Here is a 126,761-nt window from a genome sequence, read left to right on the forward strand (position 1 = left end):
TGGGATTAAAAAGTGAAATATTGTGCAAGATTTCCACTGGGGATTGTTAATTCAGTTCATGTAATAATACTGAGAGTCATCAGACACCCACATTCCTCAAACATTATCTTTAATATATCATCACCCAGATTTCCTCAGCAACTTCCTAGGTCAACTTTATGCTTTATAGATTACACTGATCTATTTTAACAATAATTATTTTTCCTTGTACTGTTTTTGTTCAAAGGGACTATATGTGGAATAAGAAATTCTGTATACACTTACCAAGAAAACATCCAGATTACTTTATGCATTTATTGATATCCAAGTAAACATTCATAGGAATGCAGTGCAGAGGTTGGTCTGTAGACTGGCTGTCTTGATTTTAATATCATTAAGCCACTTTGTAAATAAAAGTTGAATGTGATCCTAGTATTCTAGTATCCTTTTCTTGTATTTAATTTTGCTTAATGATTCTCATTTTTTTCCTTTTAGTACTTTTTTAAAATCATAGCATGAATTATTTATCAATTTCATTTCAGCCTAAAAATATTATGCAGCCTGTTGTTACTGGGGGAAATCAGTAGGGCTTAATTCTCAATTTCCAGTTGCCATCAATGGCAGCCCCATGAAGTCACTGCCCAGGTGCACAATGTGGTTCAAAGAATGGTTGTCCCCCATTTCCAATTCTATGACTGGCTCTGAACCACCACTAATTTCTATGGCTGAGGACAGAGAGGAAGGTAAGTGCAGAGAAAGTGGGACGAAGATGGAGAAGGATGAAACAACACATGTAGAAAGAAGTGAGTATGGGGAAAAGGTGAGGATGGAGAACAATAATGCAGGGAAATTAAATGAAAACACTAGCAGCAAGAAGACAGAGTGGTGGCATGCAGCAGAGAAATTGTGCACATATCTAAGATGACTTACCCGGGAAAAGAAGATTCGTGAATTGGATGAGAAGATTGACAGAGATGATAGCAAAAGGGCAAATACAATGAGTATGATAAAGAAATCTGCAAAGAGTTCCAACTTACTTTCCTCTTTCACACATACCATTAGGCTAAAGAGCAAAAATTTCTAAAATGGACATACACCCTTTGGCAGTAACTCTTCAGGGCAGCCATTTTCAAAACAGTTTTTAAAATTAAAGCTTGGACTATTAGGAAGTGGGACCAAAAATCTCACAGGTTCCTTTATCTCTACCATGAAAGGTTTGGTTTCTTGATCAAATTACTAGTTTTTCAGTCTCATCAGTTTTCCATTTGGTGAAATGAATGTAATCCAATGAAGCAAAACACTACACACATTTTATTAAGCCTTTATAAAGACTTCATTATCATTAGACAACACATATGCTTTCATTGTCTATTTGACCATGCCTGTAGTTGGGATGATATTTGTACTTTGTATCTTCTAGACATGACTGGGTTTCTCTAATAATTCCAATTCTGGAAATTTCTGATCACTTATATTATTGTGTTTTTTAAAATCATCATTTTTTTTAATGTGAGTAAAAGGATTCTTTAGCACATTGACTATTGATTGTAGAACTTTAATGCCAGTGACCACTGAACAAAGTTCTGAGAAAACATTAACTAAGTACTTACAAGAAAATAGAAATATATCATTTAATTTTGAACATGGCCTATTGTACATATTCCATGTCAAGATATAAAAAGTTAAGCTGCAACATTGCAATTATAATGGCTTTTGCTAAAATCTCTTAGGACAAGCGTATACTTTTTCGGCCTCAATTAGCACTAAACTAATTAACACAGCTCTCTTATATATTTCTGTACAATACCTCCATTATTTCTTGCCTGTCCCTGGTGTGATGTGAGAGTGATTGAGTAGTTAATTAGTCCATAATTGTATTTAAACATTATATACTTGTTCAAGCTGAGTACTCCTTCCAAAATAAAGCCAAATGAAACTGAGCTGGATTGATATAAGAAATATACTCCAAGTATTAAAGAAATGAAACTTGTCTGTAAAGTATTGATAAAAATGAATTTTATTAAAAGTAGTGATTATATAGAGCATAATACAAATTACTTCACCTGATTTAAAATTTATTACATCAAAGTACGTTCCTTTAGCCTTCCTTAAAAATTAATATCTGATTGTATTAACATATAAAAAATAACACTTTAGGGGGTAGTCACATTTTCTTTTTTTAGTTATACAACTACATCTTGATAACAATATATTGCTTTTACATTTGAAATCATATTGGCTTCATAAGAATCTTATTATTCTAGTAAACTTGCTTCTTTAATTCATATCTGACGATTTTTATATTATACACTTTTTTCATTTGATGAGGCTTAGAATGATACATGATTAATATGCTACATTAGAATTGGACATGATATATTCTTGATCTTATACTCACCATTTTCCAGAAAAATACCAAGAATCACTTAGAATTCCTGAATCTTATCAATTGAGAACTAGCAGAAAACCAGAAAGAAATCACAGAAGTTGCTAACAAAGAATTTGAAAAGAGACTGCCAAAGACCAAGAATAAACGATGGAAATTGCCTAGAAGAGAAACCCAAGGCCACGAAAGACAAAGATCTAGGGGAGAAACTTAACAAAGAATTTCAGAGAACTGTTAAAAATTACAATGACAACTGTAAAGGCATCAAAAATTAAAAGAGACAGGAAAAAACAAGGAAAGCCTTCCAAAGATCTGTGAACTCTGAAAGAGCTTTCCATACAAATCTTGAACTGGTATGTAAAAGAACAGCAATAGATAAATGATAATTGATTCAGAGAATATCTAAGAAAGATGGAAGGTGTATGCTGAAATTCTGTATAGCAGAAGTATTAATATCTAAGCTATCTTAAAAGACATTATTTTTTTACAAGAATCTCTCATACTAAAATATAAAGTTAGATCAGCACTCCAGTTAGTGCCAAGTCAAAAAAGCTACCTGTAAAGGTTCTAACTAACATATATCAGCAAATCTGAGGAATAACATAATTGTCAGCTGGTTGGAAAAAGTTAGTCTATATACCAGTACCAAGTAAATATTTGACAGAGAGCAACCTAGTGTATAAGTTCATCCAAAGGAGCTTTTTCCAAAAGGCAACTGGATTTTCTTCAGCAAGAATGTTTTTTTTCTTTCTTGTTTTTTCCTTTGAAAAGTTTTTGCTTCTCATCTAAGAAGCTTCTGCAGTTCTTCAGAAGTTTCTCCACTTAAAGTCTTGAAATAATATGAAGGTTGGTTTTATAGAGATAATCCAGTTGAAATTCAAATTAAATCAACCTTCAGAGAGCCCCATGCAGTTTTAATAGGCTGCTATAATATAGCATTTAAATATGTCATTAAACTTTACCTTACAATCTAAGCCAGTGTTTTTCAAACTTTACAACTTTTAAAATCAGGATTTCAACTTCATACTGTGAGTTGGAAGGACACATCCATCCATGATGAAAATCCTGGCAGCATAACTGAGTTTCCTATTCCTCTTGTACATACACTGGTACATATACTGCAATCAAGAAAAGATGGTGTTTCTATCATGCTAATCTGTCCCATTATTCTGCCCCATAGAATCAGTATGTGAAAAAATGTCACTTGCAAGAGAAGACCAGAAGTTTTTCAGAAGTTGCTTCAAAATTCCTCGTCAAACAAATAGCAAATAAAATACAATAGGGGATAAGTCCATTCAGCTACATCACACTCTTCACTGCAGAATTTTCCATTTCTTTTCATTTAATGTCTCTGGTCTCAATGCATTACAGTTCTCCTCAGTAACTTTTTTGATGCTTCAATTAACAACCACTCATTCAGCAACAATTCAGTTATGATGGTGCTGAGCAAATGGTATCTATGACTGGTCCCCAAAGTTCTGGTCGACTTCTCTCCATCATGCAATCACAATTTGGGCTGGTGACAACTAGGTCACACAACAGTTGCAGTGTCCAGTGGTCACTTGATGATTGTTTGCAACTTTCCTTGCCAGCTTCCTACAAACAAAATCAATGGTCATAAGTCACTCCTGTAAGTCACTACCATTCTCACTGCTTTTTTTCCTGTGGAGTCTGACTACAAAGTATGAGCCAGGTGTACACACTCCTATGTCAGGCAACAGTCCCTCCCGCCTTCTGTTGTGCCATGGCAATCACCTGGATGCCTTTCCACACTTGGCAGTAGCCACCCACCACATGATCATGCTCACGTTGCACCTTTTGGCCAGCTTGTGAGTGACTCAGTCTTGTCACTTTACCCATGATCTTCATTTAACAATAGCAATAGGGACTGTCAGAATTGCCATCATTAAGCAATGCAATCTTACAATGTCACACATTATGAACGCATTGCTTAGAAATGGAAATTTCAGTCCCCGTTACAATTGTTAAATCAGGACTAACTGCAACTTTATTTCTGGAAAGTTTTCTCCCCATCCTTCTCTCTTGCACCTTTAGTTCTATTTTCCAGTTTCATTTCTTTATTGGACAAGATTTTCAGTTCCTCTGACAATCTTTGGTTCAATCAAGAACCCTAGATTAATCTCTATTCTTCTCTATTCAAGAAATTTCTAAGTTCAACTTTTAATTGTTTTCTTAAAGAATAAATCCCTTGGCTAAATTAGTGATCTTTCTTTTCAGGGCAATAATTAAAGAAGAAAGAACTATTTTTCCAGAAAACAAACACAAAATAATTGAATATTTCATTCTTTCTCATAAATTCTTCATGGATGTGCTTTCTTTCATAAGGTATATCAAACACTCATGTGTAAGTGCATGTTCAATAACTGCAGTCTGCAAAATCCTCTCTGTGTTATTGTGTTATTACTGTGAATAATTTATATGGTGTCAAACTGATATAAGTATGAAAATACATACATATTTAAAAGAAGGTACTCTGTAAATTTAAGTCTTTTGAAGTATCCCTTTTCATCTTTTCTTCGTATCACATATCATAGCATAAATATGAGTGTCCTACATATCTTATTTTGGGAGGAAGGTAGAAAAGGAATTAAGTATTAAAAAACTTCGACGTGTTTTAAGACTGGGTGATTTAACACAACAGATTCTACAATCATCAATTACTAACAAACTAACAAAATACTTTTTTCACATCACGCCTTTATGTGACAATTTGTGACAATATGACAAACACAAGCTTCACAGCACTTCCAGGATGAAGTCCTTCCACTGCTAGTTGTCACCAGGCACATCAAATTATCTTGAGTTCCACTGCTGTGTGCTTTGCTTCTAGGACAGAACATAAAAGGGCTCATAACAGAAATAGATTCAATCACTTCTTGTTTATAGGAAGCCATTAAATTCAGTTTTCATATAACAACATTAATGTGCACATATACTATACTCAGTCTATACTAAAAGTAGTCCTACACCAAGTGAATATACATTCAATTAATGCAGAGTATTGGAATTGACTTGAAGCAGTTGGAAAACTATTGAAGCCAACAAGCAAGTAGTAGAATAAGAATCAAGGTTAAAAAAATGTCAATTCAAAGGGTAGTTCATATTTCTTGCTAGGAAAATTCAGTTCAGTAACTTCATGAAAGCATCCAGCAATTTGAACCATTATTCAGAAAGAATTCTAAGGTGACTCTTTTAATAGCTTTTAGGCAGGTCCAAAACCAAACAATCTTCAGGCAAGATCAACTGGCTCAAATCAGAATAAAGGGTCTAGGAGGTGAAAAAAATACATAGTATATCATGATTAATATATTTTTCATTGTGTTCATTGTGTAATTAAAATTCCTATTTGAACAAGTCCAAGTTGTAAGTTAGAGTTCATGGTTTGTGCAAAACAGTTAGCAAGCTACAGATAGAAACCCATTTGTGGTTTAGCTACCTCTATGAAAGTAAGCAAAGAACATGATTTTAATGTCATGCACTAGCTTTACTTTGTTATAGCTTAGTGTGGTATCCAAATGAATTCTTAGACTAATTTGCAACCATAAAGGCAAATACTGCAGAAACCCTATTACCCTGTAATTTTGTTTAGCATGTTTGTGATGTGCATCAAAAATACAAAATAATGCAAAATCACTAAATATAATTTGATAGGTGGTTAAATGTTTGAACCAGTATGGGACAAAATAATATGAAGAACCTGACATTTATGCTCTACAATTCTAACTGAATATCCCCTTCCATAAATATTAATATATTCTATGTTCAGTTCTATTATAGCTTCTAAAATTGCAAGTTATTTAAAAAATTGCAGCCAATGTAACCTTCATTTCTTTTCAGACAAAAACAAGCAAAATGATATGTTGAATATACAAAAATCAGCGTTATCATTTATTTCAAAATCAAGTATTGAACATCCCATATTGAACTGACACTTTGACTGAATAAAAGATTTAAAACTTTTCCTTTCAAATTTTCCTATGTGGCACTTTTCCTGATTTCCTGCACTATTTCCCTCATTAAGGGAAACACTGAGAATAAAACAAAAAGCAACAACTGAGAGGATTTACATTTAAAAATAGTGCAGTGGACAAAACATTACTCTTCATCTTTCTCCATATTTTTTTGTAGTCAGTGGGCAGCAGGTGCGGATGGCTGAGGAGAGCAAGGACTCAGATGAGGACCATTAGGGAGTGGACTGCTGCCTTCAGAGATTGTGAGGGATGGCAGCAACGATGAGGAATTTCCCGAGGAACATGTGCCAAGTGCACATGCACGCAGGGTTGCTCTTAGGAAAGAGCAGCTGCAACAGCACAGGTGACTCAGGAGTAAGGCTGCAAGGTAATGGACCCTCCTTCAAGAAGATAAAAGCCAGCTATGAATTGGATGTTCTTTGTAGGAAGCAAAAACGTTTTGAAACTCCAGCCTCATGGACATTGCAGTATCTTAAGTTGGTATTTGAAGACTCTTGTGTTGTAAAATATTTCTTATCTGTTATTGGCGAGGCTTGTGCTTATCAAAGTTAATTAGTTTGCAGCAGCCTTTTAACCGGGGATTCGTAAGAATCATTAAAAGGTTTCTGTTCCCTTTGGTTCGTGTTTGTTTTATTGGAAAGGGGTTTGGAACAGAAGAGTATTGTGCTCCTAATCCATTTCCAGGAAACCTGAAACTGCTTTGCATAGAATTAAAAAAAAAAAATCCAATAATGGAGCTCTAGCATCTCATCTTGTTGCATCGAGAACTGCTGAAGAAACAAGATTAAGGAAAGGGATCTTGTAGAATTTAATAGGTCAGCCACCTCTTTATTTTGTCCATTATGAGAATAAAAACTATATGAATGATGTTACAATTTATAAAACCAGCATTGAGTAGACTAATTATTGTCATTGCAATTTGAGATTCTGCTGCTTGGCCTATTATAAAATTGGGCACAGGGCAATTCATTTAGTTGATGGCCTTGCCACCACCATAAAACAATTGTCTTAACCTCCTAGCTTTCAGCTAAGCATGTTATAAGGATTGTTTTATTTCTCCAAATCTGAAAACTCTGAGATAGTTAAATGTTATGTGATCCTAATAAAATTCATTACTTTTAGAATTTTATTTACAAGTAGTCCTCAACTTATGACCATGGTTGGGAATAGATTTCTTGTATTAAGTCATTGCGGTCATAAGTCAAGGTACCCCGTGACAAGATTCGATTTTACTTTTTTTTTTTGTGGTATTGTTAGGATATATCACCATAGCTGATCAATGAATCCATGGTTGTTAAGTGAACACAGCATTTGTTAAGTGATGGTTAAGTCAAGACGTACCTGTATAAGCTAAATTATAAGGACCTGTCCTAAAAGTTATCAACAACAATTCAAAATTTTCAGCCTTGAGAAGAGAAGACTATTGACAGGTCCTGGAACATGACAGCATTTTCCTCAAATGTCTGAAATGAACATCTGACAAAGGTTAAGGTTTATTTTCTGCCATTCCAGAGTACAGAACACAGAATGGATTTAAATTATTGGGAGAAATATTAGGAAATATGAATATTAGGGCAAAACTATAATAGTAAGAACAATTTGACAAAAGTGGAAACAATTAGTCAAAGAGGAAATGAGCTTCTTTTCACTGGATATGTTAAAACAAAGGGGCCAAATTGCTATTTGCCAGGGAATCCTATATTAAGACTTTTGCACAGTGCAAGATTGGATTTAAGGCGTAAATGTCCTCTTTCAACTCTGTGATTCTTTGACTCTTTAATGGAAATTATGCAAAAGTTAGCACAAAAGTCATATTTTATACAAGTCAGTATTTTCATTTTCCACTTACCAATATTTTGACTTTCTTTTTTTCTTTCTTTTTTAAATAATTTGTCTCTGCTACTGGAAAGCAGCCTTTATGACTCTGTCATTAAGTGGCTGTGTTGGTCTGAAATTATCTCCTAAATTTCCATCGCAACCTTCTAGGAGCTCCGCCCCTTTAATATGATTCCTCAGTCCTCGAAACTCTTCTATCTAATAAAACAAGGAAATTGACATTTGACTCCCTCGATTAGTAGTTACACTGTTAAAAGTACACATTTTTTAAAAAAATGCTAGTTATTTTTCCTCTCTTTAACATACATCCCACCATTTTAATTGTTATGACATATAAAGCTTTAAAAACATGTAACCAAGAATACATTTAAACTGAATTAAAATTATAGAAAAGAAATTTTAAAAAAAATCAGATACTCCCCATGCATTAATTCATTTCCCTTCTTCTCACATTAAAATTTACAATTTCTTATCATCTTTTGGAACATTTTGAAGGCTTTTGAGGTATGGTAGACTTTACTGTATCAAATTCGTGATCGTTCCAAACAGAAATTGGATTAAAATAGAAATTTTTAAAAATCCATTATGAACTTTCAACCGGTTTCCATTCCTTTGTTTTATGACATAATTACAAGACTGAAATGAACCAACTACATCAAAGCCACCTGGCTATTCTAACTGAAGACTAAGCTTTGATAACTTATTCTTGCTTAATAGTAACATGAGCCTTGTATTTCACAAGGAGACAACCAAATTCTTGAAAAACCAGAACAAAATCGACCATTTAAAAACAGAAAAATACAGAAAGGTTTTATGAGAGAGTAGGCAAAACTAAGTCTTCTACAGAACAATATGCTTTTAAAATGAATCACTGGGATAATGTAACAAATGATTTCTTTATGAAATTTATTTTCAGTGTAGTAGTTTTCCTTTATGTGGATGAAGTTTTTAAAACCAAAGAGTTGAAATGAAAGAAAAGGACTAAAATACATTTATTAATTCAATGTTAGATATAGTGTACTATTAAAATGTATCTTCTTTTCCAGCAGGACTTGTCATTCTGAATAATGATTTAAATTTTTTATGATCAGATTTTTAAAATTTTGCTACTATTAACCTGGTCTGGCTCAGTAGCCTTTACATTTCTATTTTAAACAAGAATAGCAGGTGACCTGCAGTCTACTATTAAACATAGCATATGCCCATAACTGTCTGTTACCTGCTGGCCTTGCTTGTAATACTGTAATCATGTCCTTTTGTCAAACATGGATAGTAGCAAGAAGGAAGCCTATATCATTCAAAAAAAAAAGTCCTTTCAGAGAAGCAGAAACCAAAGTTTCCCATTAAGAGAGAATTGCATGTAATTGTCCCCTAGACTCAGGTAAGTTATGTGTCAGCTATGAAATATTTTGGCACTGGTTGAAATGGCTCTGGAGAGCAAAACTAGCCAGCAACTACTGGATAGTGTTGCATTAAGTCCCCAGCACATAAATAAACAAATAACATATGTTTGAACATCTGCTAGTGTTCATTTTAAGGAAAACAAGCATAAAGTTTTTTTTTTTTTAAAGAAAACTGCTGGGCATTTATTTATTTCTCTTTTCCCCTCTTCTGATTTTCTTTCATAGTAAGTTTTTATTTTTACAATATAAGAACTAAATGGTAACAACAGTTCTTCATTTCTAACCTTTCCATTTTAATAACACAAATGATTTAACCTTTATTTTAAAAGCCATAAACTGGCCAATTTAATGAGATTTCCAAGGAAAAGCAAGGATAATGCCTTGCAATGTATTTGTATGCTGTAACCTTTCACTGAGAATTTCAGGCTGTGGTCATAAGAACAACCATTACCTGAACTTGGGATACCGTTAAAGGATATCTAAATAAGATCCATGTAACACCTTCACTGCAGGGTGGAACCGTGAGAGAGCCTTCATACACCCAATAGTCTCTTAGCAGTGGATCTGAAATTGAATGGATACCGTGGTTTGAAAGCAATAATGTAAACATATTTGAAGAAATGAAATCATCTTACAGTATGCAATCTATAGCTGTTCAGAGCCCCTACGAAGAATCTCATAAAAGGCAACCTGAAGAATTTTATCCCTAGATTGTTCCGCAGCACAGAGAGGTTTGTGTAGACTGATTTTCTAGCAGAATGCAACAGAAAACATGTTTTCCAATATAGTTCTTATAAAAGCAATCCTTTCCTTTAGAAACATTTCATATTGAAAGCAGAGCAACCACAATGCTTCCTATAGTTTGGTACCTCCAGTTTGTTGACATGCATAAGAACCTCTAACAAGAAAAATAGCTGAAATAGCCCATTTATCCCCCTATTGCACTGAACTCAAGATATAGATGTAGGATATTTGTGCAAATAAGTTTTTCTGGTGTTTTGTGACTATATAGCTTTCATTTCCATGTAACAGCTTCAGTTTTAATCTTTCACTTTTCAGAATTATCCTAAACAAGTGTACAAATTTAATGCTGCTGACCTTTTCTTCATAACAGTTTTTCTTTTGCATATGTTTTTGAAGTTCCTACCATGTTTAATATAGCTTCCTCACATGTAAATAGTTATCTAGTTCCTACTGAAATCTATTAAGAAGTAAATATGTATAAAACTGTTGTCTATATATACTTAGCTTTATCATGTTTGGTTGAAAAACACTGTCATGCAATTATCTAATGTACTTAAATAATGGAATTATAGGAACAAAATTTAAAAACAGATGAAGGGTTCTTCCATTACAAACAAATAATGCTGAAGGTCGAAGAGGAGGAAGGCAGTTGTTATAAGCTACAGATCAAACAATTGTGCAGATTAATCTGAATATTGGTGCTACTGTAGATATTAGACATCCAAAGGAACATCAGGCATGTTGTTGTTGTTATTATTATTATTATACACAAAAAACAACGGTGTACACAGCAAACGAGATGACTAGGCTGGGGTTCATATCACAAATCACTAGTTGAACACTTCCCAAACGTTTAGGACTGCATGATGTATCGGCGGATTATGTGAGCAGATCCCAGTAAGATGGCCTTCTGATGCTGACCAATGGTGATTTTGTCAGCACCAATTATTTTTAAGTGCTTGCCTAGGTCTTTAGGCACAGGACTCAGTGTGCTGAGTAACACTGGAAACATCTGCACTGGTTTATGCCAGAGTCTCTGCAGTTCGATTCTCAAGTCCTGATATCTGGTGATTTTTTCAAGCTGTTTCTTGTCAATTCCGCTGTCACCAGGTATGGCAATGTTGATGATCCACATTTTTTTCTTCTCTACAATCATGATATCCGGCGTATTGTGTTCCAAATTGTGTTGTCAGTCTGTATTCAGAAGTCCCACAGTAGTTTTGCATGCTCATTTTCGACCACTTTTTCAAGCTTATGATCCCACAAGTTCTTTGCTACAGGCAGATGGTAGTTGTGACACAAGTTCTAGTAGACCATCTGAGCTACTGTGTTGTGACATTGTTTGTAGCCAGTCTGAACGATTGTCTTGCAACAGCTCAGTATGTGATTGATGGTTTCATCCGCTTCTTTGCAGAGTCTGCATTTGGGATCATCAGCAGATTTTTCTATTCTGGCTTTGACTGCATTCGTTCTGATGGCTTGTTCTTGGGCTGCAAGAATCAGGCCTTCTGTTTCTTTCTTCAGTGTTGATCAGCCATAACCAGTCTTTTCCTTATCTACTTTTCCTTGGATCTTTTCAAGGAACTGTCCATGCAGTGCTTTGTTACACCAGCTGTCACCCCAAGTTTGCATCTCTGTTTTCCTATACTGATTCTTGGTTTGCTGCACTTTGAGCAGCTTGCTATTGTTGACCTCCATCAAAGCTGGTTCAACACTGTCTTTCACATAATCTGCCAGAGTATGCTTCTTTTCTTCCACTGTCTGCTTCACTTGCAAAAGACCTCTGCCGCCTGCTTTTCTGAGCAAATACAGCCTGTCAATGTCACTACATCATCATCATCATCATCATTATTATTATTATTATTATGATGATTAAAGATTTAATCTTCAATTCAATTCACAGTCTGGGATCGGTAAAAACTTAACAGTTCAAGAACTTAAGAGGTGTTAATGTAATGTCTGAGTATATACTATAGACAGAGTTTTTGCAAATTCAGTTTTAATAAGTTCAAAAGGTTCATGTATCTAGGCAATCCTTTGGGTGTTGCTCTAAGGGCTCCTATTACTATTGGAACAATCATTGATTTCTTCCTCCACAATCGCTCAACTTCAATGTGCAAATCACAATACTTCATAATTTTTTGTAGCTGTTTCTGTTCAATTCGTGCATTACCTGGTATTGCAATAGCAATAAATATTATTTCTTTTCCACAATAGTGATGTCAGGCATGTTGTGGGACAGAAGTTTGTCTGTTTGTATCCAAAAGTTCCACAGGATCTTGACCTGTTCATTTTCAAAAACTTTGCCAACTTGGTGTTCCCAGTGATTTTTACTACATTCAAACCCAAACTTCTGGCAAAGCTTCCAATGTATGATTTTAGCAACTCGATCATGACGTTGTAGATAATCGGTATGTGAAATTTTCCTGCAGCCACTGATAAGATGATCCACTGTTTCATCTTTCTCGTTGCATAAGCGACATTTGCTGTTGTTACTGACATGTTTCCTTTCAACATTCTGCTCTCAATCTCATTGTTTTCAAGAGGTTTCCCTTGTTCACCTCCTTTACCATTATTATTATTATTTCTATTAGTCATTAAACATGAAACAATCAACTGAGCATTTAAAAATGTATGAAAAATATCACTGACTGGCACTAATGGTGATACAAGTGGCTGCCAGCATCCTAGGTATCAACCATATCACATTTTTATGCAAAGACTCTAACTATTAACAAAACAAAAAAGCCCAAGTGTTTAGTGTGCACAAAAATGTGGTGGCACAAAAATAAGTACTCACCTGGTAATAATGTGTTAGGATTGAAGCAAGGTATTGTCTTGGAATTGCCCTGAAAAGTTAATAGAATCCAGATTGTTTTTAGTTTTTAAACAAAAAAAAAGACGTGAATTTATGGAAAAGTGTACTGTAATTTCTGAAGTACTTCAAAAGGAAGGAAGGAAGGAAGGAAGGAAGGAAGGAAGGAAGGAAGGAAGGTTCAAAATGCCACATCATTGTTCAGATTGGACTTAGTCTTAAAATATCTATCAACCTCTAACAATATCAAAGTGATTGGAATTAGTAATACTCTGGATTGAAAATAATGACTTGAACTAGAGACAACTGCTTGGATACTACAAATGTAGAATCTTCAAAATATACAATTGAATGTTTCACATAATCCAATTCTAGCAATATGGAAACCAATATGGAAACCAAAGCATCTAGAAAATCTTCCCTACTATAAATGTTTACTGCAGGTTCAGTATCCAAAATTCCTACACAGGGCTATAGTAGAAGACTATTCACGAATGGTATCCTTTTGGATTGTCTGGAAGGTTGATCTTTGGGGTCACTATTTTGCAAGAGTTCTGTTCCTTTCTCTCAAGTCAAGCTTAGAAGGAATGTTTATACTGAGATATGATGAACCATATGATTTCATTTTGCCTCCCTTCTGTTCAAGATTATTTGGGGGTAGGGGGAGGGTTATCCAGGTGTTTAGAAAGGGTGTCATCAGTAGACCTATAGAATTTTAGAATTCAAATCTAACAATGTTAGTACCATTTATAATGGCCTAAGTTCAATAATAACTAGAAGACAGAACAAATGAAAGTTAAATCAAGATAAGTCAGACGTGTTCATGGCAAACTGGAATTTTGAATTGTGAGATAGCTTATTTTTTATTAAGTTTTAGTACACCTGTAAAAGTAGGTCCCTATTTTGGAGCACTTATAGATTTTTTTAGCTTATTATATTTATTTGTTTGATTGATTTCTATAGCGAATTACTTTGGGCTGCTCACATTTCATAAACATGTATTACAATTAAATTCCTTTAAAAAGTTTAAAAATAAAAACAGTTAAAAAAAGCAAAACACTAAAAACATTAAAATCTCTAAAGTTGCTTATGGCTCTGAGCTGGAAGCATATTTGCAAATTAAGCATAGTTTCACTTTGGCTATCAAATTAAAGTTTATATTTTAGCTGCTTCGTGTCTTGATTATAAAGATGTTTCTCTTTTTTATTAATCAATGTTAATGTCAAATGTAATTTTTAATATAGAATTGCAATTAATATTTCAATATTTTGGATGTTAGAGGAGAAAAGAGAAGTATAAGTAAATTAAATAAATGACTGCTATACATTCCATTTCTGCACAAATTCAGATCACATTAAGTCCCTGATCCCCAATATCTTGTGTATTGAAGATATTTTACCTTATACTGAATGTCTTGCAGAATCTCAGTCACAGCCTTTAGGCCTGAATGTTCCTTTCCTATCTGAAATAAAACCAAGAATGAATACTGAAATATAATAGAGGTTATTCTACCTCTGAAATAGGTTAAACAACGCATTACTCTCTGACGTTTTGGTATATCAAACTAAATACAAGTAATGTTATTCATGATACATATATGTTGTTGTTCTTATCTGAAGTTCAAAACATCCATGTTGTTGTTTCTCACATGAAAAACCATCTTCTTTCTAAAGAGTTCAAGGGAACTTACCTCTATTATATCCTAACAACAAGAATGCTATGGATATTGTAAGCAAGTAATTACCAGACTTATCAGGAGTATTTTACAATCTACTTAGATTTAAGCTTGGCTCATCAAGATCTTAGTCTCCACTGCTCTTGGTACACTGTAGTCTTGTTTCCTTTCTTCTCAGTTTGTCCTTTCCTCATTTAACTTACATATGTTATGAAAGAACAAAAGAGAGAGAAAAGGAAATAAAAACTAGTGGGTTTAGAAGGCTAGGAAAGAGTAAGAAGACCTTGCATGATACTTTTCTGAGTAAGGTATGAACTGCCATGGACTTCTTATCTATGATGCAATATAGGCTATAAAGTAACTGCATAATCAGCAGCTGAAGGACTGATTCCATGAGATATTGTATATATTGCAATTCTGTACAGGTAGTTAATCATGATTATTAGATTTTTTTTTAATCCCACATTTTTATATAAATGTATATAAAATGTATGTCATGTGCATATCTATAATGTTATTCTATAATATCTTAATTGCAAGCATGTGCATGTGTGTAATTAGAAAAAAACTATTCCACATTGAGTTTGAACGGGATTTTAAAATCAGCTGGTTTCATTGAAGGTCCTTCTATTACTCCAGACGTATGGTCCTTTGTTAGAGTGCCCGACTTGACAAACTGAATGAATTGAATTGAATGCAATTGAATGAATAAATAAATGTTGGCAGGGACATGAAGAATATAAGATTCCAAGGAAGGAGTTAAAGGGAATGCTAATAAGTCAAGTTCAGCTAGCTAATGTGAGACACTAAGAAGGGAAAAAGCACAAATAAAAGTTTTAATATTAATGGTATCCAAAAAGCAAAAATGAAGAATAATGAACAGCTATAAGCAATTATGACTCACAAATTGTGCCATGGTTGCAGGAGCCTGAAAATAGTATTTGCAGCAAAAGCACGTTCACAGCAGTCCTTGAAGAAAAATCAATGGTTCAGGATAGCAAATGGCTATACTTTGAATGATAAGATGATGTATCAACTCAAGAAAATGAATCCCCCACAACAGAAACACATAATAGGAGAAACACTCAATAAAGTGGGGAAGAGAAACAAGATCAGTGGATTAGAGTAACAACCAGTAGCAAAGGACAGAAAAGGCATTCCACACTGCTGTAACAATTAAAAAAACTGATTTTAGATCCTTGAAGATAAGGCTGACTATTCAAGGGAAAAAAATAGATACCTCAGAATTAAGGACAGTCACAGACACAACTTTGCTCTATAAAAGACAAAGAGAAACTGATAATTCACTCTTATAAAGAACTTAAAGAAATGCTGATGAATTGCGGTGAATGCCAGGAATAAAGATCAGGTAAATGACAGAACAGCTTCTCAGAAAAATGGGAAGATAGAGGGGACTAAAAATATACCTTTTCTGGATCTGTGTAGATAAATGATGCTCTATAGAAATGTATAATAGTAATAAAACAGACATGAGAATAAATGGAATGTTTGGTGATTAGTGGAGTCCTTGGTGCTGAGTTTGGATTTATTATTTTTATTATACTTAATTAATAAAAAAATTTTTTAAAAAGGTGATGGATGTAGAGTGGCAGATTAAAATGACAGAAGAGCACAATCCAACTGAAAATAAAACCTCTACATTACAAAAGACTGACTACAGAACCAATTACACAGAATAGTGATTGCTTCCCTTTGGTTGGATGGGTTCAGAAGTTAATTTTCTATTCTTTTCAAATTAAAGGGTGCAGTCTCTGGGAAGGGAAATGAGAGAACATTCAAAATTCCATCAGATTATTGCACAAAATTAAGGTTGTTCTCAAAAACATAATTTTGGATATTAAAAAATGCAAAATATAAACACATTTGGAAGCTGATTTAAAATGCATTAACTGGATAGAAAACATTTGCATAAGTTAAACAACCTTCACCAACGTCTTGCATATTTGCTGGGCTCAGTTTAGTTGAATTTTGTTTGTTTTGGCCATAAGAATAAAACACTAGAACCATGTAATTGAGCTGCAAATACATCCAAGTGATTATAGAGTAGAAGCAGCTCTAAAATGTGGACAGCATTTCATTCATAACAACAAAAGTTGCATTCTGAGTCCAAGCCAAAATATGCAAATGATTGGTACCAGAGAGACATATAAACATATAAGTAGGAACCATTGATTATTATTTTTATTAACTAGCATAAAATCTAATTGGGCTGTTTTGACTCAAGCCTTAGAAAAAAGCTATTCAAATATCTACAACTCTTAAATATCCCACAATATGCACCTCATCCTAGATAGTCAATTGTTATTTGTACCTAAAGGTAAAGGTTCCCCTGCACATACATGCTAGTCGTTCCCGACTCTAGGGGGCTGTGCTCATCTCCATTTCAAAGCCAAAAAGCCAGCGCTGTCCAAAGATGTCTCCGTGGTCATGGGGCATTTTTACATGCTTTCGAACTGCTAGGTTGGCAGAAGCTGGGACAAGTAATGGGAGCTCACTCCGTTACGCGGTGCTAGGGATTCCAACCACCAAACTGCCGACGTTTCTGTTTGACAAACTCAGTGTTTTAGCCACTGAGCCACCTATTATTTGTACCTAGTTGCTTATAATTATATGACATGAACTTATAAATATGTACCTAGCTGCTTGTAATTATATAACATGTACTTATGCGTATGTTTTACATTAAATGAGTTTGGCATTCACCCAATTGGTTCTTAATCATAGGATATGCAGCACTTAAGAATCAAGTGAAGAGTTATTTTCAATTAAAGTAAAAATACCTACTCCTCCTGCCAAAAAAAGATCACATTGAATCGAGAATGGGATGGAGTAATACGTTAAAGAGATTTATTTAACAATTTAACTTTCTGAGTAATTCCAAGGTTAGATCTGAAGAAATTGGATAACAGCTTCCAAAGCAATTATAGTTCTTTCTGCACTAGAGCCATATATCTTTCCAATCAAACTGAAGTCTACAAGGAATTTAGGACAGGCGAAATAGAAGTCTACAAAAAAGCATTCAAATATGGATCATAAAGAAGCATTTCTAGTTGCAATTCACTATTATACTATAGGTAGTCCATGACTTACAAACACAATCGGAACTGAAATTTTCCTCATAAGTCATTGCAGTCGTAAATTGAGTTGGAAGATCCATTTTTACAAAAAAATAATAATCAGTGGGTGTTAAGCAAATCACCAGGTCATTAAACAAATCCAATTTCCCCTTGGGTATTCTTTGCCAGAAATTGGCAAAAATGTTGCAAATCATGATCACATGACCACAGGGCTCTACAAAGAGTTATAAATATAAGCCAACTGCCAAGCACCTGAATTGACATGACCTTGAGGGGATGCAATGGTCGAAAGTGCAAATATGGAACATGAGTTATTTTTTTCTAAGACCATCATAGCTTTGAACCATAATTAAGTGAATGTCCATAAGTCAAGGGCCATTTGTATCCTGTTACTTGGAAGTTCACAGCAGTTCCAGACATGATATGGTCCATGATCCCTTCACTCTTCCAAACGTCTCCTATATTTCTCTTCAAAGTTGGGGAGCAACACAAAACTCAAAACTACATTAAGAAACCCTTTGGGGGTCCCAGAGAACCCCCATAATGAAATTGCTTCTGAAAAATGGAAATTTATTTTTTTTGTCAGAAGAAGAAAGAAAATGGATAATTCAAAAACCCAATAAACCTTTATTGAATAAAGATCCCAACTTATCACAACCTTAATAATTCCATCCTGGTTCATCTGCACAGCATGAAAAGATGCTGAGTTCAGTTCACCAAAGTTCAACTTTTATAAGTTCAGTTTATTCACACAAACTTAAGTGGCATCTGAAGCTTGAATGAAAGGAGCTCATATTGCCAAAAACATAGAGTAAAATTGACATAATGACAGTCTGCTTTTGTTTCTGTAATAGCCGTTGAAGGGAGTAATTGACACCCATAGTTTCACCCATCACGGTTGTATTACAATGAAACTGCAATTAAGAGACAATAAATGATCATGGCAAAGAGAAGGAAAATTACCTGCACAAATAAGGCAATAATGGCTATGCCATTCTTCTTTCCAACTGCTTCATCAATACTGTGATACATGGTAGTGTTCCAGTGGATCAGATGGAGCTGGAGAGAGACAGAAAAAGGAGGGGGGGAGAGAGGCACAAAGATGACTTATAGCAAAAAGACACTGCATGGATAAGACATTTTCCAGCAGTTGCTGGTTAGAAGCCCTTGCCAAGATCATTTTCACATAGTAACATTATAGGGCAGATAGTCAGCATAAAAAAATTAATGTGTAAATAAAATATAAACTGTTTTTGAAATGTTTCTTTTTTGTCTTTCCACACAATGACCTAAAATCTTCTAACATTTTAATGAAAACAATTAACAAAAATTGTAAAGCATTGCCAAACATCCTAAAAACAAGTGAACTACAATTAAAACAACAACCAAGTAGCTGTAGCACACTTAGCATAATAAAGGCATTTATTAATGTTTTTACAGAGTAGTTGAGAGAAACCTGTTGGGATACCAGGTAGATTTTCCAGAGGAACACGTTCCAATTTGATGGGGTGCCAGACAGAAACTTAACAGATTAACAGATAATCAGAGTTGGAAAGGACCTTATAGGTCATCTAGTCCAACCCGCTGCCCAAGCGGGAGACCCTACACCATTTCTGACAAATGGTAGTCCAATCTCTTCTTGAAGGTCTCAAGTGATGGTGCTTCCACAACTTCCAAGGGCAAGCTGTTCCATTGGTTGATTGTTCTCGTTGTCAGAAAGTTTCTCCTTATTTCCAGAAATGATCTTTTCCAGGAGCCACTACCTGATTCTTCCAATAAGATTAATATTTAGATAGGTTCAAATGCTGCTATTCAGAGGAATTGTGCTCATCTCCATTTCAAAGCCATTGAGCCAGAACTGTGTGAAGATGTTTCTGCAGGTATGTGGCCAGCATGACATCATGGAGCTCTGTTACCTTCCCACAGAAGTACTGCCTATTTATCTACTCACATTTGCATGCTTTTGAATTGCTAGGTTGGCAGGAACTCGAGAAAGAATGGTCCCATCGCACAGCTCTCAGATCTCAAACCTGGGCTGTCAGCTTTCCAACTGATGAGCCTAGCATCTTAACTGCTAAGTCACCAAACTGCCCCATCTACTAATGGATGTGTATAAAAACCTATTTTGATAATTTGAAAATCAAGTTAGCATAGGTCATAAAGTAATAATATTAAAAGAATTTTAATCAAATGCATATTCTAAAGGCAAAAATGAACTGCACAGCCTTTCAAAACTGGATGTTTAATTCAAAAATCTTCACTACTATCTAGCTCACGGGTGTCAAACCCGTGGTGTCACATTGCCATCACGTGACTTTTCACAATTTTTCTCCTTTGTGGAGCTGGGATGGGCGTAGCCTGTGTGTGACGCACCCACCCAGCTCGCAGGCGGCCAATTTGACACCCCTGAATTCTAGCTGGATATTGGACAATGAACATTAGTAAGTCATATTCATTGTACAATTTCTTATAGTATCAATATATTTTAGAACAAAAAGAGAAATATTCATATTACACAATATACAATGTGACAGAAGGTGCTTATCACTCAGCTTAGCATTCAGAATATGTTAATGTGATTAATGAATTTAAAGAATCAAAATATATTGTTTGATTTTGTTCTTTTCAATTATTTGTCAAGTTTTAAAACTATTGATATTTTTTCCTTCCCTCAATGCTAAATTATTCATTTAAATACCAAATCATGTGTTGACATTTCAGTCTCCATTTTAGTATTATGCTAGCAAAAAAAAAAAACACCCTCCTGCAATAAATCCTGTCTGTTTTAAGCATATTTTTAATTAGCATTTCTCATTGTCCCCACTAGAGGGCACTCATGCTCTCTATCACATTAAATAAAAAACAAAACAAAGAAAGTTATTTTCTCTTTTGATCTTACAGACAGATCTACAGAAAGAAAATCCTTGCATTAAAGAGTTAAGGGTCTAGACACAAATACTATTGTGAAAACAGTGTTCTCTGTGTGTCTCCAACTGTTATCTTTTTAATGTCAACATATAGAAGAAAGAAAGTTGTAACAATGCTATGAAAGACAATAGTCAAGTTTATATGGGTGATTTTATGCATGTTACTGGATAAATCCATGGAGAGAGCTAGCATCAAATTCACAGAGATAAATTGTTGCAAAGGATCTTTTTCTCTCTTAAATAGAAAAATACTGCTTGTAAAGAATTTTAAAGAAAAAGTGAAGTAAGATATTTCATGTATTTATTTTAAAAAGAGCTATTTATGTCAAATTGAGACAAGTATTGCAATGTATTTTTAAAACAACTTTCATAACTAATTTTTCAGTTTCAGTTTGTGACTGATGGTACCTGATCATTCCAAATATATTTACTAGATTCATTGTCCTACAAAAAAACATGATGAAATTTGTTTTTCCATCAAATTTTTAGAAATTTACTCCCCAAAAGAAGATACTTCCAGGAAAAAAAATAAGTACCTTCTGATTGCAGTCAGTATTCTAACTGAAGTCATGGACTACAATAGATTCATCTATGGCATTATATTAGTAAGAAAAGAGAGGAAAAGGCCATTCTGATTATTTCTTAGAGGAAAAAAATACAACCTGGTCAACTTACCTCCTGATCTTATAAAAACATTTCCTCCCTTAGTCTATTCAACCTTATGACTTTTCTATTTTAAACCAGAATCATTTTGAGGAAGTGGCCTGGTTCACTTATCATAGAAAGCCATAATGGGACCTGTTTGGTTGGTTATAAATGAACTCAGCCATTTTCACTTAACGCATAATGCTTTAGTCAACAAACCACTAAAATCCAACCAACAGAATATCAATAGTTTGCTTAGAATATTTTCCTCAACTCTGTGCCCTCCCATTTAGTTGGAAACAGAATTCATAATTTATTTATTTATTTGAATTCATTAGCTGCCCAACTTCAATTGATTAATCAGAAAACCTTTGAAGAAACCAGGTTTTTAGATGATAAACCAAACATTCTTTTAACATGGATGGATGGATGGATGGATGGGTGGGTGTTTGGTTGGATTAGAATAGAATTCTTTATCGTGTTTGGACACACAAGGAATTTGTTTTGGTGCATTAGTCATCTTATATATAGTCATCTTATATACTCTGAAAAAAAAGTTTTATCTATTCAAGATGTCCTTAACTATGTCTCCCCTAAACCCCATACTGTATTAAAATATTGTGGCTTTGCTTCCAGAAAAAGTTCCCAGTTGCCCAAGTGATTCTTGTATCCTATAGGACTATTCTAGTTCATGTCTCTGTTTTACATCCAACTTAGTTCCAGTTTGAGCTCTTACAAAAACCTTCAGGAATCAATAGATGAACATCTATCTGAATTGCATGACCAGTGGGCCCTGGATGAAATGGATTACTGCAATCCCTTTCAGTCAGAACTCAGGCCTGGGCATGGGATGGAAATTGAATTGGTCACTTTGAGATGATTTCTCAAAGTGTCTTTGCTCTCCTTGAGCTTTTGGTGAGCTCTGATAGCATCAACCACAATATCCTTCTGGATCAGTTCCGTGGGATGGGAGTCAGTATCACAGTATTAGGCTGGTTTTTTTCTTTCCTATGAAGCAGTCCAGTTACTGATGATTGGGAGTGAGGTCACACCTGCAATTCCTATTATGTGGGATGCTGAAAAGTTCAGTAATCTCTGTTCCTATTTATCATCTACATCAGGGGTGTCAAACTCGATTTCATTGAGCCCCATCAGGGTTGTGTAATTGCTTTGGGATAAACCAACATTATCTTCTAAATGCTTATTAGAGATTAATACCAGCAATGTTTCTTACTAAAGGTAGCACAACTTTCTTGAATTATTTAATTCATATTTAACTTTGTTCTGTATATTTAATGTTACTTGATAGAGAAAAGGCTATAATTAGTTATTTAGCTACCTAATATGAAGATAATTTTGTTTGAAATATATACTTATATAAAACTCTGATTCAATGCAGGCATATAAATGAGTAGTAAGTGAACCAAGTCAATATGTATGTCTCACTGGTCTGAGGATACATATTCTTTCAAAGAACAAACTCATATTCCAAGAAAAAAGCACATATTGTCATTATGTTTCACTCAGTCATGCATCATTCACACTATTAAAATAAACCAAAGGCACCAGGAAAGCAGCTAAAGGCTGCATACAAATTGTTTAAGACTTTGATGTATGATCATTATGAGGTTACTAGGAAAACACACGCACATAGAAAACCCTGTAGTTATTATGCTCATTGATGATTATATTTTGATGAATACACAACCTTTATCTCACATCATAATCATATTTGAGAAAAACAGGTATACAGGCACTTGTGCTTGGATTCATCTTGAGCAACGTTAATTTGGAAGAAAATAAATGGTCCATCTCCCTACAAAATTATTTTTTCAAGGAGGCCTTCTGTGGATCAACACAGAATAGATTAGCATGGAATCAGACTTTGTCAACTTCTATAGGCTTCAAATCTTACTTGAGTAAAATTTGTATATGCAATTTGCCCAAATGCTGTGCAATGTGATCTGGCTCATGCTTATTTAGAAAATAAATGCTACTGTTTTTAAACTCCCAAATAGTTGAATATGCATTTGCAAAATATTTTGCTCTTCTGTTTCTTCTATCGCTAATTTCTATTTTTCCAAATATAAATACGTAAGCATTAAACTTTTTTCCAACCTTAAAAAAAAAAAACCCTGAGTGATGTCTTTTGAAAAAAAAAAGAACACAACAACATTACCTTTTATTTCTGGGATACCTATTATTTCTTTTATTTCTTGTGATACTTAGGTGATAAACAACAGAACACAAAAGATATTTTTCCCCATTGCTAGAGAAAATAAATAATCTGTTCTATCTGGCACTGGGAACACAAAGGAGAATGAAGAGTGCACAGTTTCTAAAAGACCTCAAAAATTAAATATAAATTTAATTTATATATAAGCTTCAACTGGTATTGAGGGATTTTTTAAAAGGAGGTGCTCTGGGTATGCATTTTTATACCTAAGATGGTCTATCATGCATACACAAGATAAAACAGATTTTTATTGGTTAGAATAAAATATATTCGTTTTTTCAAGAATGTTCAAGACATGCAAAGATAAAAAATCAGGTGATCCAGCAGGAAACCCTACATACAGCAGAAAATGTATCCAAGTAATGCTTTGGATAATTTATATGGATTCCAGGTATCAAATACAATAGCTAGCAGAGAATGTGTTACCTGAAATAAATATTGTACAGATGCACATATGACGTTCAACAAACATAAGATTATGTACATTTGGAGGAAAACATTTAACTTTTCTCTAGCAAGCAGGTAGCAAATTATTATTTTTTCAATGTATGTTAAAAAGGGCTCAAAGACAGCTGACAGCCTGTGGCCACTGATATGACTAAAATCCTAGAATAACTTAAGATGCTTTGTATTTTATCCAAGCAATATCTTTTACATCTAAATAAAATGGTTCAGTGGGTGACAGTCCTTTTTATAGATACTCAAAAATATGGGCTTCCGGTTTGCCAGGCTTCGGCGGCGGTGGGGATTCGCGACTGTGTGCGATCCCTGTTGCGCTAGCCGTCTTGGTGCCTCCGATCCTGATGGGTCTGGTGGATAAGGCTGCCCTGTAGAGGCAGCCGAAGATAGGAAGGATCTGGGAAGGGGTTAGGGGATGTCGCAGACCCCCTCCTCACCCAGCTTAACCTCCTTTTCTCAAGGCGGTGGAGCGGCGGTCAGCAATGGCCGCCACAAAGAAGCTGGCAGCTGGAAAAGATTGTGCTAGAGGAAGAAGGAGAAAGAAGAATCAGAAGTGAAAGTGTTGGCTGAGCTGGGAAAATAACAACCTTTAAAACCCTGGAACGGAATTGCTTGAATTGCCTGAAAGATACATTGTATCCCTAAGAAGAGAAAAGCAGCGGAGAAAGCTGTCAAGGGAAAACTTTTTTTATTCACTCTCCCACCCCATAGAAATAGCAGACGGAGACTTGGAAAATATATTTGGGCACCGAAGCTAATTCAACTTGAAAGTTATGAGATAAAGGATTTTTGGACTTTGGATTTAACAACTTCAGAAATTGGAAAACCCGTATTTGAGGTATGGATTTCTGAGCGTTTAAAGGGAAATTGCTGTTGTAAGTGAGGGGAGAGGAAAAAAAATTTTTTGGAGCAGAGCTTGAAAAAGGAGGAGACTGCCTAGAACTTTAAAGAAAGATATACTTTAATGGGAACTTTTTGATCAATCAGTAACCCCAGAAAGAGAAATAGAAGAAGGAAAAAAAAGTATTAAAAGAAATAGTTTATTTGGATCTTTTAGTGACTTTGGAATTTTTTGGAATTATTCTTGATTAAAAACACTTGGGTGGTTGTTTTTGAAGAAGTTTTTCTCTTCATGATGGCATTGCTTCTGGATGAAATTCAATATCAAAAATATAAAAAAGAAGAGCGAGATGGAAAAGATACTTTGGGCACTCTTTTTCAATTTTTAGAAATGGCGGTATGCACTTATGAAAAACTGACTACGCAGCAGGATGACTGGAATAAAGAAGAAGAAGAAGCCATCTTGGATGAACAATGGGTTTTCTTTGGGGAGGAGGAGGAAGAGGAAAAGAAAAAGGGGATTTTAAGGTTTGAGAAAACAATCCAAAATGAGAAAAATGAGATGAAAGGTGGATACAAGGATAGAAAACAACAGAAAGGGGGTAAGCAGAAGAAGAAAAGGGAGGAGGAGAGACAATGGGGTAAAAAAGGCAAGGAGAAAAATAAACAAGAGAGAAAGGAGGGGATGAGAAGCCTTAATGGTGGGAAGCAAGACTTAAAGAAACAAAATCTATTTAGAGACAATGGGTAAATTTAATTGAAAAAGGGATTCTGGAAGGTACATAAGAGTGTGTTTTTGTATGTGTATTTAGAGTAAAATGTGTATTAATATATATGATTAGCTTTTTAATGGTATCTATGGTGGGTTATATACTTTTATTTTGTAATTGTAGTGTACTTGTTTTTCTTATAAAATTTATTGTGTAATTTTAGAATGTACTAATCAGAATCCCAATATAATGTAAGTGTTATATTAAGCATTATTAAGTTAGGGGAAAGAGTCAAAGGCGTTACTCCAATCAGTGTACAGGAGAAGTATATTTAAAGAGAAAAGATGGATGGATAACTGGAAAAGAACAGACAAAGAATGATAAGTATTATGAATTGTATTGAGATAAGATAAATAAAATAAAACTAAGAAAGATAAAAGAGGGAAGAAGCTATATAGAAAATTGAAAATGGTAATAAGATATGGAATGATATATAAAGTAAATATGATTTTTAAATTTGCGTCTGTGCGATGAGTTTTAATCCGGGATTAAGTAGCTTTCAGAAAAGATGTTTTTTATGTTTTATGTCTTGTATGTTTGTGTATTGTTTTTTGAAAGGCAAAAAAAATTAATTAGTAAGAAATATAATCTGGATAATAGAATGAAAAGGAGAAATTGGGATAAGATATGAAGTTGAGCAGATAACGTAAATATACATATTACAATTTGGAAATATTTTGTATGTCCTACTGGTTTTTCCAGAAAGATCTTTTATGTTATTATGCCTTGATTGTCTGTGTGTTCTGTAAAGTTAATAAAATTTGTTTAAAAAAAATATACAAATAGGTTTATTTGCCTTTAGTTTTCTCATACAAACTAAAGAACAAAGTTTTTTTTTTAAAAAAAAAAAACTCTTGTTTACAAGAACGTTTTTTACAATTTACTGTTTTTCACCCATGTTTCCAAAGAATGAGAATTCATCAAACAAAAGAATTATATTAAGTCCTGGGGCCAGACTTTCTAGCTTGTTACCAGCAGACACAGGGAGAAATTTAAGCAGGAAATGCTATATTGGGTCACATGCTTGAACCTAGTCATCCAGTTATACAAAGTAAAGATTGCCATGTAACCTCTTCTTCCTCTAAAGGTGCCTTAATGACCACACCTTCGAAAGAACAGGGACAGACACAATGCCTTTCTCATTTCCTTCTGCCACTCACAAAACAGCCTGTGCTGTGACAAATCTACATGCAGCAATGCACCAGTGACAAAATCACAGCTTGCTTCCTCTTGCAACACTTCTGAAAAGTGGTTTAAGATTTGGGGGGGGGGGGGGCAATCATCTATACAAGTGAGACAAAAAGAACTCTCAGGGACATGAAATTTCTGCAGGTCTTTCAAATCTATGGACTTCTCGTGGTTTAGAGGACTGTTATGACCAGAACTAATGGTGAAATCTGCTTCACAATTTTTCCAAAGTCTTCAATCCCCTAAAATGTTTTTTTCCCTTCAAATTCAATTAAAAGTGCGTAAGTATTTCTTACACATTTCTCTTGAGGTATTGCAATTTTATTTACTTGATTGCAAGTATATGACATAACTTGAATGGAGACATCTAAGTGCAAAAAAGGGACAAATCTAACCATTCCCTCTGGGCCAATTGTATATTAGAAGCAAAGGCAAACAATAAATAATTATTCTTCCTGCATGATTAAAGAAAGAAAAAATATGGAAGGTAAAATAGAAATCACATATAATATATGAGCATAATGTTTAATATCCTCCTGAAAGTATAAAACTGTACTAAAACTAAAATGATTTGAAGAGTCTTTCCTGTTGCTAAATAGACATTGCTATTTCATTTAATAAATATTTGAATTGGCTTCAGTTAAAACTAATTTAACAATTTATTCGAGTTTAAGTTGGAAGTAGTCCCTTTTCTCAAATAAAAGTGGCATCTATTACCTACAGTCTGTGTAGTGAGCTGAGTATTTATTCTAAATCAGTTGAGTAAGTAGTGCTGAGCTAAGAACAGTGAATGATAATGAAACTACATGTCTACACATTGAGGAGTCACTTTATGATGTGAAACTTGAATCCTCAATCTCAATTAAGGTGATTTAAAATAATTTATACCAGCTCTAAACCACTAAATATGAAAAAGGCATAAAATAAACAACTCTATAACTAGTATAGGTGCTGCTTAAGAAAACAACCTCCTGGTTTGTCTTAATATCTAATGCAAAGATACTTTGCATTAAATAGCAAAGGAAAGAAAGAAAGACAGGCATTAGCCATTCATTGGCCATCAAAGAGAAAACTTTAGAAATAAAATACAAAGTAAAATAAAACCAAATAGGCAAATGTAAACTTCTATTCCTTCTTTGCTTTAGAAATCTCCACAGGTTGCAGCACTGGCATAATTCTGCTATACTAGACTGAAGTAGTGTTGAATCAAATAGATTTTTGTTACAGATTGCTCCCAACAATCTGGGTCCTCATTTTACTGACCTAAGAAGGATGGAAGGTTGAGTCAACCTTGAACTGGTGAGAGTGGAACTGCCAAACTGCAGGCAGCTGGCAATCAACAGAAGTAGCCTGCAGTACTGTATTCTGTGCCACTGCAGCTCTTAAAAGATAGACTATCAGAAATATGAATATCGGGGTGGGCTTCAAAAATTTTAGCAATCGCTTCTCTGCCCGATTGCTGGGTGAGCATGGCCAAGGTGGGTGTGGCCTAGTCAGCCTCCTGCACCATGGAGGGGGTGCATTTTTGCCCTCCCTGGGTTGTGGAGGCTTACTTCGAGCCTCCGGGAGGGTGAAAATGGCCCCCTAGGGCTGCAGAGGCCCTCCGGAGGCCCATTTTTCACCCTCCCTGAGACTCCATGCAGGCCCTGCACTTACCTGGTATCCAAAACGGGCCATGTGGGGACTCCTCGGAGGGGTGGGATGGGCGGGGCAGGGCCAGCCAGGAGTGGGATTTGATGGTTCACCAAACTAACCATAAAATTAGCTACGGGTTTGTCCAAACTGGGGCAAACCAGTAGCAGACTATCCCTGATGCATATACAGCTATGCTTAAATATGAACAAATCATCCAAAATCCATCAAAACCTACTATTCTTATTTTAAGCTAAGTCTCATTTGAGTTGAGCTCATTTATAGACTCATTTATAGGCTCATTTATAGCTCACTCATAGACTCCTAGATGTAATTTGCCCAGATATGGAAGATTTGTCATTTCTTACTTCATTAGCTCGCCCAAGCTAATATTTTCTGATGGTCAGTAATCCAAGTACTTATTAGGTCAAACCCTGCTTGGGTTTTTATTTTTAGATAAGCCATTATTAGCTAATGCCACCATGTGGGTGGGCAATAATCTTTCTGCAACTATCAAATATTAACAGAAATATGTGCAAACTTTAAAATTCTCCTGAACCCCTCACCATCATGGGTTTAATAGAACACTTTTGGAAATAAATGAGAGCCAACAGGAGTTAAGGCATCAGGTGAGAAACTGAGAGACTGTTGCAGCAGCGAATCCACATCTAACAGCCTGGGCATATGCCAAAGCCTCACGTAGGCAAAGGGTTTTGATATATGCCAAGCCTCACGTAGGGCAAAGGAGTTTTGATATATGCCAAGCCTCACGTAGGCAAAGGGAGTCTTCGATACCTGCAAGGCCTCACGTGGGCTGAAAGCAGATATCAGGAACAAAAGGATGCTGCCCACCTTGGGCTACTGGCTGGACTGCAGGCGCGGATTGGTTATTTTGTATCCCTTAAGCACTGTGATTGGGTGCTACAATATATCCACTGAGACCCCCAACCGTTTTAACATGTAAAGTAGGCTGAACTCTCTTTTGTGACGTTTTGTGTTCAATAAAAGGGCTTCCCTGAGCGCGTGCTCGGGGCTGCTCATCCAAGACTGAACTGGCTTGGTGTCTTTCTTGATGCATTGGACTCAATGAGAAGCCTTCCTAATGCGGAGCAAAGCTGCATCTGGTGACCCCGACGTGATCTGCTGAAAAGAAGCGGACCCGCCTGCCTTCAACCTCCCATCTCACCCGGCCGGACGAGCCAGTTGCAACCCAGGGACGCCGTCTAGTCACGGATCCTTCCCCAGGAGAAATCCTCCCTTCAGGTGAGTATGGGCGGGAAATTCTCTAAAGCGCAGATGGTGCATCTGCAGGAATTAAGGGAATTAACGAAGAGCTCAATTTTGATTCTTAGGAGTCAGGGCAAAAAGCTCCTGGCTCCAACTAAAAAGGACCTCAGAGCCCTTTTAAAATACATCCACAAGCAATGTCCGGCTTATCCGGAAAAGGGGTCCTTAAAAGTCTCCACATGGCAACGTTTGGGTGACTTTTTCATGATATTCCCAGGGCTCCGCCAAAGATTTTAACCACTTGGAGGGTGGTAATGGAATGTTTGATAGTTCAGAGCTCAGCGCTGACTAACGCTGGCAGCCCCCCCCTTGCAGGAGGTCCCCCTCCCTATGCTGCTGAGACCAAAACCAAAGATGCTCTCCCACTGGAAGCCTCTTCCCCCACAGCTCCTGAACCCTTGGTTCCTCCTAAATTAAATCCTGTGGGGATCAGACACCCATGGGAGTAGTTGCACAAGCCATGGCACAGGGGCGCAAGGAGGGCTCTCTTACCCTAGAGGAGCTCTCCCTCTGCCCCATAGAATATGTAGGGGATAGAGCTGGGAATTTGGTGCCCAGGCTTGAGCCCTTATCCATGAAATTAATTAGAGATTTAAAACAAGCTGTGGCCATGTATGGCATTCAGGCACCGTATGTCAGAGGTCTCATTAACACCATCAGCATCTCCTTTTTTATGCTACCCCAAGACTGGAAAGACCTCTTCCGAATGATACTGACAGGACCGCAGTATGTTGTGTGGGAATCAGACTTTCGTGCTGAAGCTGAGAAAATTGCTCACGATCGTGGCTCAAGAGCAGATCAAATTTTTGGCATGGGCCAATTCGCTGACTTAACATCCCAGACAGCGATCCCACAGCAAGTTCTCGCCCTTGTCAGTATCATCGCTATCAAAGCCCTTGATAAGGTCGATGATCCTGCCTCTGGGGCCATAGGCTCCTTTTCCAAAATTACTCAGGGGTCACACCAACCCTATGCCGAATTCATAGAAGAGCTCCAAAAGGCTGTTCAGAGGCAGATTTCAAATGAAGAGGCCCGCAGAGAGCTTCTGTTGAAATTAGCCTTTGAGAATGCAAATGAGGATTGTAAAAGGATTCTGCAGCCTCTGGCTGCCCGAGGGGGGGCTTCCCTCTCGGACTATCTAAAGGCTTGCAGAATTGTGGGGACTGTTTCCTACAATATGGAACACCTGGCAATGGCCCTGCAGCACGCAAATTCTCAAAACAGGCCAGCTGGGAATTGCTTCAATTGTGGGAAACCAGGCCACTTCAAAGCACAATGTAGGGCTAGGGACAATCCACAAAACAACAACAAGCCGAAAACAATTTGCCCAAGGTGCAAAAAGGGGTACCATTGGGCAAACCAGTGTCGCAGCAGCACCCCCAACCGCAGGGAAACTAGAGGGGGCAGTCAGCTAGCCCGCTCCAAAGGCTGACACCATATCTTTCCAATTAATTGCTTCTGAAGATATGGAAATTGACATCCCAGGCACTGTGTACTTTCTCCCCACGTGTCTGAAAACCATTCCTCCTGCCATGACGCCCCTCATAATTTATCCCATCCGGGACCTCATGGCCAAAGGAATTATTGCATCTCCATTTCTGAGAGATTCCGATGACTTTTCCTCAGTTGCCATAGCAGTAATTGGAAATACTCCCACAAAACTTAGCAAGGGAGAACTAGTGGCAACTGCTGTTCCAGTACCTGTTAAAACTGAAGATGCCTGGGCATTCACTGTCCATCAATCTATGGAACGAGCCAGGCCTGTATTACAATTCACAATCAATGATAAGGTCTTTTCGGGTCTCTTAGATACTGGAGCTGGCGTTAGTGTCATCCGAGCGGCTGAGTGGCCAGGCGATTGGCCCCTGGAAACTGCCCGGCCGTTCGGGAGTGGGAGGAGTTCAGCACGCCCACCGTAGCAAACACTGGCTACCGGTGAGTTCATCTGACATCTCTCGCACTGCCTACCTCCAACCCTTGGTGCTTCCACTACACACTAACCTGTGGGGCCGTGATCTCATGTCTCAACTTAATGCAAAACTCATCATAGATTAATGGCATCCTCCACTGAAACCCCACTGCGGCTGCAACTAAAAACCACAGAGCCTGTTTGGGTGGATCAGTGGCCCCTCACTATAGACAAATTAGAAGCCTTGCAATCACTTATCCAGGACCAAATTGTCAAAGGGCATGTTGAACCATCTGTCAGCCCATACAACACCCCCATTTTTGTTGTAAAGAAAAAATCAGGCAAATATAGGCTCCTACAAGATTTGAGGGCCGTGAACTTGATTATAAAACCAATGGGGGCATTACAATGTGGTCTGCCAAATCCCAATATCATCCCTGAAAAATTTGATCTCATGGTTGTTGACTTAAAGGATTGTTTTTTCTCTATCCCACTGCATGAACTTGACCGCGCCTTGTTCGCCTTTACTCTGCCTCCCTTGAATAACTCCTCTCCCTCCTCTCGCTTTCAATGGAAAGTTCTACCTCACGGCATGCTCAACAGCCCCACCATGTGTCAGCACTATGTAAATAAGGTCCTGTTACCCTATCGTTCTGCCTATCCACAATTTCTGGTGTATCATTACATGGATGACATCCTTGTTGCTGCTCCTGGACCCCAGGTACAGTGTTTGCTTCGTTCTCTTTCCTGAAAGCCATCCTTGCAAAGGGAGGCTTGCACATAGCACCTGAAAAGGTACAAGTGCTGACTCCCTATGCATATCTAGGCTATAAAATGCTCTCAACTACTGCCTATCCTTCACTCCCCTCACTCTCTCTGCCTCCTCAACCTACCCTGGTTCAGCTTCAACAATATCTGGGCACCATTAATTGGGCCCGACCTTTCCTGTCACTAACCACTGACACTCTTTCTCCACTGTTCGAAGCCCTTACTTGGGGAAAAGGGCCCGCTGACAAAATATCCTTGCAGCAACCTCAGCTTCAAGCGCTGACCCATATAGAAGAGAACATACGCAGAATATGGGTGGATAGGGCCGCTGCCAATACTCCTCTAGATATGGTCATTCTAGCCACCCCAAGGCTCTTGACTGCGGCAGTGACCCAAAAGGACCAAAAGCTCCACATCTTAGAGTGGATCCATCTCTCCCACACACCCCGATGCTCCATCACTTCCAAACCAGCTCAATTGGCTCAATTAATCATAAAGGGCAGGAGCCGCACAAAAGCACTCATGGGGATAGATGTCTCCACACTTTTTATCCCCTTCTCGCTGCAAATTTGGGAACCTCTATTCCAAAACTCCCAGGAGCTTCAGTTGGCCTTATCCGACTGGCCTGGGCTAGTCTCCTGCCACCCACCCGCTGACCCACGTTTTCAGATCATTAGAACCATACCCATCTCCTTCTCCTCTCCCATCAGCAAACAACCTTTGGTCAGTGCCCTGACTATATTTGCTGATGGCAGCAGGGAACGAGGAGCATGTGCTTGGCAAAAGAATGGAGCATGGCACACCAAAACCACCCCTGTGCAGACTTCACCACAAAGGGCTGAGCTTGCTGCAACCATACTAGTCCTCCAAAATTTCAGCGAACCCCTCAACTTGATCTTGGACAGCCTGTATGTTACCCAAATAGTCTCTACCATCCACGACTCTTACCTCTCTCCTGCTATTGACAAGAACCTTCTCTCTCTTTTTGTTACACTGCAACAGCTTGTTGCACAACGACAACACCCTTTCTTTGTAGGCCACATTCGCAGCCACCAGCCTTTCCCAGGAATTCTCCAGGAAGGCAATGACGTGGCCGATCAAGCAGCTGCAGGTATTATGACCACGCACACCCTAACTCCCTGGGAAAGCCATTCTTACTTTCATCAAAATACCAAAGCCCTCATGAAACATTTTAACCTTACCATGGCAGAAGCCTCAGCCATCAGACAGCAATGCCCCACCTGCAGTCAGCAAGCCAATTCCATCCCCTTAGGAGTAAATCCCGCGGGTTGAAAGCCTGTGAAATATGGCAAATGGACGTTACTCAGTTTCCCCATTTGCCCCCTGGAAGTATCTGCATGTCACAATTGATACTTATTCAGGGTTCATAATGGCAACCCGCAGAGAGGAGAAGCCTCTAAACATGTCATTAACCACTGCATTCGCACCTTTGCATCGTTGGGACGCCCAAACGAAATAAAAACAGACAATGGTCCTGCATACACTAGTGTGGCTATGTCAGAATTTTGCTCTAAGTGGCAGGTCACCCACAAATTTGGGATCCCTTACAACAGCCAGGGACAAGCCCTGGCAGAGAGAGCCAATTTAACTTTAAAGACAGCACTAGAACGACATCTGGCCAAAGGGAAAAAACCCCTTGGCCTCCCAGCGATGCAAAACACCCTTAATCTTTGCCTTTATACGCTTAATTTCCTCAATCTCTCTGGCACCCCTTCTACAACAGCAGCGGAGCGACACTTTTCCTCCCCCCCCCTCTCCTGATTCTCCCAAACCACAGGTGTACTACCGCCAACTGCCAGACCCTGCTTGGAAGGGTCCTGCTGATCTCCTCACCTGGGGTCGTGGCTATGCAGCTAACCAGCTTCCAGATCGTGTCCTGTGGGTTCCTGGACGGCACGTCAGACCATACCACCCCAAGGTAGCAAAACCACCAGCTGCAGATATATCAACATGATCTGCCCTGCTGCTTCGCTGACCCTTCTCCTCTTCCTCCTTGCTGCACACGCCTCCAAAGTTTCCATTCCATCCAGAGTAACATACTTCACGCCAGACACCCCCCTCCTGCTGACCTGCACTGCATCCTGGGACATTTTTCCCCCTTATCTCAGATGGTCAACGCTTCCTCAGCCATGGTCCTACATCTCCAGCAACGCCTCTTTCCGGGTCAACACCTTTGAACAACCCCCTCGAGCTACACTCCTCATATCTCATCCTACTGCAACCACCTACTATTGTTCAGGTCGACGCCTCCATGATTCCACGCGCAACACCTACAGCTCCTGGACAATCCTCAGACCTCATCATCATCACAGACAATTTGTGAATCAGCCTGACACTCATATTCAGAACCCCCCTTTGCTGCATAGGATTAAAAGATCACAAAAACCCACCAAACCAGATGACTGCACCCCCTGCTTGACCAAAACCACACAAGCAGGCTTCACTCGACTGACTCTCATTTACCATACCCAGCAACCTCAGAGATGCCTTTCTACTGGGAAAACTTGCCAGAATAACGGGACTATGTATCAGTTATGCAAAATGAACTCAAAAACTATTTGCTATGACCCCAAGACGGCTGTTCGCCTCAATGTTACTTTGTGGGCCGGACTTCCAAAAGCCTCTGGCAGAGCTGATCCTGAAGGGGAGGAAAACTTTACTACCTAAATCACACCACTGTGCTTAAGGATGGTACTGACCCAATTGTCTTAACTTTTGATGTTTGCATTGCTTGTTCCAAACCAGGGGATATCCTTGTGGGTCAGATGATTGGAAAACCAAATATGCTCATGATCATAAGTATTTGTGTCCCACGCCCATCAATTGGGCTGTAGGAAACCCTAATCATTGGATCCCTTGCGGGGGCTCCATTGAATGCTCGGGTTGGTCTTGTGTCTGTGATTATACTGGGGGAGGGTACTCAGGTTGCAATCATCTGTCACATTTTAAACGCAGTATCAGGGTCTACCAAGGACAACAGGGTAGAGATCACTATCTCCAGACAACACTCCGCCATGGATACCTATGGTATAGGGATCGATGGCATAGGAGCAGATCCAATCACCTACATTACTATAAAAACAGAAGTGATATATGAGGGTAAGGAAACATCATTAGGCTGGTCGGTGTATAATAATTTAAGAAAGTTAGATAAAGCCCCTGATACCAGCATAATAGCAAAAAACCTATTCATGGACATGGCAGAAAAAATTGCAAAACAACTTGCAATAACCAATTGCTTTGTCTGCGGGGGAACCACCACAGGAGAACAGTGGCCATGGCAAGCCTTAGAAGCCTCGCCATCACTGTTCAACAACATGTCTTCTATAGGAAACATAACAGCCAGAACTGCCCCTGACCCCCTTATCTGGACAATTACTACCAATCTAATCGGTAGAAACTGCTTCTCCCGAAACGGGTCCATTCGGTAGGACATCTCCTTTGTTTAGGTACGTGGGACATCTCCTACCAGAATTGGACAGCACCTGATAATGCTACTACCACACCCACAAAATTCAACACAACCCTCCTCCCTTATCTCAGGGACACTTCATCCTCCCAGAACTGGACTGCACCCAATGACATGTATTGGATCTGCGGTAACCTAGCCTACCCATCCCTCCCAGCAGATTGGCAAGGGTCATGTGTATTGGGATGGATAAGACCTTCCTTCTTCCTCCTTCCAATCTCAGTGAAGCAGGAACTAGGCATCCCTGTTTATGACATGTTGTCTCAAAAAAAGGAAGCCGACAATGCTTTTGCAGGCTTCCCCTGCCAATCAGAATACACAGGGGACACCTGGACATCACAGAGAATCGTCTGCACCTATGGCATGGCCACTTGGGCCCAAGACGGGTCTTATGGGTACAGGACCCCCATATATATGCTTAATAGAATCATTCGCTTGCAAGCTGTCTTAGATTTAGCAGGTCAACGAATAGATAAGGCTCTAAACACTCTTGCAACTGCTACAGACAAATTACGCACAGCTGTCTATCAAAATCGCTTGGCTTTGGATTATTTATTAGCCAAGGAAGGGGGGGTATGTGGAAGGTTTAATCTCACAAATTGCTGTCTTCAAATTGACAAGGTTGGCAAAGTTGTAGCACAGTTAACCACTGAGATGCGACAATTAACCTACAATCCGGATCAAGTATGGCGAGGTATGGACCTCAAAAATATCTTTGGCTCCTGGCTCCCAAAACTGCCAGGATTACAAGCTATAACAGCGCTCATAGGTATTATTGCTGCTGGGTGTGTTATTCTTCCATGTATATTACCAATCTTTGTTCGCACCATCTCTAATAGTCTGTCACTGCTAGCAGAAAAACGCGCCATTGCACAGGTCAATGCCCTCTGGGAAGAAGAACCTCTGTACCCTCAGAGGACCCCGATGAGAACATGTGCACGGGCTTCTGTATGGACTATAGCGAAGAACCAGAAGAAATCCCTCTGCGTAAAACTAAAACAGAGGAGATGCAGCAGCGAATCCACATCTAACAGCCTGGGCATATGCCAAAGCCTCACGTAGGCAAAGGAGTTTTGATATATGCCAAGCCTCACGTAGGCAAAGGAGTTTTGATATATGCCAAGCCTCACGTAGGCAAAGGAGTCTTCGATACCTGCAAGGCCTCACGTAGGCTGAAAGCAGATATCAGGAACAAAAGGATGCTGCCCACCTTGGGCTACTGGCTGGACTGCAGGCGCGGATTGGTTATTTTGTATCTCTTAAGCACTGTGATTGGGTGCTACAATATATCCACTGAGACCCCCAACCCTTTTAACATGTAAAGTAGGCTGAACTCTCTTTTGTGACGTTTTGTGTTCAATAAAAGGGCTTCCCTGAGCGCGTGCTCGGGGCTGCTCATCCAAGACTGAACTGGCTTGGTGTCTTTCTTGATGCATTGGACTCAATGAGAAGCCTTCCTAATGCGGAGCAAAGCTGCAGACTGTGAATTCCACTCAATCTTTAGGCACAAAACCAGCTGGGTGACTTTGGGCCAGTTACTTTCACTCAGCCTAGGCAGGAAACAATTGCACACCACTTCTGAAACATCTTGTCAAGAAAAAGGCAGATTCTGAGAGTCAAAGAGTTCTGTCTGTGTAGCCAAAGCCTCTCCATGAAATGGACACTGAGGTAAAGGACAGCTTCTGGATATAGTAGCCAAAGGCATGAGACTAATCTGTGTAACTCATAAGCTGTCCTGTCTTAATGCAACCTTCCAAATGTGTGAGCCTTCCAACTCCTGGAATTCTTAACAAAACCCATTCTTTTCCATAGAGCTGTCTCGAGTGTCCAGGTTGGGAGGAGCTCCAGTCTCGGCTCTCACAGGCTGAGCTTGAGATTCAGGCACGCCTCTCACCATCACATGGTCCTCCGGGCGCGCCCCAGTTTTTTGCTCAGCCTCGTGGCAGTCAGGCTGGTTTTCCTTTTGCTCCTGGTCGTTCTAGCACCTCGTGTTTTCTTTTTTTTTTTGATCAACTTGGACTCTCAGACAGCGCAGGAAACTGAGGTTTGAGCTCCCTAGGGAGCCTTTTTCTTCTAAGGGAATTGTTTCACTATCCTTTTAAGGGAGAATCCAGCGCTTCGAGCGCTGCCCCCCTCCGATTGCTGCCTTTTCGCTCCGTGCGAAGCTGCATCGTTTCTTTCCTGCCTGGTTTTGTTCTTTGGCCGTTTCCCCCCACGAACGCCCTCTAACCCAGGGAGATGCTTCCCTGCCTCTCCCAGGTACTTCTTTGTGGCCTCCGGGCCTTTTTAACTTCTCCTGGGTGATAGCCGCCGCTGGGGATTGCCTCGTCATTGCGCCCTCCATTTTGGGCTCCTGTGGTGTCAGCCATCTTGGGAGTGGCAGGAGTCGCCGCCATCTTGTGTGTGGCCGCATGGCGGGCGCCATTTTCAGAGGCCTATAACAGGGTTTTTCTTAATGTTTTATAGGCAGACTCCGGACTGCCTATATCCTTGCCTGTTTGTGCTTAGTTTCTATCAGGCTAACCAGGGTTAGTTGGCTCTGTAGCCCTTCCCCCAGCAGGCGAGTTAGCAGCTCTGCCATCCCCTTCCCGGTCCGTCCGGCAGGGTAGCTGCCTGGCGTTCAACTTTTGGCTAATTGGCTTCTGGGCTAGGCCCTGCTGTGCAACAGCCTCCTATTTTAAATACAAAAAAATTTTTTTGATCAAAGGGGGTGCGAAACGTGCTCTAGGATCCCGGCCTCACGAGGCCGCATCCAAACGTGCAACTGTCCGAGGACCCATGATGGCACTTTACTTTAAAATTTTTGGTTGGTAGCCCCAGGGACGCCTGCCACTGCTCGAGGCCTACCTGCAGGCCGCATTGTGTTTGATTCCTGGGCAGATCCTTGGAATGTCCAAATCCCTGCTGGTACCTTGCAATCCTGCCTTGGTACTCCTCTAGATATAGGAGTCTACTGGCTACACAGTCTCTCCCCAGCACGGGAGGTAGCAGCTCCGCCATCCCCTTCCCGGTCCGCCCGGCAGGGCGGTTTTTAGCGTCCATCTTTGGCAATTGGCTTCTGGGCTAGGCCCTACTTCTCAACAACGTGCAAAGCACCTCTGTTGCCCTTGACCTAGGGGGTGCGAAGCGAGTACTGGGTTTCCGGCCCTGCTTAGGCTGTGTCCAGCCTTGTTAATCACCTCACGTTAATCAAGAACTTTTCCTCCTTTCTCCTCTCCAGATGGCAGACGACAATGCATCTCGTGGCACTTCCCTGAAGGCCAAGGCTAAGTCTCACCACCTGCGCAAACAAGCACAGGAAACATCCAAAGCCTCTCAAAGGGATGCCCTTAGGCGACACAGGGCCCTTGAAAAGGAGATTGACAGACGCTCTAAGGAGTCAAGCTCTGTGCCTCTGGACCCTTCCAATCCCACTCCCTCTACCTCCACCCATCCTCCCTCCTCCCCTGCTTCTGCCTCTCCATCGCAGCCTGGACAGGCCCCTGAGGCCACCTTCCCCCCCGCTGCTGCAGGTCTGCGCCCGGAGGAGCCTCACCCACCCCCACGGTGGAAATCCCGAAAATCTCAAGCGAGCGATGGAGCTGGCCATCCGGCACGGGATAGCACAACAGTTTCAGCAGCTGACCGGTCTGGCCCCTAGGCCTGAGGCCCCCGAGGCTCGAGGATCAGCAACCGCATGGTCAGGTAGCTCTCCACGGGGACTTGACCCTGCCCTTGGAGATGGAGGAGATGGAAGCCCAGGAACTCGGGGACCCTACCCTCTTTGGGGACGAGGAGGATCTCGAATTGGGGTCTGTCGTAGACAGTGAACTCCTCTTGGGAGCAAGCCCCCCAGAAGGGGACATGTCGGAGGACGAGGGCCTCTCTCCAGGCCAGCCCGCGTTTCTGGGGCTGTTTAAACCACATCTATTTAGGTCCCTCCTGTTCAAGGCCAGGAATACCTCGGGCCTGAACCCTCCCCCCACCCAACCCAGCGGCATCGGGGTTCCTCCCGACTCCATTTTCTCCCAGCCTGTGGTGGAAACCGAAGTGATTCCTGTCCCACCCATATTCTCTGACATGGTCTCAAGGCAGCTAGCCTCCTCGGGGCCTCCTCCCCCTCCCAACGCCCAGGACAAGCGGTTTTTCAATCTTGAACCGCAGTTCTCTACCTTGCTCGATCCCCCCTGTGGACGAGCCCGTAGTAGGTCTGGCCTCCCGCTCAACTCCCAGCGAGTCCCTCGAAGCTCTCCAGCCCGAGGACAAGCAGGCTGAACTGGCCCTGCGCCGCTCATCTCTCTGATGCCTGGGCGGTCAGGGCCTCCACCGCTGCGTCTTTTTCACCAGAACCTCCATCAAGTGGCTCCAGCAGCTCAAGCAGCACGTCCCGCAGCTAATCTCAGAGCGCACCAGGATATTGCCAAGATCCTGGCCGCAGCCGAGTTCTCTGCAGGCGCCACCTTCCAGGCTGCAAAATTCTCCACCAGGGCCATCTCGTCCCAGGTCACTGCCCGTCGCCTTCTCTGGCTCCGCCACTGGCAGGCGGACGTAAAAAACAAGGCTAAGCTAGCATCAGCCCCCATCTCTGGGGGAAGCTATTTGGACCGGTTCTCGACCCATTCCTGGCGAGACCCGCAACAAGCGCAAATATCTCCCTTCTCTTGCTAGGAGGTCTGATTTCAGAGGTTCCTCTCCCTCTTCTCGCCAAGGTTCTTCCCGCTCTTCCTCCTTCCCCAGGTACTACCAAACATCTCCCTACAGGCCTCCCGACCGATCGGAACCAGACAGGTCCGGAGGCACCTCGTCAGGAAGCCCTCCCGGGGATCCGAGAGGTTCGTTCCGTCGTCCCGATAATGCAGTCACCCCCAGGTGGCTGCCCCCACCAAAAAAAAAAAAAAAAAAAGAAAGAAAGAAAGAAAGAAACAAGTATAAAGACGAGGAGAAGGAGAGCAAGAAAGCCAATCCTCTTCAGGCTTCTCGCCTAGTCTGGCTCCACTCTGACACTTAACTCCTGCAAAATCTCTTTCTCTTCAGCCTTGCCCAAACTGTTGGGAAGCCTAATCCTCATATCTGCCTTACCTCTCCATACCAAGACTCCCGGTAGACCATACGGCTCCCGGACGCAGGTTCATAGTCTGGAGCACCCTTGTCCTCCTCACCTTGCCCCAGGGCATCTGGCCGGCAACACATTTATCCCCACCCCATGTTAGCTGGGTTCCTTCTCTGGGCCCCGGCCCACAGCCTCATAATCTAGATACACGGACCCCTTGCCTGGTCCTCACTACTACCCTTAGTTCCCTCTGGGGCGGTCCTCGGTCAGTTGGCTCTTGAGCAGGGCCGAGCCGCCTCGCTCTGGGCGGAACCAAACTTGGTCCCCACTAGCACAGGTCACAGTTTGGGAACTCCTTACGTCTCCCCTCCATCATTCTGACCTGGAGTTCTCTCAGGGGGTTCCCAACAGGGTCTATCCCATAACACCCTAGGGCGTCCCATTGCCACCCTCGCAGCGGTGACCCTCCGGTTATTGAGGCGCCTCCCCTCACTCTGGCTAGGTCTTTTCAGGGGAACTTCCATCCTCGCCTCTGCCCGGGCTCCTCGTGCCGGGTCCCTAACAAGGTTTTGGCCGCTCTACCTAGTCTCCTTGCCCCACGGTCTCAGTAAGCATCTGTGGCATCCCGGCAGGGCTACCTTTAGACAGCCCCGTCTCCTTCATCAGGCCCTCTCGTTGAGGCATTCCAACCTCCGAGGGGTTCTCCTGTTAGGCGTGCCCTCCAGCGGGTCATCAGGGTTCCAGGAGAGGTCCCATTCCAGACGGGAGCCCGCCCGCAGGACTAGCCAAGCTTTGGTATGTCCCAACCTGGACACTCGAGACAGCTCTATGGAAAAGGGCGTTGGTTCTTACCTGATACGCTTCTTTTCGTAGAGCTGTTGAGAGTGTCCAGCCCCACCCGTAGGCCGTCTGGTGGGAAACCCTGCTGTTCGACCGAGCAAACTAATATTTTTTTCCTGAGTAAGATGAGAACAGGACCTTCCTTCTCGTCTTCGCAAAACTGGGGCGCGCCCGGAGGACCATGTGATGGTGAGAGGCGTGCCTGAATCTCAAGCTCAGCCTGTGAGAGCCGAGACTGGAGCTCCTCCCAACCTGGACACTCTCAACAGCTCTACGAAAGAAGCGTATCAGGTAAGAACCAACGCCCCTTCCCTTTGTAAGCACTACCCAGACTGTAACGGGACAACATCAAGGACAGGACGCAACTATAGAATTCACTGCCACCAGACATAGTGATGATCATTTCCAAACATACGTACAAACGCAGCACCTCTCTGCAACCTCTTAAAGCAACCACATCTTTCCCCGGGATCATGCGAGGGCATGGCTGCTTTGAAATGAGCAGACAGTGCTATATGAAGGATCCTTGGTTCTCTCTGAGCTTGCTTGTTTTCTTGCCTACGTTTCATTACCCTAACAAGGTAACATCATCAATGCTAGTGTATTGCACACCACTTACTACCGTAGCATTGATGATGTTACCTAGTTAGTGTAATGAAACATCTGTCAAAAAACAAGCAAGCTCAGGGAGCACCAAGGACCCCTCATTTCAATCCTGAGCTACAAATATTCTCCTTTATTGATACAGTGCTAAATGCCTGTTTCCCACACTTCCCCACAAGTGCTTTTTGAGGATTAAAATGGCCAATCACTTCTATAGCTGAACAAAGATAATTAGCCTTCTGCAGGTGCCTTCTTTATTCTTATAGGTGTGATACATAATTGTTGCATGGCAACTTTTGTGAACCTTACAAATCCAAGGACATAGCAGCACAGAATTTTTAAGACAAAAGTGAAAAAGAACTGCATGGCTATCTGCCCAACACATAAGATAGAATGCTAAATTGGCTGCCCTGGGACAAAGCACTTTTTGTACTGCTGCAGCTGACATGGCAGCATTAAATCAGACTGCCAGGCTGTGAAATCAATGAAACTTCCTTCCATGTTAAATAGATTTGGAGCTCTGTGTTAAGGGTCAATACTAAGAACTTATCTGAGTGATTTTATCACTCAGGGAAAAAAGTTGTGAAAAAGAAAAGAAGATTCATTCTAACAATATGTAATAAACTTATTATTGAATAAAATATATTACAAAGGGAGATGTTTCATGAGATCATATATATGTAACAAGTATCCTAGATTAGGCAATTTGTCCATTAAATTCTTATTGTCTGATCTAGTTGGCAACACTTTTCCACAGTAGAGGTTTTTCATGATATTTGTTATTTAGTTCCTTTTAACTGGAGAATGAGTTTGGAAACTTTTGTATGCAAAGTGCTATTTTATATGCCCCTGAGCTGTTTTCCCTTGTCCAATAACTAATTATTTGGTTCTATGCAAAGTGTAATATGCATCCTTGCTAGATAATCCAGGAAAATTCAGAAGGACAGGCCTCTCGCTAGCTATGCTTATTGTTTTCCAAAGTGGAGGATATATTTATTTACATATAAGCACAATAAAGGACTTTGCATCAGATTACAGCAAGCTTTAGCTTGCTTTTGATAGAATCTCCCTCCTTTTTTTAGCAATAATGTTGAATACTTTTATTTCCTATTAATTATGTTTGATTCTCAGAGACTCCCTGGACAAATCCCTGCAGTTTTCTTAATAAAGTGTTTCAAAAGTGGTTTGCCATTGCCTCCTTCCTAGGGCTGAGAGAAAGCTCATGGTCATTCAGCTGACTCTGTGCCTGAGACAGGACTAAACTCACATTCTCCCAATTTCTAACGTGATGCCTTAACTACTATGCCAAAACAGCATTCTAAATACTTTTTACAGAGCAATAAATACTGAATACTTTTAGTAATGCTTCCTATTACATACACTGGGTCTCTTCTTCAACATCCTTTTTCAGAAAGCAGATCAGTTTATTTGTATCGTGCTGAGGCAAAAAACAAAATGGCAGCTTCTCTCTAGTCCACCTACTCAACCTTATTTTAACAGTGGAAATGGACAGCATTTTTTGCCACAACAGGGGCAGCAAAATAGTGCTAGCACACATAGCTCTCGACATAGCGAATCACAACTGAGATGCAGCACATCATATAAAGCAGTCAAGGTTCTATGAACAGAATATTTGTGTAAAATAAATCAGACAAAGCAAACCTACTTCTCTCAACAATTTATCATTGGAAAATAATACCACAATTGTGAACCTCTGATGTACCAGTATCTGTTGACTTTTTTCTTTTTATTCTGTGGCTTAAGGTTAATGGTAAACTTCAATTTTATAAAACAAACAATCTTACTAATCTGTATAGTCTGCAAATATTATATTAGCATCAGCTAATTCAAACTGAAAAAAATATCTGCTGTAGGGGACTTTCTCATTCAGCAACCACTATTGTTCTAAGGGTCAAGACATTAATTATGCTTCTAAATCTGTGGGTGTCTGTTTTTAAATACATGCCATATTATAAACTAGAGGGAGAATATATTCCCTTTGCCCTTGTCATATTCCTCATCTAAATTGGAAAACCAGTTTCTGCTGCTTCCTGGAGGACATGAAGTATACAGAATTTCTCTGCCTGCAGTCAGCCTCTTACACATCTCAGTCAATAAGTATCACACTATTCAGAACACAGATATGGTATTTTTATATCATAATTCGGAATACATAAGATGTTTTCCCTCCCATAGGTGATGCTTGGTGGGAAGAGAAACAAAGCAAAGGACAAAGGACAATCTCCCAATCACATTTATATTGCCGCCTATTCACCCATGGCAAAAAACTTTCTTTAAGTTTTGCTGATTGAGGCTGAAAGGACAGCATCTACCTTTTGATTTGTTCCTGAAATACAATAAGGGCTTGGCTGATGGAGTTGTGCAATTTACAGTCAATGGGGAACCCAGTGGGAAGTTGCAAGCCGCAGTCAGCTTGCAAGCAGGTTGGCAGGTAAGTAAGTGGCTGCTGGTGGCTTGGGGACATGCCAGGGCATGACTGCTGCCAGGTGCCTCAGGGTATACAGGTGGCTGCCATGGGCAGGGGATGCCATAGGTAGCCAGGGTCCTCAGGAAAAAAAGCCACTGGAATGTAAACAACTTACCAAAGCAACATGCAACTTTCTCTGCCAGCTTCCCTTTTGACTTTACTTGTCAGGAGTTGGCAGGAAAGTTGCAAATGGTGACTGTGTGACCATGGGACTCTGCAACCATTGTAAATGTGAGTCGGTTGCCAAGCAGGAGGTACTGTGATGACTGGAACTACAAGATCCTGTCATAAGTACCCTCATAACTTTGAATGGTTACTAAACTGATTAACTGAGGACTATCTGTAATTCTACTGTGTGTTCTTTTCAGATCCCAACCCTGAAATACTAAATCATAAATTTCAAGCAAAGATTTTCAAGATTTGCCAGTACATTCATTCACTGTCTTGTTTAAAAATATGGGAGTTTGTTTCTTCCTGTAACAAAAGGAACAAATGTTCTATTAAACTAAACCTTTAAAAAACCAGAAGTTTAAAAAGTATTTTTTTTTAAAAAAAGTATCAAAAATCTGTTTGTAAAAATTTCTATACAGATGATACTTTAGATGTTTGCAAACATCTGAAAAATAAAATAAATGAAAAAAGCAAGCTAAATATGCCAACCAGACTGTCACGGATTGATTCTTGGTTTATTACTTTAAAAAAAACTTAAATATCTACTAACATTATCCATCAATTAAATCTGTAAATTATCATTTTAAGGCCATTCACAGACTACTTTAACCTCTTTTTTTAACCACATAGTTAATCTTCTCCATGAAATTTGTTCATATTATTATTAAGCCTTTAAAACAAATTCCAGGTTCTAAGGAAAAATACATATTTTAGAAATATAACTATACTGTCATATTATACTGCTATACTGTTGACTCTACAACTAACTAGAGGTTTTAATAGCTTAAGTGTAGACTCTTTATTACACTAAATAAGATAAAGAGATTTATCTGAAGTCTGATTCTCCCATTATAAAACAGTGACTGTACAGTGGCATATACATTACTGGTGCTTTTGTAGAACAGCTTTTTAATATTAATGTTATAGTGTATATTTTTGTTATATGGTTGACCAATGAGAAAAAAGGGCCTTAAGATTTAAAGGAATCTAATTGACGTTTCCCTGTTTCAGTTTTTCTTACCTGTCTATTGTTTGTTTTTAAGGATAAAGTGGAACTAATTCTGCAAACTTGATTTGACCCCAAATTATTTTGGCACAGAGCCATCCAAGAAGGGTTCAAAAAGGTCAATATGGCCATGCAACTGAAGTCCTGTCCCCTTTTAATGCATATTGTCACAGATTTCAAAACAAGCAGATCTTTGATCGTTCAGTCACAGCCACCATCTTGATTCTTTTTTGCTGCTCCTTAGGCACAGAAAGCTAAGAGAACTTGAAGGAAAAAAGTGTGAAGGGAAAGAGTAGAGATGACTAACAGGAAACAGGAGAAAGGAAAAGTATAAGCATCCGGGAAAACAGGAGGTTTGAGATAAGAAATTCTAGATAAGCAGAGAGTTTTGCACCTTTAAACAGAAAAGTCATATTCCATATTGTTTATTCATGTATTGGTATTGTTAATAGTTTGATTGTTGGTAACAAACTGGCCTACCCGGTCAGCATACAATACACCACTAAGCAATGCCAAGAAAAGAGCTAATACGAGACAAAATAACATCAGATTAAGAAATCTATATTTCTAATCTTAGGTGGGGGAGGAAGATTTTAAACTATTTAGCCCCACCCCCAATTTACAAATCATGCCATTTCTAAGTAGAAAAAAAAATGCTTTAGCAAAATAATATATCCCACAAAAAATAGATAAAGAAGAAAAAAATGTTCTGTTTTTAAACTTATAAATGGATGAAGATAAAATAGCACGATATTTAAAGCCAAACAAAAATGTAGTGAAAGAGTTTGGCTATATTAAAAAAACAACTTAGATGCATGAGGAAACACATAAATACTGCAACCACCATCACAGGTTTGAGATATATTCAGGCTAAGCATTTTGAACACTCGCTGCATCTTCTAGATTAGTGTTTCATCATATATGGTCATAGAACCCATGGGGGGGTCTCCCAAAACCATCTTTCAGAGGTCTCTGTAATCAAAATCTTTTGCCAGATATTGAAGATACTTACAATCTTTAAAATATCACTCTTCTCATTATTACTTTTCATTTGTTAAAAATGGCCTTTTATGAAAATATATTTTATGTTAATATTTAATGTGCTCTTATTGCTATTTGTGCATGATTTAATAAATAAATATTCTACGCGTACATCAATTTTAATTTTTAATATGGTGAATATCGATAAATATAACCTTTACCAACAAAAGCTCTTTGGTGTCCTCTGTAGTTTAAAAAGTAGGAAGAATTCCTGAAAACTTTTAAGAAATACTGTTCTAGATGTTGCATTTCATTAAAAACTGGAAATCATCTATGCACTAGATGCATACATTGTTTTCTTTTTTGTAATGTTATAAATCCCTCTCTGGTGACCCAATTAATGCAGTGGCTGCCCTCTCACAATGCATGCAGCCTGTGCAGGGTCTGGATGGGGCAAAACAGTACCCTCGGTAACACAAAGTGGCTGTAGATAGGCGGAACTTCAGGATCCAGAGGTTTATCATCTTTAATTCTGGATAGGGTGACATTACTGCAGACACACCTGGTATGCAATTGAGGATTCTCCTATACTCATGACTTCTGCTCAAAGAGTAGATGGCATCATGACTATGAGGGCCTTTGTGTTGTGTGCCCTTTTCTGGGTCATGTGGTCCTGCGCTCAGTCACTCATCTTGTGCTTGGATTATTGCAATATACTCTACATGGGGATACACCTGAAGAGTGTTCAGAAAGTGGATACAATTGGTCCAGAATGCAGCAGCGCAGACTGTTTTGAATGCCTCTAGGCTGGCACATGTAGCACCACTGTTATGTGAGCTGCACTGGTTGCCAATCTGTGTCTGGGTCCAACTCCTGTAGAAAAGCTGTAAAAAAGTATTCCTTATTACTTTTAAAACCCTCTATGGCATGGGTTCAGGATATCTATGGAACCATCTTTTTGCAATGGGACTGACCCCTCCCATTTGTGCTGGCAAAAGGGCTAGTGTGAACCCCATCAGCCAAGGAATTTCAACTGGTGGGATCCAGAGGAAAAACCTTTTCTGACATGGGCCCCATCCTTTGAAACATCTTGTCAAAGGAGGTGAGATCTGCCTCCATCCTTTTTAAGGCTTCAGGAAAAGTCTTAAAACTTGGCTACACCGGCTAGGATAGGGCCCTGAAGGAGTTACTGGAAGGAGGTGGTTGGTGCAGTAACAGAGAAGGTATCAGCACTTTTCTACTTCAAACCTGTGATTTTTTTAGTTTGTTTTAATGTTTTGTAGTTTAAATATGTTTTATATTCATAATTATGTTGATATCTGCATGTTTTATCACATTATAAGATGCTCAGAGTTTTCTCAAACCACAAGATGGGCAACAAGTGCAGTTTAAGAAGAGGAAGCAAAACAACTTGTTACTCAAGGTGACACAGAAATTGCTACGGTGGCATGTATTTTTTAGAATATTATTAATGCCAAAGTTTATAGTACTGTTTGTTAATTTTATGTCCAATTAATCACACAGAAATAGTTCTGGAGGCATAATCCTATGCATGTAAATTTAAATTCTCTGTGCCTACCTCAACTGACAGTCATTAATTGTTGCTATAAATCAATAAGATGCTGGGTTAAAATGAAACCAACTTGTATTGTGGTAATGATTTAACATTAAGAAAATAAATTCTAAGGCTATGTAAGGTGAGACCACTCTTACCTCCATGGGAAATGCTTTAAAATTAACTGTGTGTTCTGAGCCACGCTGATTTTCTCTGCCCCAGTGAAATCGAACACTGTGAAGTTCAAATTCATGGCCCTGCGGTAACGGGCCTCCCACTAACACTGGAAAAGAGCACAATACAAATTATAGCAAGTGATATTCATGGCTAGCAATGTTTTAAAACCCCTCTCAACAAACAGTTGGAAAATTGTTTCTCTTTGGGCAAAGGTCAAATGTGATAACTGCAGTGGAGTTCACATTTAACACAGTTGGTAGAGCAATAAATATACTTCATGGTTATACTATGCCAATATCATCCAGTTGCATTCTTTTATTTATATGTCACCATTTTTCTTAGTGAAATATATACATTGAATCGTCTTTATGAAAACAAACTATCCTGTACAAGAGGTCCATGTTTTACTATGTGACAGTTGCCTTGAGATTATATTTGGCCATTTGAATACAAGAGGGAAATAAGTAGTAAAAGCAGTGGCTGGACACACACATTACTGTAACCCACAATGTAATTTGTTTGGCTGTAGCTTCACATATTGTCTGATTTCAGCAACTGAGGCTCATTCAACCGATCGTAGATAAAACATCACACTTGAGCTCCATGTGTGAGTCCTGCTAATATGTAACAATGAAGACTGATTAGCTATTCAAAACTATTTGATAGAGAGAAGCAACAGGAGGCAAGTACCGTATTTCCCCATGTATAAGCCACCCCTTTTTTCCAAAATTTTCAAGCCCAAAAAGTAGGGGGGTGGCATATACAAAGCAGGTACACTTTTTATATGTGAAAAATGCATGAAATAATAAAGTAGGAATAAACTGGTTTTCCAGCAGTATGCTATACTTTTTTGTAAAAATTGTACGTTATGATACGATTACGAGTGCGAGTACGCGATAGAAATGCATACGCTAGGCATCGGCCTGAATGCTTCGTTCCTACTCTCGTTCGATGCGTAGATTGCTAGCGTCGCCCGCACCGCTTTGCGTCATGACCGAAGTTGTAGATCTAGACGTCGAATTTTGTTTCTTTGTAAATTTTCTTTCTTCATAACTTGTTTCTCTAATAAAATATTTTTTCAAAACTTCACAGTCCAAAAATTGGGGGGGTGGCTTATACAAAGGGGGTGCTTATACATGGGGAAATACGGTAAATCTGATGCATACATTCTACAAAGTTGTACTGAGTAACCATTCAATTTAAAATTTTAGAAGCCACCAGCAAATGAGAAACCATTTTGGATGGTGTCTTTCTCCCTAGACAGTTCATATAAATATACTTGGGGGATATTTTGGAGTATTTTAAGCTGTGTTTTTCGCCTTTGTGTTAAAACTATACAGTGGTAAATGCATGAAAATGTTACAAAGCATATATTAATCTTCAATTACTTCTTTCTAGTCAGACTCAGAAATAGCAATAGCACTTAGATTTATATACCACTTCACAGTGATTTACAAACCTCTTAGTGGTTTACAGAGTCAATATATTGTCCACACAATCTGGGTCCTCATTTTACCGACCTTGGAAGGATGGAAGGCTGAATCAACCTTGAGCCTGGTGAGATCTGACCTGCCAAATTTCAGGCAGCCGGCAGTCAGCAGACGTAGCCTGCAGTACCGCATTCTAACCACTGTGCCACCACAGCTCTTATGTTGCTCAAGTTTCTCATTGGAAGTTTGGAAAGTGATTTTTTTAAACCAATTTTTCATAAATATTGTGGATGAAAAATGAGACTGACATTGTACCAGTATATTTTGAGGTTTTCTGGGGAGATTACACACACACCCACTTAGTAAGTAGTTTGTTTGTTTTTTAATTTTAAGCTTATGGAGTTTTGTTTATTATATTCTGCATAACAAAAAAACAAAATAACTGTCTTAGAAGGAAAAATTGTTTGATAGATTTAGATAATGTTGAACTTTGTAATCTTACTTCAGCCTGCAAAAGAGAAGTGTCATTGACAAAGCAAAATATCAGTCAGCATTAGATCTGGTACATAAAAACATTGCCTTTAGGGCAGACAGTTTTGACTCTTTTTCCCTTGATAACAATAACAAAAAAAACAGACTGGTAAATTAAAAGGGAATCTGTTAATTTTGAGATCAACAAATTTACTGCATATTTACTTCACATATCATATTGTAATAAGGCCACTCTTTAAAAAAATGGGGTATGGGGGAAATGAAATCCTAAATTTCAAATGTTCCTTTTCTGCCAAACAAGCCACCCAAAGTATGTGTCTATTTGAATTGCCTTCATCTCTATGTTTCAGTAGGCTTGACATTCCCCTCTTTTAACACAAATCCAGTATCTGTACATATGCAACATATGCCTCTCTCCAATTTGTAATTGCTTGAGGTATGGTGGGCATAATTTTTCCCTGATTTCTGTTTGTAATTTTGGAGAATATCTAAAGTGGAACTTAAAAACTTTCCTGACTCAAAGCTATAAGTTACCAAGGCAGTATTTCTTCTAATGAAAAGATTTCTTTTTGTCTAACCCCAGCTGCCTCATATTATTTAGAACATTGCCAAGAATATTAAAAACATTATTTTTATATATATAATCAACACTGAATGCTGGCAAAGGAATATTTGTTTAAAATGTATACTAGAGAGGGTAATTTTCTGAGCTCTTTTCTGTTTGAAAGAGATATAAGATTCATATCTCCTATTTGCACACACATTATTATGTATGTTTCCTGGTGGAGTGAGGTCTCATTCCTTTCACTCCCAGCAATCAGCCATCTGCTTTTCCAAGCGATCTTTGAGTTGCAACAATATATGGCTAATGTCTCCATGAGGCTCACAGGATGCCTTTTCCATACTGATCACACATGGGTTATGTACGTGAAAGCAAAGAAGTAGGAATTCAATATTCTAAGCAGGCATTCTATAGATATATTGATATTGATATTTTCATGATGCTGAAAAGTATGTCCAAATGCTGAACTGATAAAAAAAAATCAAAGGACTTAAGTTCAAATAGTTAGAGGCCATCAATTTGGTGAAGGGTAGCTGAAGCACTGCCTTTCCTGAGTTCCAGTTTGACAATGAGAATTAAAATGAAATAAATTAAGAGCCCTGATAATCAAGAATGAAAGCCTTGAGCCAATCAGTTATTTAATACATGGAACATCCTTTTCCTTCACTCTTATACTTTTTACCGCACAACCATAAAAATTCAGTTCTGATTCAGTTCAGTTCAGAGTTCAGATCACAGACCTTGGCTCAGTCTCTTCATAAATGCACTATTAATGATTGAATTAATGTATGTGAAAGAAAGGAGGATTCTGATAAACTGGAGCAAGTTCAGAGGACAATAAAGCTGAAGAGAATAAAGAAAAATTGAGAAAAATGCATAACGTACAGCAATATGAAAACAGAGGGAGAATTTTATGGCACTGTTCATGTATATAAAGGGATTCTGTACAAATAAAGGTTCCAATCTCTCTGAATGCAGATTATGAAATTCATTTGTGTTAGACAAAAACAGATAGTGAGTGAATGTTAGGAAAAATTTCCTCTCAGTTAAAAATAATTTGACACTGGAACAAATTACTAGGAGTATCCCCTACTTCCTAGAATGGATTCAAGGAAAGCCCAGATAGCTCTCTGACAGGAATTCATTATTTTAGATTACTATCATGAGCAGCAGATTGGATTTAATGCCTAAATTCAGTTCTCTGATTCAAATAGAATATTTCTCAATTTGTTGCTACTATTGATACTAATGATAAGTAACATAATTTTAAAATGAAACAATGGGTGCTGTATTAGTTTATCCTAAAGCAAACAAAGGAAGTAAGTAGTGAAGAAAACATACTTGATTTGGTCTTTAAGAGGATCTGAACTGAGTGTCCATCATTGAGGATCTCACAATCACGGCATACAACATAATTTGGTGACAAGTGTACTTTCAGTAACAATGGATCATATTTGGCCTCTCTTGAATTCAAGTTAATAGGAGATTGATATTCCCCATTTGCATCAGGAAAGATTAGCCCCCACTCAACACCTGAAAAAGAGAATAACACATTTCATTGAAATGAAAGTTAACAGTTTTTCTCTATGCTCTTAGAAAAAAGGACTGTGACAAGATTTATCCTGTTCTGCTATACATTTTTCAAAGTTTGTTGAAGATAGTTGTCACAAGATCAGAAGTAAACAGTCTGACATTAGACTAGTCCAAACAAGAGGCAGGTGGAAACTGTCCCTCCCATCCAAATATAAGTAGCTAAATTAGTTAGACCACAGAGGCAAAAGGGTGCAACACAAGAATTTAATCTTGATTTCATTATCAACAGGGATTTCTTTTATAATAGCTTCACTTCTGCCTTTTCTAGATCACATTATCAAGAGAATTAAGACAAAATCCCTTGGAAAGTGAACCAAAATTATTTATACGTATCATATTTCAAGACCAAAACAGGGTCAAAGTTTTTAACTATTCAGTGAACATTTATCCAGAAGTCTGCTTCTTTATATGCAAATAGCAGCTTCAAAGTTATGGTCTGCATAAGAGCTACAACATTTAGAAAAATTGCATTTTCCACCTGCTCAATGCCAGCAATCAAGAATGTATACCAACAAATTCAAGAGGGTGCTTTTTCAAAAATGGTTCTCTAGTGCAAAGATGCATTTTCATCCACTATGGGCCAGCAGTTCGTGCCAAGATTTTTTCTTAAGAATATTAAATGTAAAATAATACAAAATAAAAATGGCAAAAATTTCTTTAGGGAAAATAAAAATATGTGACAAAACATCTCCTGTTCTCATTTTCAATTCCTATTATCACAATCATTGATCAGAAATAAAAAATGTATATTCAGTTTGATTTAAATACAGGTCAAAGAGTACTCTAGATTGACATGACCATCAATTTATGAAGTTGGAATTAACTAAAAGACTACAAAACAGTGTCATTTCTGACATTAAATAACTTGACAGGGATCTACAAGTAAAATTCCAGCAGGTAGGTTAAACAGGAGACAGCCAAAGAATCCCTAAAATAACATTGTAATAACACATGAGCTACTAATTCCTATTATCTTTAAGCCATAAAAATGTCATTCAGGTATAAAAACTGGAAATCAGGATTTTAAGAGAAAGTTTGCTTAGCCTGAGTAAAAGGCATGAAACATCACAAAACAGGGAATACATTTAAGTTGATTAAAACTCTTTTTAGATTAAAGGAAAGAATTAAATTCCTGTTTAACATCTTCTCAAAGGTGTTTTTCAAAAGGCAACTAGATTTCCTTGGGGTTTTTTTCCCTGTGAAAACATTTCACTTCTCATCCAAGAAGCTTCTTCAGTTTTTCAAGGAATAAAAACCCCAAGGAAGTCTACTTGCTTTTTCAAAAAAAGCTTAGGGGAAATCCATGATCTGGATGTTGAGAATTTCCATAGATATTTAATATCTTGATTTAACCAAATAAACTTGTATAGTTTTGCATAATGCTTCCTTCCCGTCATATCAGAAAATGTACATTTTTAATTTTTCACCACAACCACAAAAAACAGCATCCATTCAAAGAGAGAAGCAACCTGGAATTAAGGAGAAACTTCCTAATAGTGAGGACAATCAATCAGTGGAACAGCTTCCCTTCAGAAATCATGGGTGCTTCATCACTGGAGGTTTTTAAGAAGAGACTGAACAGTCACTTGTCTGAAAGGGTATAGATTAAAATCTCCTGCTTGAGGAGGGGGCTGGACTAGAAGACCTTCAAGGTCCCTTCCAGCTCTATCCCATCCTAGCCTAGCCTAGCCTATTCCTGCACACACACACAATTTTTCACTTAATCCAGCCTGAAAAAGAATCAGAATCCCAACAAATCCACCTTATCTATTTTGTTTTCTCAGTCCTCTATCACGAGATCACGGTGTACACAATATCCCATCTACAACGCTGGCTCCATGCTGCCTTGAAAAGCATGATCTCACCTTTCAAAACGCACAGATGATTTAAAAAAAAAACCCCGAGGGATTAAAAAATCCCTTTAAGGGGCCACAGCAATTGAAAGTAGAGCCTCGGTCATGCCAACGCCACACGGCAACGTGTTGTTAAAGCGGTTCGGAAGCTTTTTGTTTTATCTCCAAACAAACCCCTCACTTTTGGATGCAGCTGGCTTCACCTTGGCAACCTTTCCTTTTCGTCGGAAGAAAATTGCTTTATCGAACAGCCCCAGACACGACAACGAAGGCAAGCATTACCTGCACGTATTGATGGGGGACAAGAGGGCTTTCCTTTCCTTTCCGCCTTCTCCCACTCCCTCCCATTCTTCAGACTGGTCGCAGATTACAAACTCAACCCAGCCCCCCCACCCGGCGGCCTCCTGCTTACCTTCTTCGTAGCCCCAATCCACACTCTCCTCTCTCTCAGCGACTTGCCCTGATTCCTCCATAAAGCTGCCAGCTTTTTCCGCGCTTCGCAGGCGCTCTCAGCAAGACCCCCGCGCGGAAGCCGGCTCTCCGCCTGCTTGCGTGCCTGGACTGAAAGCACGAACCGGCGCTTTCTTAGCGAACTGCTAGGTTGGGACTGTGTGAAGACAGGCAACTTGGCTGCAAAGAGACACGTGTTCAGAAGGCGGTGCCTGTCTTGAGACGGCACTGTTGGTGCTCGTGCGCAACTAGCTGTGTCTGCACCGTTGCTTAGGTTAAAAGGCGTTAAGGAAAGAAATGTCCATGTCCGAAGGTCGAAAGGGTAAAACGATGCAGCCTAGAAAATGTGGTGAAAAAGAAGTTGGAAAGTGTGGCCTGGATCAGTCGTGAACTAACTAAAGTTTTTTTTTTAAAAAAAACAACAACCCTTGGTCTTCCCTATTTCAAGAATGTTTATAGCTGCCCCTTAAATTGTAACAGAGGAAAGTTGTTTTTCAAGCCTAGAAATGTTACTAGTTTTTTAAACTATAAACTATATTCAATCCTAATTTCAGTGCTCAGGAATACTCATGCCAAGGGTCTGTAATTATCTAATATTGCACTGTATCGTTTCAGACAACCAGCTTCTCTGTTTACATAGTTTGGGCATAGAATTGTCCTTTGACCTGAGTCAAATCCCAGAGATCTTTCCCATTATCTGGGCTCACCAGACTATTTGGGATCATAGCCTTCTGAAGCAGTAGAAAGCAAAAGAAAGCTGAACTAAAATTGTAAGCACAGTCATGTGATTTTTCACTTTGTGGGTGCTTTGCTAATGACCAGGTGCCAGTTCTACTTGTGGTCACTAAGCAAAGTCTACCTATAGTATATGCCAGAGAAGTGCTATCTGTTCATCTCTGAGTTGTCATAAAATAGCATGAAATAGTCTGCCTCAATTCCCTATCCTTTTTCTATTGCATCTATTCTCAGTCACTGTTTTTTGGATTTTTCAGACGCTACTCATAAGATACAAAACAATTGGTTTAATCTCTGGCTTTGGGATTCTTTCTCTCTCTCCAACATGACTCCTCCAGTTAATGATGGTTCTATCCATTCTATCCAGACACAAATTAGGTTTTATTTTATTTTAAAAAAGGATTCACACAGGGATTTGAATCAGAGTCAGTAACTTTTAGGGGAAATATTTTCATTTAGGACTTCTCCCCAATCATTTCACTACAGGCATGTTTTCAAACTTGCATAAAACCAACTTTGTCAATAAACTTAAAATGAGCTAACACAATCTAGTGCAATTATGTTAATCTGATTGACCACTAACACAATAGCAACCTCAAATATAGGTTGCAAGCAGGAACAGTGCTTTCAAGTAATATTGAAACCTGATCAATCTCTTCCTGCCAAAGCTGATTTTTAAAGGAAGAAAGTGTAGCACTTGTTTATTTATTCATCACATGTCATGCCCCTAGTGGAGACTGACTCTGCGGGGGAGGAGGAACAGCCCACAGGGAGTGGAAGTGTGGCTCCAGAGGTTGTTTGGGAGGAGAGGGCCTTGATCCTCTTCATGGGCTGCAACTGTGACAACTGAATAAAAGTACAGTCCTGTGTATGGGCAAACAAAGTGTGGAAATATGTCTAGTTGATGGTTCCTCTCTGAGTTTGGTGTCCTTCCCAGTGTGTGTTATTTGTGGACTTCCTCCAGCCCTTATCTTGCCGGGGTTGTGTTGCTTTTTCCCTTCTTCTTGTAACTGTTTGTGTGGGAGTTTTTTGGCTTCAGTCAAGAATCTTCGGAGCTTGGAAGCAAAGTGAAGGAATAAAAGGGGCTTCACCTGTTTTTCTGTTACTGTGTTTGTTTTGTATCCCACCCTGGGTCATCACATCTCCACATCACCCTCTCATCTAAGTGACTCTGGGCAGTTTACAATGTAAAATATAACGTAAAACAATAAATAAGTACAAAGTTAAAAACTGAATTAAAATGGTTAGGTTAAAATATTAAAAGTTAAAGACTTTTAAAAGGAAGATATACAGAGGGGAGGGGGAATCCCAAAGGCATCACTATGGCAAATTTATTTTGGCAAGAGATGTGGAGTGAGATAGGACTGTTTTTTTAAAAATGACGGTAAAATGGAAAAACATAAATAAATCAAGATTTATCATAATGAAACTGTCATCATGAGACATTGGAAGATCATCTACCCAACTGAATTAATTCAAAGACCAGATGGGATTCCTGAAAGAATTAGGGAAACTCATTCACTCATTTAACTTTAATTGTTGTTACCTTTGAAAAACTACATATGTGAGAGAAACTGCAGAATCAAGAAAGACATGAAAATGCTGGAATAAGATTTATTACAGCTCAGTATATTCAGAAAGGAATAAAATGGAAAGTATAGAATTCAGTCTCATACTTAAGATGTGTGATTGATGTTGTGTACAAGCATTGTGTGCATACATACCTTTGTGCATTTACATTTGAGATATATATAGATTGGCACATTTGAGATCTGTCGTCTGTCTGGCTATCAATCTTTCTATCTTCTCCCACATATAAACTCCCAGGTACAATTCCTATTCAGGAATATTATTCAATAAATGTCATGCAAACTCACTTTATAATGTTTATTTAAATATTTGTGCTTAGAATTGTTTGAGTACAAACATCATGCACTCAGTTGAGACTTTTTTTTTGTAGCAACATTACAAAAGAATCACTCATCCTTCACCTCATAAGACTGTAGTGGGGCAGCGAAGGGAACTTGGCTGGGACATAGCAAGTGCTATAGGCAAACAAATACAGGTCATGGAAGGCATAAAGTCTCCTTATAAATTATGTCACTATAACCTGCAACATATTGAGGAATGTGCAGAGGACCAATTAAAAGAGATGTGATTGCATAGGGCTACAATGGCCTCTAAACGATAATGAACAAATAAAAATATTGGAGAAAGATGAAAGGCCAATATTCAAGGATTGTGATTTCCCATCTCCATTTGACAGGAATGACCATTCCACAATAATCCTAAAGCTGCATTACAGTTAGATCCTTATTTGAGGCATATCTTTAGCATATTTAGCTTTAGATTATCTTTGAAAGAGTTTTTGTAAGACTATTCTTTGCACAGTCAGGACAACACTTGGAGGAATAGTTTATATGCAGTGCTATTCTCCATCCAAAATAGTTCATATATGAATATAAAGAGGATTTCCTTGGATAGATATACAAAAACCTGTAACATAATTCTCATATTTATCAACATACTTTATCAACTGACTTGTTTTTGAACATACATACAAACACAATTGCAGTAGAAAAGCATTTTTGTACAAAATATGAGTCCTAGAAAAGAAACCCAATTATTTTTCTTTAAATAAGTGTTTGATGAGTTAAAAGAAACAAAAAACTTTACACAGAACTAGTTGAAAGATAAGGAAGAAATTATAATGAAAAACATCCCAAACTCAACATAATTATGAGGCAGTGAATATTATGGTCATCTTTGTAATGCTTTTATTTCCAAGTCTATCAGACTGGAACAGGACAATAATAAATGAATAAATAACAAATAATAAGAAACAAGTGCTAATTGTTGTCCTGCTCAAAAGCATTTAGCTCACTATAATACGATGAAAGAGTACAGTCTGCATGCTGGTTCCACGATAAATATGGCTTGCATTTTACACTCAATAATAACTAGATTTCTTCTTTGCAGCTTTCCTTGTTTTGCAGTAAACTTAGCTTACCTAGAATTGTGTCTTTGAATGACTGCCTGCAGGGATTCTAATCCTAGTACCAGCTGAGAGAAGAATGAAAACTTAATTATGAACAAACGAAATGAAAGTTGTTCCAGCAACTGAACTAGTTTCAGCTCAGAACTATTATTTTTCTTTATACATTACAGCAGAATTTTCCTGGTTCTTTTTTAACTATTTCTCATGAACTTCTGAGGAATTTATCTCTTTATTGTAGATGGTGAAGTTTGCAAGTGGTTGTTTATGTAACAGTTCTTTGAATCTTGTAAAGCTGGAAGTTCATTCTTCAGTGAACAGCGATAATGGAATAATCATAAATTAGTTGTGGAAAAATTGTGCATGAATATAAATGAATATGTTTTAGGAGAAAATTATCAAGTAACATGAATGGACTGGCAAGACTGAGACAAGAGAGCACAAAAAACAATTAGGCCATTTGGAGATGTGTTGTAATGACGAGGCAGTCGAGTTGTTTGATCATGAACAACTGAATTATGATGATGATCTTTATTGGAGTATAGTCTTGCATTTATATACATTTTTAGTTATCCTCCATCATTGATTAACTTTGGTTACTGCTTAACTTTTGTTACTGTTTAGTACAGTAATCCATATAATTAATTATCTCTAGTTAAAGTCTAACATATGTCTACTTCCCCTCTCTAATCCTCCTTTATCCATAGATTAGTGACTTTGTTTGCCTGAGTTGTATTTGCTTGGAAACATTCTTTATGTGAGGTTTGCCATCTGAGATTGGAACATTCCTGCAATTACAACTCTACAGAGATGCAAAAATGAATAAGAATGTGATTGGTGAAAATGAAATCAGCTTATAAAAAGGAATATGAATGATGTTTATAAGTGTATTTGTATAAACATCTGACCTTGCAGAGAAGCTAGGCAGCATACAAATTTAATAAAATAAATAAAGAATGAATGAATACAAATCTAAAATATTTATTATAAAAAAATGAAAGGATCAAGGGTAATGAGAGATTCTGAATGTTGGGCATGTTGTCTTTAAACTGTGCATTGATGGTTAATTTAGAATTTGCAGGACAAATGCCAAATAACAAGGACATTAAGGGATATGCCAATATGGAACTAAATCTTAAAAAAGATTAAGAAGCTTTCCCTGAACATACAGTACTTACTGCATTGGAAGAATACCACTCGCAAACAGCCAGGTGAGCCCAACTGGTGGGGAAGTTTTCCAGAACACAACCCATGAGGAGCTGGGAAAAAGGAAAAAAATATATATATAACCCTTTTTGCTGTTTCACCACCCTTTGGAATTTCACCTCGATTCTGGGATTATTTGAGGAAGGGAAATTAGTGTTTGTATTTACATTCACTGGCGGGAAAGTTTACAAGACAGTAAGCAAGCACACAATAGGGAATCCATGTTGAGAGAGATCCCTTAGAGCTGCTTAGGAGGCTGCAGCTATTATAACTTTGAAACAGGGCTATACATTGTTTTGATGTATCTGTTGTAACCAGTGGTGGAATTCAACATTTTTTACTAGCGGTTCTGTGGGTGTAGCTTATTTGGTGGGCATGGCTTGGTGGTCATGTGACTGGGTGGGTGTGTTTGATGGACATGTGACTGGGTGGGCATGGCCAACTCAATGTCACTCACATCAAGGGGTGCCTCACCTGACCCCTCCCCTCCCAGCCATTCCTTGTCACCCAGCCTCAACTTATCTATAGTTCTGTAAAAATGTTGTTCACCTTTTTTGACTTTATTATCTGCATACTATAGATGTACTTTCATGGACTACTGAAAGGAGGAAATGGCTCACATGCTTTACTCAAGAGTGTGATAGGCAATAGGCTTTCAAGGGGCTGCCACAAAGAAAGGGGACAATGCAAACAAGAAGCAATGGATGGAAACTGAACAGAGAGAAGCAACCTAAAACTAAGGAGAAACTACCTGACAGTGAGAACAATTAACCAGTGGAACTGCCTGTCTCCAGAAGTTCTGGGTGCTCAATCACTGGACGTTTTTAAGAAATGACTGGACAGCCATTTCTTTGAAACAGTATAGGGTTCACCCCAAGATCCCTTCTAAGTATTATTCTGACACCTTTCCCGGGATTTCTACTCAGAGTTTGGCATCCTCAGTTTTCTTCCCTGAGCTGGGGGTTGGACTAGAAGACCTCCAAGGTGCCTTTCAACTCCTTGTTAAACACATGTGTATTTTATGCTCTGGACTATTGACACTGAATGCATGTAAACCCTGAAAAATATGTGGTAGCCCTGGGCAAAAGAAAGGCAGAAAAATCACTCTAGATTAGGCTTGTCCAACCCGCGGCCCAGTGCCCACCCCATCCTTCGTGCCAGAGCCAGCGAGGAGGAGGAGAGGCAGGCGCGAGGCGGGGCGAGGCGAGTGCCAGGCCAAGCAGCAAGAGAAAAGGCGGGCGCCGTCAGAGCGCCACGTCCTGCTGTTGCCGCCGCCGGCACCGCTGCCGCTTCTGCCCCCGCTGCTGCCGCTGCTGCCCCCGCCGCTGCCGCTGCTGCCCCTGCCGCTTCTTCCCCCGCCACCGCTGCTGCTTCTGCCCTCGCCACCGCTTCTGCCCCTGCCCCGCTTCTGCCCCCGCCGCTTCTTCCCCCACCGCTGCCACTGCTTCTGCCCCCACCGCCGCTTCTGCCCTCGCCACCGCTTCTTCCCCCGCCACCACTGCTGCTTCTGCCCCCGCCGCCACTTCTGCCCCCACCGCGCCACTTCTTCCCCACCACTGCTTCTGCCCCGCCGCCGCTGCCCCGCGGCAGGGAAGCAGCGATGGGGGGGAAGAAGCGGCGAGCGGCGGGGAAGAAGCAGCAGCTGTGGCGGGGAAGAAGTGGCAGCAGCGGTGGGGGCAGAAGCGTGCTGCGGCGGGCAGCAGCGGTGGCAGGGGAAGAAGCGGGGACAGAAGCAGCGGGGTGGCGGCGGGGCAGAAGCAGCAGCTGTGGCGGGGGAAGAAGCGGCGGCGGGGGCAGAGCGGCGGCGGCAGGGGAAGAAGCAGCGGGGACAGAAGCAACAGCGGTGGCGGGGCAGAAGCGGCGGCGGCGACGGGAGAAGCGGCAGGGGCAGAAGCGGCGGCAGGGGCAGTGGCGGCGGGGGCAGCAGCGGCGGGGCAGAAGCAGCAGCGGTGGCGGGGAAGGCTTCTGCCCCGCCGCCGCTGCTTCTGCCTTCCAGTCCTGCCTCATCCAGCCGGGCCATTTGCAGGAGGAGAGGTAGGCGTGAGGCGGGCGAGCTTTCTCCCCCCACTCCTCCCCTGCAAAATTTGGCCGGAAAATAAACTGTGATAAAAAAAACTGTGATTAGAAAAACGTGATAAAAAATAAATAATTTTTAATTAATAATTAATAATAAATAATAAAAACATCTCACTAATTTCATTTCCAAATACATTTAATATGTTAACTATGTTTTCTATGGTTTTTTGGGATGATCAGGTATCGTTACTGTTATTTTATTTTATGTGCAGCCCAAACCAAATTTTCATCTTCTAATGTGGCCCAGGGAAGGTGAAAGTTGGACACCCCTGCTCTAGATATAGGGACAGTGTAAAATATTAACACATGATAAATAATGAAACAATTAAAAATAGCACAGAGTTTTATCTCTCTTCCTCTTCCCATTTTTTCTTTCTTTCTCTACCTTCCTCTTTCTTTTTCTTTCTTTCTTTTTCTTTCTTCTCTCTCTCTCTCTCTCTCTCATACACACACACATACACACACAGAGAGCACTTAACAGACAAGCATTTTGGAAGCAGGTCCTTTAAATTTCTCCAAGGCTGGAGTGGATTCCCCCACCCCCTCTGTCAGACCACACTCCTTCTCACTCTAGCACTTTAACTCACAAGGGGAAAGCGATACTTGCAGTATCCATGGGGAATCCTTGGAGAAGTTTTTAAAGGACCTGCTTCCAAAACGCATTTCTTTTACGTTGCAAAAGTGCTCCAAGGCTCAATTCACTTCCACCCCCTCTGTCAGACTGTACTCTTTCTCACTCCAGGCACTTTACTCACACAGGGAAAGCGATACTTGCAGCGTCCATGCCTTTCTTCCCGGTGAGAAAGAGGACGTGGGGAATGGAAAGCTAGGAGAGTGATCACAAGTGAGTGACCGGGCGACCAGGTTGGGGGTGTGGCCAGCCAGGGGTCACCACTGGTTCAGCGACTCACGCCAAATAACCGCTACTGGTTCACCCGAGTAGGTGCGAACCGGTTAAATACCACCTCTGGTTGTAACTCTCAACCATTGTTAAGTGACCTGGGGTTTCTCAAGGACTACCTGTAATTTAAAACAACTCACTTCCTGGCCTTATGTAAAAGCAGACGTATTCGTTGCTACACAAATTTTCTGACTATCCAGCATCCAAGACTGCTGCATCCCCACAGTGGCTTTGGAAAACAATTTCCTTAGACTTTATTGGTAGTGTAGCATAGATCACAGGCATAGATACATTCTGATAAAGTTGACCTTTCTTTAAAATGGCTAATTTTCTCTCTTATCATGACCTTCCCTCCAGTGCATAGAGAGCCCATCTGTTTATCTGCCTGATCTTTTGAAACCATTGTCTTTCCTCAGCATGTTATCTCAGACCAAACCCCATATTTATGACATAATTTGGAAAGCTCTATTTCAATTATTGTGTAAAATGAAATGTTTAAGTTCTGGGGCTAGATTGCTATATTCTGTAACAACCTTCTTCATTGTTAAAATTTGTTGCATTAGCAAAAAGAACAAATTACCTAATTAAGCCATTTTTTTACTCTTCTGGCACTACCTCCTGAGAGTGCATCTCACAAACATTGAGAATGTGTTTTGCTATAGCACTCTGATCTCAGTCAGGAGGACTTCAAATTGAAACCTGTGGAAGACAGAAATCCAAAAATTAACATTTCAAAGAGAGCCTTATGCATTTCAAAAGAATAGAGTTGGACCCGATTAAACCACTCAAAAAAAGGAAGAACTATAGCCTCCGATGCTGAAAGTATCAGAGAGAAAGTCTCAATGTTCAAACTATCAGAGAGAAAAGAATTAAGCCATAATCTTTTATAAGAAAGTGAGTTGATTGGTAAGATGATTTTCATGACTGGAATAAAGCACTTTGATGAGATAACTTGTTCAAAAGACTACAAAATAATAGAAAGAGAAAAGGAGTTGCACTTCATGTTAAAGTATCTCCAACCATACAGAAATACAAGTTAATCAAACTGGTGATGCTAAGAGAAATTAGTTTTAAAATTCAGAATAAAGTGTAAAACTTGCACTAGTATCAATATTCAGAACCTGCCAAACTAACAAGAAAACCGTATTGGGATGATTCTCAAAAACAAACCGCAGATCTTTTTTGTGTGATAATTTTATTAAACATTATAATTAAAAAAATAAGAATACAAACTAAAAAAACAAAACAATAAAGAGAAAGAATGGTGGAGAAAAGAAAAAAAGCAGAAAGGAAAATAGAATATGGAAAGAAAAAGAAAATATATAAAACATGACTTCCCTGTTTATCACATCTACATAGGTAGTCCTCAACTTAAAAGCATAATGAAGCCTCCCCCATCATAGGCATAAGTAATGATAGTTGTTAAGCTACAATGGTTCACTATGGGCCAGTTTTGCTGAAAACCAGAAGTAAATGCGATTTTGGCAAAATATGGTTACATGATCATACTCTGCAAATGACCATAAAAGCAGGCCAGTTGCCAGGTGGTTCAAATGTGACCATGGGAGGGTTGTCGTCAGCACTTCGGAACCAATCATAAGTACTTTCAGGGAGTCTGTCATAATTTCATAAGTAACCAATCATAAGTCGGCCTGTAAACAATTTTAGTAATTTATCACCTTCTCTTGAAATACTATCCATATTGCATTTCTCATCTATCAAGAAACCCTAAAAGGCTTAAAGAGGAGCCTTTAAGTCCTGGTCAGCAAAGGTCCCTTAAGGGATCAAAGAATTATAGGGTTGGAAGGAATGTGAGGTCTTCTAGCACACACCCACCTAAGACAGGAGTCCTCATACCATAATGGACCAATGGAGTTGTTCAGTCTTGAAAATCTCCAGTGATGGAGCAATCACAACTCCAGGAGGCAAGCTGTTCCACTTAATAGTTTTGTCAAAAAATTCTTCTTTATTTTCAGGTTTATTTTCAAGCTTACACTCGTTGCTTCTAGTCCTACTGAGTTGTTTTGGAGAATAAATTGATGCCCTCTTCCCTATAGCATTTCTTTAACTATTAGATGCTATTATATCTCCCCTCACTCTTCATTAAGCTAAACATATAGTTCTTTAACAATTTTCATAGGATTTAGCCTCCAGAATCCTCATCATTGTCGTTGCTCTCCTCTGGTCTCTTTCTAAGGCCTCAACATCCTTTTTGTATTGTAAGGACAACTGGATGCAATATATCCAAATGTGGCTTTTCCAGTGTAGTATATAGCGGTAGTATCAATTAATTTGAATTTATTATCCCTCCATTGATGCAGCCCAACACTGCATTGTTGTTGTTTTTGGCAACTGCAGCACACTGCTGACGCATATTTAAACAGTGATTTACTAGGATATCTATATTATTCTGTACCAGTGCATCTGTTTTGGTTTTTATTTGTTTGTATTTTCTGTAGGTATAGGAACTTTCTTGCCATAATTATAATTATATCTTGTCGGATAGGGCCCAATGATCAAATCTGTCAAGATATTTCTAAAACTTGAGTCTACCAAAGATTAGCAATCCCCCCCAGCTTTGTGTCATATACAAATTTGATTAGTGTCCCTTCGACCCTCTGATCTAGGTCACTTATGAATATGTTGAAGAACACTGCACACAAGACAGGATCTTGAGGAAATCCACTTCCCTCCACCTAGATATAATTATATTAAGGACTGAATGTTGAGTGTGATTATTAAAAATAATTGCATATCTATTTTAACCTTGATCAAATAAACCAATTTTATATTCCTCTCTTCTACTTTTATCTCATCAAATAATATTCTAGAATTTGATTTCTCAGAATTTGAAAGTTTGGAAGAGTAAAACTCTGGTTCCAGTGAACCACCCATATTTGACTTTGCATCATTATCCTGGGACATTTATAGTTGTCTTCATTTTTTATTTGATTTATTTTTATTTTTTTTCCTTGCCCTGTTCACAAAAGCTTTCAGAATTTTAACAAGTTTTATTTGTAAATCCAATATAGGAAAGTTATCCAAGTCACTTTTTTGGTTATTTTATATTATTCCTTTTACTGTAAGTGTAGAATTTTTCCAAATCATTCTTATAACTTGTTATTTTTAAATACACATTTAATTTAGTCTTAGTCTTGCCTGGTAAAACATATTCCTTTTTAAAAAAACAGCAAAAATCCTAGTAAACTAAAAATAAAATTCGTCAATTTTCTTCTCCTATTTCTCCAAGTGTTTCTGGATACAATTCTCAGAATTGTCAACCAATTAGCCAATTGTAGAAGTTGAAATTTCAACATGCAAGGTTTAAGAAAGCTGATAAAAGCTTTCACCCAAGACCCAGCTAAAGACACATAACTTATCTAAGATAGAGATCCTTATTAGCATAAATGTCATTCAAAGGGGCTTTTATCAAAAGATCAAAAATCTTTCTTGTTTCATTTTGCTTTATCATGTATTATGTTTACATGCTTTAGGTCTTTAGGGCATAATTCTGATATCTCCTGAGTTGCATGCTCATATCATTGTGGGAAAATCCTTCAGAAAAAAGCCTATGGTGTTGTCTTCTATTACTAATTGGTCTAAGGACAAGGGCCAAACTAGGTGACCTCAGAATGATTTTTTAGATGATTCAGATTCTGAAATAGCCAAGAATGCTTCATAATTAGAATTCTGCTAATTGATTACCTACTAACAACTGAAATGATCCAGTCAAAGCAAAGGATGTTGAAGTCCACTGATTACAATTTTAAAGTTAAGTACAGGTTAAACAGTTTCATTTAATATTTACAAAGTTTTTATATTGACTGGATACTGCTTGCTTTTCCCAGTTAATACTCATTTTTAATATACAATATACTGTTCAGCAATTAAGTTTATCAAGTATCAGAATCTCACTACAACTCTGTGATACATAGATAAAAAACAGTATCTGAGAAAATTCATTTGTTATATAAACTACTTAGTATCATTATATTACATGTGTTGAATGTATCTTAATGCAAGTTCTCCACCTAGTGGGCTAATTGCTAACTCTAAAAAAACAGAGAGATTTCTATTTTAATGTGCATTGTTAAAAACGTAGCTGTCATATAAATGATACACTATAATTTACCAACTACATGAACCAACACTACATAAAAGGAATATATTAGGAAACATAGCCCCAAGTAGAATTGTATTTGTTACACAAATAGTGATAAGACCTAATTCAGTATATTTACAGGTATTACAATATACAGGAGAATCTGATTATTAAAATGCTTCCAATAAAATTAAATCATGAACATTTACAGCATTTTAAAAAATGGCACCATTAAAATTTGAGATTTTTTAAAAAGGTTACATTATGTCTTTCCTTGAACATTGAACATTAACTATTTAAAAATATAAGCTATTTAAAAATAAGCTTTCCAAAACCCATTAGAGGCAATGACAATATTAGGTCAATTCAAGTGCCTTGAAGGCTTTTTCAATATTTAATATACCATATTCAATACTCAAGTTTGTTTTGGTGTATTTCCAGATGGAAAACTCTTACTAACGCATATTGTACTAGTCCATTTTAAATCAGAAGTAGTAATTAGGAAACAAGAGAGTGTTATAAATATTTTATTTGGGTTCCCTACACAATTTTGTATATAAGACAGTGTAACTCTATCATAAAAACTTCATCTGAGAGAACACTATATTTAACAAATTTCTTTTCAGTTCCATGAGGAAGAGTTAATGATTCCAGTCATAGAAAAAAAAAAGATGGAGCCATCAAAACTAAAAAAATCCAAGAAGTTGTTTAGAAAAAAAAGAAGGGGAGGAAAAGAAAGAGATGTGGTTGGAGTGGTGATAGAAAATTGATTTGGAAACACAACTTCATTTTTCAGTGATGATGACTGGTAATCCAGATGTTGCTAAATTACAGGGTTTAGCCTCTGTTAACATTTGACATGCTGATGGATTCTGCTCAAATTTGTATTTCAGCAATACTTTGGGACCATGGTTCACCAAATTTAGAACTGAAATGAAATTAAGAATAATAATTCCTTAGCCTTCCTGTTTTCTCTGGCTGATGGTCACATCTGAGAAACAACTGCAATGAAGTGCCTGTTTATGGCTGTATATATACATATACACATGTATATAAACACACACACACACCAAATGTTGACCCCCTCATTAAAAAAATCCCAGTAATTATAGCTCAACCAGCCTGATATAGATATCTGGGGTGACTTTAGAGCAGGCAATAGAGCACACTATCTTAAAAATAACCCGATTGCTAAGAGCCAACATGCCTTTGTCAAAAACAGAGCACATGAGGCAAATTTTGTCTCCTTCTGTGACAGGGTAACTATTCTATTGAAGAAAGCAAATATAGAAGCTAATTTACTTGATATTAACCAAGTTTAACATGACAAGCAGTTAAAGTGTGGCTTGGATGGCATTATAAGATGGATCTACAATTGGCTAGTTAGCCACAAAATATAAGATATGCATACAGCAATAAAACTCCATGATTTGGAGACACACATCTGAAGTGGCCTTGGATGTGGAAATCGACAACAAGCTGAATATATTATTAATTTCAGTCAGCTGCTTGTAGGGCTAATGCTGTTCTGGTCCTGATTAGAAGAAACCATATACCAAAGACGCATGAAGTCATTATTTCTTTTGATATGGCTTTAGTGAGATCATATCTGAAGTACTGTGTACAATTCTGGGCATCACATTTTCAAAAGGTGATTGATATTTTGGCGAGGGTTCCAAGGAGGGCAGTGCAAATAAATCGAAGAACTACAGCAAGGGTCCCCAATCCCTGGTCTGTGGACTGGTGCTGGTCTGCAGCCCATTGGGACTTGGGCCGCACAAGTAGCAGTCTAGTGCACAAAGCTCCATTTGCGCATATGCAGGATTAAGTGGCACACGTGCAAAGCCATCCCCTCTGCTTCCAGTCTGTGGAGTGGGAAAAATTAGGGATTGCTGGACTAGAGGGCATATCCTATGAGGAATCTGGAATGTTCAGTCTGAGGAAATGAAAACTGAAGGGAGACATTATAGCTTTATTCTGATCCAATGAGGGAAGCAACAAGGAAGATGATCAAGAACTATGGCTACAGAAATCAGTCAGAAATAATGTGTATAATTTGCAACTGCTACATTTTGTTTAAATTTGAAGAATTTTTTTTTCTGACAATAAGACCTATGCAACAGGGGAATATTAGAGAGAATGTGGGTTTTCCATCTCCATAAGAGAGACTGCACAGCTACCCCTCATAGATGATTTAACTGATTCTCCTAAACACAATGCAGAAAGTTAGGTCATATTATCTTCCAATTCTACAGTTCCATGATTCTGGATTTGAAGTACAGTATTTTCCAAGGCATCAGTCCTCTTATGTTGCCTGTACCTGATGGACTGCTATTTTGGATTGAGGAAAATTGACTTTTTAATTTACAATGACCTTTAGTATCAAATTTTGAGTTTCATGAACTTCAAATGCTGATCACTAGAATTTGGATATTTTCTGTAATTAAAAATCTGGTTACATGTGACTGATTGTAAAATATTAGTACATGCCCACTTGCTAACTGGGTTTGTTTTTCATAGAAAAAGAACCTAAGATAAATATTTCTAAATTAAAATGAGGTTTTTTTCAAGTAACCCCCATCTTAACAGGAGTTAAGTAGATGTACTAAAGTGCAAAGGGGGTATGCATATTTTTCCATGATTTTGTTTATATTATTCATTGTTCTAAAATAAGACCTTTATATCTAACTCTTCTGTATTATATCAAGAGCACTGCACTCCTTTGATTCTGGAAAATAACTTAATAACTTTGATAATTACTTCAGTATCTGTAGAAACTAATCCTGTTAAAGGACAATCCATAATTTATTTCTGGTATCATTTGATTATGCACTAATAATTACTATGCATTTATTGCAGAAGTTCCCTCTACAAATGACCAAACACCCCAATTATCCAGCTAAAAAGTAAAGAATTCTTTTTTTGAAGCAATTTATAATTGTGGCATAGCATTTATCAAAAGGCCTTCTCTGTTCCTAGTTACATCATCTTCAGAAATACTATATAAAAACATTATGCTCTTTTTAATGACAGCAAAAAACTTGCAGATGTCGTTGAAGCTCTCAAAGTTCTATTGTATAATTCAATGAGACTTAGGTATTTCTAACTAAATGTATAAAAAGACTCTTTCAGTTCTTATTGCTAAATGTCACATTCTTGCCCTGTACAGAGTATTATACTAAGAAGAAAATTGCAAATGACATTCAGAATTAATAGCTGTTATAAAAATACAGTTTATCTCAACTAGAGTTGCCTAACATGAGTTCACCAGTATGTGACCAACAATATAAAAACCTACCCCCAATCTCTATACAAACTATCATCTCTAAAAAAAATGGAATCAAAGGAATACAAGGAATCAAACCATGACGGACAGACAACTTAAACAGCAACATTCATGAATACATGATACAATCATTGTGTCACAGGACTGAAATATTCTGAAACTCTGTCTTGTTGATATGCTTAGATGGATACATCTGCCAATAAGTATGGATTGCATTTATTCATATGCCAGAAATTCTCAAACTTGAAACAGTACTGGGATTTCATAAAATAAGAAAATGAAATTAAGAAATTCTTCTCCCACCAATAAAAATAATGGTTTCATTGATGTTAGGGTCAATTCTTTTACTTGGGAAAAAGAACTATATTACATTATAAATTGTTTTTAGTTGAATTTTAATCTATACTGGACAATTCTGTAAGCTGTTGGGTCCTTCTTTGAGATAAAAGTAGTGAAGTCCGATGTGAAATTAATATGAGGATACAAACAGACAAACAATGAGAAAGTTAGTAGTATATAGGCATCAGATAAAAGTGATATAGCCTTATGACTTCATAAAGAAAAATACAACTTTACAAAACTAATTTAGTAAAAGCTAAATTAATTTTAAAAACATATCTTTTAATGGAAAGGATGACAAAGAGGGGGAAAGGTGCTTTTTAGTTTAAAACATATTTTCTTAAACTGGTTTTACAATGCTGCCACTTGCAAAACTCTGAAATATTGTGAATTGCTTTTAGAATTCTCTCTGGAAAAAACAGTTCAAAGAGTGCTCATTAAGGCATTCTTTGACAACCTTGCAACTTAGATTTGGACAAATAGGGTAGTAGCACAGAATGTATTTATGCGTATCAACAACATGTATGATGTCCTTAAGGAGCCTTACTGGATTAGTGTTTATCTAGTGCAACACTTATTTCCATTGCTAAGAATCACAGGTTGTTAAGCAAATACCCAGCCCAGTCCAAGCCATTCCAGGCTTGGTCCCCCCAACTCCACACCAGAAGTGGTATTCAGCAGTTCTGACCAGTTCTAGAGAACCGGTAGTAGAAATTTAGAGCAGTTCAGAGAACTGGCAAACACCACCTCTGACTGGAGATTTTAAAGTATCCTTCCCCTGCCACGCCCACAGAACCGGTAGTAAAAAAATTTGAATCCTACCACTGCGAGTCCAAATTCATTGCTTAACATGTACAAAGAGTGCTGGTATTTTTCTCAGGAATTAAGTATTTTCATTTTTTTTATAAAGTTTAAGTGGGGGAGAATTACACCATTTAATCCACTTATATTAACATGCAATGTTTTTGAATAAATATATATTGGCAAACAGTTTTTCTACCCTAACTATATGTATGTGTAAAACTCAAGGAGATTTAAAGCTGTTCCCAAAGAGATGTTTATGCCTAATCCACTTGATCAAGGGTCAAAAATATCATAATGCATCAGGCCAAAGTCTCAAATGACCATCCCAGGTAACTGAAATACAGTGATATCATATATTGGAAAAACATTCCTGCATCTGAAAGGGCAAGGCTAAAATTGAAAGTAGAATAATAGAAAGGCATGGAATGGGCTAGTGCTGAGCCTAGAAAGTATGAGCTGCATGACTAGAATAGCAGTTCCAGAAAAGTTGAATAGAATAAAATGCTTGTGAAAAAGAAGTTTTGCCCATTTTCAAGAGTTTATTCTTTAGTTACACACCAGACCCATATGGCTTTAGGAAGGTTTTTCTAGTTCTTGGTCTGTTCTATGTTAATGACTGTCATTCCAGTTCCAGGAATGATGTCAGTTCCTCCTACTTATGGACATAGTCATTCCAGTACGTCATCTTTTTTGTCTTTAAGAGCAATCTTTCTAGCCTTTAGGCTGACCCTTTTCCCCAGGATCCATCATTCCTGCCATTAACCTCTCCTAACAGTACTTACAGGAGCTACTATTTCAGTCTTGTACCATTGTTTTCTACTGTTGGAAGTTAAAACCCACCCCTCTCCTGGGAAAATGAAATATTTTAGGATATCGCTTTTTTCACCCAGGAGCTCCAAGGCATGTGATCCTGTTCATCTTTTCAAGCAGTCATCATGTTTCCAGTGTCTTTCTTCTCCACTTGGAACTGAACCCAGAAGACTATTTCCTCCAGCCCCACAGAAGTTGATTCCTATTCCTACACCAGTGCCCTTGTAGTTTCTTTGCTTATTTATATCCTGCATTTATTACTTTACAAATAACTCAAGGTGGCAAACATATCCAACACACCATTTTCCTGTTGTTCCTGGCCAATTCTTTTTAGCGTAAAGCCTTTTATTATTGCATCCCTATTCCTGCCCTTCAATTCAAACCGTTAACAATTATCATGTTAAGTGTTTATAATTCACAAAGCAATACCATCTATTGCAAGGCAAGTCGATTGTTTCTATTATCCCATTCCATTTGTTCTCATAAGGCATTTATGAAACCTTCAGATTTGCACTCATTTCAACAGAGAGGGGTCTCATCAAGAGTCTTTCTTAGCTACCTTCATGTCCTACGAAGAGATCCGTTTATTTCTTACGGCCATTCCCTGACCTCCCTTATCACGTGACTCAGATCAAAACACACACAATCTCCGCCCCACGCTCTTAAGCCTCCGCCTCCACGTCACTTTCGAGGCTCCCCTCCCCACGCCCGGACGTCAAAAAGAGGGGAGGCTGCGGAGGGTTCGAACACTTCCGGGTCGGCGAAGAGCGCTCCGTGACGTTGCCGAACCGTGTAGGAGCCTTGCTGCCTGTTATTGTTCCTGTTCCCCTCCCTCCTCCTCCTCGGTCGCTCCCATCTCGCGCCTCGGGACGTTGACGAGCCTCTTCGGAGGCGCGGCGAAAAAGAAGCGGAAAGGAAAGGGGGAGCGCGCGCCGGCACAGCCGAAGGGCCGACGTGAGAGATTGCTAGTTCGCTGATTCGGAAAGGGAAAAAAAAAAGCGGGGGGTAGCTGGAAGTCGTGCGGCGCGCGCGCGGGGGGGGGGGCAAGGAAAGCAACGGCTTCAAATTTTACGTAGCGCGAGCTCTGACATAGAAGGGCGGAGGGGGCGTCACGTCACGCCGCGCCACGGCACAGAAGAGCGACAGTTCGACCGGAGAAGGCAGGAGGGTGAAGCGGCGGGGATCGGAAAGACATGGCCTACGCGTATCTCTTCAAGTATATCATAATCGGGGACACAGGTGAGAAGGCAAAAGGGGGGGAGGGAAAGAGGCGCTGCGGAATTGGGAAGCCCGGCCTGAGGGCCAAGCCGCCTGCGCAACGCCCGCCTCAGCCGCTCCATTTCCGCAGTGGTGGCTGCGCCGACGTGGTAGTGACTGCTCGGGAGGGGGAGGTGCTCGACTTAGGGACCGCCCGCAGCTTGACGCCGGCCTAGTAAGGCCTACACCGGCGCCCGTGGCTGAGCCATGGTCCCCGTCGAGCCTCTGGGTATGACTACCTCCCCTTCCCCCAAACTACCCGACTTTCGTTGGGAGTGGCAACGCCGTTACCAACCTAGTAGTCGTGAAGCACAAGAAGAGCGGTTCGGATGGGTTAATGGTATTTTTTTTTAGGCCTGAATGAGCGCTGTTAGGGGAATGCTTCGGTGAGGTTAAAAAAAAAAAAATGGTGACGGAGCGCGACAACGCCCCGATAGTTTCCCATATTGGACCTCAAACTTGCCACGCTTGTCTTAAATCTCCCATTAGATACAGTGAAGCTAAACACTTTTCTTTCGGAATTTTAGTTGAAGGTGCTTCAACAAAAGTGTCATTCCTTGGAGATTGGCGAGTTAATGGACAAACACACAGGTTTAGAGTAGAGTTGCCCCGGTTGACATTCGTCTCTTGTTTGTCATCATTTCCTCGTCAAGTAAATTGTCATCTGATCTGTTTATACAGATATAGATAGCAATGTGGTAATTAAATCTTCTGGATTCCACGTATTTGCTTTTCCCACGAGGCAGTGGTTGCTTATTAAAGTGGCTGTACTTGAATGTGTGTGTATCCACAAACAAGGCATTACTCATTTTGTTAATATCAGAAAGAAATATAATAGTCTGACATTATCAAGTCTGTACAAAGCTAATGCCAAATAGTTCCTGCAATCTAAAAAAATACCATGTGAAGGGGATAGCTAAAATATTGGCAGATCTGTATTCTAAGTTCTTGTATTTTCTTGTTGAAATGTAATTTTTTGTAGTGATTTATGGAATTAGCCAACTTTCCCCAAGCAGACCAGAGAGGTCCAAAGTATAAGGAACATTGTATCTGGTAGAAAGCTGATTTTTTAGGCCTGGTTCATGCATAATGAAGTATAATGTAACTTGCTTTTGCGTAGAAAGGATGTCCAAATATAATCATGTTGCTTATATATAGCAGCTATAGTTATTCATGAAATACGTATTAAACTAAATTTGGCAACTTAAATGGTCCAGTTATGTAATCCTGCCTTCTCTAGTATTTGAGGAGCAGTGGTGATTTTGATGCTTATTTTTCATTCTGAGATTACTAAAATGAATGTTTGGTTTATACAAAGCATTTTCCATACTGTTCAGTTTAGAAAACCTCTCAGATTGGTTTATAAAAATTGATAAGCCCAGGGGCTTCCTTGTCAATAAGTTGTAGCAAAATAAAGATTGGGGGAAAGGTAACAAAAAGCAAATAGGTACATATTTACGTAGCTACAATCTTTGATTTGGAAGAAATCCTTTGGATCTCATCTGAACACGCCTTTTTTCATTAAACAGCTGTTTGTTAACAATTCCATTAACTGTAATAAGTCAGCTCTTTCATGGAACAGCACACATGCACACATACTGTTGAGGCTCAAACAATAGTCAAGCTTACTTAATACTAGAGCAGTGCTGTGCAGATCTTTACAGTTTTTGAAGAATGCACAGAATATTTTTTTTATTTACAAACTTGAGATGATCTAAAACAGAAAAAAGGCTATTGGTATTATATATGATAATTTTATACGAGGTTCTTTTTTCTGGAATAGTAGGAAATTGACATTTGGGAGTATGGTTGGACTATGGGGATAATTCATGTATTTCTTAAATAGTGGTACAAAAATAACACAAAATATTAATTTATAAGTATTTCTCTTTTATTGATTGCTCATTCAGCGATCATTCAAAGTTATGGTACTGAAAAAACATTTGCATGATCACAATTCAGATGCTTGGCAACCAGTGCGCATTTACAAGAATTGCAGCTTTGTGTGGTCACACGTTTGCCATTTGCGATCTTCACAGCCAGCTTTCAACAAGTAAAATCAGTGGGGAAGATAGCAGGAAGTTGCAAGTTGCATTTACATGATGTTGAACTTAGCAGCTACAAGTGACCTGTAGGGCACATCCGTGTGATTTTTACTTTATAACCATGTTGCATAGTGATGGAATTGCTGGTCTCATTTGTGGTTGGTAAGTGAGAACTACCTGTACTTTTACTACTACACCTTACAAGAAAGGACATACTTTAGAAAGCAAAGTGCTCTTAAGATATTAAACAAAGACTGCAGAAATTCAGATTCAAATCCATATTTAACTCAGCAGATGAACTTGGGAAACTCTTTTAAACCAATCAGCACAAAAACTCAAAAAAATATGAAGGATTTTTCACAATTCTGGTAACCTGCTCCAATAAATACTGTACAATAGACAAAAAATACTGAATAAAAGCAACAGCTATCCAAAACATTCAACCCTCCTTAACAGTATACTGAAATAATGTTTTAACAGTTTTATGAAATATTAGGAGATGAGCTTCTTGAACTTCGGAGGTGAAGAATTTCAAAGTACATTCTTGAATAGAATTATTTATTGGCCAAGTATGCCTGGATGCACGGGGAATCTGCCTGATCCATGTCCCCCTTGCTTTTTCTAAAGTGGGGACTCTAGTAGTTATACTTACTGAATAGGCAGATTCAAATTTCACAAGGTGGTACTTGATGTAACAATATAGTGCCTTATAAGTCATCACCAGCATTTTGAATTTGGTCCAGAAGCTTACTAGAAACCAGTACCCTGACTTCTGTGGTGACAGCTATGTCTTCCTATTCCATACATTTCTTTATGATCTTTCTCATGTTATGAAGTCATGTTAGGTTAAAATATTATGACATATTCATATTATAATGTCAGATGTATTCTCTTTGTATACCACCATTATAAATCAGAGAGATTTCGCATTATTCACACCCATTTTTAGTATATGTGTTTTCATAGATTTCTTTGTGTGTGATCTGTATGCTAACAACATTCATTTCAGGTATTAATCTGGAGAAGCAAAGCAAGTTCCCACAAGGGAAATCTGTTTTCTGAGATGCCATTAATTTCTTCCAACTATGAACAGATCTATAATTGAATTATCTTACAGTCTCTTATATAGTGTACCTCATATTGATTAGCTAGTATATTCAAATATTCTTTTTATTGTAATTCTGTTTCAGTGGTTAACTCATCTAAAATCATAATTAAAATATACAAAGACTGAAAATGGCAAATCAGTAATGGAAGGGTGGGAAGAGGGAACAATCAAAAGTTTTAATTTTGAAAAGTGTAAATCAAGAAAGGGGGAAAACTCCTTTTTTTAAAGGTGTTGCAGCACCCACCATATAGAACACTATCCCTATAAGATTCAGATGGCTGCAACCCTGTTGCCATTTTAACAAGGATTTAAAATTTGACTTTGGCCTGAGATGTTAGATAAGCTCTACTGCATGGTGCATGCTATAATATATTATTTTAATATTATGATTGTGGCTTTAATTTGGATATGGTGATATTTGGATTTGGATTTTTATTGCAGTTTTATTTGGCAGGGGCTGTAGGGGCAGTTAACAGAGGGCACGCAGGGTACAAGCTAGTTGGCTGAGCCACCAAAGTGTAGGGGATACCAAAGGGGCAGAGATACAGGGAGATAAGCAGGGCTTGGGGAGAGGGAGGGGTGTTGAACTGCTCCTGTGATTGCCAAGTATGATCATGTGACAGTGGGGCACTGCAGGAACGGTAACTTTAGGAACTAGACATAACTACCATTTGTTCAGCAACATCTTAACTTCATATGGTCACTGAACAAATAGTAACTTGAGATCTACTTGTATAATTTATCAATGTACATTTCTGCTTGTTCTCACTGGCTTAGAAAACATCCCTGGTTCATTTGAAACTCACTTTTAGAATACTTCCAGATGGCAATAAGCAACAGTCATCTTCATAGATTTTATTTTTTAGTTACTTTATCTGCTGTCTCAATCTTAGTGCATATAGGCAATTTACAAATATAGCCATGAAAGTCAGCTGAGTGACCTTGGGCCTTCATTCTGTCTCAGTCCAACTCATCTAACAGGGTCATTGTAGGAAAAATAGGAAGGAAGCTGTGTTGGATATGTTCACTGTCTTGAGTTATTTATAAAAATAACAAAGGCAAATTTCAAATAAATTATTAGAACACTAGAAATTCTGTAACTTTTTTAATGTATGGGGATGTGTATGTGTTTTATAGTTGTACCATTTGATAGGAAGGAAGCAAAGGAAAGGAACTATAAGGCATATTGATTAGAAACCATATTTAATGAGTTATTAACTGGGTTTTCCTATCATTAAGTCATCCAAATTGCTTGGGTTCATGTAACTTACTAACTAAATTGAACATCAAACACTATAGCTTATAAGGCAGACAATTGCTTTACTGTGCATCCACATTTTTTCAAGTAACAGTTCTTTAAAAACATAAATAAAAATATAAATGAACTTGGAATTTTCTGAGTTCTACCTTCATAGAAACTTGCAAGCTCTAACTTCAAGCTTCAGTATTCCAGGGGTGGTGGGGTGGGAAGAGGAAGATAAAGATGAAAGCATTCCAATAGTTCGCTACTTGAAAAATACTAATAATAGCATGGAACTATTCAATCCTGTTAATAGATGAGATTTGGATTAAACAACCTACAAAATAGTGTTGAACCTTGTGTTCAACCTTGTGTTGAACACACTGACATAACATTCCCTAATTTTGTTGGGGTAAAAATATGTGTAATTTTTCATTTAGTAAATTTTGGAATCTGTGATTTAGCATCCATGATTTCAACCAAACTTTTCCTGTCCTTGTTGATTGTTTCGGCAAATGGCACATCATTCCTTATAGAACTACTTCAACTTATTATTTTTGGACTATTTTTGGATTTCTGTTGAGTTACGGTCAAGGGTTTGACTTGGCCACTTCCAAATGTGAATTCTTTTCTGCTTTAGCCATTCTGTTGTAGTTTTACTTGAGTTTAAGATCATTGTAGTAGTGCATGACTCATATGCTTAAGCTTTATTTCACAGATAGATATGCTGACACTGTCTTGTAAAATTTGCTGACAGAATCTAAAATCAATTGCTCTCAGAATGGTAGCAAGCTATCCAGGCCCACTCCATCTCCCATCTTACTCCTATTTTGATGAAATCCTTTTGTTGCAATGCAGTCTTTCTGGGATTTTTTTCAATCAATCCTCATTAATGTTAGAAAGTTCCGGTCTTGTGTCATCCACCACGGGAAATAGTTTAAATAATCTTTTTAATCAAAAATTTCAACTCTCAAAATGATTCTAGCTGAAGCCATATTTTCTTGCTCTGTTTCTTAGTTGCAGTACTTATGGGGGGGCGGAAGGACTTATGGAATGTAGAATGTTTTCCTCCAATGTGCCAGACATAATGATAAGGCAAAGAACCAAGGCCAAATCAGCATGCCTTAGCAACCACAGGGGGGAATGTGGAGAAGTTCATAAACTGCTTGGTTGGCTAATGTGATCTGTGACACAAGAGGGGTGGACAGTATCTATTTTTTTTTTCTTTTAATTATACCAAATATGCGGGAATTATTCAGTGTTGGCTTCACCTCTGACTGTGCCGATATGTACCTAATAAACAGGATTTTTGAAGAAGCCAAGGCTTCAGAGTCTTGAATTGGCTGGGAACGTTACTCGGAACCATGACATCAGGAGTGCCAAACTCGATCCCATCATGGGCTGTATCAGGATTTTGTTTGCCCTTTGGGGGCCAGGGTGGGCACGGCCTGGTCATCACTATCTGTGGGGCAGGGTGGGCCACTCTGGCATAGGCCAGACCCTTGCCATCTCTGGGACAGCCCCACAAGACAACTCTGGGCATATTGCGGGCCACATTTGGCCCACAGGCCATGTGTTTGACACCCCATTCTAAACAATTTGGGTGAATTTTAACAAACTTGAAAAAGGGGGCAGCATGGTTTTTAGAGAGCAGTGGTTTTCATACACTCTCCCATATGCACTATTCTTGTTCAGTGCTGGCATTAGGCAGAGCAAGAGTAACCTTCAACTCCTTTATTGCTACTTGAGGTCTTTTACCACTTCCAAGGTAATGTATGACTTGCTCTTGGGGAAAATTTAATTGGACAATCACTCTTGGGAAGAGTAGTGATAATATTGCGTTTTCTCCACTTGTATGCATTCTATCTTCATCATGGCTTGTTAGAGAGAAACCTACTTTGTGATGGTTTTGCAGCCCCTTTCCATCTTCATGAAATAGACAGTCCTTTTTCTGAAGTTCACAGATTGTTTTTTATCAGGGCATGATTCGCTTCCAGAAATTTCTGTCATGAAGAGTGGTCTACAGTGATGATGTTTTTATAGAGAAAGACCCATCGTTTACATCCGATTGTCATTTCATTTATTGGAACATTTATGTTATTCTGTAAGAGTGCTGATTTCCCATGACTTTATAAACTTATTCTAACGAGTACAGTAAATGTCGACTCTGTGTCTGCTAAAAAGCATTGTCATTCATTATTTTGTAACTTGTTTGCCTAATAAGAATTTTCTTATCTATTAAAAGGACTAAGGTATTAAGCTCTGATCAGAGTATCATAGTATAAAAGAGAGTGGAGCAGGACAGAACAGAATACTTTATTTGGCCAAGTGTAATTAACACACAAAGCATTTGTCTCTGGTGCAGAAGTTCTAAATGCAGTGTTCGCTCTCTTTCACAAATAAACTTTGATTCAAATTTTGGAATTGATTTAGTTGCTCGTGTTCCTTTTCCCCATTGTAATGTACCTTAGAAAGGTTGTGTTAGCATGTGCTATTAGTAGCCACATTGTTCTAGCTTCTGATGCTACTATGTTCCAAGATAAATCTTCTTTAAGAAAGGCTTGCTTAATAGCAGATATTGCATGGGTTAGATTCAAATAGAGCTTGTTTAATATGCATATGCTATATTTTCTGGACAGGTTTGGCTAATTTTTTCCTTAGCAAGGGCAATATTCATTTGAAGATATTTGTTTAGAGTTACATGTCAGATGAGGGCAGTGTGGATGCAATAATGTAATAGGGCCATTGTTCACTTTCTGATAGCTTTTTTCTCTTATCTTTTTTGGTGGAAGGATTACCACATAATCATTTGCAGACAAGGAACAAGGTTAGAAAAGAGTGAACACTCTCGATTAAAATTATTATAAAATTCTGCATAGGAAGGTGGCAAACCTCTTTCTTCAAGTGATCTTTCATTTGTTTTTCCTGTTGAGGTTCAAGGAACAGGAAGGGAAGTTCTTAAAATGAAAAACTAGATATAGAGATAATGTCAGAATTGTAGAAGGAATCTTTAGGCAGAAATAAACTAAGAGAAAAATGTTTGACAGAAGCTTTGAAAATCAGGGTAGCCTTGAATTAAGCCTCATGGAGAGTGAGACAAAATTATACTCAGAAAAATTAGATATTAGAATGTAATTGCACATGGTGACGGGGAATCCTAAAGCAGGAAAGAGTACTTTGTACTAGGGACATCAATAAATAGTGACACCCTCAAGTCTCCAGTGTTTGTAATCAGTATACACAATATGGGTATGAAGCAAAAAAGAAAAGAAAACTAGAAATATTAAAATAAATATGACCTGAGATTGGAGAAATCTGGTGGGATGTGATTAAAGCTTAAATGATGTTTATTCAGGAGACAGACACAATAAAACAGTGGTGGAGTGATTCTGTAGATGAATAAGGCATGAGTCCAAAAATATGACTTAAAATATGGAACTTTTGTTGAAAGCTTCTGGATAAAATTAAAAATTCTAAAAAACAAAGTCATATCCACATGGGAATTTATTATGAGGCACTGAGTACTAAATTTAAAGGATTTAGATTTTTAAATTGAGTTCCAAATTTTCAGAGGCAGACTATAGTGATAATATCTGCTGAAAAATTAATAGAACTAATAATGGGAGGCCCAGCAAATTTCTGATTTCTCTTCCTGACAATTTCATTTCTCAGAATTACAAGAAGAAACAAGGGTTTCAGCTATCCTGGATCTAATCCTGACCAACAGAGAGGAATTAGTCAATGGACTGGAGGTGTGTGGTACTCATGGGAAAGCAATCGTGTCATATTGGAGTTCAAGATAACTAATGAAAAGCTGAGCAAAGTCAGTCATAAACCTTGGCCTTCAAGAAAGAAGATTTTAATGAACTCAGGCAAAAGGTGGGCATCATGCCATGGCTTGAAATCTTAAAGATAAACAAGTCAAAAACAGTGGGAAGTCTTCCAAAACAAGATACTGAAGGAATAGGCACAAGTAGTTTCTAAAACAGTTTAAAATGGGACAAATTTTAGCAGGCCTTTATGGATGAATAGCAATACCTATTAGCTGAAGTAGAAAAAGAAATATATAGAAAATGGAAGAGGAGGGTAGTAAGGCGGAGTAAAAGTATTATCTGAAATTTGAATACATAGAATAAAAAAAATTAAGCTCAGACTAAGATCAGGCTGCTGAGAAATTCCAATAATAATAGTATGTCTTAAATTTTAGAACAATTGGAATCTGTTGGTCTGTTGTATCAGAAAAGCAGGGACATCATAAGGATGGGGGTAAAGAGAAGGTGGGACTATTTAATATGTTCCTTCTGAGATGTCGCAGATGACAAAAAGAAACTTTCCTAATATAAGGATAGAGGAAAAAAACTCAGGATTTGTCTGGTTATAGTAAGAGTCTATCTTGCTATTTTAAATGAATTTAGATCTCTGTTGAGGCAAATTACATTCCAAGTTGTTAAAGTTTGGCAAGAGTGTGGCATACAAGTTTGATAATTAAATAAATAGAGGCTGAAGTAATTTCAGAGCCACAGACCAGTTAGTTTAAGATTTGTTCTAGAAAGGGAATTAAAATGCATTGTCCAGCAGTATGACTTGAAGTACTGAGAGAAAATGCTACCATTATCAAGAGGCAGCATGATAGCCTCCAGAATAGCCTTATCTATTTTTATGATGGAGTTTGTTAACCAAGAGAATGCTGTGTGTTAAGCCATTTAACAAGTCTTTCATAATAATCTTTCAGTGTAACAAGGCTACAGCAGGGTTTCCCAAACTGTGAGATATACCTCCTTGGGAAGACACAGACAGTGTCCAGGGGAAGTATGAGGAACCTTTTATTCTCCATAGTGCTGTTGTCCAGGCAAGGGTTAACTCCTTCTCCAAGCTTGACGGACTGAGTCTGTCAAAGCTGTTAAGACCTGCCTCTGTTGCTAGGAAACCCAGCTTCTACTCGGTCCATCTCTTGACTAGACACGTCTGGCTTCAACTCTCGCATTCAAACATAATGTTTTAATAGGACTTTGTTTTTTTCTCAAATTCGGCAGGCAGGCTCCATAAACATCAGGTAGAGCCACCGCTGAAATGGGTGTGATGGGCTCCGGCCCCATTCCGCCCTCATCGCCACACAGGGCCTTTCCTCAAGTGCGTGGATAGCCACAAGGCTAGCGCCTGGCAACAAGGCATAGGAACCATGCCTCATTGCAGGACTGGCTGGAGTGGCCGCGAGCCCAGGCAGCCAAGGTTGCAGACTCGTAGCGGCACTGGCCAACAGTGCAATCCGCCCTACCCGCATAGGAGAATCTAGAGCCATTGAGCAACGGTGAGTGAGGATGGGTGGCGGGCCTCTATTTCAACATGGAGATGGCCCAGTTGAAAGACACCTTTTTTTTTCCTGGACTTGGGCCTAGCAAACAGGCCTACTGGGTAAACCAGGGCAGTCTCTTCAGTGAATTAACTGAATATAGATTGTTTTTTTAAAGAAGAGGAATTACATATGGAAAAGGATAGGTCCAGTGACAGTAAGGCCCAGACTAGCTCTGAAAGAAGGAGCCATTCTAGGGTAGTCTCAACCTTCCAGTCAGCAGCCAGAGGAGCAGCAAAAAAATAAAAGGCCAAAGCTGTTACCTCTAGGAAGCCATCCAGAGCAGAAGAAAGGAGGCATAGGGCCCTGGAGAAGCTCATCTCCAGGAGCCAGAAGGAGAAGGAGAGACAGAAACCAGTTTCTTTCATTTTAGAAGTTCAAGAAATTTCCCTCCAAAATGTCTCCCCTCAGTTTCCAACTTCTCAAGGGGAGAGACCTAGTTGCCAGAATCTGTCTCCAGATGGCACAAGGGGGCAGGCCATTCTGACTACTTGAGAAGGGAGCAAATCTGCCTCTGGGCCCATAGCAACAGCAATGGCAGCTGGTGGTATTTGGCAACAATCTATCCCTAGAAAGAGGCCTGTTGCTGAGGCCTCATATACTTCTACTGCTGCAGGCCTTCACACAGAAGAGGAAGATATTCCCCCTGCCATCAGACAGCTTATCTCCCAAACCATCAGGCAGGAATTTGCATAAGGTTTTCAACACCTGAGCAGAAACCCTTCCATCTGATTACCATGAAGATGGCAGTTATCAGAAGTCAGTTTCAACCTACAAGGCCTAGAGGAACAATGTGCAAGAGGGTGATTGGAGCACAGTGGCTCCTCAGTTTCAGAAGAAGGTGAAAGAAGAGTTCAGGACCTTTCTGAGGATGAAACCAGGCTTAACTACTTCACAGGCCTCCCCCCCCACACACATTATTCAAATCCCTGTTATTTAAGGCCAAGAATGCTGCCTGCATGGGGTCTTCTTCCAGCACAGAAGCAGTTCAGGAGACTTCTGCTCCACGTGACACTCTTTTTGAAGAACCATCTATGTAGATGGACGTCATCCCCTCACCAAAGTTGTTCCTGGACATCATACGTAAATAGTGCGCCACTCCAACATTAGGTTCCTCCTTTAGTAACAACGACTGAAAATTATACAGTGGATATATCCATATCCACTTATATGGATTCAGCTCTTCAACTGCCTACTTATATGCACCTGTGGTTGCGCTGGCCTCCTCCTCCACTATACCACCTGAGCCGGAGGAGGTGCTTAAGACTGAAGACAAAAAGACCGAACAGATTCTTCAGTGTTCGCATCAGACAGCTGCTTGGGCAGTGAAAGCATCCACAGCAGCCTCATTCTTCACCAAGGCATCTTTAAGGTGGCTATACCAATTGCAGGAGAAGATTCCGCCCAGGGACGTCCATGTCCATCAGGACATAAACAAATTGGTGGCAGCTGAGTTTTCAGTAGATGTCACCCTGAATGTGGCTTGCTTTGCTTCAAAGGTGTTGACATCTTCTGTAGCGGCCCGGTGCATGTTATGGCTTCAACATTGGCAGGCAGACCCTAAAAGAAAGTAAAGTTGGCCACTTCCCCTTTCCAAGGGGACAGACTTTTTAGGGAGGCCTTGGAGCCACTGCTTGTTGAGACCAGAGATAAGAGGAAAGTACTCCCTTCTCTAGGCACAGTGAATTTCATCCAGCTCCATTCTTCAGATATCTATCATTTCTATCCAGCGACTCTGGCCACCAATTTCACTCTGCTCAAAAACCTTACAGGGCTCAACAGGACCAGCTGATGGGCTCCGTAGTGAACTCCGAGCCTGACAGGCTGAGACCAGTAGTCTGATTGAACGGATCGGAGCAGACAACTTTTTCAAATAAACAGCCCTTTTGAGGTAGAGGGAGTCATCCAAACCGACGGTCTAAGTGACTGTGCAACTTCTCTTCCCATTGGGGGCCGACTGACCCAATTTGCCGATCGATGGGAGGGGATCAACTCAGACTCCTGGGTGCTACAGATAAGATCCGGTCTTTCACTAGAGCTCCTATCCACACCCCTGAGATTTTTTGTGCTCAGGACAAGACTCAACAGGCCCTAATGGAAGCCGCCAAATGCCATTTCATGGAATGGAATGGAATTCCTTATTGGCAAAGTGTGATTGGACACACAAGGAATGTCTTGGTGCAAATACTCTCAGTATACATAAAAGAAAAGATAAATCCGTGCAATTGAGGTGGTTCCAGAGGGCCAGCAGGGGATGGGGTTTTAGTCCCGTCTCTTTGTCATACCCAAGGCCTCGGGAGGGGGGGCTGGAGAGCCATCTTGGATCTCAAACTCAACACCTTTGTGGCATACAGGAAGTTCAAGATGAGGTCACTGTGTTCCATCCTTCAGAGTGTTCAGGAAGGGCGGCTTCCTCACCTCTATCGATTTGATGGAAACCTACCTTCATGTCCCCATTTGGGCCCCTCACTGTCGGTTCCTCTGGTTTTATTACAAGGGTCAGCATTATCAATACAGAGCCCTTTTGATCTCTCATCAGCTCCAAGGGTCTTCACCAAGATTTTGGCAGTCCTGGCAGCCTTCCTTCGATCTCTCCCGGAGAGAGTGCAATGTTATTTGGATGACATATTAGTCCAGTCATCATCAGAACCCCAGGCCAGGAAAGATCTGCAACTCACCATTCAGCTCCTGCAGGCCCACAGGTTCTCCATAAACATAAAAAAAGCCAGTTTGTCCCATCCAATCAGCTGTTGCATCTGGGGGAAGTAATAGACACCCTTTCTTGCAGAGTTTTCCTTTCCCAGGACCACCTGATGAGCCTACAGGCGATGGCAAAACAGACAAGGAAGCAGAGAACGGTGACCTTGGCCCTCTTGTCAAGGCTCCTGGGGAAGATGGTATTGTGTCTCGACATAGTTCCCTAGGCTTGGTTCCATTCCAGGGCTCTGCAGTGGTTCCTCCTGCCATATCAGAAGGCAGACAGGAGCCATTCCTTAGTCAGGGTCACACCGTTTCCACCCCCCAGGTGATCAGGTCTCTGATTTGGTGATTATCCCTAGCAATCAGGGGGTACTCACCTTCTTTTGAAAATGGCTCAAGGTCAGTGGACTCACACAGACAGAGGTTGGAACATCAACTGGCTAGGGCAGTGTTCGTGGCACTCAGACAATTCTGGAACGGTGTGGAAGGGGCTCATGTCCTTATCCTCATGGACAACATTGCAGCCAAAACCCACATGAGAGAGGCCAAGAGCTTAGGCTTCTGGGCAAAACTGCATCTGCTGTCCATAAAGGCAATTCACATCTTGGGAGTGGACAATGTTCAAGCTGGCTGGTTGAGCAGGACAAAGATGGACCACTCGAACTGGCGGCTCCATCTATTTCAGAAGATAGTGGACCAGTTCAGATTGCCAGTCAGAGACTTATTCGCCACTCCGGAAAATGCTCAACTGCCAAGGTTCTACGCCCAGTTCCTCGCCCCAAAGGCAGAAGGAATCAATGCCCTTAGGTGCTGGTGGCCTCAGGGCCTGTTGTATGCCTTCCCGCCCCTGCCACTTATTCACCAAGGTGTTAGGGAAATTGTTGGAGGAATGGGCTAAGGTATTGTTCGTAGCTCCTCATTGGCCGAGGAGGACCTGGTTTGCAGATCTTGTGGAGTTGTTGGTAGCCCAGCCCCAGAGGATTCCTCCAGGCAGTATCTCCCTCTCCCCCTCCCTTCTGGTCCACCCGGACCCCCAGTGGCCACAGTTGACTGTATAGAGATTGAGTGGAGATCCTTGAGGGAAGTCCATCTCTCCTCCAGGGTCATGCAAACTATTCAAATCTCCAGACCTTCCACAAACCGCATCTACAATGCCTCCTGGACTAATAATTAGTCGCAATCTAGGACTGAAAAAAACAATTGCTTCTTTTTTGGTAATGACTATTTTGATATTAGCCTATTTGAAGCCTGTTTCACTCGAGACACTATTAAATTGACTTCAGTCATGTACATGCCCATATCACTTGGTTTAGAATTGTCATTTAGCATATATAGCAGAAGGATAGAGATATCTAAGACATTATAAAAGTTACAAGAGTCTTAACTACAAAGACTGTACAAAAGTTTCTAATAAAAAGGGGGAACTTCTCAAACTTTTGAATGAAAGAATCATAGCAATTATGCAAAGTAGGTAATTTTAAGTATTCTGTTCTCAACATACAGTTTGTCTAGGTGTATTTATTTGGAAAATGATTTAATGTGGGCCAGATCAACAACTCTCTGCTCCTACTTTGACCCAAATCTGAAATCTACAGAAATGAACTTTGTTGTTAAATAAGGAACCCATACATAGCATTGTAAGTTTTTGCTTTTTAACAAGGAGTAACATTTTTAAATAAAGTAGGTTCTTCTAAGCAATTGCTGCCTGCCCAGAAATTTTTTAAAGAAAAATATTTATTTGATATATATAATTCAGTATTATTTATAAAAACTTGGGATCAAGACTGATTAACAGATGTAAAAGTTTAGGGTTTTTTTTTTTTTTTTTGCAAGGAGGGTCTTTAACAATTGGAAACAGCGGTTCTGTTTGATTTGTTTTTTTGATTATTTGGCTTCATCACTCAAAAAATCGATAATAATCTTACTAGATACAGAGGGGGTAACTGGAGTTTCTAAATAGTTCTTTTTTAAAGAACTATCTGCTAACTCCAAAGAAAAGTAAATGAAGAACACATTTTTCATCCTTAGCAGTAAATAGAAAGTACACTTAGTAGTCCTGCTGCTAAGCCCCTCCCCTCTCCTCCCCCATCCCACCCCAAAGGGACACCATAGGACTTGGCCTTGCTCTCATGCCTCACGAATATGCTCCAATTCCATGCAAAAATGGTGGCTGCTTTCAGAGCTTTCTGCCCCAATCATCTGGCCATTGGGAAACCACAAGGCTCCTCTAGCTCTTGCTAGGCTTTCGAAAACCAGAACCTGCATGCTAAGGCAGTAGCTTCAGAATAAGCTTTCCAAAATCTTTCCTTTGCTTTAAATCCCTTCCATCCCTGCAAAATTGACATTTCTTAAAGAAAACAAAAACATAAAAAAGAAAACAAAAAAGCTGGGAGAGGTAAACTGGTTCATCTTTTTCTTCCCCAATCTCCTTAAGTGTTGAAATTCCCCACCTCTCCTCCAATCTCTATCCACTTTAATTTACTAAACTTACTGCATGCCTGGAAAGAGGGTGACAAAATCTATAAATTACTTTCTTGACTCCAGGCTGAAGAGTAGAGGAAAGGAATGAAGCAAGCAAAGAAAATTTTTTTGCAACTTTTTTCCTTGAGGAGCCAGCTAGAACTCTCCTAAAAGCTTTTGCTGTTTGTCTAACTGCCTTTAGAACCTAGCTAGGACTCCAAAGCCAAGTCCAGCTGGGTCCTAAAGGCAGTCATAACAAACATCAAAAATCTTTCCAAGTACCTACTTCTACCCAATTTGCTGCATATGTTCTGCTCTAGCTGGCTAAATTTTTTCCTCAGCTTCTCTCAACAAACAGCTTCAGAAATATTTTCTTTACTTGCTTCATTCCTTTCCTTTACTCTTCAGCCTGGCAGTTGCTTTTGGGCACAGCCATGCGGTGTAGGGACACTGGGGCAATAGAGCAAGTGCTTTCATTCCTAATGTGACAAAGTTTCTAGATGGAGGTCTACGGTAAAAAGTAAGTGAGTGATTGGCAATGGAGCTAGGGAGGCCTGAAGCAGGTGGGCTTATGTCTGCATTAGGCCTTCCAGGATCTCCCCCATCCCTGAGGCACCACGTGCTCATTATAATGACCTGCACATTCATTTAACAACTGCACAAGGGAGAGCAGGAATGGTTGGTTATAATGTGAGGCAGTTCATTTAATATTTGTTCTGACTTCCAACTGTAATAGACAGGCTCCATTGTGGTCAAAATTTGAGGACTACTTGTATATATGTGGATTCTAACTGGTACAGTGTCATGGGAATAATGAGTTCTAAGTCCCTTTTTTTGTTATGTGTGCACATTAAAATAATTTGCTGAGATTAGGATTTAGCAATAGCCTTTTTAAACTTCAGAAACAGATGTTTTAATGAGTGTGTACCTTTAAATGCTTCCATCTCTGAAAATGTTGTATAACTGCAGATTCTTGAAATTCCTGTTTTTCAGGTGTTGGGAAATCATGTTTATTGTTGCAGTTTACAGACAAAAGGTTTCAACCAGTTCATGACCTTACTATAGGTAAGTCCCTAGTAGGTAAATGATGAAAGATGAAACATTTGTACATAAATGGTTCCTAATCCGTTTGATATGTAATTTAGGTATATATTGAACAATTATTATTTCCACAATTATAATTACTGTTTTTCATAGTTGTATGAAAAATCTCGGGAATTTTAGCTTATTGCGGGCAAACTGTTGATTCATGTGATTCATCTGCTTTGGATGATTATTGGGAAGGATGTGCTTAGCAAACTGGAAATGCTAGCTTATCATTTCCTTTGAGAACCAAAACAATGGTATGTGAGGAAATAACAACCCAGGATAATCTTTCCAAGTGATGGTAAATCTGGGAAACTCATGTTTATTCTTAACTAAAATGATCAGAAAAATGGGAAGATTAAAATTGAGTATGTTGCTAGTCCTTGTTTTACAACACTCACTTAGTGATCATTCAAAGTTAGAACAGCATTGAAAAAAGTGATTTATGACCATTTTCTACAGCTATGACCTTTGCAACATCCTCATGATCATGTGATCAAAATTCAGTTGCTTAGCAACTGGTTCATATTTATGACAGTTGCTATGTCCCAAAGTCATGTGATCACCTTTGGCGACCTTCTGATAAGCAAAGTCAATGGAAAAGCCAGATTTACTTAACAATCAGGTTACTAACTAATGAACTGCAATGATTCATTTAACAACAGCGGCAAGAAAGGTTATAATATTGGGCAAAACTCACGTAAGAAATATCTCACTTAACAACATAAATGTTGGGCTCAAAATTTCTAGGACTAAGTCTAGGACTAACTGTAATCACTCTTTCAGAGTCCTTTCTCCAACATACACACACACACACACACATATAAACACACAAACATATATAACAGTTAAGCTTGTAAACAGTGAAAACTAAAAAGTCTTATAAAAATATGGATGATTTGGGGGAGAGTTAACCATATTCTTCCTAGTGACAACCATATATTGAAAGTATTACAAAGTTATTCCTATACCTCTGTCAAGGAAGTCCCCTAAAATTTCCTCAAAACCAATCCTACCTTCCTGTCATACGGTTGGTTCTATGATAAAATACAGAACCCTTCAAAAATTATTTATTTTTGACTCTGACCATCAGGTTTCTCACCTGTGGTTTTAGGAATATAAACAGAATATAAACCTCTTTTTAGAGACCTTTCCAGAAACATAAATTCTGTGTTCTTGTTGTGAGTGTGGTGATGGTGGGTTTTATGCAGTCATATTAATGGAAAGGAACACACAATACTAGCATGCTACTTATTTTTTGATAAAATTACTGGATTGTAGCCCTATTGTTTACTATATAGTAATCCAATTTAAATTATGTAGAATGCATCCAGTTTCTAAAATGTTTTCCAAAAATAAAAGCCCAGTTTAAAATTGTATGAATTATGTTTCTCTCAATGTGTAAATATAGTTCAATTAACATATATTTATTTTCTTGTGTACTTAATAGCAATTAGCTTCCAGGAAATAACTTTAAAAGAAAAAAAGAGGCATATTATAGTATACCATTTCTTAAAGTATGATTTTTTAAAAATCTATTTTCTGTTTGCCTATTTTAACAGAGAAAATTATACTTTGGGATGATTCTTATTTTTCCTACCACAGTTCAAATGCAGCAGTTTTTTTATTTTTGTTTTGTTTTTATTTCCTCATGGCTGTGATTAAATGTTTTCCTGTAGTCCTTAAACTGGCAGAAATATATGCAAACGTCGATTGTATTGTCAAAATGACTGAGTCCTGTACTGTCTCATTGTTGCTCACAATTAGTGAAGTCTCCTGGCTGCATTTTGCCTCTCAGAAGAGGAATGAAATGTGGCACCTACCCATGGAAATATAAATATAATAGGAACTATGGCCATGCATAACATTTGACAAGAGTTTCAGAATGACCCAGGGAGGCATTATGCAGAGAGATCATTATCTGAAAGCCAGGTACCCTTTCCGTCCTGTAGTCCAATCCCAAAATGTCATGGTAGGCAATGCTCATCCTCTTGAAGGGAGAGGGCATACATGCTACAATTTCAAGCTGTAACTTAGAACTAGACAATTCCCAATCCATGTTATCACTAACATCATCAATGAGGTATCTCCATTCATTTGGATGTTAATCTAAATGCTAAAATAATATAAGTTGCCTCTGAAGTAGTTTGCAGAGATAAAGGCAAAGTCATAATTATATGTCCTTTAGAAATGATTAGTAAGGCATCTTCATGCTATAGTAGTGGGTTTGAGTATGAGCATCTAAATGCTAGAAACTATGCTACAACGTCTGACACAAATGGAAATTTAGTAAATCTATCAAATACCACACCCATGCCCAGTTTAGCGAAGTGGGGAAAAGTTGCGATACATCACATGACACAGTGACAATGGGAATTTGGCACCCCTGGTGTAAAGGAATGGAATACTGAAGCAACTGGAGAACAGTATTGCAATGTATTTGAAAGACTGATGTAGATCTTATTTCATTTCCTCCTTCTACAATTTTGTATATTTTTCTGATTGTTTTTATATAAATCAAAACTAAGAAGTGATGGATTTCTTTGATTTTGTTTCATTACTCAGGTGTAGAATTTGGTGCTCGAATGATAACCATTGACGGGAAACAGATAAAACTTCAGATATGGGATACAGTAAGTAAAATTCTTACTGCAAAAATTCAGATTGTCATTTTAAAAAAATAGAAGCTACCAAAAATAATAACACCCAGATCAGCAGAACTGTTCCTTCATCTTGCACTTGCTTAAGTTGGAAAGATTATGAATCAATAATTTCTACCAGGATAGAGGCTTCATTTTATACTTGGAGTGGTGGTGATGATGATGATGATGATAATGACAATGATTGTGAAATTATTGTTAACTTGCTACTTCCAGACTTTGAAAAGAGTAGGAAAATGATTGTTCAATATTTGTCTTGTCTACCTATGCTCTGAATTAGTATGTTTTATTTTAGGGACTGTAGTAAGTTAAACATGTTTACTGGAATGAAGAAGTTTAAGCAGCTACATTATGGAATTAGTTTATTCAATAGTATTGCATCATTTGCTTCAGGGGAATTGGCAAAGAAGTCTTATTGCTTTAGAACAATACTTTAAAAATTGTTTTGAATTTTGTTCCATTCTGATCTTTTTTAAAATAAATACATAATGGCCAACTCATGGTTTTTAGCTATAAAAGCTAAGAAAGAAAAAGAAACAGAAAAAAGTATTTATTTGTTGCTTTCTACACCTAATAACAAGAAACTGGAAATTTACAGGAAGACGTTGGGAAGAGCATGGAAGTCTTGTTGCTTCCTGTTTCCATCAAATAACTCTGCTTAGAATTGCTGGAAGGGAAAACAGGACCATTCCCCATCAGCTATTGAGCTTTGGGATTAGCAAGATGGGGATGCTGTGAAAGTGAACAAGAGTCACGATTTCCAACAACATTGGAAGACTATTTCCAATCAGAATCAAATTGTAGTTTTTGCAATATAATCTGGATGGGTATGAGAGACTCATAAAAAAAGATCAAGTAAGTAAGTAAAGATTACAGATTGTTCATAGTGAAAAACTACTAAATTGCCCCCCATCACATTTATTAATGTATCTTCTACATTAATATTAAAGGAATACGTCATGAATGAAGGCAAATATATATGTCCCAGGATAATGTTGCAGGATCCACTATGGGTCGGAAGCAGTAGAACGCAGCTTTTGATATCTGCAAGTGGGCATCAAATATTGCATATGAGGACAAATCATGCTTTGCAAAGATCACTTGGAAATGGGAAATACTTCTAATGTAATCTTATCAGATCCCCTGCTTGGATTGCTCCTGTGACTATGTAGAACAGATGGGGTGGAAGCTAACCACCAGATTGCAAGAAGAGAAGCAAGCGTCAGATGAGGAGACCTGAACTCGTTGGTAGCCTGACATTGCAGTGAACAGGGACATATATTCAATTTCTCAGTTACTAAGTTTGTTGGCTGAGCAGATAAAAAGATAGCCAGGGAAATGATTGAAGCCTGAGAAACAGGCCCTTTGTCAGTCAGCAGGAGAGCTGATCGACCACCAGCTTACCAGATAACTTAGGAGGGCTTGATAACACAAGGAAATACCAGCCAATTGCTGGCCATCAAACACCAATCAACCAATAGGAAGCCATGCCCAACCAGGCACTCGATGCATTGAGTAGCCCAAAGACACATTTTGGTAGAGAGAAGTTTCATGAGAATGGGCTCCAATATGAATCCAAAAGCTTGGAAGATTAAACCTCTAGTCCTGGTGACTGACCCATGTAGATCCTGCAATAATAGTTCAGTTTCTGATAATTTCACAATATCAAGTAATACGTAAGCAACTTCAAGTTTCTATTCATAGATGTATCAAATCCAATGGGGAATGAGAAAATGACAATTTTTAACAGGACTAACATTTTGCCTTAAGAAATATTAAATTAACAGATTCACTCTGGCTTATTCAGTTATTAAACAATCCTACACCTGGAGCAGAGAGAGGATATATTTGATTTTATTTCTGGTTTCTTTAGATGTTCCCTTTTTCAAGTTTTCAAAATTGTATTTTATTTGATATACAGATAGCCCTATCCTACAACCATTCATTTAGTGACTGTTCAGAGTTACAGTGGCACTGAAAAACTGACTTATATCCTCCTACTTATGGCCTTTGCAGGACCCCTGCAGTCCTGCGATCACAATCTAGGCACTTACTAACTACCTTGCACATATGACAGTTACAGTGCCCTGTAGTCATATCATTGCTACCTTGTGACCTTCCCAGAAAGCTTAGTGAGGAAGCTGAGGAGGTTTCAAGTTATGGTCATGTGATGTCCTAATGACTGCAGGTGATTTATTTAACAACCATGGCAAAAAGGTAGTAAAATCACATGCCTCACCTAATGACTGCCCTGTATAATGATGAATTTTCCGAGCCCTACTGCTGTCATAAGTCAAGGCTTACCTATATCTAGGTTCTTCTAGTTACCTAAAAGGTCTCTTTAAAATGTAGAGATTACTATTTTTAGGAATAAGGATATTCATAATATTTTGTTTTTAGTTATTTTGTGTACAAAGCTCCATGCAACTGTTTCAAGTATAAAACTGCTGTTATGTAGTCAAGACTACAGCATTATGGCCTAAGTCTTATAACATACAACTAGAAATCTTAACAATATCAAATTTAGGTTTAAAATAGCAAGACAGAGAAGTCCAATAAATTTCAACATAGAGTTGATCTGGATATAAATCATAAAGTATGGTTTATATATGATCATTGGCTTCTGACATTGCATATTTTATGTAAACATCTTCATGTTGTATCTATCAGAGCTGTATGCAGACCTAATACAAGTTTCTATAATACGGATCAATTGCCTAATATTCTATAACAGAGAAGTAACTGCCCTGCTCTGATTAGCCTGAGACTTCACAAGCTACATAAATTTGGCATATTTAATATTGATTGCTAAATGTCCTTAATTTATTTTCACTATAATTTGTCTAGACATGAAAGCAAAGCTGTCATATCTTTTCTGCAAATCATGTTAAAAATATATTTTCTTCTATATGTTGTTTACATCACCACATGATTTAGTATTGCTAACAGACACCACGCAGTTTCTGTTAGCTGCTTATTAAAAACTATTGATATTGATGTGGATTCTGTTCATTTTTTCATCTCTATATTTACAGTTTATAAATTACATATTTTGCATTGCTGTGCCACATTGTACTGATAATTAGTTTATGTAGACGTCTAGATGAATTATTTGAAAGACCAACTTACACACAAGATATTCTGTATGTTTGTGCTTGCCATTTTACCATGTGTGTATGTGTGTTTCATTCTCTGCATAAGCTTTGTATCAGAAGTATAGGGTGTTATTTAAATGATCAGACATATATAAAACCAAATTCAAAACTTGCTTTTCATAATAAAATGATGGAGAAAAAAATCCATCTGAAGATTGTTGAAATCTGGCTGCAGTTTATGATATAATGGATAAAATCTGCATCCTTGGCCTTCATACAACTTTTACTTCAGCAGATGGTGGGCGTAAAAATGTCATTCATCATTTATTTACAATGGGCTTTATTTATTCTAGTGTCAACAGCTGCCCCAGGGAGGGAGTTATTGAATTCAAATGTGAAGCATTGGACTATTTGCTTCCTTTCAAATTTGTCTTCAGAGCTTAGTTGCTAGGAGTCCATTCTGTACTCTAATAATGATTCATGTATTGTGAAGCCATTCAGTAAATTGGGTTGTCAGGGATTGCCAAAAAAGGTTTAGAGGTCTTGTTCTTGATTTTTCTCCCTCATGGTGCTGTAGATATTTTTAATATGCAAGTCTTATTTTGAAGAAATAGTGGCTGTTCATTTTGTTCTCAATTTCAGTAAAATAAATGTCATAGTATAGCTAAGTAAACTGAAAGTTCTCATACATGAGGAATAAGAAATTGTTGCTCTTGTTTTATTACAGGCTGGGCAGGAGTCCTTCCGTTCTATCACAAGGTCATACTACAGAGGAGCAGCAGGTGCTTTACTAGTGTATGACATTACAAGGTGAGAATCTTGCAGTTTAGTGTGATTTAGACTTTTGTACTCTTGTAAAATATACTGAGTTGGTCTCCTACTAGTTCATGCTTTATTTAAATTTTATTGCTATCAGTGGACCAATTTTAACCTTTATTAAGATGGTTTATATCTATTGTCAAGTATGTAGGACTGAATGTGTCTATTCATGTTGAATTTTAGAGATAATATTTAATGCAGCTAATGTGAATACTTAATTCTGAAGTGAATCTTCTGTGTAGCTGATAAAGCTTTTAATTTGAGACAAGATTTCACAGTGTTCTTGCTGCTATATTCCTAAGCATTTATACTTTTCTGTAGAGGAACTCAGAATTCCCAACCAGATGAATGCTAGGTATTTTTTAGTTAAAGATTGGGGGGGAAGATTGGTATGTATGTATGTATATTTTATTACATAGTAGATTACTTTCCTGTCTGGATTAGATTATATTTTAATATAGTATTGTGCTGAGAGTTTTCAGATTATAAAGCATCAGAATGAAAGGAATTTTAAATATTGATTCTTGTTCCTTTACCACATCGGTCAAAGCAAGAATGTTTTCTAAATAGTTTGCACTGATTCTAGTTGTGTTATTTGGTTGCATCTTGTATAAATTCAAAATATAAGGCCTTTTAAAGAAGGTGAAGAATGTTTGGTTTTTCCATGTTATTAATTAGTTTTGATTTGTAAGTCGCTTAGAATTGGTATCAATTATGTGGAATATAAACTGTAAACGTTAAAACGTAATCTTTTGACATTTTATTAGGTCTTTTTTTGCGTTCATTTACATTTTAGTTTCTTTTCAGGAGGGATACTTTCAACCATTTGACAACATGGTTAGAAGATGCCCGCCAGCATTCTAATTCCAATATGGTTATTATGCTAATTGGAAATAAAAGGTATTTTGTTTTCTGAAATGGCATACATTTGGATAATTGTAATTCTATAATTAGATATTTAAATTTGGAGTTTGGATTTTTTTTATTCCACTCTTATTTTTATAAATAACTCAAGGCTGTGAACATACCTAATACTCCTTCTCCATCCTATTTTCCCCACCACAACAATCCTCTGAGGTAAGTTGCCCAAAGCGACCCAGCTGGCTTTTGTGTCTAAGATGGAACCAGAACTACCAGTCTCCAGGTTTCTAACTGGGTGCATTAACATTAGTTACAGAAAGTATGGAACAAATGCAAATGATAAAATTAAAAACCCTAACTCTTAACTTGTGGCTATTAAAAGTGGTTTAATTTTAAATATTTTACATGTTCTCTGCAAAATATTAAATGCTATTTATTGTATATTTACCTAGCTAGCTTCTTGTCTCAATAGCTCGTGCAACTAAATAAAATCACCATATTCCTGATCTTCTTCTTTATGCCAGTTGATTTGCTATTTGGAAGATTAACATGTTTGGGTTTTTTTGCTGCTGGCAGTTCAGTAGGCTAGATTTGTTTGCATAACTTTCTCTGGCTTCTACTGCCATAGTTCGTTGTTTTTGTGTTAAGTTGTTTTATAACTTTAGCAATTGCCAAAATCTGGCTGTTTAAAATTTATTAAATTTTATTTGCAATGTTACTGTCCTTAGGGAACAAGTTAATAATAAAACACCGAAAAATAATACCGGAGATAAGATAATTTGACATAAATTGTAATCTTACCTAAATATTATAAACAGATACAACTAAGCAATCCTGATCTTTCTCAATATTTTCTTTCTTAGCGATTTAGAGTCTAGAAGAGAAGTGAAAAAAGAAGAAGGTGAAGCATTTGCAAGAGAGCATGGCCTAATCTTTATGGAGACATCTGCCAAAACTGCTTCAAATGTAGAAGAGGTAATTTTGAGTATTTTTATATGTTAGATAAGAATTCTAAGTATAGAAAAATATTGAAAAATATCTTTGAAATAAAGATTAAAAAAAATTATCTTTATTTCTGAACCATACCAGGATCCCATTAAAGCCACAAGATGAAATGAAGCATTCTATACAGATTGTAAGGTTGTGTAGTTATTGGCCACATGTCTCAGTCCTTTCACTGATATCTTAATGCCTACTTACCCCAAATGTGTATTTTTCTGAGACCAAATAGCTAGTTTGTGAAAAAAAACACTGTGTTTTTTTTTTCAAAGGAACCATTGACAGGTGTAGTGAGCATAATCATGCCAAATTTAAAGCACTTTTCCTACTTTGGACCTGAATATATTCCTAACAGAATGGTATCTTCTATGCTACTTCAGCCTTTATGCTATCAAGTGCTCTAGGGGTAGAGAGAGGGTTTGAATGTCGCTGAAAAGCCCCACACTTTCTACTGTACCTTAGAAAATTTGCCAATTGACAAGCAAGAGTTACTTTTTTTTTTACATTTAGTGTGTCATGGAACAACCATCAAGTTTTCACAGAGCCATAGGTTTCTCAGTACATTTTGGAAAATTCTTTGGGTTCTTTACTCAGAAGAAGTAGAATAAATGCTGGTGATTAAAAATAAAACCTAAAGAGAGATATTCAAAGGAATAGAAAGGCCAGCAATTAAACTACAAAACCTATTCTTTTCTTAATTAGATGGCACATTAAATCAAAATTTATTGAGTTGTATTTCATCATGGAGTGGAGGAATTATTTTCAATAAAACCTTCAATGTAAACACAAGTTGCATTAAGGGTCTATTGATCTGTTGTTTACAAAAGATTTACAAAATTGGATAACTGAGGCAGGAAGCAGATATTGAGATTTGTATAGTGTTCAGGTCAACAGCTAATAATCATTTGTAAATAAACTACTTTGTAGCATTTAACCTTATTTTAAGTACTCAAAGAGAGAAATATGAATGGTATTTTGCATTCTCATGTGCAATTCCTTATTTTTCTCCTATAAAATATACTAAAACAGTCTTGGCTAAAACATTTTTGTGGGGAGCAAGAGAATGGATTTTGCTAGGATGATACATTAGCTGACTGGCAAAATATGCCACACTGAGAATTACAATGTTAAGGAAAAGAGCTGCTCTACTTATCTCTCTGGATTTTATTTCATTGAACCAGGAATTACCAAAAACTTCCACAATAGGGTTCATCTGAGAGGTGACTGACTCAAAATAATACTCAAAATAATACGGCATACCCCAAACAAAATGGTTGTTCTGGCTTTGAAATGAGACATTTTTCCTGTTTGACACATTTCCCTATAATTGCCTGTTACAACAGAAACCTTAAACTAGACAAGTTTTCCACTGTTGTAAAATCATCTCAGTTTTAAGTTCTCTTATTTATCATTATTATAGGCATTTAGTCCTTGTGAAATTGATTTTTCATCCAAAGAGACTTTAGTTAATCCAAAAGTGATGAACAAATATTTTAAATACTTCAAAATAGATGATAATATGAAATATATGTACTTCAAAAATACTTTGAACTATTCAAAAATATTTTGAACTATTTCAGCAATCGAGGTGTAGCGATTTTTTTAAATATTAAAAATTCTACATGTGTCTAAAATGTTTGTTTTAGAGAATTAAAACTTTCTGTCTTAATCTGATATCTGAACTGATCTATTTTGCTTTGTATCCAGGAAAACCTGTCTAGTTTAATTTAAAATGTTGGGTAAAATTTTGGAGTTTTGATGCAAACTGTTTTTAAAACTGAAACTTTTTTCTTTCAAAAATATACTATTAAGTTTTTATGTTACTTTATTATTGATTTTGTACTATAAATCTCATCAACAATACATTGCCACCAGATGGCAGCATGTTACATAAAAATCTTAAGGAATCTGACTTTTTCAGTATCATACAGATGGATTTTTAAAAATTTAATAGTATCCTAAATTATATTTTTATTTTCCCAAGTTTGCAAGTTTATTGTTTTATTGGTTGTAAGCTGTTCAGAGTTGTTTTTAAAATGGACAATTATGCAAATGTTTTAAATAAATAAACTGCAGCAGGTATTGTCTTTTAAAAATTAGGCAAATATTATTCCCACATTAGAATTTGCAAAAATCACATATTTTGAATTATTTTTCAAGTACTGCATTTTCAAAGTAATTTGATACACTGATATATGAGTCGCCATATGAAAATAGATGGCAGTATAAATTTTCTAAATAAAAAATAAATTAAATAATACATAATCTTGAGTATACAATTCTCTCTTGTGTTAAAAGGGTTCTTTAGTCCACATTGATTTGTATATAATCCTGTCAGGAGATTGATGTCTTTTGTCAGGCTATGTACAGGAAGTCCTTGATTTACAGCAATTTGTTTAGTGACCGTTTGAAGTTACAACATGATCAAAATTTTGATCACATAATAAAAATTTGTTTGCTTGCCAACTGGTTCATATTTAAGACGATTGCAGGGTCCCGTGGTCATGTGACCTTTTGTGACCTTTGGACAAGCCAAGTCAATGGGGAAACAAGATTCACTTATCAATTGTGTTACTAACTTAACAACTGCATTGATTTGCTAAACTGTGGCAAGAAATGTTATAACTGTTTTGCTTAGCAATAGAAGTTTTGTTGTTGTGAATCGAAGACTACCTGTACTGAGGCTTTTACAACTGGAGGATGCTGAAACTGAATGCATGTAAACCATTTTGAACCTATAATTGTTTATTGTGGACCCAATTGGCAAAAGAAAGCTTAGGACTGTATTGGTTGGAAACATGCGGAAGAGGCCTTCATCCTGCAGTGGATACAAAATGGCTAAATGATGGTAATGAATTTGTTTATAGGATTCTTGTAATATTTTTTGTTAAAGTATTTTGAGATCCAAAATAGTACTGGAATTAGTTTGTATCTCACCTTTATTATTTTTACATACAGTTCAAGGTGTCAAACATGTCTAACACACCTTCGTCTTCCTATTTTCCCCACCATAACAACCGTGTGAGTTGGGTTGAGTTGAGAGAAAATGACTGGACCAAAGTCACACAACTGGCTTTCACAGCTCAGGCAGGATATGAACTTGCAATCTCCCACTTTCTAGCCTTTTACCTTAACCACCAGTTCATTAACCAATTAAGCCTGAAATATCCTTCATATTAAAATCTTTCATGTTAAAAAGCAGTTAAATATCAATAGCCACGTTGATCCAGGATAATAAAATAAAAACTATTCCTTGTTTGAGCACTTGCAATTATATCTTGCTTCATAAAGTTCATAACAATTTGTATCCTACAGTTCTTGTTAGGGTACCTCATGAAAGCTAATAGTACCTTCACCATGCATGTTAACTATGACTTGCATGATAAACCAATTTAAAGGAAAATAGATTGGAAGGAACTTAACTTTTTAATAGGACTTTTCCTCGGTACAAAATCTATACTTACTTACTTAAATAAAATAAACATACAATATATTCCATTGTCTTGATTCAGAGTTTTGAGATTTCAAGAATCTCAAAGTTGATTCTCTGCAAACAAAAAGGATCAGTATTTAATACACCACCACCCCCGTTGTGTCAGCCAATTTATCATTATCTATGCAATTTACATTTTGCTTATTCTAAGAGTATTCAGAACAGAATGGAAAGGGGAATTTCAAGACCATCCAGTTCATAGATATAAATCCAACCAAATATTTATGCAGATTATTTTCCTGCTATAGAGAAATATAAGAAATTCTCATATTAGCAGAAGGACAAAATATACCATGTTAGATAGTGGGCTGCTGATTATTTGTCACCAGTGTAGTTTTAAATAAACAACAGATTGATGATATATGCATGCGTGAGCTTGAAAATAAAGTTGTTCTGTTCTGTTTATAAAATAGAAAATCCCTTAAGAGATTGGAGTTGTGAGAAAATTTAAAGTTTGAACTGTAGTTTTAGATTATTTGAACATTTATGCCCTTGTAATAGTTAATTTAATTATTGCAACCCCCCTTTTAATATTGAAAACAATTATTTCTGTAGACTACAGATCAGTTCAGAGTTGGCAGATAATTCATTTCCGAGTTCTAGTGCATGTCTGAAAACTGTCTTGCTTCCTATGTGTCCTGTGAAGCTGTAGTGATTAATTCTTCTCATTATGTTGCTGCAAATTTTCATGACCCTCTGTGAGGATTTAATCATCCACTTACAGTTTATGCATATTCATATCTTTCTACTCATGGTTGCAATTATTTGAGTCTCCTTCATTGGCTGTAGTATGCACTTGGTGCAGTAATTGAGCTGCAGTAGATTGATTACTCTAGGGAGCTGTAAGGCCTTTAAAGGTGAAAACATATCAGTCCTGTTAATTAGGAAACAAAGCTCTGGTGGCAAGTTCAGCAGTCAAATGCTTCTAGAGTAGAAATTAGGAAAGGTATGATTTGCTCTCCACCATGAACCCTGTTTATTTTTTAGTATTTAAATTAGATTTGCAATCGGGTATAGCACACCTGAATATATGATACCAGAATTTAGTGACTAAAAAGTTGGTAGGACAGGGTTTAATTTACTTTTTTGGCTATCTCTGTTACTGTCAGTATAGTACATCATGTTAAATTCTTACAGTGATAGGAACTGAATTATGTGTCAAATACTAACTGAGTTGTGTGTGATATAAGTTGATATATTTTTGTATAAAGTATTGATATGTTTTATGTACACTTTACAATGTAGACTCTTGCCCATCTTAAACAAACACACACGGGTGAGATTTGTTCCTACCCTCCTGACCTTTCAAAAGGGCCTGACACCTGGCTTTGCCACTTGGCTTGGGCCCCCATTGTGAAGGATGTGTGTTTGTGTTTTATTTTTATAGTTACAATGTACACTGAAGATGGCATTTAATTTCATTGTACGAGGTGCAACGACAATAAAGTAAACAAAACAATGGAAGAGTGCACGCTGGAAGTGGTTGATGGAGTAATAGCAGATCCCACCTCATCCCCTGCACATTTTTATCCTTCCTCCCCATCTTTACATACATACATACATACACACACACACACACACACACACACAAAACAAACAAACCACACTCACACATATTTATCGTTTTTAATTTTGTAAGCCATCTAGAATTGTCTTGTGGCAACATGAGTGCAAATAAACATAATAAATAAACAATATATGAAAGATGATTATTTTATTTTTATGCCACCCATCTCTACAATAAGGTAACTCTGGGCTGATTTATATTTGAGTATCTTATTAAAGAGGGAAGAATACTTTACTATATATGGTGATGTGAATATAGTGCTCTAAAGAAATAAATGTAAGCAAAATGTCCCAGTGAATTTCATATGAACTTATTTCCTCTCTGTGTTTCTCTCCATAAAGAGATAGACAGAGAGACATTATTTTTAGTACATCCATTTGTTTGCCTGATAATGGATTTCCAGGTGAAGCATCCAAATATTGGATCTACAACAAAGATCATGTTGTTATTTATATTTTGGAAATGTATTAAGGCAAGAAGAAGGCAAAAATTGTTCCCTACTCCCCTTTTGCACAGCTAATTTGTCTTTCCCTGCTGTGCTACAAAAGAATAGATGGTTGGTGACATGAAAGATCTCTGCTTGAGTTCCTGTAGAGCTGCTGCCAAGTCATATCATAATGAGCTAGATCAGGGGTGTCAAATCGGGGGCCAGATCTGGCCCATGAGTTGCTTAGATCTGGCCCGCGGGCCCGTCCTGGGAACAGTGAAGGACCGGCCCGTGGTGCCTCTGCCAGCAAATATGGAGCTCAGGATGGCTGCGCCAAGTCCTCCCAGGCTACGTTTTCGGCTGCTGCATCCCTCTGCCAGTTCTGTTTTTGCTGGCAGAAGGCTCCAAGAGGCCGTTGCGGCTGAAAACAAAGTCTGGGAGGGCTTCACAGGGCCTCGCTGAGGTCTATTTTCACTGGCAGAGAGCTTCAGGAGGCCATCATGGTTGAAAACGGAGCCTCGATGAGTGATGCCATGCCCCCTGGCCATGCCTTCCCCTGGCCCCCAAGGTCAAACACAACCCTGATGTGGTCCTCAATAAAATTGAGTTTGACATTCCTAGATGGTCTAGGCAGTCAAAGGATATCACCTGGAATAAGGTACAGCTGCATTTTTTAACTTCACATTGTTCTAATTATCCATCAGATTCTTCTCACATATGTATATTTATATTGCAGAATCTTTCCTCTTCCTCTCCTCAACTGGGATGTCAATATTATGCATTCTAGAAACTTACTATTCCTTTATTTGTAAATAAGGAGCATGGTTCATAGGAAACTTTGTTTGAAAGTAGTTCTTGATTCTCTTCTGGTTGGACAGATTAATTTACTTTGCCTGCTGATGATACATTGTCTGTACATTAAACAGTTAAATATCTGAAAAGATTTTTAGATTATCTCTAGATTTCATTAGTAACCTGGGAATTACTGTCAAACTAGTCCATTGGAACTAGCAGTGTTGAAATTACTCAGGATTCTGAGAACCCCCAAATGAAGAATTCCACTTTAATCAAAAAACCAGAAGACATACAGTGACCAGGTGAAAGGTTATCGCAGTCTAACAGAACAGGTAATCCTTGTTTAGAGGCATATTGGTTGTTAAGCAAAAAGGTTTCTAAGGTTGACAAACACATAATAAGCCATTGAAGAACTAAATGAAATATATTTTGTATTTATTTCAAATGTTTCTGTTTTCTTTCAGGCATTTATTAACACAGCAAAGGAAATCTATGAAAAAATACAGGAAGGAGTTTTTGACATTAATAATGAGGTAGGTTTCCAAATATTAGTATATAGCCTGTGAGTATAAAATACATTTAGGAAAAATAGAGTGCAAGAGAAAAAAATTATTATATGCATTTCTTAGATTAAGAAACATCTTACTTTGGGATGACTACAACTATAGAAAATATACTGAAATCCCTAGTTTTTGAACCTTGATTTTATACAGCTGTCATGCATGCTGGAGTTTGTTCTCTGGAAAACAAACAAAAAATCAAGTCCAGAAAGCACCTGTAGTTTTTGAGTTTCAGTGGAACATAGTGTCAAGCAAAGCTGTTTTGCAAAGAATAACTGATCTTGATGGACAGAATGAATTCCCCCACATTTCATCTCTTCACATGAAAGCCTGTAGATGCAGTATCATCTTGCAACAGGATTCATAGGACCGGGGACACTTTCAGAGATTCATAAATACAAAGACCTATGACCACATTGAAATTTCCAAGACTCACCATATAGAAAGATTGCATTTCTAGCTTACCTACACCGTAAACAAACACCATTTTGAATCTTTTCTTCAGCATTCCTTCCTTGTAGTAATCTGAATTCTCTTAAGATTTTGGATTCATCCAAATATCTGCTTGCATAATTCTTGTGGGTACACTTTTTGCTTTCTTAATCTTGATCCTGAATCTGAAAATGTGTGGTTTTAACATCATGAATTCTATTTGTTAAAAAATTCCACCAACCATGGAAGTTTCCAAACAGGAGAATGAATATTTTTCAGCTTAACTGCCACTTTAAATGCCCCTTAAAATATACTGACCAATGATACTTAATTGACTGAGATGTAGGATCTCTCCATATGTTAGGCCCTGTTAAATTGTTCTGTGAGTAGCATCATTTAGAAGGATTTCTAATATCAGTTATTATCCTGCAGAACTAGCACATTTGAGATTTCTGTCTTAAGCTAAAAGAGTTGAAAGAGACCAGCGTATAATAATACGATAAGGAAAAGTCTTGTACAATTTACCATACAGATCTCTAAAGGGGCTCCTCCAAAAAAAAAAAAGCTATTATTGATGCCGAGACTGCCAGTAAAATGGATACTATTTTTGCTAAGCTCTGTCATATCTCCACAGGTGTAACAGGAAATGTGTCACAGGAAGAGACTACTGTACAGATGTTTGTCTATTAGTTGTCTATGTTCAGGAAACCAGGCCTCAACCGTAGGGGAAAAAATCTGCTTGTGGTGCCCAGTTGTTCCATGATCATAGTTGAAACTGCCTGACTCCCACTTTGTATCATCTCTTGGTCAGATGGTTTTCCATTCCTCCCATTATCAGCAATACTGCCAGTCAAGAGGGCCATACCTTTGAATACCCAGGATGAAGGGTTGTAAAGTTATTAACTTGCCCCAAAATACAGGATTTTCCACTGCGTGTTTGGAATCCAAAAATTCCTACTTCAGCATACTTATGACCTGCATCATGTTTCTTGTTCCTGGAAAATATTTCCAGTAGGACAAAATTACTTCTAGTTGGAGCCCAATTTATTATTTAAAAAATTGTACCGTATGCTCTAGGTGTATTTTTTTAAAAACTTCAACGATCAAGCCTTTTTAATAAGATCAGCCTCTGAGAAATATCCTAATTTATTTTTGTTGTCAAAACAATAAGCAGGTTAGCTTACAGCTTTTATGGCGTTTTAGAAAACATAGTTTGCCAAACTTGAAAAATATAAACTTCACCTACTGTCAGTCAATTTCCTAGAAACTACATTTCATCATCTGAAATGTAGAACCCTATTTTATTTGGCAGGGATTTTGGTGCAGTAGAGGTGTGCAATGATTGTTAGGAGGCTGCACCTGTTATTATTGACATTTCAGTCTTGAATTCTCTAGATTGGTAGTACCAATCTCTTGTTACTTTGATCTCTGATGAAAATGTCAATGGGATGAAGTCATTACAAAAGGTTTCTATCACTTGAAACAGGCTTTATGATGGAGATCCCAACAGGTTTTGATGAGTGACAAATATACCACAGTGCCTACAAATTAAAGAACTTCAATTGCTCTGAGTAAAACTAGATTATTTAATGAAACAAGTTAAAGCATCTTCTGAAGAGAGAATCAACACCTGACCCATTAGAATGTTTAAATGGTCTACATCAAGGGTCCTCAACCTCTAGGCTGCAGCCCATTATGAGCTGTGAGGGGTTGCAACCGGGCCTCAGTAACAGCTGGTAAGCATGTATGCGCACACATGCTTAAGTGAGCAGCGGGCAAGCATGTGTTTATGCGCTCCACTTAACTGAGTGGCAGGTTTGTGTGCATGTCACTTACGCAGATGGAGCTGCACACATGCGCGCTTGCTGGCCGCTTGCGTGGAACCATCCCACCCACCCGCAGCCAGCTCACAAAGTCAGCAACGTTTAGGAACTCTGGTCTACATCCTAGTCACCCACAATTGTCATGCATTTATGATGCTCACAGCGTTTCATGGTCATATGAACACCATTTGTGGTCTTCCCAGCTGGCTTCCAACAAGCAAAGCTAAGGGGGAAGCCAGCAGAGAAAATTACAGTCACATTACGTCTCACCTACCAACCATGATGATTCAATTTAATGACTGCGGCAAAAAGGTCATCAAATTGGGCATGGTCACATGGTGCTCCACTAAATAACTATGATTTAATGAATTTTTTGTTCCCTGTTGTCACAAATCAAGAATTAATTGCGTATTGCCTACAGAATCTAACTTGGGTGCATACCTGAATTGGATTCTGTGGGTCCCTGAGGAGTGGAGCATTTTATTTTTTCTTGGTAGATTCCTCCTTTTCTTGAGTTTCTCTTGCAGCCCAAAGAGAGAATACTTCTGAGAATGTAGGTTCAGAGAATAAAGGACAGTGAAATAAAATGAACTTTACTATAGAGACTTTGTAGAACTAGAGACATTCGGATTCATAAACTGTTGTGAGAGGATAAAGTAGCCATTATATAAAGTTTTGTTTTCTAATTCATGAGAACTATAAACAGTTAATATTTTGGCCCTATCATCTAGCCCTAGCTAAATCTAGTTTCTTGGACTTTCTGAAATCTCCCACTTCACAGACTACTCTGGATATCAATCAGCCTGTTTAAACTTTGGCTTGGTGGCCAGGTTTGTTTTGTTTTCCTGGTTTCTCAACCTCTGCTCTGAAAATGGCTCCCTTCTGAGAATTAATTTTGCTTAGCTACATAGCTCCTGAACAGTATCATTTGACAGCCTTAGGTGATAAAAAAGGATGGCATTGTACTGTAATTGAAATGGATTGTAAAGTGACTCTCCATATCCATGAATCAAGATTAATTCATCCCCCTCCAAAATATTACTTTTTTTAAAGGCAAAATTATCTTTCAAAATCACTTTTATTTATCTGTATGCGAACCCAGTTGAAATTTGTTTAATACTATCGAGGTAAGATTTTAAATGAAATCTTTCTAGGATTAGAAGTCATGATGGAATTTATTTCCAATAAATATGGCTCGGAATGCATCCTTAATATCTATATATGATAATAAATATATACACTATCCTTGTCCAGATATTTTAATGAATGAATGTGCATTGTTGCATGCTGTGTTCTCTAAAAGACATACCTTAATATCTCAATCTATTTCTATAATTGAAAATGACAGATTGCCTGGGCTGCAAATGCCATGGACTGTTGTTTTCATGTCTAGCTCTATGGGCTTAGCTGATTAATTTGTTGCCAGAATTCGAAGAACCACACAATTTGTCTCATATATCTAAGGTTCTGAACATATGTTTTGAGAACATCACATCTTGTTCCAAACTGTAACTTTTTTGTATAGCATGGAAAGTGGGTACTTAAAGCAATGAGGGAGGGAGAGAGGGAGGAAGGAAGGAAGGAAAACCTGCATTTGCCTAATGTATTTCTTTAGTAGGTTTAAGTGCTTTAAAAATATATATCAGTAGTTTTTAAAATCCTTTTTGTATATCCAGAAATACTAGGGATTTTATATTTAGAGTGGAGAGTGTGTCCTATCAGTCGTTAAATGAAATAATAAGAAGGCATGTTTTCCTTTTTTCCCTTTTATTGGATAAATATTGTGAGATAGAATGCGATGGTTATTAAGGCAAAAACTTTAATAAGATGTAAATTTTACCTAGTCTGTAATTTTTTATTATTTTCATTATTTGTAATTTAACTATTTTTGGTTCAGGAACTCAGTGTGGCATACATAGTGGTCCTTCCTTCTGTTTTTCTCCACATCACCTTTGTGCTGCAGATGGGTTTGAGAGAAATGTTGGCCCAAATTCATTGAATGAGCTTTTGGGGTAGATATTTGACAGGAATCTGGATTTACCCTGTACAGATAGTCTTCAACTTGCAACCACGATTGAATCAAAAATTTCTGTTGTTAAGTAAGACATTAGTTAAGTGAGTTTTGCCTCATTTTACGACTTTTCTTGCCACAGCTGTTAAGTGAATCTGGCTTCCCCACTGACTTTGTGTCATGCTCCTGTTGGAGTCTGAATCCGTGGAAGAAGACAATATTGACAGGGAGTGGGAGTGTGGCTACGTTAGCTGTGGAGGAAACTGAGGAAGGGCAAAGTCTGGCTGGGCAGAGCAGGGGAGAGGTATAACAAGGGAGAGGGAGTTCAGAGGAAGACCCAGGCCCATCCCTTCCTTATCCTAGGGCACACGGAGGAATGGAGAAGAGAGCAATGTGGGAGGAAAGGGCCCTCATTCCCTTCATTAGCCACACCTGGGAAGAGAGTTTAAAAGAGATGCATGCTGAGTGCGGCATCTACTGGGAACAACCGTGAGTTTATCTTGTGTTGACTTTGGTTATCTGCGTTCCTGGCATCCTCCCAGCCAGGTTGAATTACTGCCGTTCCTTCATGTCTGGAATTCCTTCTCTTGCCCTGCCAGACTAATTACCTCATCTTGCCTTGATTGGACTTATAGTTACAGTTTTTGTTAACCACGTTTTGGACTTAATTCTCTGCAGTCAAAGGCTGTTCCTGGGAGAGTTTTTCTACAGCCCAGAACGTAACCAAGGACATTGGGGGCAAAGTTGGAGCTAATAAAGGGACTCCTACTGATTATCTGACTATTTTGCCATTGTGCCATGCCCCGGGTCATCACACTTTGCTTCTCAGTAGGTCAGAAAAAGTGATCACATGACTTTAGGACACAGCAACAGTCATAAGTATGAACCAGTTGGCAAGAATCTGAATTTTGTTCACATGATCATGCCGCAAAGGTTGTAACTGAAAAATGATCATGTCCCTTTTTTCAGTGCTGTTGTAACTAGATGAACTGTTGTAAGTTGAGGATTACCTGTGGAAGATGGTGTGCAACCCATTTGGCACTTCCTAATAACAGTCTATCACTGTTTGACCATTATATAACACATTCAAACGAATGAATAAAATAAAAGAGCTGTGCCTACTTATGAAAGCTTGAATGTATGTTAATTCAGGGCCCAAATATATTATCAGTTATGCCATTGTTCCCAGTAAAATTTAGGCTTCTGTGAGTACTCACTGGAATTGTGAGTATAGCTTAAATTGAATGAACAAATTCAAATGGGAAGGGAAATTTACAATATATCATCTCATTTTATTTGTTTATTCATTCCCAAGATTTCTCTTAATAACTTTATATCAGATGTTCTTTAGCTTATACAGTAATTGACACCATATATATTGGACAGCAATCATGGTTCTTGAAAAAGAATGCTTGTATCTGTCAAGTTTCATACAGCATCTGACTGCTTTACGATGTCTTATGAAGATTTGATTACAATATGCTGTCAGGAGCCAACGGTGCATGCTATTTACTTGGCTCAGTGCCAGCTCTGGCTACTTGATTCCTCAAAAAGTTGCTACCACCCAGAGGGGGCAAAACCAATGAGCCATAGGGCATGCTTTTTATTAAAGAGGAGTCAAAGAGCAAAAAGAAATCACATCAGCTGCTGTCAATACTAAACTAGTGCCAGAAACCCCAAGGCTACTACTGTTGCAGAACAACTGCCAAGCACTATAAATCTGAGATTTACTGTGACGCAAAGTTTCCTTAAGAGCTTAATTTCTGAAGCTACTGTATTACTTTTCTTAAAGTGCTGTATTTTAGGTACAATCCACTTGAGGGAGTGAGGGTTAAGATATAAGTGTGAGTTTGATGAATGAAAGAACTACTCTCTGTGTGTTTCTTGGCAAGTTGCCACGTCTTTGGGGATCATAGAAATTATTGATGACACAGAACACTTGTATGCCCTTAGCCTGTACAGCTGACTCAACATAGAAAGAAATGCATTCAGAAGAAGAAAGTATTTGTGTGAGAGCAATGGAATTAGGAGCTTTCTTTTGATGTGAATAAGAGTTTATTAGAAATGTTGAGGAATTCTAGATATGAAGCAGTTTGAAACTATTTCATATGCAAATGCTTGTATACATTAATGAATTTATAATAGCAAGATTGTTGTGTTTTGGTATTGAATTTATTAAAATTCAGTTAAAATTATTTAAAAATAGAAGTAATATAATAAATCTATGATTTCCTTTGTTATAATTTATGATAATTACAGCTTGTTTAACATGAAAAAGAGCAACTTACTTGTTCATAAATCACAAATACAATGTTTTCAAACTCCGTGTCAATGTTTCAGATCAGTAATGTGTATTCCACTTTTATTTCAGGCAAATGGCATTAAAATCGGCCCTCAGCATGCTGCTACTAATGCAACACTTGCAGGCAATCAAGGAGGACAACAAGCTGGTGGAGGCTGCTGTTGAACCTATTTTTACTTCCTAGCTGCCTGATGAGACCTACTAACTTTCATCCTCCCCTCTCTCCACTCAGTTTCAACTATGACACGAAATTATTGTAAGATGGCATCATGTTGCGGAAGACTTTATTCTTCAAATCTTATACAACTTTGAATAAATGGTTAACGTTCACTTAAAATACAGGTTTTGGAGATTGTATTCATATCTATATTTCCATTTAATTTTGAAGTCCATTGTTGTGATTATTTTTGTCAAATATTGTCTTGTGCCCTTGACTACGAACTGTATTAAACACTACAAAGTCATCTGAGTACTTTATTCAGTTTATGTAGTTAGGTGGCCCAGCTACTGTGGTTACCTAATGTTTACTATTGTAGAACTGTCCTCAATTTTGTCCATTTTCAGCTCTAAAAAAAAAAAAAGGGGATTCTTAATCCTGTATTTATCATTTACTTTCTGTATATATAGTTTAACAACCTGCTTGGATGTATTTGCCAAGCTATAATTCTTTAATGCATTTGCATAAATTCAATACATTTAGCGCTTGGAAGTGCAAAGCATTATTAGAAATTGCTTAGATATTGAATTTTAAACATTATTGATATGTTAGCATGTTTGTTGTCTTGTCATTCTAGAGTCCCCACCTCCCCAAAAATGCTTTATGTATATTATTAGAAGCTACATATGTGTTACCTATTTTAATGCCAAATGTTTGCTATTTGCTTACAACTTCCATAACACCTCTTCAGAAATGGATTAGCTGTTTGCCTTAATTGTGTAGGTTAAACATATTATGAATGAAAATAGAGAAAACGTTGAAACTCCAAATGGTACATTATGAAGAGTTTGATCTTAAATTTATTTCCATCTTCATTTATAGGTAAATGTTTTTCATCAAGGACAGTTTTTCAGCTTAGATGTACAGTAACTGTAAAGTTGGTTTTCTTTTGGTTTGGGCTTTTTTTTATTTTTTGGTGGCAACATGTAATCTTAATATGGTAAACATCTTGTCTGTTGTGAAGGAGGTGTGACAATAAAATTGCCAGATTGCAAATACTTGATTGAAGACAAAATTGAAAATGCTTTAGTGCTATACTCCACATGGTGATTTTATTTTCATTTTCTCCATAGTTTTCGTTTATTTTCCCCTGTGCGAAATAAGTTCATGGTAATCATATATTAAACAAGGGAAGATGGATAGGACTTTTGTATTAAGTGAGAATGCCTTTTCTTGAACCAACAGTGTTGCTAATTGTTTTTTTAAAGATCACCCAACTAACATTTCCAATTTAGAACCCAGAGAGAGAATATGACATGATCAAAATATTCAAATGGAAGTGGAAATAATTTATTTTCTAATTTGATCTTACAACTTCTTGATAGACATTCAGTTAACTGAACAATATATTTCATTATTATATTTTTATCATATCACAAAGATATAGCAAATAGTATTTGTCTCCAAAGGTTGCACATTTTTGATAGTCACAAGTGTAGGAATTAGGACAGTACCATTGTAACGGGATGGGCCACAGTCTAGGCTATGTCAAGGTGAGTGTTTGTGTGTGTGTGTGTGCTAATAGGGTGGGTTTTTCTAAAAAGCTTTTCTACACAAGCCTTAATTTACCTCTTTTTCTTGGATTTTGATGTTTCCTTTAACCAGTAATGGCAAGTGCAGCACCTTACCATCAAATTTTAGCGATATGATCTGAGGAATTTTAGAAGCTGCAATAAAAATACTGAATTAGCTTTGTGCTGTCCACAGGATGCCCACCTGTTCTAAGGTGCCCAGAGAAGCCTTTTAGCTTCATGACAATCATGAAACAGCTTTCTTCGAGATATGATTAAATGCTTTTATTCATTAGGGAATGCTCCATTCTCTTTAACATTGGTCTATAAAGGGCTGGGTATGTCAATGATAGTAATGTGTGACATATACACATTTAGTTCAACTGCAAATCCCTTGATTTTCTATGCTGGGTTAGGGATAATAGAGGGAATTCACCAGTATGTGTGGAATTGATCCAGGACCTAAAATCAGCATGCAGAATACAAGGATTTTTTAGGTTGAACATGCATGCATAATTTCAGGCTGCTGCTCATGATAGAAATATTAGTAAGTGCTGTTTTTTCATTGATGTTTTCTGTCATGATCTCAACTGTACTATTCAATGTACATTTTCTATAAATAACAAACACTTACTTTAAAAGATCTGAGTTTGCAGGCCATGAAAATTGAGCTTCTTGATCTGTATATGATGAATAGGCTGTTCCATACGGAAATATTTTATGCGATGTTTTCTTATCTCTCTTAAGGTACAGTGTTCCCTTCTTGAAAAAGGTGAGCAGTTCTGAAGATGAATAATTTGAAATAGAGAATTTGTACCTTTTAAATCCTATTCTTTTCATCAAACATTTTAAGCAACTATATGGTAGGCTGAGTTTGTGAGCTCTACTACTCACGTTGTCTTGTGACATTTTCATTGGATATGGCATTTTAGTATTGTGCACCACATCTAATATGCACTCCCTGTGTATGTATAATATATACAGTACACATATATATTTGAAATAGAAATCTCTGAATTTTCTATTATATTACAATATATGTGTGTATTAGTTGTTTAAAATCACTGGATTTGTATGGTACAAATTCTACATGCAACAGATCTAACTGCTCAATGCAGTGTTTCACAAAAGTGAGAGAAATGACCAATACATGTTACTTATACCATTATCAACATTTGGAAGCTACTTACAACATGAAGTATTGTTTATATGTTCAAAATTTATATTTGCTTCATCTCTGTCATTCTCATTTTGCCTTTGTTACAAGCAAACATTTCCCCTTTTCCTTCTCCTTGTCCCATTTAAATAATAATAATTTATATTGAAAATGATGCTTTAGCAGCCATAGTGTTACAGGTGTTGAAAATACCTTTACATTAAAGAGAAACTTTGATAAGGCATTGGAAATACTCTATCTGCTTACTGTTGGTCATTGCTAGAATAAAGTATTTCAGTATATACTTAGCAATCTGCTCCATTTTAATTGTATGGAACTTTTCTAAAGTTTAAAAAAATTAAGAAATTGGCACACCAATTTGGATTGTCACTAGGAAAACTGGATAAAATGTTGAAAAAATTATTTTGACAGTATTTTTTTTCCATTTACTTGTAAATACTATAGAGGTATCCTTTAAGGATGATGCCTGGCATATTTACATAGTAGAACATGGTATCAAGTTTAAACTTCATCAGTTACTTGTTTTTTGTTTTCATTTTTGAAAATGAGGCACTCAGAAAAGTTCAAAAATTGTCAAATATGAAAGCTAAATTACATTTATGGAAATATGTTTTCATTTTGAGTGGAAATGATTGATACTTTACTCAGACAATACAGTAAAAAAAATTCTAAGGTGTAGAATTTCCTTGCAGCCTTATTAATATAGTTTGTTTTATTGTGATATTGAAGTTTAGTTTGTAAATAACCCACATTGATACTGTGCTATGCAAGCAGCTGATGAACTGTCTACAGTACTAGGTTTGCTATGCATGAAAGAAACCAAATTGTTGCTAATAAAAACTACTAAAATACTCTTAACAAAGCCAAGACCACGACAAAAAATAGTATGTAATGGATCTATCACTTCTATTTTTGGGATGGATTTTATTATTTTTGGACTTGCTACAAACGCTGTTAAATATTGTGGATAAGGAGGAACAGATTCTTGGCCAATGCAAGAAACACTATATTATCCTACTTAAACTACAGTGGGAGTGCTCAAATCAGGTTTATTTTGTACATGCTCTAGCAGCTAAGATTTTTTAAAAAAATAAGATTGCCTTGAGTCAAAACATAATAAAAATGTTCTTGCTGTCACTTGAACATAGACAATAAAATAATTAGGTAGGGAAGTGGTTCTGTTAAGCAATGATTTATTTCTAAAAACATTTCAGATAAGAATATTTCAAGAGAAAAATTCATTAAGGTTGGACTGAAAGGTTAAATTACATTTTAGTTTTTTCAATGTAATAATTGACAATGGGCTTTAAGCAGATTTTTAAAGCCTTTAAATCACAAGTGTCAAACTTGCAGCGTCATATTGCCATCATGTCACATGTTGCTGCATTTTCCACAGAGCTGGGATGGGTATGTGTGAAGCATCTGGCCCGCTTGCCTGTTTGACATCCCTGCTTTAAATACCGGAAATAGATATTTTGTCCTAGCAGACAAAACATGAATTTCTGTAAGCAACTTTCACATTACACATTCCCATATATTACTGTCAGTTGCATAATAAATGTAAATAAAAATAGTAAAAGTGTTTTTGAATTATGGACAGGTTGGTTCCTCCTTCCATTAAACCATTTTGCTACTTTAGCCGGATTTTCCCAGGAAAATACACCAGGAGGCAATGAAACTGAAATATAATTAGCATGCATTTTTAGTGTACTAGGCAAAGCAATATAAATTCTGTTGTAGGTGTCTCAGATCTGTTATTTTTCACAGTTCAATGTAAGTACTCTAGCCTGATAAGAATCAATACTTCAAGACAATTGAAATGCATTTTTGTGTTTTCTGTATCTGGCATCATTCTTCCTTTGCACAAAGAAGGGAAGGCTTGCACTGAAGGTGTCATCAGATACATTACAATCTTCATGGACTGTCAGATTAGAATGAATAGACTTTTGAGATGGGAATGTCTGGGATTCTTCAGCTGTTCAACTAATACTTATCATTTTCATTGTTATATTTACAAAATTGAAGATTCACATCAAGTTATAGCCTACAATTACTAGTGTTGTATTTCCATGAATGTAACATTAGTATAGAATGGGCACTTTTTTAAAAAAAGGAAGGTGAACGCATCAATATTTAAGAGGGTAAAAGAGGCTTATGATTTAAGAAATGGGTTTGTTTATTGGGACACACCTGTTCCATCTTTCTCTGCAATGTGCTTTTGTTAAAATAGGTTAAAGGAATAAGTTTTTGTGATCTCAGATTTGATTTCTAATTTCAGTTTCTGAGAAATTTAGATTCATCTTTGTATAAAGTATGTGTTTTGCTGTGTTCTGAATTAGCTTGTTCTTTACAGTTTCTGAAATTTCTCAAATTTGATCTGCTGAATTTAGATTTTGGATGATGTTCACAAATTCTTTAATGATTCTGCAAACTTCTCTTGGCATAAGCCACGGGAAATGATAACACATTTTCAGATCAGTGATCAGATACAAATTAGAGCAGTAATGCTACATACTAATCTATTCCCATCCCCACTGTATTGGTAAGTGTATAAAGCATGGTGTTGTTTTTCTTTTGTTCAGCAAAAAGCACAAGTGTGTAAAACCGTCAATAAACTATTTCATGAACTTTTTTCCCGTGGTGTAAAACTGGTCCCCAACCCCAGGCCAACACTAGTTCATGACCTGTTAGGAACCAAGCCGCACAGCTGGTAGTGAACAATGAGCAAAACTGCATATGTAAGGATCTAGGCTGCAAGGTTCTCTGCCCGCACCCACCCCCCCATCCATGGAGAAATGGTCTTCCATGAAACTGATTCCTGGCGTCAAAAAAATTGGGTATTGCTGGTGTATAGTTACCAGAACCTCTCAAATAAATCCAACACTTCTATTTGTGAACGTGCTGTTATGTACACATAGCATGCAACTTGTGTAACAATTACACTGCTCAAAAAAATAAAGGGAACACTAAACAACACAATCTAACTCCAAGTCAATCACACTTCTGTGAAATCAAACTGTCCACTTAGGTAGCAACACTGATGGACAATCAATTTCACATGCTATTGTGCAAATGGAATAGACAACAGGTGGAAAGCATAGGCAGTTAGCAAGACATCCCCAGTAAAGGAGTGGTTCTGCAGGTGGTGACCACAGACCACTTCTCAGTTCCTATGCTTTCTGGCTGATGGTTTGGTCACTTTTGAATGTTGGTAGTGCTTTCACTCTAGTGGTAGCATGAGACGGAGTCTACAACCCACACAAGTGGCTCAGGTAGTGCAGCTGATCCAGGATGGCACAACAATGTGAGCTGTGGCAAGGTTTGCTGTGTCTGTCAGCGTAGTGTCCAGAGCATAGAGGCGCTACCAGGAGACAGGCCAGTACATCAGGAGACATGGAAGAGGCCGTAGGAGGGCAACAACCCAGCATCACGACCGCTACCTCCGCCTTTGTGCAAGGAGGGACAGGAGGAGCACTGCCAGAGCCTTGCAAAATGACCTCCAGCAGGCCACAAATGTGCATGTGGCTGCTCAAACGGTCAGAAACAGACTCCATGAGGGTGATATGAGGGCCCGACAACCACAGGTGGGGGTTGTGCTTACAGCCCAACACCATGCAGAATGTTTGGCATTTGCCAGAGAACACCAAGATTGGCAAATTCGCCACTGGCGTCCTGTGCTGTTCACAGATGAAAGCAGGTTCATACTGAGCACATGTGACAGATGTGACAGGGTCTGGAGATGCCGTGGAGAACTTTCTGCCTGCAACATCCGCCAGCATGACCGGTTTGGCAGTGGGTCAGTAATGATGTGGGATGGCATTTCTTTAGGGGGCCGCATAGCCCTCCATGTGCTCGCCAGAGGTAGTCTGACTACCATTAGGTACCGAGATGAAATTTGTGAGACCATATGCTGGTGTGGTTGGCCCTAGGTTTCTTCTAATGCATGACAATGGCCTCATGTGGCTGGAGTGTGTCAGCAGTACCTGCAAGATGAAGGCATTGATGCTATGGACTGGCCCGCCCATTCCCCAGGCCTGAATCCAATTGAGCACATCTGGGACTTCATGTCCACCAATGCCACGTTGCACCACAGAATGTCCAGGAGTTGGGGGATGCTTTAGTCCAGGTGTGGGAGGAGATCCCTCAGGAGACCATCCGCCACCTCATCAGGAGCATGCCCAGGCGTTGTAGGGAGGTCATAGAGGCATGTGAAGGTTACACACACTACTGAGCCTCATTTTGACTTGTTTTAAGGACATTACATCAAAGTTGGATCAGCCTGTATTATTTTTTTCCCCTTTGAGTGTAACCCCAAATCCAGACCTCCATGGATTGCTACATTTGATTTTCATTGATAATTTTTGTATGATTTTGTTGTCAGCACATTCAACTATGTAATGAACAAAGTATTTAATAAGAATATTTCATTCATTCAGATCTAGGATGTCTTATTTTTGTGTTCTTTATTTTTTTGAGCAGTGTATTTCTTCAAACCAATATTCTGGATATTCATGGCACATTGAATTACATATTAACACACACTGAGTTCACATAATGAAGCTAAAATGTAGTTGGCCAGCATTCTATTTTCTGTCAGGCAACCATCTAAATTGAGAGAAAACTCAGTTCTTTGTTGTTGCTAGATGACATCTGTTAGCTGTCAGTATCAGGGATGGGATAAGATTGGGGATTCTAGAAAATCACAGATCTCTCAAGACTGAAGAAATATAGAATCAGCAATGTAAACTAGATTTATGTTGAAATCACATGGAGCCATATAAACCATAGTGGGGTTTTTTGTAGAGGTATGTTAAACCAAAAGAATTGTGCCATATTGTTATCTTGTATGTAAATGTTTCATGCAATACTTCAATCAAATGCTGCCAAATAAGTTTACATGTACAATATCATCAAACTACTGTAGGTGGCAAAATCAGAATGGCCATTTCCACTAGATGGAAGCCGACTGATACGGAAAAAAAACCTCTGCTGTGTCTGGCAATCATGGGAATGTTTGCAGTCCATATAGGGTAGCCCTACAAAAGCATTTCTCCTTGTTCTGGGAATTTACTCCACTTCAGACATGAAACAAACCTCATTTAAATCAGCAAGAATACTCGATATTAATGAGAAACTCATCTTGCAGTGCAAATAGTTCACTTTAGGGGAGCAGTGTTTCTCCGGAATTTAATTCAATAATTGAATTTGAAAGAGGGAAAGATGGAAAAATCTGTGCAGAGTTAACGCCACTTTGAGGAGGCGGGGGTTTGAGATAATTCTTCAAACGCTTCCCAGCTCAACTCCTTTCCTTCGTTGCAAAACGGAGCAGAAACGATCCTTTTCACAGTTGCTGGCCATCTGAAGGCAATGCAAACTCGCTGTAAATTCCTTTTCTACTTAACTGCGGTAATTCTTTGGTTCCCGCTTACGAATAAAGACGACTCCGGGCGAGCAGCGCAAGTAAATAAAATGATTGTAACAGCCCCGTGAGCAGTTAACGCTGAGCTCTTTTGTGAGAGACTTCGAGTTTCCTGTGGGAAACGCTGACGGCCAACATGAAGGGTTTTCTCACTTCCTGTGGGCGAACTACTCAGGGCACCGACGGCTGCCTTGCGGGGGCGACTCCCTGCCCTCGCCTGTGGTATTGATGGAGGAAGGGGGTCTCCATTTCCTGAACGGACTTCTGATGAGGTTTCCTGTGTGGATCATCAAAGAAGTGGGAGAAGACCGAGGGTTTATGCGCCTGCATTAGGCGGCGTAAGCTTCCCCCGAGTGGCGGGACAGCAGATCATAAACGCCGAGTATTTGCTGCTTCCTGCAGGGGATCCCCAAGCGGAGACGGAGAGGTCGGAAGCAACTTGTGCGCGTTCTGGGGTGGGAAGCCCGCCGTCGGGGCGCTTGTGCCCGCTTGTTTTCGCGGTGATGCTGCAGTTTGCCATTTCGCGCCTGAAAAAATAATGTGGAAATTCAGTAGTCCTAGAGGCGGCCCTGGAGCTCGGCTCATTGTTCTCCACAAACATCAGCCGTCTCTCCACAAAACCCTTCAAGCCGCGCCTGCCCTACCCTTTTAAATCCGCCCAGCTCCTCCTCACGGATTCACAGGACAAGCCCAGAACCACCTGGGGCGTTGAGAGTTTCTCTCCCCCGCCCGTCCCTTGCCACGCCCCTTTTGAACTGACGCCCAATCCCCAGGGACTGGAGGAAATCTGTCCGTGCCGCGCCTGACCGGACCGGCACAGTCAGTTAAAGGAGGTGGGGGGGGGGAGGGGTTTATCTCCTTCTATTGGCTCAGGGTCACAACCAATGGCGCGGTGAGGGAAAAGTGCCGTCAGGGAAAAGGAAAACCCTGAGACTGTGACGTAAAGAAACGGAGAGGAACAACGGGGCCGGGGAAATGGAATCCCGGGAGAAGAAAGACTAGCGCTCCGCAATAGGTGTGTGGCATGAACGGAAACGGGGCGGGCAGACAGGATGCCCTTCGGCTGTGGAGGCTCGAGAGTTTCCAGAAAAGAAAAGATGCGCGGCAGCGATGCCGGTTGTGTGCGTCTATGTATGTATGTGCGTGAGGGGAAGAGTCCAAGCAGGTGGGAACGTAGCTGTGGATGGGTCAAAGGAACCTGGGACAGCGGAAGTTAGGAGGGGCCGTTTTGGTTAGGGATGGGCTGGGAGAAGACGAAGGGCGGGGGGCATTTGCGAGCCACCCGGCCCGGTGGTTTCAAGCGATTTGGGTGGGTGGGGGGCATCGGAGACTGCGGCCCCCGTGCACTTGGGAGGATTCTAGGTGTAGAACAAGCTTTACAGGCTTAATGGGAGAAATGTTCTCATTTCAACCTGTTTTTTTTTTTTTTTGCAGATTATAAAGTTCTTTCTTGTTTAAAGCAGACTCTGTTATCTGTCATCGGGAAGTCTTTATTTACGTTTCCAGAAAATCTTCCCAAAGAGAACCTGTTTTTCAAGAACGAGCCATTTTATTTCGCTAGCTTCGGATAATTTTGTTTTGTTCCTCCTACGGCCTTGAATTAGTCACTGTGGTATTAATGAAAGCTGAAGTTGAGGCGGCTATTACAATTCCATACTTGTATTCAATATGGGCAAGCAAACTCTACAAAACTTGTACTCAGGACTACTGGCAAGTTGCACAAGCATTTGCATTGTTTAAGATTTTGCAATGAGCTCCAGTGATTCACTGAAGGTCTTTTCAACTTGGTAAAGCCTCCATTTTCAGGAAGTTTGTGTGTCACAACCCTAAGCTAGTTTTCAGACTAGTTCCAGCAAAGTACTTCTTACTCATGTTTATGCTTCCTCAAACATGCTATTCCATTATCTATAAAAGAATCTTAAATATGCATAGCCTAAATATGCATGAAGCATAAAGATATTGCTTAATATTCCGCATAAAGAGGTTCTGAAATAGTGAAATCCTTTTTTCAGAACTATTTAGCAGTGAAAAATTCACATTGAATTATGTATGCTGGTTTCCTAAACACAAGGAAATGCAGAACTGACAGCTTTCTATCACAAGTTTGCATGCTGCCTTGACTCATGCTAGTGACATTACAAAAACACTGAAGACAGTTTCTTATCCTGTTTCATAAGCATCTTATATGTTTAATCATTTAGGCAGTGATTAAACCAAATTGCCCATGAACAAACTTACCTTGTGTCTGTTTTTTTATTTTTTTATAAAGTGGATCTATTGCTTTCAGGGTTATGAATGCTGTATTTTTGGAATTTAATTGAGACTGTTGTATGTTTGATTTCTATCCTTAATAAAGATCCGTCACTAAAACACAAATAATGAATGTTATTGTCAGAAGTTCACCTTAGTAAAATATTGTTCAATTAAAATCCCTTTTCCTGATACATATTTTAACTGGAACCTGATGCTTTTTGTGACCTCTCACTCTTCTCATGTGCCTTCCCTTCTTTTTTTGACATGGGAATGTATTTGTCTTGGTAAAAATCTCTCCAAATATCTCATCAGGAATCATGCCGCAGTTCTGGTTGTATTTAGCTTATCTCTTCTGTTTTCAAAATATTAATTATTTAAGAACTTACCTTGAATGAAAAGGGGGACTTCTCTCCTTCCCCCTCAGAAAGTAATTTGAAGTCAAGACAGTCTATCAAGCATTCAGTTCTGAATGACCTGCTATAATATATGAAAATATAGACTATGCTAAAAAATTTCCAAATTAATTAAAATTTAAAAATGATCAGCATCAAAAGAATATAGGATTTTGTTGCTAAATATTAGTGTTTGTCCTCCCTCTCTCCATGTCTGCTTAATTAACAAATGTATGTATTTAATGGGCAAATATTTTTTTCTAATATCTCAGAAGTATGTAGGCTCATACCTAAAATCTCACATAGTTAAGCACTTTATGTACTGATAAACATTTAAATTCAGTTGGCATTTAGTGATGCTATCAATATATTGCCAGTTGGGCAAGATAATATTTCTCCTGGTCTTAAATAATCTTACACCCTCTCTTGAGCAATAAGCTCTTGGATTGCATTATATTTGATATCTTGGTTTGAACCTCTAAGATTTAATTCTTATTTTTCTAAAAGCAAGTTTCAGTGACCTCATATGTTTATATTGTGTTCTGTTACATTGAAACAAATTAATTACTCATTACTAAGGTCATGGTTGAAAAATATTTTTTGAGACTTGTACGATCTTACAGAACAACTCTTGAGTGGTTTTATGATACAAGAGGTTTTTAATCAATCTTTAATACATTTACTGCAATGTGATAAATCATTTACATGATTTATCACATTGAAATTTAAGAGTTCTGAATTCAGGTGAAATATAAGAGAGGGTGAAAAATGTTGAATTAAGAGGAAATATTATTTAACAGATCCTAACTGATAACGTAGCAGACAATGAAATGATACATTTTCAGTTTAATGATGACGTTCTCTAATATAATTTTAAATTCATGCAGTAATTTCATATAATTCTCAGAACATACAGTATGTTATTAGCTGTTATGGGAAAATCAGTAATGTTGCATCCTTTCCATGGATAATATTGTGGGTAGTATAGGTTTATGGCCAATCCATTCTTTTATATTTATGAACTGACAAAAAAAATTGTTTATTGTGGAAACATTCCTTCTTTCCTTCAGATCCAAATTATAGTTTGCAGAGGGCTGTAACTGATCAAATGACTTAATACAATAATATATATACAGTACAGATTTAACCTTTTGAAAATCATTTTTTTTTATTTTCTAATATGTAATCCACTGCAGTATCTGTGGCCATTAAGAAATTGTATTTCATGAGGTGTTTTATTCCATAATAACAGATCAATCGGGCAGCTTCTTACTACTTCATCCCTAAAGAAGTTTCTGCTATACATTCAAAAGAGTCTGTTTTATTAAGTGCTGATTACCAGTGAATGCTGGAATTCCTGAACAGCATGCATCTGAAGACTAAACCAAAATATCAGTATCTTTGTATACTTGCCACAAAAGAAGAGAAATGTGGATTCATGCCCATTTCTGGTCATCCACATGTATAGCATTATGTTAGAAATTAGAAGCCATTTAGGGGTAGGGAGAGGTTATATATTAACTCTCTGAACGTATATGGACATGTGTCATGACCTGCTGTAAGGCATATCCAGTGCCGCCTCTGAGAAAATCTAAAATGCATGGATTGTAATAATGACTTGCGCTAAGGAATTTCTGATGGCAGTGCAGAATGGCAAAACAATTTGAAAATACTTATTTGAAAAGGACACTATAAACTGCAAGAAATGAAAAAGAGGTGAGTGGAATAGTACAGATTGAATTGTGACATGTACTTAAAAGACTCACATGTTAGTGTGAACTGGGGCAATAGATGTGGAATTCACAGCATAGAAATATGTGGAATACCCATGTTTAGCAAAAACTATAGCCATACTCAGACATAATAAGCCAAAAGCTAGTTTGTGACCATTGGAAGAAGCTCATATTAAAATATGTATTAATGGATTCTTGATATATGAGTATACATATTAGTTAAGCTTCTTAATCTATTGGAAATCAATGAATTTAGGCACTTAACTGAAAAATAATTGCTGGACATATTTATCTTATTAATTACTGATGTGTCTTAACAGGAAATTTATTGTAACTAAATAAAAGTGTAACTAATGCTTAAAACACTTTTATTGCACTACAGAATATATTTTTTATATATGCATTATCTTATTCCCAGATTGAGGGATCCTACAGTGGTCACTCATTCCCATTTGATCTCCTGATTGGACTATTGCAATGCACTCTATGTGGAGCTGCCTTTGAAGAGTGTTTGGAAACTTCAGCTGGTGCAGTGCAGTGGTGCAAGCATTTAAAATATAAAATAAAAATAAAATATGTTACACTTCTGCTCTGTGAGCTTCGTTGGTTACCAGTTTGTTTCAGAATCCAATTCAAGGTGCTGCTGTTCGCCTTTATATGCCTAAATGACATGGGACTGGTTTGTTTGAGGGACTGTATTTTGTTATCTTCTGCAGTTCTTTCTTTTCTGAGGTCGCCACATCTACAATCCACTTTTTTGTCTTATTGACAATTGACAAAACTTGTGGGTGCCTATTATGTGGCAGATGCTTTTTGTTTGAATTCTAAAGTCCCAATGCGCTTTAGCTCCTTCATTTTCTATTTCTTTCTCTATTTTATGTTCCCATCCATTCTTGCTTGAAGATAAATAGCATTTCTTGAGGATCTTCCAATGCACCACTGTTGCTACTTTGTCATGGGGTTGTTTGTATCAGTCTGTGCAATCTTCTTACAGCAGCTAACCAGGTAATCCACTGTTTCTTTAGATTCTTTGCAGAGGTAGCACTTGCTATTTGTTGCTGTTTTCTCAATAATTTTGTCTCTGGCTTTGTATGTTTGGTCTTTCTGTGCCTCTTTTCTGTTCTTCATTTGGTCTTTTTTTGTAGGCCAGTTTGGTCTCTCCGGTACTCAGTAGGACTTCCTGGTGTTCTAGATTCAGTGCATCTCCACTGTTGTTCAGGTATTCTCCCAAAGGTCTTTTTTCTTCTTTAACCATCTGATGTACTTGCAACATTACACTCCCACTTATTTTCCTTGATAGTAGAGTCTGACAACATTGCTGCATGGATGAAGGGCAGGACTCATTATTTCCCTAGTCTTCCTATCCAGGGCTTTTAGTTATGCTTGAGTCCATTTCACTATTCCAGATGTGTATAATGACTGGAATTGCCAGGTGTAAATTGTCTTGATGGTATTGGTTCCATTAGTTTGGACTTTAAGATCTTTCTCACTCTCTTGATGTATTCATTTCTAACCTTGTTTTGATTTCAGTATGCTTGATGTTGTCACCTTGAAGGATGCTCAAGTATTTTTAGTGATCTTCATACAGACTCTTAATGTTATTTACAAATGGCATCTTGATGTCTTGTTATTTCCATAGGGCATCTTGACATCACTATTTTTCCCCATTTGATGGTAAGCATGCAGTCCAAAGCATGCACTCCATTGCAATATCTTGGCTGTATATATGGACAGGGCTGAACAGCAATCCTGTTTCAGATGGTGTTTATGGTTTGATGCACAGTCAGCCAGATACTCAAACTGAAATTGGCATTTTTATCCATCTATCGAGGCCTTTTCAAGGATCTGGGATAGGTAGATGTTTGATAGTGGTCTTGTTGCAGGATATAAGTTATTCCAAGCAAAGCTGCCTTTTGTGATTATTATTAACTATTTTTTAGATTGTTGTACATTTCCCAAAATAATTTGTTTTATAAAATGGGCAGCCATGTAAATTTGAAAAATAAATAAAAATTATGCAGTACTGTATTGCACTGCAGTACAATATATGCAGATAGTCCTGGATTTACAACCATTCATTTAGTGACTGTTCAAGGTTACAATGGCATTGAAAAAGGTGATCGATGACTATTTTCACACTTACAACTGTTGCAGAATTCCCATGGTCATGTAATCAAAAGTTGCATGCTTGGCAACTGCTATGTATTTATGACAGTTGTCGTATCCTGCGGTCATGTGATCACCTTTTGCAACCCTCTGTCAAACAAAGTCAATGGGTAGCCAGGTTCACTTAATAACCATGTTACTAAGTTAATAACTGCATTGAATCACTTAACAACTGTAGCAAGCAAGTTCATAAAATGGGACAAAATTCACTTATAACCATCTTGCTTAGCAATGGAAATT

At 38.3% G+C, this 126,761-nt stretch overlaps 2 protein-coding genes and 1 long non-coding RNA gene across 7 annotated transcripts; 1 reads left to right on the forward strand and 2 right to left on the reverse strand.

Annotated features, from left to right (window-relative positions):
• Positions 1–1,988: 1,988 nt before the first annotated feature.
• On the reverse strand, positions 1,989–55,617 carry CA8 (carbonic anhydrase 8 (inactive)). 5 transcript variants are annotated; one of them, XM_087931278.1, is made up of 9 exons: positions 55,272–55,591; positions 52,755–52,946; positions 48,911–49,035; positions 18,892–18,987; positions 14,555–14,617; positions 13,141–13,189; positions 10,048–10,160; positions 8,207–8,391; positions 1,989–3,961 (listed from the first exon to the last, which is right to left on the reverse strand). In XM_087931278.1, the coding sequence occupies exons 1-8, from the start codon at positions 55,330–55,332 to the stop codon at positions 8,257–8,259; spliced, it is 834 nt and encodes a 277-aa protein (XP_087787404.1). In that variant the 5' UTR covers positions 55,333–55,591; the 3' UTR covers positions 1,989–3,961; positions 8,207–8,256. The 5 variants fall into 5 exon arrangements, with proteins under 5 accessions (XP_087787404.1, XP_087787402.1, XP_026561959.1 ...); XM_087931276.1 differs by having other exon boundaries at positions 1,989–5,212; XM_026706174.2 differs by lacking the exon at positions 1,989–3,961 and adding an exon at positions 5,468–5,653 and having other exon boundaries at positions 55,272–55,617.
• A 3,187-nt stretch (positions 55,618–58,804) lies between these two features.
• Positions 58,805–73,214, reverse strand: LOC148126389 (uncharacterized). Its single transcript, XR_015743211.1, has 4 exons — positions 73,123–73,214; positions 63,803–63,921; positions 60,218–60,298; positions 58,805–59,107 (listed from the first exon to the last, which is right to left on the reverse strand). It is a non-coding gene; the product is annotated as an uncharacterized LOC148126389 (long non-coding RNA).
• Positions 73,215–73,311: 97 nt separating this feature from the next.
• Positions 73,312–112,866, forward strand: RAB2A (RAB2A, member RAS oncogene family). Its single transcript, XM_026706172.2, has 8 exons — positions 73,312–73,802; positions 89,717–89,788; positions 92,375–92,442; positions 96,292–96,374; positions 97,191–97,283; positions 98,108–98,219; positions 104,990–105,058; positions 111,723–112,866. The coding sequence occupies exons 1-8, from the start codon at positions 73,757–73,759 to the stop codon at positions 111,816–111,818; spliced, it is 639 nt and encodes a 212-aa protein (XP_026561957.1). The 5' UTR covers positions 73,312–73,756; the 3' UTR covers positions 111,819–112,866.
• Positions 112,867–126,761: the final 13,895 nt, after the last annotated feature.

Source organism: Pseudonaja textilis, chromosome 3 (genome assembly GCF_049901715.1).
Source record: "Pseudonaja textilis isolate UNSWEBS1 chromosome 3, rPseTex1.2, whole genome shotgun sequence".
NCBI lineage: Eukaryota > Metazoa > Chordata > Lepidosauria > Squamata > Elapidae > Pseudonaja > Pseudonaja textilis.

Coding starts and splice junctions, on each gene's coding strand:
- CA8 (XM_087931278.1), bottom strand. CDS start 55,332: ATGGAGGAATCAGGGCAAGTCGCTGAGAGAGAGGAGAGTGTGGATTGG. Junction 49,036..52,754: donor CCTCTTAAAGACCAAATCAA/GTATGTTTTCTT, acceptor GCTCTTTTCCAG/TGTTAGTGGGAGGCCCGTTA. Junction 14,618..18,891: donor TTATTGCCTTATTTGTGCAG/GTAATTTTCCTT, acceptor GTTTTATTTCAG/ATAGGAAAGGAACATTCAGG.
- RAB2A (XM_026706172.2), top strand. CDS start 73,757: ATGGCCTACGCGTATCTCTTCAAGTATATCATAATCGGGGACACAG. Junction 89,789..92,374: donor AGTTCATGACCTTACTATAG/GTAAGTCCCTAG, acceptor TTCATTACTCAG/GTGTAGAATTTGGTGCTCGA. Junction 105,059..111,722: donor TTTTTGACATTAATAATGAG/GTAGGTTTCCAA, acceptor CTTTTATTTCAG/GCAAATGGCATTAAAATCGG.